The sequence below is a fragment of the Gopherus evgoodei genome, chromosome 6 (assembly GCF_007399415.2).
Source record: "Gopherus evgoodei ecotype Sinaloan lineage chromosome 6, rGopEvg1_v1.p, whole genome shotgun sequence".
Taxonomy (NCBI): Eukaryota; Metazoa; Chordata; order Testudines; family Testudinidae; genus Gopherus; species Gopherus evgoodei.
In genome coordinates this window covers 57655118-57799296 of record NC_044327.1, presented here as the reverse complement: position 1 = coordinate 57799296, position 144179 = coordinate 57655118, and positions in this window count along the sequence as shown.

Sequence of the window (144179 nt, the reverse complement as noted above, 5' to 3'; positions counted from 1 at the left end):
GTGATTTGATCTCTGTGATAGATCCTGGCCAATAAAAGCTAGAAAGGAGTCTGTGGGTAAAAGAAGCCATCTAGAAAAAAGACTGTCTTGCTAGATTAAGTTTTAGTGTTTTAGATGAGTGTTTTCACTTTCATGTCTTGAAAACATTTCTACCTTTATTTCTTTTAGCTGGTGTCACTTAACTTATGACTTTTTGTTAATAAACTTTTTACTATATACCCACTCAGTACTGTATTTAAAGGGAAGGGTATATATACCCCAGTTAAGTTAATAAACTGTAATGTACTGACTCTTTAAAAGCACAGTTAACTTAATGTCATGTATGAATGCACACTCGTAGGGGCTGTGCATTGAAGAGAAACATCTCTGAGGAGTTCGAGATGCTGGAGTTCACTGATTCTTACCTGCTAGGTGAGGTTCGGACCAGGAGAGCCTTGAGAAGTTTGTTGGTGAGGAAGAGAGACTGGTGCGGCAAGAAGCTGACACAATTTAATCTCTAGCTGAGGCAGAGAAATAACACAGTGGTTCATAGCTTTGGGTGCTTCCAGCAGCGTATTACAGCTACTTTTGAATGTAATGAGCAAAAGAAAGAAGAACTGGTCCTGCAAGATTGATATTTTGCACAAAGTCAAACCACTTCATGCTCAGGATTGAGCACTGACAGTTCCTATGGAATGCTTCTAGTTGCCCCAAGTCTGCCTGCAAAAGGGTCCAGGTTTCTGACCCATATAGTAATACAAGTAGCACGCAGGTTTGATAGATCCTGAACTTTGTCTCAGTGGAAAGACTTTTTTGCATTCATAACCGAGACATGGACTTCATGTAGGAGACAGCAAGACCTGTTTGTTTGCTGCCACCATTCAGATACTGCTTTCAGCATAGGAGATGAACTTGTCACTTCTCTCCCTGGTTCTCTACCCTACCTGCACCGAGGGTTCTGGTGGCTCAGCTCTGAGGTTCTGAACCTTGGTCTGCTGTCATGAGATGTTCCACTCAATAGTGCAGGCAGTATCTTGGAGACCTTGGAGAGTGGGGCTGAAATTCTCCACAAGCAAGACAGTGTCATCAGCGTAGCCTTGGTCAGCAAAGACTTCTTGACGAACCTTGATTCAGACATGTGGAAGGATAAGTCCTAATACACAGTCAATAGCTCAACAGAATAGTGCCAAGGCGAGAATGCATCCCTGCACGCACTTGAGGCTGTGTAGAAACATGGCAAGAGCCCAGAACCATTAAGCTTTCCTCAAATAGAGTGCTGGAAAAACATGATGTACATTTTTTTAATCTGGGATACTTAGCTATTAGGGTTAGCATTAGAGTGTGGTTTCTGTTTGCATCATGGTTTTCATATAAAAGTCCTTAGCAATAGAACACGAGAAAAGAGTACAATGTACTATGCATACAGATTTGTTCTAACATTCAATTACTGGAGTAACTGTGAAAGGTTCTAAACTAGCAGCTCAGGAGATGGAATCCCTTTACTACTTTATATTTCTTTTGTTCTTTCCATGAAGAGCTCAAAAGACTTCACAAGTAATTAGTCAATCCTCAGAATATCCCTGTGAAGTATGATGCAGCCCCTAGATGCCACAGACACAGGTACCTTTGATATAACTTAGAAACATGGAGATAATAATACCTAGCCATTGTTCAGCACAGCAAGCTAAGGAAACTTGCTGTTAAGTCCACACAGGAAGTCTGGCAGAGCCAAGAATGATCTTTGGACTCTGCCACTTTATAGCAAAACCAGGAAAAGTAGAGGAAAAATAAAATTTTGTGTACTGGACGCCTCTAACTGAAATTTGTGTCTAAGTTGAAGATTCAGATGATTAAAGTTTAATTTCAAAATTTGAATCTTACTTTTAAATTAAACTTGCATTTAAAAAATAAAACAAGTCTGTAGCCCTTTTTCTTAGAAAGATAGATGTCAGAATACATCCTGATCATAAGGGAGCCCTGTCAATGGGAAAATCCCAGAACTTTTCTACCAATGGCTGTGGGAGGATGTGGAGGACCAAGACAAGTCTCCTAAAGCTTGTAAATGGCGTTGATGAACCTCCTGAGGCTTACCAAGTTGTCTCTCCCCTAGTCCCTGCAGACCTGAAGTGCCCCACGGGTAGTGTGTGTGTAGGGGCAGGAAGGGGGAAGAGAAGAGAATGCTCCCTATTCTCAGCCAGTTTGCTCTTCCTCAGTATCTCCTGAAATCCTCTGACATTTCTCACAGCAGCAGGACTCCCCTCTGACAAGCCACAGGACATTCATCAGATGGAAAAGAAATGGAACCACTAATGTTTCCCACAGCCTTCTACTGCACCAAGCTGCTCCATCTATCCCTTTCAGCTGCTTGAGCCATTTCCAATGCACTGGCTATTTAGTGAGGTGAACATGGGGAGAAATGGGAGCATGAGCCTATGTTCTTTGCTGAACAGGCATGAAGGCTACCAGGAGAGGTTCTAGTGCAGAGAAGCCACTCATTTGCACCTCACGGGATGAACTACCACTTTTCTGCCTTCTCTACACAATAAATTTCCTGTGGTTCACAGTAACAGGCCTCCACTATGATGACCCACAGGAGGATCATTAGTTGCAAGAGCCAGGGCAGCACTAGTGCTTATCCCTGCTTTCTCCTGAAGCATTGAGGTGCTAGTAACCATTCCCATTCTCCCCCACATAACCACCTGCCAAAAGCCCATTTCCCCCACTATGCACCTCATAGCTCCAATACTTTCAAGCTATTAGGTTTCACAGGTGAGGCGATTACAAACATAAGGATCACTGAGCATTGGAGGAGCCTCAGTATGTCTCCTAAAGCTTGTAGAGATTGGTGATGGTGACCCTGACAAGGATTAGGAGACTCGTGAGACTTGATGCACTTACCCAAGGTCTGCAGGAAATGGGCTTCTCTCCTAAGTACCGTAGGAAGTATGCATGAGTGAGGTACTTCTCCTGCACACCTCAGGAAGTCAGGGGGAAATGCTTCATATAGCACCTCACTGCATAGGGCTCTTAATGAGGATGGAGGAATGATTCCCATCAGCAAGCTGGCTGCCTGATCAGGAATTTATAAAGTATGTATACTGCATTTCACCATACGGTATGATGATAAATATGTACTGTATGTGACTGTAAAGCAGGCCATAAAGTAGTAAAACCGTTAGACAATGTAGAATAAGGCAGTTCTAGGTTTTGGGGTTATTGATGCAGAAGGGAATAAGAGTATCAGATTTTCTCAGGGCATGGCAAAGGGGCAGAATTAAAGTAGTTTGGTTACCTTAGCTTTATTTCCACAGTTAGTTTTCTTTTAAGTTTAACATTAACTCTATTTTAAAAGAATTATAAACCCAGGAAATTCAATGTTCTTTAAATGTAATAAATTCTCATTGCAAAAATATATGCATTCAAATTTAGCGTAACTTTTGTTGGACTGAGATTCAGGTGAGTCTAACAAATATTTATTAAGGCAAAACACTCATCAAGTAGTGATCACTTACTTACAAGTGGGAAGCTCCTACAGGACAATCTCATCACACAGTTATCTCCAGCACTGGACAATACAGCTTCAACTTCCCTTTGTTACAAACAAACAAACCCAACCTATTTATAACTCTTATCATCTTGTCTTCTACATACATATTAGTCTAATTTCCATGAGAACTCTCCTTCCCTGACAGTACAGGTTTAGTGTTAATTCAAACTGATCTTTTCCATTGCTTTATTTATTTATGTTTGTTCTCACAAATGATTATTCTGCAATTTCTTACACATACACAGTTCTTACACATACAATGCTGACACTGTTAAATGTTATCAGAACAGACTCTTAAAATCCACAGCAGGCTTCTGTCAGGCCTAAATATGCCTTTGCTCTCAACAGCACTTGCAATGTTTTGTTTTTGTTTGTTTTTACTCTTTTATGAAAACCTAACACACTAAATATAAACAAACCTTTAATAGAGAATGGACACAGAAATTGTTAGTCTATCATTTACAACATAAATATGTAGTTTAAAATGCATATTTTATGCATCAGTGAGAAAGCTACTCTGAATTATGTCTGAGTGAAATATGAAGCATTACATTGTTAATATGTGTGCATACAAAAAGAATAAAGAGTGTACACCTCTACCGTTATATTACACGACCCTATATAACACGAATTCAGATATAACGCGGTAAAGCAGTGCTCCGGGGGGAAAGCGCTGTGCACTCCGGTGGATCAAAGTAAGTTTGATATAATGCGGTTTCACCTATAACTCAGTAAGAATTTTTGGCTCCCGAGGACAGCGTTATATTGAGGTAGAGTAATTGTATAAGGAATAACTGATTTTTTAGTGTCCATTAGATAGTATTAGTGTTGGTATGTTTTAAAATATCATATGGTCCTAGTATCTGTTTTTATTTTCAAAACTCAACAACCTATTTTTGAGTTACATAAAAAAGCACAAGTGTGTTTTTAAAATGCATTTTTTTACTCATATATTCAAGTAGAAAGCAAAAGAAAAAAATCACTCTAAAAAACTAAGATTGTTTGTCTAAAGATTTTAGTTAAAAACTCAGAAATGGAATACACTGACAAACTCTTAAATATAGCTGAACTGATACCAGCATAGTAGAAAAACCCAGATCATTCCAAGTGCTTGCTATAGCAGTGCTAACATATTTTGTTACAGTGCTCTCAATCTTTTACCAAATGTCTAATTTCAGATCCGTTTCACGTGCTTTACTTGCAGGGTTTAATGTATGTGATTAATCTTGACTCGCCTTAATACTGCTAGGAATGTGGCAATGACCTCAGCTACACTGGCAAAGTGATTAATGTTACATGAACTGGGATATTTTTTACTCTGGATGCTGAATAAACACAGACTTGCAGTATTCAGTTACAGACCTTTGCTCAATTGAAAATGTACCATGGTTTCAAAGAGTAATGTTTCAGATGCAATAAACAACGTTAGAGGAAACATGGTTCTTGTTAAAGAAAATGCTGTTTCAGGCTAAAGTCCCAGTGATCATAAAAAATATATGATGCAATAAACAAAATGAACCACAGGCAAGACAGGTCCATCGATGACTAACCACTGATTGAATTTTCCAACACTCCTGGACATTCTTTGAGATAAACTATTCACAAAAGGTCCTTGTTAAATATAAGGTTGTCATTTCTTTTTTATTTTTATAGTGAGGTCCAAGAACTGTATGATTTTCCACTATTGGATGTTTGTGTTTTTGAATTTTTTATGATGTGGGAAGACAGGCAAACAGTTGCTATGATTGTCAAATGTCTTAAATCAAGTAGAGAAAATGCAATAAAACACAGTTTCCATGGCAATGCATTGTAACCTAGTACTTCTGGATTATGAGCCAGCCCAGCTCACATCTATGACCATTATTTGTTGACAGGCATAAATTGAGCCTAAAAGCATTAATTTCAGAGGTAAAATGGGAATGTTGAGCTAAGTTATAATGTTTAAATATATCCAAGGTAGTGGCAGCAAATCAACACTAGTTATGTAGCTATTTAAACAATGTTAATAAACTAAATGAAATCACGATTCTATTTACAAGCCTTTCAGGGAAGATAGTATTAAGGAATACATACATCACCAAGACTGCAAACAGTAATTGACATATTCTATGCTACTAAAAGAAATACAATAGGAGCAATTATACAGCGAAAATGTACAAGACATTTTCATCAAATAACGTGATTCTGATTTGTGATCGTTTGACAAAAACCTGGAAAGAAGAACAAATATAATATACACAAATGCATCTTCCTATTTTGTGCAACATCAACCGCCATGCTTTTTAAGATACAAGACAATAAAAAAAATAGATGATCTGCTTTAGCTTTGTGGGCAGCAACTGTATTACAGAAAATACACATGCACCTATCTACATCATTGCACAATTCATGATTGATCTGATTTGTTTTCACAACTTGTTAATCATTTGCTACATCAATCAACAGTGAAAAGTGATTTGTTTAGAAGTTATTTCTCACTACTACTCTCAATCATTCTAAAGAATTTTTGTTTGCTGGAGTCTAAGTTTACACCTTATGCCCCTCCTGTAAGAAGTGCAGTTGTTAAGCGAGCCCTAACCCTCCGACTCCACTAGGCTCCAACCCAGGGCCCTAAGAGAGACAAGTATCAGGCACTCTGAAGTAACCCCAAAACTGGATCATTATCTGTCAACACTCTTCCCCATCATCCTCAAGTCCAATATAAAATAGCAAAAGAGCTAGCCAACTAAACCTCTAGCCCGAACTGGGCTCAGCAGACAGTCTTCTTTCTCGCAGGGAAGCTTCCTCCTCAACTTCTCTCTTCTAAGATGAGTTGCTCCCTTTTAAGCTTCCAGATGGAGCATGGTCTGCAGGTCTGGGGGGGCAGGGTTACTTAGGCCCAGTATTGTCTTTTATATATCATTGTCTCTCATTCCAGTGAAATGAAATTGGAAAGTTGCTTTTTGAAGTTCATGCACATTCCTAGACATTTTTTGGGATACCAGATGGGGAAAGTCTATGCACTCAGGAGTTTTGGAAAAGCTCAGACGAGCAAACAATTTACAGATATTTTTGAAATTATGGAAAAATTATTAGTTGGCTAAACATGCTTGCTAATAGTTTCAACAGCTCATTGAGTGATGAGCAGTTCTTGAACAATAGCTCCAATGTAGTAGGCATAAACTGACCTTTAAACAGCAGGAGCATGCAGATCTTTTTATTCCACCAGTCCCTGACCAGTAGCTCTCTCTGAGACAGGATGAGGGAGTTGAGATTAATTATCTTCATTCTAGTATATTAACATTCAGAACATGTCTTTATCTTACCTGTCTAGAATGTGCAATAACAGCAATAGAAAACAATGCAGATGTAGCATCTTTACAGTCAAACTGTGTCAAAGCATTTTTTACCACCTATTATTATTTGTTCTAAATGCACTGTTCACTAATCAAAGCTGTCTCTTTCAGACAGAATTAGAATTGTTGGGGAATTTCTTGACAAAACATTTGGCGGGGGGGTGGAGGAGCCAGGGGAATGTTCAGAAAATGCAGATTTATCAAAACAGAAACATTTTGCAGAAAGGTAATGAAAATGTCAGGAAAGTGTCTCATGTCTAGGATGAATTTTTTGGTAAAATAAGAGAGGGAGCCTCTAGAATAGCCAATGGCCAGTGGTTTGGGCCTTCATTGGTGGTGATATGAGAGACCTAAGTTCAAGTCCCTGCTCAAACTTAAACATGGATCTTCCTTGGTGTGTGCCCTAACCACCAAATTAGAGAGAGTCAGTCTCTATCTCAATCTATCCTGTGGAAGCTGCTCCACTTTGTATAAAAAATTAAATATTAATTGAACCAAAGAGACTGACTCCATAGTCTGGAGATGAAAGATGCAGATTCAAGTCCTTGCTCTGAATCAGGCAGAAAGGGTCTTGAACTTGGGTCTCCCATATCCTGGTGAGTGCCCTAACTGCTGGGATTTGACTATTCTGGAGTCTCTTTCATGAAAATTTCAAAGCAAAACAAATATCAAAACCTCATTTTTTTTTTGAGAAAACCTAGACTGAATAAGCACACAACTTTGGTTGTTTCTCATATTTGATTAGTTGTCTATCTTAGGTATTAGGTAGCTTTTCAGCTTGGTATATATGCACTAAACATAATGTAAAAAGCACAAACATTTCTGAGGGGTGTTTTCCTCTCTCCACTTGCCACAGCTGAGGTCCCCTTGCTCAGAAAGTTCTGCTGTAATGCTTGAATCTTATGCTGGATCTCTTCAGCTACACCAGTGTTTCCCAAATTTGGGACTCCGCTTATTTAGGGAAAGCCCTTGGAGGGCCGGGCCGGTTTCTTTACCTGCCCTGCCCACAGGTCCGGCCAGTCATGGCTCCCACTGACCGCAGTTCATTGCTTCAGGCCAATGGGAGCTGCTGGAAGCAGTGGCCAGAACACGCCTCGGTCCACGCCGCTTCCTGCAGCTCCCATTGGCTTGGAGCAGTGAACCGCGGCTAGTGGGAGCCGTGATCAGCTGGACCTGTGGGCAGGGCTGGTAAATAAACCGGCCCGGCCCGACAGGGGCTTTCCCTAAATAAGCGGTGTCTCAAGTTTGGGAAACACTGAGCTACACCATAACCATGTAGGTCATTTGTTTGTAATAAAGGTGGCCTTAGAGATAGTCAAGTTCTGGTTCATTCAGGGCCAAGAGTTTGGGTTTCAATTTGGTTTGAAATTGACCTCTTTGTCATGTTCTTTTCTGAAACTTGGAATACTGGACAAAGACAGACACCACTGTAATTTACAAGACACTATTAGGTGCTCAGATACTATAATGAAGAACACAGTACAAAAACCTCGATAGATCTTCTCAATCATCTTGCCAAGAAATGGGAGGCTGAACATGGGAGAGCCATAACTAGTGAATTTGTTGGCACCAACGGTAGATTTCTTCAAAACTGCTCAGAATTCTGTCATCTTTATGGTGGTCAGTGGCTTGCATTGTTTGAAACAGGCACTTATGATTGCAGTTTTGCAGCTCGGGTGGTTTTTTTTGCTGGTCTTCATCAGTCATGGCAGGAGCAGGGGGAGGGGCAGCTTTATTGTTGGTAGGTGGGATGTTCCTAGAGATTCTAGTGCTTCTTTTTCTGGATGACTGACCCAAATACTATCAGAAACAGAATGTTGGGTACTTTTCTTGATTCAAGACCCATTTTCCTTGTTCCATCAAGTCTCTGTTGATTTTGTCTGCAAAATAGACATGCGGGGCCTGATTCACCAATATTTTGCTCCAGTTTATCCATTAGTGTAGTTCCTTCAACATCAATGGAGTTTCACTAGTATAAAACCGGAATAACACAAAGTTAAATCAGGTAAAGAAGGAACCACTCTTGCCCTTGTTTGAAATCCTCATTCAAATACATTAGTGGCGCAGATCAGTTTCAGAGAGCAGTGCAGGTTGCATAATTTGTGTTACTTAGGCAAAATACCATATAGGCAGCATATCTATCCTGCTGGGCAAATGATATGTTGAAAGAAAATATGTTTATATAAGTTGAAAAAAAAGAAAGAAAGCCAGAATAGACCCCATAGGGGAGTATTTAGATTGAAAGAGTTGTTACAATTTATCATATAAATGTGTATTTAGGGATGTAAATGCTGATTATAGATGCAAAAAACTAACAGAGCCATTGATCTATCCTGTAAATCCTTCTTTTCCTTCAAATTATTTACACATAACTATGGACTTTATTGGCTCTGTGTTTTCCTGGCTCTATCTGCTATGTGCATGCTCAAACTGGGCACTAAAAATGTAAAATGTTTTAAAACAGAATTACTACACATATGAAGTATCTAATCTTCTGAACAAATTCTCTGCATGAATAAATGGGTGCAACTCTGTTGATTTAACAAAGCCTGTCAAAGTTGAATGGAAAGATTCCCAACACTAGGTTAAAATTTGACCTACTGCATCCTGGTCATTAACATTTTTCTCTCCATTATAAAAATAATTTATCTGGGTTATGAGAATATTTTGGATTAAGGACTAATTTATGATGAGTTACAGACATACAAACAGAATATGACAACATTTAGTTCTGGGTGTTTTCCCTTCCTTAACAATCTAAGACGGGGTGGGCAAACTTTTTGGCCCGAGGGCCACATCTGGGTATGGAAATTGTACGTTGGGCCATGAATGCTCACAAAATTAGGGGTTGGGATGTAGGAGGGGGTGAGGGCTCCGGCTGGGAGTTCTGGGCTCTGGGGTAGGGCCAGAAATGAGGAGTTCAGGGTGCAGAAAGGTGCTCCAAGCTCGGACCGAGGAGTTCAGAGGGCAGGAGAGGGAACAGGGCTGGGGCGTGGGATTGGGGCGTAGGAAGGAATCAGGGGTGCAGGCTCTGGGCAGGACTTACCTCAAGCAGCTTCCAAAAGGAGCAGCATGTCCCCCTGGCTCTGGCTGCTAAGCGGAGACGCAGCCAGGCAACTCTGTGTGCTGCCCTGTCCGCAGGCACCGCTCCCGCAGCTCCCATTGGCCATGGTTCCTGGCCAATGGGAGCTGCAGGGGCAGCACTTGGATTGGGGGCACCTTGTGGAGTCTCCTGGCTGCCCCTACACGTGGGACCCAGAGGAGGGACATGCTGCTGCTTCTGGAAGTCATGTGAAGTGGGGCAAGCCCCTGATGCTGCACCCTGTCAGGAGTTTGAGGGCCAGATTAAAACATCTGGAGAGCCAGATGGGGTTCCTGGGCTGTAGTTTGCTCACCCCTGGTCTAAGAGAACATACAGAAAAAATTAATGGGTTGACACACTAATTTTTTGTGTTTTTATTAAAATGCTCGTAAAGTCTGTTACACTTATTTGCAGGGCTGGATTAACCTTTTGTGGTCCTGATGCCAAATATATTTGTGGGTCCCCATGGGATTGCGGGGAGTTTGTTCCCTACCGAGGCAGGGGCCGGGGGCAAGAGCACAGCAGGATGGGGATTGCGGGGGGTCAGTCCACGGAGCGAGGCAGGGGCCAGAGGCAAGCACAGCATGGTGGGAATGGGGTCAGTCCCTGAAGTGAGGCAGGAGGTAGAGGCCAGGGGTAAGCACAGAGGGGTAGGTGGGGGGCAGGATCCAAAGGGAAAATGGGATACTGCTTGAGGCTAGCTTGAGCCCTGCCCCTCGCAGGGCTGGCCTTAGCCACTCGCCTAAGCCCTGCCTCTCTCCCTGTGCGGGGCTAGCCTGAGCCCTGTCTGCCCCCCATGCAAGGCTGGGGCTGGTGTCGCTGCTCGCCCAAACCCTGCCTGAGCCCTTGTCATAAACAGATAGCTAAGGGTTAATGTTCTTTTACCTGTAAAGGGGTAACACCAGTAACCTGAAACACCTGACCAGAGGACCAATCAGGAAACAAGACTTTTTCAAATCTGGGTGGAGGGAAGTTTTGGGTGTGAGTTCTTTGTTCTTTGTCTTGTGTCTGTGCCCTCTCGACTCTGAGAGTGATTTTTCTATCTCCTGGCTTTCTAATCTTCTGTTTCCAAGTTGTAAGTACAAAGATAGTAAGACAATAGGTTTATATTGTTTTCTTTTGTATTTACATGTGTGTAGTGCTGGAATGTTTTAAATTGTATTCTTTTTGGATAAGGCTGTTTATTCATTTTTCTTTTAAGCAATTGACCCTGTATATTGCCACCTTAATACAGAGACTATATATTATGTCCCTTTTCACTCTTTTTATATAAAGCTTTCTTTTTAAGACCTGTTGGAGTTTTTCTTTAGTGGGGACTCCAGGGAATTGAGTCTGCAGCTCACCAGGGAATTGTTGGGAGGAAGAAGTCAGGGGGAAAATCTCTTTGTGTTAGATTTACTAAGCCTGACTTTGCATACCCTCTGGGTGAGGGGGGAAGAGAGATTAGCTCTCTGGGTACTTCTGTTTGCAGGACTGGAAACACGGAGGGTGGAGTCCCTCTGTTTAGATTCACGGAGCTTGCTTCTGTATATCTCTCCAGGAACCCAGGGAGGGAACACCTGGAGGGGAGGAGGGGGAAGGGAAATGTTTTATTCCCCTTTGTTGTGAGACTCAAGGAATCTGAGTCTTGGGGTCCCCCAGGGAAGGTTTTGGGGAGACCACAGTGAGCTAGGCACTGTATAAATCCCTGGCTGGCAGCAGCGTTATCAGGTCCAAGCTGGTAACTAAGCTTGGAGGTTTTCATGCTAACACCCGTATTTTGGACGCTAAGGTCCAGATCTGGGAAAAAATGTTATAACAGCCCTGCAACCCATCCCCCTGCCCTGCGCAGGGCTGGCATTGCTGCTCACCCCCTCCGCACTTTCCTCTGCGCCTCACTTTTTTGGCCAAAGTGGGCATTTGTCCCATTCACTCTTGGACTGAACAAATGCCCATTTTTGTGAAAAAAGTTGTGATGTCTGGGACAGGACTTAAAAAAGGAACTGTCCCAGCCAAAACAGAAGTTACGGTCACCCTACTCCAGGGCAGCGCAGAGCCAGTACCTACCTCTCTCCACTGGAGCTGGGTCCTTGGAAGCCAATTCGCGCTCTCTCCAGCTGAGCTGCAGCTCCTCCAGATACCAGCAACTGCTGTTCCCACCCTTCAGGTGAGCAGGCTGATTGCAGTTACTCCTGTAACCAGTCTTTTTGGTCAAAAACTGGATACCTGGGCAACAGTGGCACTGGAACAGATGGGCCGGGGGCCATGGCCCCATCACTTTTAAAAGTGCCCTCTCACTTTTTTCCGGTGTTAAGGGCGAGCAAGGGGGTGAGGAAGTGGAGAGGAGCGAGCAATGGGCAGGGCCTCGGGGAAAGGGAAGGGATGGAGTGAGGGCAGGGCCTCAGGGGAAGAGGTGGAATGGGGTGGGAAGAGGGAATGGATTAATGGCCTTAAGGGAGGGGTGGAGCAGGGAGCAGGGCAACAGTCCAGAAACTGGTTGCCCCTGCACTCCTGCATGAATGGGCCCCTTCCAAGTGTGGGCCTGATTCGATGGCACCATTGTAGAAGCTGGTGCTGCTTATTTGTCTACTTGTTCCCTACCCTTGTGTTTAAGAAAGAACCACAAATGCTTTGTTAAATAGTCTAAAACACTGTCCCTATTGCAGCATTGCTTCAGAAATGATGCTGTAACCTCCTGGGTGCAGCCAACACCCTGCCTCCTGAACGAGTGCTGCAGGCCATCCCAAGAAAAGCTGTTCACCACCCTTTCCCAAAGCCCAGAAAGCACAGTGCCAGGTGACAGTGCTACTGCTTCCTGTGCAGCTCTGCCTCATAAAAGACACAGTAAATAACCCTTAGATCTAATGGCATTTACTCTAATTCAAGTATAACTATTGGCATGCATATTAAAATATGTTACACTGACAGCTTATGTTTTTATTAGCAATTTTTTTGTATTTTTTGCTGAATTCTTGAGTATTTTGCACTCTGATATAATTAATTGGTTCTAGGATTGCGAAGGTAAGTTAGCATATCTGCCCATTTGTTAGAGAGAACACTTTGTTCTTTAAATAGAGCTTTGTGGAATGCAGCAGTATCTGCCATATTCAACCCATGGCATTTAATTCTCTTATCCTAATTTTGAAAAAAAATCCCTACTACCACCTTGAAAAAGAACTTGAGATTCTATTCAGATTAGTTGGGAGAAGGAAAGGCTATATTGCTGTTGTGCCCTTGTTCCACCTCCTCTTATCATTAGTAATTCTATTCCATTCTTATCTGATTATGCAGGGGCACATTAACTCACTGGCAAATGAATACACTATGGAAAAAAACTCCCTCAAATGCAAATGGAGCAGGAGTTGCTGATACTGAACACAAGGAAGCTTCTTATACTCCTACTTGTCTGCTAGGAGGGAGCCTCCAGCCCCTATAAGAAAATCTGCCCTTCCCCCTCAAACAAAAATCCTGTTCCAACAAGTATTAAGGAAATTATGGCTTCCTCCTCTGTTAAAATAGAAATTTGATACTCAGTAACCTCTTAACATTCAAATGTATTGCCTACCTGACATTACATTTTTAAAATGCCAAATTTCAACCTTTAAAATGAAGCAAAGAGCAAACACTGATAACATGTACACCTTGGGCCCAATGCTGTTAGCTGTAGGATTAAATTCAATGGGAGTTACAGGGTCTTCAGCATCTCTCAGAATTAGGCCCAATGAAAATTAAAGGCACTCAGCACCTTGCAGGATCAGGCTCTGTATTAGCAAAAAAACAAAGGCCCCAAAATTTCTTCACTTGGTTATCTCAGAGTTTATATTGTGGTGATCTTTCCTGCACTAGCTCTACAAAAGATAAAAAAGCACCTTACAGGTTTAAAGTACAGATTGTGCTTGGCCTTTGTGAATAATTCTAGTCAAAACACAAAAGTAATAGAAAGGGATTACAGGAGAGTCTAAAGAAACCACACAAAAATGTGTCCATTGGAAAACTACCACATACTTTTTTCAGTTTTGCTTTTATTCTAATCTTATTTTGGTCTAAACTAAGTCCTGACAAAGGCTTAATAGACAGCAACTGCAATGCTGTATAAGAACTAAGCCAAATCATCTAAGTAGCACTTTGTTTTAGATACTATTGCTTTCATGGTGACCTCATCAAACCTTAGAAAAATGACCTTGACTGGTATTTTTAAACAGAACTAGGACCTACTTGAACAGAAAAGCATACAGCTAGGTGCAAATTTAAAGAAAAACACAGTTTTGCACATACCTAATTTGTACACCCACAAGGCCTGATTTACATGCAAGTCAAGGATTAATCTTGTGTGCCTCAGGTATTGCATGCAGACAAATTCATATGTAATGTTCAGTGTGCATGCATGTTTTGGTCTGCATGTACACACAGCTACATATGAACTCCGTGTATGAATCAGGTGCTTGAACTTGAAAATTAGCAACTAAAAGTTTGATTTGCAGCACAAGTACCATACAGTGGGCAAAAAAACCACTACATACATGGCAAGAAGCACACAAACACAATGCCACACTATCATACCAACACAAGGCTTAAAAGAATGGGGCATAGGGGTGGAGGAGGAGGAAGTTCAGAATGTAAATGTTTCAAGTTTCTTTCTAACCTTTGTATAAGAAAACCTGTTTTATTGGTTTCTAGATGACGAGCTTTTTTACTGAAAACAATTATTTTCTATTTTACAGATGTTGTATCAAGTTACTGACATGTTCTTTTATCTGACGTTGATTTACTTTTCTTCATCTTTTAGTTGAAGACAGTGAAAACTAAGAACTTATACAGTATGAACTTACAGCTTATTTAATACTTTGACTCCACAGGGCTCAAATACCTTTGAGTCATTTGTTTCATGGGTTTAGTTGGCTTAACCTTTTTAGATTTCTCCAAACAAATTAACTTGAGCTGCAGCAAGTTGTTTGCCAGAGATTTGAACTCTAGAGAAAAACACTCCAAAACGACACACACACCCAGTACCACGGCACACAAAGGCGATGTAGGTGTCTAAGAGAAAAATATATTTTTACTCTTCTGTTTGCTTGTCAGACTCATGTTCACCTTTCTTTCATTCTCATTATGCCAATGGTCTGTGCCAAATACGTGTTTCGACTATGATCCCATTCTAGTGTTATCTCAAAAGGCTCCAACATTAGATGTAGGGGATATAGAAAAAAGTAACTTAAAAAAAGAAAAGATCAAATTAAGGAGCCTCCTTAGTTTCTGTCTCAAAATAATGATTCCTGGTGAAACTATGCCTTTGAGCTATGAAACAACTCTTAATGAGTTCAATAATAGTTGTATGAAGGGATCAAACACAGTATATGGCCCTGTACTTTGAACATTTAGGCTCTTTAGACCTGTTACTTTAAAATATAGCCTCTTTCATTTTGACACAGCACTAATGCTTTCATAGCAACAAAGAAACAACAATGAGCTAGCCATATTGTAAAGCCATACATCTAGGAACAGAGAAGGAAAGTCATCCTTAAGGGGGGTGAGGGATTCTATCCTGGGAAGCATTGACTCTGAAAAAGTCCTGAAGTTCATGGTAGATAATCAGCTGAACATGGGCACCCCATGTAACACTGTGGCCAAAGGGCAATGCAATCCCTGGATGCATAAACCCAGCAATATAGAATAAGAATAGGTTATATTACCTCTTGTGTTTGGCACAGGTGCAACTACTGCTGGAATGCTGTCTCGAGTTCTGAAGTCCACAATGCAAGCAGGATATTGCTACGCTGAATAGGGTTTGGAGAAGAGCCACAAGAAGGATTGGGAAACATGCCTTACAGTGAAAAGCTCAAGGAACTGGATCTGTTTAGCTTAACAAAGAGAAGGTTAAGGGATGACTTGGTCATAGTCTATAAGTACCTATATGGGGAACAAAGATTGATAAATGAGGGCTCTTCAATATAGCAAACAAAGATGTAATAAGATCCAATAGCTGAAAGTTAAAGCTAGACAAATTCTGACTAGAAATAAGGTGCACATTTTTAATAGAGAAGGTGGTTAACCATTGGAATATTTTACAAGGTTTGAGTTGGATTCTCCATCACTGAAAATTTCTAAATTGATTGTCTTTTTAAAAGATGTGTTCTAATTCAAGCAAGAATTAATTTAGGGAAATCTTATGGCCTGTGATATTCAGAAAGTCAGACTAGATTATCGCAGGGATCCCTTCTGACTTTATAATCTATTAATCTATGAATAGTGAAAGGTCTAATTTCTTTTTCTTTTCTGAAAAAGATAATTTAATGCCCATGACACCTGGCTGGTTGCCAACTGTGACATAAGTATTTTATTTGTCTGCAGAAGAAGTCCACCATGACAAACTTCCCTGTATAGCTGCCAAGTCTTGTGCAGTTCCAAATGTAGCATTTATGCAAATTATGTAATGAGCTAATCTGAAAACAATCATAGACTTCAGCCTTTGGCCTATATATTTTGCCCAAGCAGTGATGGGGACAGGACATGGAGCTGCATAAAACTTGGCAGTGATGGTTGGGGTGTGTGAGTAGATGAAAATTAGGTTGATGGGGGTACTGAAGTAGGTGATGGGTTCTGCCTGGACATGTTTATGAGATCTCTGGGTGATGATGTTTCCCTGGGTGGCTGAATCTGGCTGGGGAGACTTGGGGGTACTATTTTGAAACCCCTCACCTTCTGAATCTGTCACAGCTGCTGCCATTGCCAGCTCCTCCCAGCAGCTCCTTCCTTACTGGGCTCAAGCAACGGGAGCAGCGAGAGGAGAGGAAGATCAGCCACATGTTTGTGTGCATAGCAAGTACTCCTGAAGTCCCTTGGCGGCCTAGAGGAGCAACTATTGCTGCAGCCCAGCAGGATGCATGAGGATCAAGCTGGTCTTGGGGATGCATGACAGGGCTTCCAGATACATTAGAGTTACATGAGTTATGAAGGTCTTCGTAGTGCCTCATTCCTACCAATGTGTCAAGAAGCTTTCATCCCTAGTATTGAGAGAGGAGTTTAGTTTCCATGGCTCATCTGGTCCTGTTCGGTTGGAGGAAACTAGTAACATGGGTGTTTATTTGTCTAAATTTGGTAGTCATGTTCATGATGTAGATACTTGCTACCAGGAACTGAATTGAGATCACCAACTCATTTTGTATGTGACACAAGATATCCATCAAACAGTAATGACTCTCAGATACTATCAACCTGGTTGGTTGGTACAGGTTAAATTTAAACATGAAGTCTCTGTGTTCTTATTTAAATCTTTATTTTGAAGGCTCCTCTTAAAAGGGAGACATTTTGCACAGTCAATGTCCTTCAACAAATTCTTCCAAGTCTCCAAACCTATTCTCAGGGCAAATCAGACATCTTACTCTTGGCTGGATCAGAGCAGGAAGTTATATTCACTTGTCCGAGACCAATGCAGGTTCGAGTAAGGATTTGATTGAGAGAGGAAAATCAAACGAAAACAGATTGTAATTCAAAACCAAGTGGTTGTTTATTAATGGGGAATGAGTTGCAACTTGGGCTGGGGAGGAGCACTTTTACCAACTAACAATACTATCAGAACAAGAATATACACACAACTTGAAACAGTCTATTTACATCCAATAACAAGAAACCAACCAGTCTATAATCAACTGCTCACTAAAAACCAGAGCAGATACACAAACCAAGTAAACTGTACACGCATTAATTGAATACTATAAAAATAAACCAACTAACCACAATAGCAATTAATACAACAATTTGATTCTCATATACTATATACACAACTTGGTACCAAGTAAGAGAAGAGAAAAAAGGGAAGAAGTTAAACAAACAGAGTATCTTCAGAAATTAAAATGCACATACCACACTCCAGGTGCAGCTGACCAGCAGTACAGACACTGAGGACACGGCAAATTGGGGAGGGTAAGTAATCCAAAGAACCAAAACGACATGACATGAGCTGGCTAAATCTGGAGGAGACCCTGGCTGGAAGGGTGATCAGGCCTTCCAGCTAACACGCGGATACTCCTGCAGATTTTGGTGCGAGATACAGTTTTATTTGGACACTTTTACTCGTGTCAGCGTCTGATTAGTCCCTAGCTCCTTCACCAACCAGGTTCCGAGCTGGTGCCCTCTACGTCAATAAGAGCTGCTCCCAGCACACTAGTTTTGCACACAGCCCTATGCTTTTGCACACAGCACCAACTTGACCTTTTGACCGACAGAAGGTTCGAGAACAGGCACACTGGTATTTTTGCAGATGGCACTAGCCTGAGCCTTAGGTGACCAGGGAAAAGAGCGGGAATAGGCACACGGCACTACGGTGTTGCACACAGTACCAATGTGACCTTTTGACTGACAATTGGCCAAACAGACGCCATGTTTGAGCATAGGCTTTAGGGCTGTGACATCACTGTACTAATAAATCATTTCAGATAATGAAGCAAATGTCTATCGTTGCAAACTCAAGAGAGTTTAGGATTTAATTTAAATACACAGAGAGTATGTTCACCATGCAGTTCCCTTGCACCTCCAGAAATAATCTAGCAAGATTTTATGGTGTATATTTTCTCATTTAGCACAAACGGAGTAACTGAATAATTAACCCATTTGCTCTTAGAAAACTATTTTAACTGATCCTTAAACGTGAACAATTTCTCCATTATTGGGAGAACTTTTTAATGACTGCCACATTCCAGTGCAGGAAATTAGTTACTGTACTCCTCTTCTTTGTATGCTTCACAGTTAATTTTCAGTTCAGGTGTATGATACAAAGCCTTATTAATGAAGCAGCAATCTGTGATCAGCATCTGAAAGCTCTTTATATGCTGTGCTAACAATGTTTTGATATACTCCCTGCCCCCCTCCTTTTCCTTAGCTGCCAGAGCTGTTTGGCCATGTCTGACTTCCTGATGATGAAGCCTTTGCTGGCAGGTTGCCCAGATGCTGCTCTCCTGTAGATTCCAGTCTCTCTCCAGGAGTTGCCTGCCTTCAGCATAATGGGCAACATTGAAAGCAGCAAGGCATTCGGTCGACAAGGTCAGAGTGCCTTTCATTCCTGCAATAATCAACCAGTGTAGTTCTTCCTTAGACCTGGGGAGAGAGAAGATAGAGGTCAAAAGAGCAATTACATTTCACATTGACTCCAGGAAAGGCTTGGAACACAAAACTGGGGAAAAAAACCACACACACAAAATAACCAGCACAGAGCTTCTCTCTTTCACATTTCTTTTCTGATCATTATTAATAAAACAGTACAGCAACCATGTCCATTATGAACATTATAACAAGAAGAACCATTTTCCTCCAGTGGATGACATCTGTCTTCTCAGACATTTAGCACTGTCAGCATATTGCAAAAGCATGTAAATGAGATACAATGTATAGCCAGATACAATGAGCAAAAGCTATTAATTATGTTAAAGAATGTGAACCCTAGCAGACTGTCGAACAAGCAATTGTGTTAATTTCAGTCTGTAATCAGTCCCTTAATTAGCATAACTTTATTTATTTAGCATTAAGACAACAATTTAGAGAATATAATTTAGTTGGAAATGCCAGTAATTTTCTGTTGGTGTATTGTTGTTACAAAGTTACCTTTATTTGACCGTACAGCTGCCAGGTCTAATTACTTTAATGGTATTAATTGTACTGACCATTCTGGTGGTGTAGTTTGTAATTGCTGTTACTGCATGGTTGGGATCACTGCAAATTTTTCATGTTCGCTCCAGTCACCTTCCACTGTTTCCTTGTATATCTTTTAAAGCAGAGCCTGCCAATGGTTTATAAAAAACAACAACACCTCCCCATAAAGAATAAATCAGAGCCAGCCCTTTACACAGAAGAAGCTGCAAATGCTAATGGTAATATAGCTTGATATTAGAAGAATGTAACTGATCTATTTACTCATTGCCCTTCCCTAGTTTTATGAAAGCTGAATTAGCTCAGTGTTGACAAAGGATTAAGAAACTTGGTAGTGACATTCTTTACAGTCAACAAAACCTCCCTCATTCCACATTTCACATGAAGGGCAGTCACTTCAAGAATATTCACTCTTTGTTTTCAGCTGTAAAATGCAAACACAGCTTTATTCCTTGGTTTTCAATTAAACAAAATGTGAATACAATGTCTCTATCCCATGGAACATCTGGTATTAGGCACTACTCTGCTGAAAACACTATATCACCAAAGAATTGAAAGAGAGATTATTTTATCAGCCACAATGAGCAAACAAGTTTCTCCCCTCCCCCGCACGCAGTATTACTGCTAAAAAGCAGGAGGAAAAAATCTGCAGAATTTGGCTCAATCTCTTTTTAGAAACTATAGAAAATACAGTACAATTAGAACCCAAAGTGAAAGAATCACAAATAAATATGGTTTTAAAGGGCCAAAACCTAAAGTACTTACTGAGACAAAACTCATAGAAAACAATTAAGGACGAGCCAAAACTGAATAAGGACTTCAGGATCTGGCACAGAGGCTGTGTACACAATGGGTGAAATTCCCACGATATTCCCACCAGTTTTAACACTGCTTCAGCCACTTTGGCATTTGCAGTTGTGGGAATTATACTGAAGACTCAGCTGTGGTGACTGGAACTATTTTAGTGAATCTTGCTGAGACAGGAGTCTAATCAAATTGGTGGTATAAACTTTTCTAGCCACCACTGCTTTATTTATGGGTCCCAGTGGTTCAAAGACTTATTTTGTTTGAACCAATAGGAACTGGGGATAAATTTCACCACTAAGGACAAAGCCTAGTGTCGTTTTCTGGTGTGTTATAATGGAAACTTAGATTCTTCCTGCTCTTTCTTTCAATTGAAGCAGACCATACTGACATAAAGCACAGATCATATGAAAGAAAATATGCACTAAAAATATGGCACAGGAAATAATCCTACATTAATAAGGAGCTGGGTAAAATGGCCATATTGAGATAGATAGATAGATAATATAATTAATTAATTATAATTAATTGTGTTTACTCTTATTTCTATCATAAAATCATGATTGTGATTTTGTACGGATAGCTTTATTAAACTAGGTAACTAAGGCAGGTGCTGTTGCTGAGCTAAAAAGAGGCTATTGTATTAAAAGAGGGACTTAACCAAATGACCTCATCACATGCAAAGAGATGAGAAAAAATACATAAATAAAGGGAAATACATGTAACTATCACCTCTAGTGAATTATTTACAAATCAATATTAACTGGGCCCTTTCTCATCAGAGTTACAGAATTTGTATGTTAGGCTAAATTCATAAGACAAAAGAATCTATGGATTCCTATTGTGTCAGGTAAGACAACCATAACTCAGTGAAGATACTGACATACATCCATAATCTCCAGAATTTTTCTTTCTAAATTAGCAAAACTAATGATAATCTATGCAAAACATGAATAAATGAATGCACTGAAGAGGTCTGATAAGGCAGTATAACTGTCACATGGATGTATTTAGGTCAAGCTTTTCCGAGGTGACTTGTGACTGTGGATGTCTAAAATTCTGGTTGTCTAACCAGAGATGCCTTTAAAGGTTTGATTTTCAGAAAGTGCTTAACACCAATTTCTAAAAATCAACCTCCTTTAATATGTCTCAAGTTTCTGCTCCAGAATGAAAAGTTACTTTTATAAATCGTGATCTTAATGTACAAAGACTCAGCAGAGGCTATTGGTATGACATACCTGATAAGGAACAAGTTCAGTAACCATTTTCCCCAGTAGTATTTTTGGAAGGCAAGAATTGCGCAAGATATGATGAGGTATTCTTTGCAAAGGCAATTCCCTAATAATAATACCTTGCTATTGTATAATGCTTTTCACCATTAGATCCCAAAGCACTTTAACAAAGGAGGTAAGTAATTATTCTCATGTCATGGATGAGGCAAAGTGACTTGCCACTAAGTAGCAGAGCCAGGAATAGGATCCAGGTCTCTTGAGTCCTAGTCCAGTGCTCTGTTCACAAGGCCACACTGCTGGTCATTGCTGGTGCATGGAGATTAGATAGAACAATGGATAGCCATATAACATAGAACTTTGCAGAGCGGAAAATGTATTGTTCATTTTTATGCATCAGTCTCTACAGATTCTCTACAAAGAAGCCCATTTAAATTGGTATCTTCGACAATCACAAACTTCCCACATAGCACACAGAGAACAGTTAAAAATAATGGACCTACTCCCACTGAAGTCAGGGACAAAACTCACATCAACTTATCAAGAGCAATATTCTATTAGATGTGCTCTGTTTATGTATATATGGAAATATATGCACTATAGAATGTACGGAAATGCCAGAGAGTAAAATATGGCAAATAAATACTCGATAAAGGAATAAATCTGTCAAGAAAAGCATTAGGAATGGAGTTCTTTAAAAAGTGTTAAACATTTTGACCCAAATCTGCATTAATTTTGCAACTCAATTTTTACTCTTCAAACATGTCTCTCATTTTTTTTCAGGTACCAATCCAGAGTTCTGGGAGCCTCATAAAATGTCAAGCTAATCATTAGAAAATCTAACATTTTTCAGTAAAATACCTTGATTCTTCAAATTGCCAATTACACATTTTCCCATCTAATAGACTCTCCCACAAAACCCCGAAGGCACACTGCTTAACAATACCATGCCATAAAATCCATCCTAAATCATCCTTCTGTCTCCAGCTCCTTCACCTATAAACTTCCAACCTCTCTAACTGACTAAGGACTTTACAGCATGCCAGAAGAGAAGTAATATTCAGTGGACAAAGAAAGAAGAGGATGACTACTTTACCCACATGTTGGCCTTTGTGCCTGATTTTTATCAAACTATAACTAACTATGGAACAATTACCAAATTAAATCCATTCAGAATGACTCCAGAAAGCAGTGCCTAAAGTCTGCATGTGAATGATCCCTAAATTTCCAGTGATATCTTTCTAACAACCTCCTAGTCTTTTTTAATTGCCAAGAAGATCTGCTTTAAAACAGCCTGTCATCAATCCTGGCTCTCACAGTTGTAATTCAAAGAGACCCACTACCTCTGATCACTTAGAAAAGACTGCAACTTCTAAGAGTACACCTCAGGAAGCATTATAATAAACAACATAATCTCACACTAATCAATCTCTGTCATCTCTAGAATACAGGATCAGCAGCCCAACTGCCATCAACAACACGTTGATTGAAATAAAAATGACCTATTCAGCAACATGCATACTTGAAAAAATGCCAGACTGTTATTCGTTAGGAAGTGCATCAAAATTATTATTTTGGTGTTTAAATTCACAGTTTATCATCTCAGGCTTTCTGCAATGAAATAAATACCAGAATCAAAAGACAGTGTGAGCAAGTCATTTCACCTCTCTGTGTTTCAGTTTCCCCATCTGTAAAATGGAGTTAATTATGTTTATACCACCTTTTGGGATCTACTGATGAAAATGCTATATAATAACTAGATATTGTATTATCATCATCAAAGGAGGGAAATTTCATTATATATCCTGCATAACTGCAGATTAGCATATAGCTAGATTAATCTACAAAATCTGTGTTGATTTTAAGGTTGCTAAATTCATGAACTTTAAGGTTGCTAATCTTTAATATTAAGATTATGTTACTTAAATTAAAATGTAGACATCTCAAGGAACCTTATAATTAAGACAGCTTTGTGCTGTTTAGCTATTTTAATGGAAAATGGAAGTTTGTTAATGAATTTCCCTATTTTGCTTTGTTTTCAAAGAATAGCATATAGTTTCATAAACACTGTTATAAAGACTGCAAGAGCTGCTAGTGATTTTAAGAAGTCAATAGGGAACAGTGCCCTAATTCTTATGTCACCAAGTATACATAGCCCAATATATGGAATTTAGAAAGTCCACAGAGGTTCTAATTTATCAGTAGCAGCAATGAAACAGGGGAGCCCTGAGGCAAAATGAGAAAGCTGGGGCATGACAGGGAGTTAAGATGGAGAAGGCCACATATGCATAAGGAAAGGTATTCTTTTTTGTTCCATATAAAACTTAAAACATAAATAGCCAAGAGTTGGGAAGCAAGGGATCTGAAAAGCTGAAGTGCCCAGTAGGATCCTCTGGTCTCTGCTCCCTTTCCTGATTCCTGCAACAGAGCTTTTCCCCACTTCACATCTTCTCCTTTGTCCTTATGCTATCTTTCTTCTTCTCTACTCACCCTAAAAGTAGCATCTGTGAAGACATTCTAAAGTATACATGATCTTAGCAACTATAAAACTTAAGAATTCTAGGAGCAATGTTCTAATACATACTTTATAAAGTGTGCATTGGAGCATTGCCCCCCTGGACTTCCTTATCACACAGTAGCTCCTGATAAATGTAGAAAGGTCACACTGGTTTGGGCCAAAGGAGCCAGGATCTTGCCTTCCTCTGATTTCCAGTGCCCTGCAGCTAAAGGTCGAAATTTTCAAAGGCACAGTGGGAGTCAGACACCCAAAGTCCATAAAATAACTCCCTTTGTGCCTTTGGAAAAATCTCCCCCTAAAAGGGTCCCAGGATCCCTGCCTTCCATTGACTCTCAATGATGTCTCCTAAACCTTCCTCTCATGAAATGTAGTTATTTCTGTTGCTTTGGTTGGTTGTCATGCAGTGAAACTTACACAATTTATTCTTCATTCAGTATTGTTGTATACGTGGCTGTCAATGAGATGCGCTTCCAACAGTGAGTAAATTCATCCACCAACTTCAAACCTCCTCCACTGGGTGTGTGAAAGCAGGTGTCATTGAAACATTTTATCTGATGTGTAAGTTTCTGCATCAGCTTTAGTCTGCTCATTCAGTGTGTGCATGAGAAGATAGGTGTTACAAGAAAAGTTATCCAATAGCGTGTTTCTCTCCCTTCCTTCAGTGACTTAAATGCTGTTTTCTTGTGCACTGGTTAGAATAATGTTACCTTTGTATTTACTTTTGTTTTTTTTTAAAGTAGTCTGTGCAAAAGTCTGTGACGGACACTATTTAACAAATAGCTGTAACTGACTTATAATTTGACTTGGTTTTCAGTCTGAGTGGAACACAAAGAAATGTTCACACACTTTAGAAGAATTCCTTCAGATCAAGGTAATTTTGAAAAGTCTCCTACTGGAAAAGTATTTGCTCCGTTTCCTTCAGGGATTTACTTGTAGCTTTCCAGTAAATTGAAGCATTATCCTAAGAGTAAGTGATATAATTTTGGTTTGATCTACATTTGTTCTTTAGCCTAAGAAATGGATGTAAACCTCACTTTAACTTAAAAAGTCAATCCAACTTTAACTGTGGAGGTACTATAACACTAATGCCTCCATAAATCTTTCTCCTTTCACTTTTCTTTCATTCCCTTTAGTTGCTCTCTGGATATTTTTAGCCTCTTCACTCTATAAGGCTTTGATGACCTCTATAGCATCCCTTTAAGTTTCCTGCTTTGCTCCCTTAGCTTCTTTTTGAGTAGATGTCTTGTGAAGCAGCCCTCAGGACTCTCATGAGTCTAATTTTAATTTTGGCTCTATCATTGCTTCCCTGGTTTGTTAGTACTCCTGTGATGGAGACACCTACACTCTTACTCCTCTACTGCTTCTCTTATAGATGAGTGAGACATGCTATTGGGTTACTAGGATGTATTCTTATTACATTACTCCAAACTAGTCAAAATGTGAAATTATCACTATTTTACCCATCAGTAAGATCTTGGGTGTAATCACAATTTAATGAATTGCTTACATAGATCCTGCACCTATTCCCTAAATCTCCTTTTGATTTCAGTGAGAGCAGCATTAGGCCAGTATATTCTCAACACACTTTTCTGCACTATACTCACTTTACTTGTCTGTCCATAGCAGACCTGATACTGCAGTTCTTATATCACTTGAGGAAGTTCAGGTCAACACAAGAGTAAGGGGTAGGCTATAGGATTAGAACCTATTTCTCACTCTGTCTTGATGAACCTCTATCAGCAGTTGTAAATAAAAAACTTGGGGTAGATTGATCTCTGTTTTGGGCACAGGGCTCCTGGCAGCAGAAAGTCCATTGGCAAGGAACAGTGTCTACAGTGGTGCAACAAGTCTAGTGCAGCCCCAGAAGTAATGGTGTTGGCCAAGGAGAAAGCATGGTTAACGTGGCCAGAAGATGCACTGTTTTAGTCTCTCGTCACTGTAGCTTCCCCACCAGGGACCTGGGGGAGACACAGGGCCGGTGCAACCATTTAGGCGAACTAGGCGGTTGCCTAGGGCACCAAGATTTGAGGGCGCCAAAAAGCGGCGCCCTCAAAAATTTTTTTAAATGGTTGCAGCAGCCGCTGCTGCTGGAGAGGCAGTCTGAGCTGCCCACGGCAGCAGCTGCCTGCCGCCGGCAGCCCAGCAGCCCGGGGCGCCCCCGTCAGGGAGCCGCTGTGGCAGCTCAGCAGCCCAGGGCACCCCCGGGATCACCTTGCCGCCGCGGCAGCCTGGCAGCCAAGGGCGCCCCCAGGGTCAGGGTGGCAGCCCGGCAGCCCAGGGCGCCCCCAGGGTCAGGGAGCCACTGGCAGCCCGGCAGCCCAGGGCGCCCCCCGGGTCAGGGAGCTGCTGCAGCAGCCCGGCAGCCCAGGGCGCCCCCCGGGGTCAGGGCGCCGGCACGGCAGCCCAGCAGCCCAGGGCACCCCTGGGATCAGCGTGCTGCCATGGCAGCACAGAGGTTTGAGCTGACCGCGGCTGCGCTGACCCAGGGGAATCCCTGAGCTGCAGGCAGAGGCTCAGAATCCCTCTCCCTCCCAGAGCAGGGGCTCCAGCCTATGCAATTTTTCTCGTTGCCTGGCGGGGGCACCAGCGGCTGGGCAGAGCTGCAGCAGCTCTGCTTAGGGCACGTGGCAGGGGCCCTGCGACAGCGGCACAACACCAGGGCTTTGCTTCTGGAGGAAAGCCGCAGCTACCCCCTGGCTCAGCCTCCATGTCAGCCCCAGCGAGGGGCACGGAAAAGAAAAGAGCCTCAGCAGTGGTCTAGTGGAGCGGAGGAAAAAAGAGGACCCTAGCGGTCATGCATTGGGCAAGGTAAGCAAGTGCCTCCCCATGGGTCAGCCTCAGGTGCCTGTGCTCCTGCCCCCTTGGTCCTTAGCTGGTCCCTGCTCCTGCTCCCCTTGTGCCTGGACACCTGGAAAGAACAGCAGCCTGCAGAGCTGAGCTGCCCCAGTGCCCTCAGGCACCCCCCTGACCCCATCCCCCCCACAGCCCTGACCCCCAGCTCCGAGCCTAGTCCTTCTGAGCTGGAAACCCCCTCGACCTCATCCCCCCACAGCCCTTACCCCTAGCTCCGAGCCCAGTCCCTCTGAGCTGGAAACGCCGTCGACCCCATCCCCCCCACAGCCTTGACCCCCAGCTCTGAGCCCAGTCCTTCTGAGCTGGAAACCCCCTGACCCCATCCCCCCAACAGCCCTGACCCTCAGCTCTGAGCCCAGCCCCTCTGAGCTGGACACCCCCCTGACCCTATCTCCTCACATCCCTGAGCCCAGCCCCTGTGAGCTGGGAACCTCTGAACCCAAAGCCCAGCTCCCCACCCAGCCGTGGGCAACAACAGCACCACCCCAGGCAACGACAGCCCATTGGTACCAACTATCACAATCACCCAGCAACTGCCCATTATGTAATTGCAAATGTATACATACCATTACAGCTTTTAATTTTTTAAATAATGTATTTAGTTTATTTTCAAATTATTACAAATTAATTTTTGAATGTATTTCACTAGTTATTTTTTACATTTCCTAATACATGTTACTATAGTATTGCAAATGTTTTATGGAAGGGGCCCCCGATTTTGCTTTGCCCAAGGCCCCCTGAGTCCTCTGGGTGGCTCTGTCTGAGTTTTAAGCCCTGCTGCTGTGTTTTGCCTGCAACAGGCAGGCCTAAGCCTGTGACCCACATAGCAGCTGCCTGAAGAAGTGCTTGGGGGAATCATGCAGAAGGAGCGTGATATTTGTTTGCGTTCTCTCCTCATGGAGGCTGTGCTCCACTTGGTGCAGGACAGCAGTCTCAGCAGGACTCTAGGCCCAGCACCTTGCCTCAGTTTCTAGATTTGTAGTGCACCCATCACCGGGCTCAGTCTGGCACCGCTACCCCTCACCAGTGCCCAAGAAGCAGTCAAAAAAGTTGGATGGACTGGTTAGGTTAGTTGTCATGCTGTTGCTTGGCCAGTGTAGAGACCACTGAATGCATAGTATTCCTCTATGTTATTCTGTCCTGAGCAAAATTGGCATGTTATGAGGTAGTTGCCTGTGAGGGACAGGTGTCTGTTTATGTATCCAGCCATCATGTCTTAGGTCTTCTGCGGGGGGAGCTTCTCCATCCTGCTTTCATTGGTGACATCTGTGATGCTCTGGTCGACATCTATGAAGACAATACTCTGACAGGATCATCTGGCAATACATCACAAGTTGATGCAAAGGCTCTTACAAAAGCCATTTCTAGTTTCAAGTTTCTTGTTTCTCTTGTTTTGTGGTATGACATATTGTTTGAGATCAACATAACTAGCAAACAACTTCAGGCAAAAGAATTTGATATATGTGATGCCATTAATCAACTTGAAGAAACCAAGAAGTTTCTTGTGGGCCGCAGAAGTGACGCAGCCTTTGAGAAAACATTGGTAGATGCAGGTGAACTTGCGGAGGAGTTGGATGTACCCTCACTTTTTGAACCAGATCCAATCCGTATTAGAAAGAAGAGGAAGCAGTTCACATATGAAGCAGATGACGAACCTATTTATGATCCGAAAGAAAAATTCAAAGTGAACTTTTACTTTGCAGTCACTGACACAGCAATACATTCGGTTGAAGAAAGATTCACATTGATGCAGCAAATTAGTTCAATATTTGGCTTCATATATGATGTTTAGAGTTTGCAAAATAAAACACCAAAGCAAATTATGGAACATTCCTTGAATCTGGAGAAAGCTTTGCAACGTGGTGAATCCAAGGATATTGATGCCTTTGACTTGTGCAGTGAATTGCAAGCTATTGCAAGACGAGTCCAAAGGAGTTCATCACCCCAAGATGTATTGAACTTCATATGGGAAAATAAGCTGACAGATAGTGTCCTTAACACAGTTATTGCTCTTCGCATCCTCTTGACTCTCCCAGTTTCTGTGGCCAGTGGTGAGCAAAGCTTCTCGAAGCTCAAGTTGATAAAAACATATATGCGAACATCAATGTTGCAACAAAGAATTGTTGGGCTATATACCTTGTCAATAGAACATGACATTGCTCACAACATTGACTTGGAGGAACTTGTTTCTAAATTTGCTAAACTTAAAGCGCGGAAACATAAATTCTAAATTATAATATGTTACTCTGTGACCGTGTATTGTGTATAATGTATGTGATTTGGGGGGGGGGGGGGCGCAAGATGGAATTTTCGCCTAGGGCGCAAAATATCCTTGCACCGGCCCTGGGGAGACAGCAATGGAAATTAAAGCTGAACCTCTAGTTGTGTAAGCACCAAATAAGGGTGGCAGTGGGGCAGAGAAGTGCAACTCTAGGAAAAGACCTTTGGCTAAAATGTTCAAAAAGTGCTTAAGTGACTTAGCAGCATAAATCCCTTTTCAAAACTGTCTTACATGCTTAGAAACCTATGTCCCATTGAGTTTCAATGAGTCACTTAAGCACTTTTGCAAATGTTACCCTTTGACTACAAGAAATATAATTATGGTGCTATTTATATGTCTAGTCCCACTCTGATTACTCCCATGTTATTGCAGGACGTTGTCTTCCAGAATGAATGCTAGTATCACTCCTAATAAGTTCAGAAGGAAGAATCAGTTTTCTATGTAGACATGCTGTCATAAACAGATAGCTAAGGGTTAATGTCTCTTTCACCTGAAGCACCTGACCAGAGGACCAATCAGGAAACTTTAGGTGGAGGGAATTTTTGTGTCCGAGGTCTTTGTTTTTCTGTCTGCCTGCTTTCTCTGAGCTTTGGAGAAGTAGTTCTGTTTTCTAATCTTCTGTTTCTAAGGGTAAGGACAAAGAGATCAGATAGTAAGTTATATGGTTTCTTTTCTTTGGTATTTGCATGAATATAAGTGCTGGAGTGCTTTGATTTGTATTCTTTTTGAATAAGGCTGTTTATTCAATATTCTTTTAAGCAATTGACCCTGTATTCGTCATCTTAATACAGAGAGACCATTTGTATTTTTTCTTTCTTTTTTATATAAAGCTTTCTTTTAAGACCTGTTGGAGTTTTTCTTTACTTCAGGGAAATTGAGTCTGTACTCACCAGGGAATTGGTGAGAGGAAGAAATCAGGGGAGATCGGTGTGTGTTGAATTGGCTAGCCTGATTTTGCATTCCCTCTGGGGGAATAGGAAAGTCCTTTTTGTTTCCAGGACTGGGAACGGAGAGGGGGAGTCACTCTGTTTGGATTCACAGAGCTTGTGTCTGTGTATCTCTCCAGGAGCACCTGGAGGGGGGGAAGGGAAAAAGGATTATTTCCCTTTGTTGTGAGCCTCAAGGGATTTGGGTCTTGGGGTCCCCAGGGAAGGTTTTTCAGGGGGACCAGAGTGCCCCAAAACACTCTAATTTTTTGGGTGGTGGCAGCAAGTACCAGGTCCAAGCTGGTAACTAAGCTTGGAGGTTTTCATGCTAACCCCCATATTTTGGACGCTAAGGTCCAAATCTGGGACTAAAGTTATGACACATGCTCTCTGCTAAGCATATGAAGAACTGTGGGCAAGTAGACAGAAGTCTCTTTTGGCCTCAGCTTGGACTATTATCAGTTTGCTTATAAGCAGATAAAATATGAATAGGCATTCATACTGCTTATACCACTGGGAGACAGTAGGTTGCCACTATCAGCAAAGTTATTTCTTTGGCTCGTGAAATTATCACGAGCAACAGTCAATAGACAACAAATCATAATAAACACAAGGAGGCTTTATAGAATGATAATATCCACCTTGTTCACAAACACTCACAGGCTTATAAATTACCACACGTTGGTATTTTTTTTTAATACTTTTTGTGCCCATTGTGAAAGTTTCAAATATGAATAGTGAGAATCTGACAATGGTTTTAGTCATACCTTGTCTTCCGCACCTTTGAAACCAAGAAGAGGGGACCTAAATTAATCTTCAGGGAAAGAGAAATCTATAGTAAACTGTTATCCAATTTCAGTGGAGAATCTGTAGGCATTCTACATAATTAATCTATCTTTCCAGCTCATTACTAGCCCAACCATATGTATGCTAAACAGGGCCAGTGCAAGGAAGTTTCACGCCCTAGGCGAAACTTCCACCTTGCGGCCCTCCCCCAGCCCTGCAGCAGATCCCTGACCCCCCCCGCCCTGAGGCGCCCACCGCCGCCATGGCAGCTTCCCCTCGGGGAGCTGTGCAGCACCTCCTCACCCCAGCTCACCTCTGCTCCGCGTCCTCCCTGAGCCGACGCTGATTGGCGCCGCAAGCCTGGGAGGCGGGAGAATTAGAGTGGGGGTAGTGCGCTCAGGGAGGACGCAGAGCAGAGGTGAGAAGCCCTCTAGCAGCTCCCCCCCCCGCCCTGAGGCACCCCCGTGGCAGCTCCCCACCCCCGCAGCCCGGGGAGTCGTGCAGCACCTCCCCACCCAACCTCACCTCTGCTCCGTGTCCTCCTCGAGCATGCCACCCCTGCTCTAATTCTTCTCCCAGGCTTGTGCTGCAAGGCAGGAGAAGCGGAACAGTGACCGCGTGGTGGAACCCCTGGGCTGCCGGCGGCGCGGTGACCCAGGGGAACCCCTGGGCTGCCGGCAGCGGCTCAGACTCCCTCTCCCTCCCAGCGCAGCAGCCACTGAAACGCTTTAAAAAAAATTTGGGGTGCCACTTTTTGGTACCCCCAAATCTTGGTTCCCTAGGCAACCACCTAGTTGGCCTAAATGGTAGCACCGGCCCTGATGCTAAACAAAAAACAGTAGTGGCCAGAAGTCATGGTGCAAAAAGATTAAAAACAGAGATGGAGAAAGGGAGGACCTTTTTTCTTGTACCAATATGCAGACAGAAAAACACAACAAGAAAAACAGTGAACTGATGGAGAGAAGTAAACAAGGAAGCAAAAAACAAACAAAAAACCCTCCACAAGGCAGAACCTGGCCTAGGTTTCAAGAACCAGTCTAAAAATATCTGATAGAAAATTGCTTACATAGAACATGTGTCTCATGGTTGTCTTGCGAGAAAGTGGTGCTGTTGAACTATGGTTTTCTGCCTAACAAGGGTCCTATTGCAATTGATTCACTGCATCTAATTTACAGTTATGCAAAAATGTGCGTGCTAGGCAAAACTAACATGTCATACTGCAACCAGCAGTTCCTTTGGAGTCCTGGGGTTAACCACAGAGTAGTAGTAAAAACAGTTACAAAGCCAGAGTTTTATAACAAACAGTGTTCATTGACGTTTCAGGCCTGAGTTTGAAAAAGTCACATGTGAACTAGAGCATGAAAAATGTGCATTCAATTGCTTGTCTAATTTATTTGCCCAGTTACCATGATTGCATGTGTAAATTGGGTCTTTATGCATACAATTGGCCAGCTAGATGCATAATTTGCCATTTGCACCTGCAAATACTTAGCTTACCTGAACAATAGCTTTAACTGAATACACGTTTGGACACACAATTGTTTGTCGGATTCTTTAAAGATCTGGGGCCAGAGCAACGGAGCTATCCCTTTTTAGGTCAGTTGAGGATCTGACTACAATGAAAGAATAATTATTGTTAGTTTATATAATTCATCGGTTTAGAGCTAGGAGTCTGAAGAAAAGGAGGCAGGAAAAGAGAAAGAAACTGGCAAGAGTGAGACAGCAGGAACTGGGAACAGAGAGTCAATATGTTTTTCCTATAAATGACAAACAACATTCTACTGAAATGGCTGTTTTATTAGAAGTGGAGTCTGTCTTCTTTCTGCACCAACAGTATCTTAGGTCTCAAATGCTACTGACACCAATAGACTATATGGTGAAAGCTTACACACACACACACGCATCTGCACACACGCATCCCCCTCCCCAATATGATTGCAGTTGTACATATGACAAAATGAACCCTTTTGGTTGTCACAGCTATTTTATTCAGAGGATAATATTGTTAGAAACTTTTGGGATGTGAGGTACGAAGATGGTTTAATGATATTTTCAAAGCAGTATCTGCAAACCCAAGAAAAGTCTCACTTTTTATGAGCAACTCTTGGCAAATTTTGTGTGCTTATTGTGCTTTTGATTGCAAGAACAGCTGTTTTATTTAGTGAAACATTATAGCTTCTCTCTCTAAGCCTTGGCTTTCTTTAAAATTAAACAATGGGAGCCATGCTTTTCGGCAGATGCTTTGTGCATGTGCCAAATTTTTGGGCACACCTGTTTACAAATGCAAAAGCTGAATTTGTGTGCCTAGCTTTACACTTTGCATATTCCTGCTTGCGTAGGCATATGTGAGTGTTCACATGCACCACTGGATGTGTAGGTGTATGTACACAGGTGTACTAGTGGGAGCCCACTGAAAATTTGGGACTATGGGCTAAATCAGTGGTGGGCAATCTAAGGCCTATGGGCCACACGTCGCCAGTCAGGGTAATCCACTGGTGGGGCAAGAGACAGTTTGTTTACATTGACCATCCGCAGGCACAGCTGCCCGCAGCTCCCAATGGTCGCAGTTTGCGGTTCCCGGCCAATGGGAGCTATGGGAAGCAGTGCGGGCCACAGGGACATGATGGCTGCCGCTTCCCACAGCTCCCATTGGCCGGGAATGGCGAACCGCGACCACTAGGAGCTGCTGGCAGCCGTGCCTGCGGATGGTCAATATAAACAAACTGCCTCGCGGCCCGCCAGCGGTTACCTTGGTGGGCTGCAATTTGCCCACCATTGGGCTAGATTCTGCCTCATGCTAAGACTGCTCAAGCAGTGTGATGAAGACTCAACACGGGGCTAACAGACCAGCTGAGGATTCTACCATGTGGTGTAAAGCTGCTGTGCCTGGCTGTATGCCACCAACCCAATCCTGGGCCCTTGGCATAGGGAGCACATAAGGGCATGCATGGGATTATGTGCTCCAGTGATCCTCATAAGCATGACCGCTCTGTTAACAAATTGGCCCCAGCAGCCTGAGGGATCAATTTGGGTTGGGTGGGGGGACTAGACAAAGCTGGCCCACAGCTATCTTTGTTCCCACCTGGAGTCCAGCACCATGTGGAGCTCAGCTGGATCCAAGACTCAAAATGGCTAGTAAGTGATAGAAGGTGCTTAGCTTTGAATTTTTAAACACTATTTTGCGGTTTGCAAAATAATTATGTAAAATTCACAAAAACTGCTCTGGTCTTGGGATTTTCATGTTGCTTTTGTAAAGTGAGTTCCACGTGATGTTTTGTTAGAAATAGAAGCTCAGATCATGGCCATATGATTAAACAGCTTTTTCCCTCTCTCTAACAAAACATCACATGAGACTCATTTTACAAAAGTGACATTAAAAGCCCAGGTTTTGCTCCAGTAGATAAAAACACTTTGCAGGATTAACCGCTTACTGGGATGATCAGCCAGTGCAGCAGAGAGGTGATAGAACAAGTAAAATCAGTACAGTTATTTATTAATACCTTCCTTGGTCCAACTCTGCAGTGAAAGTGTACGATGAGCATTAGTGGGTGGATCTAAGCCCTCAAACAAGCAGTCTAGGATTTAGGCGACACCACAATGAGGCAGGGGAGAACAATAAAAACTGGAAGAGCCCTAAGGAGCATAATACACTTTAAAATGTTTAAATGTTTTCTATAGACGCCTGGAGCCCTGAAGAAAATTTTCTCTCCCTTGGATTTTGCAAACATTTCACTGCTCCATATTTTTACCAGCTTTGAAACTTTCATCAAATTCCACTACAATGGCAAAATGTTTCTAGTTCTCCCTTGTCCCAGTTTTGAGAACAGCACAGTGAACGTTTTTTTCCATCTCTTAAATGGCCCGTGCTAGAGCCCTGGTGCAAAGCGCACTGAAATCCCAATGAGCTCCTGGAAGCACTCATCAGCTTTTGGGATTGGGTCAACAGTCAAAAAATACTCAGTAAAAACAACTGATATTAATCCAAGAAACATATAAAAACTCTAGAAAACATTCTTATAATTACATTGTCTGAACCTGCAGTAAAACCATAGAGTTGGTTGGGTATTTTTTGACAAAAAACATTTTTTGGTCAGAAATGCTGATTCATCAAAAATTGTTCTCAGGCTCAGATGAACTTTCTGGTCAAAGTCAGAGAGAGACACCCACATTCATAAAAGTCAATAGGTCAGAGGTTAGGGCACTCACCTGGGATATGGGAGACCCAGGTTTAAGTTCTTGCACCAAATTAGAGGGACTTGCAGCTGGATCTCCCACCAGGTGAGTGGACTAACTAGTGCACTGTTGACTCCTTTGGGTTTCTCGCGTGTTTTTTTATGAAAAGTTTTTAAAGTTCTTATTTTCATGTGGGATGAAACCAAATGTCAAAACTTTGACATTTTTCATGAAACAGAATTTTTGTTTTCCAGCCAGCCCTATAATGCTGCATGCTTTATCTTAAAGTGGCTTTGATTTCCCTTTCACGTTACGGTTGATTCACAATGGCACTCTCAAACACTGCCCACTGGGGCACAGGCTTCTACAGAGAAAAAGAAACCACTCTACCCCAGGCTTGATCTGGTCCCTTGGTGTGCCAATTGTGAGACATTGAAAGGCACTCATTCCAATAAAGGTCACATTGTTTGTGGGATAACTATGTGTTTAGCCTGTAAGACTGCATTTTAAACTTGGGAAGCATAATTTTATACTGCTAACAATCCAGATTTTCATACTCATTATCCACAGATGTTTTCTTTTGGCACCGCCATTAAGGATGTACGAGTAAATATCATAATTTAATAATTTATACCATTTTAATTTTCACCCCCAACATTTCTGCAGAAAATGAGCACTGTGGCGTCATCAACTGATGTGCCCAGTTCCCTAAAACATAATTCTGCCAAGCCAACATGTTCCTATATAAGAAAAGGCTGCTGAAATACCCAATTGAGAGGTGGGGTTTTTTTAGCAAAAGTAAACCAAAACAAAACCAATTTTAATATTTAGTTACTGTCTGTTCAATCTTCCCATTCTTACCAAACCAGGTGAATCGGCTAATTTACGTATAAACGTTTTAACTGTAACAAATCCATGGAGCCACGCTGGGCAGGGTAGTTAGAGTAAATAAACATAAAGCAGCAGACATGTTTGTTGTGTAAACAACAAGGTCATTGGCTGTTCAGCTGTAGAAGTAAATTTGATGAGGACCGGTGATAATCTTTTGAAAGGTAGTAATTTATCTCCATTTGAAGAGTATTATCTTTGTTCTACAGCAATCACAGAGAGCAAGGTTAACAAATATTCCACCATGAATTTTTGAAAAATTTAGTCAGATCTTGTTCTCTTAAACCCTTCCAAGGGACTGTCAAAGGCAACAAAATAAAGTGTCAGATTTGTACACAGCCTTACCTAATGGCCTTTATCTGAGAAAGTCACTACCTTTACTTAAGCAATTTCTCTTGTGCTCCACAGTGAAGACAATATTTTAGCATTGCTCATGTGCGAGAGATTAGCCTCAAAGACTGATCTTACTGAAACAAGAAGTTATGAGATTTAAAACATTCAGAGAGATGATGTAAACCACATGATGATTGTCTGTTACTACTAATTGTCTGTGAATTGCCAATATGCCGCATTTGTAAATAAATGTTATAATTATAAGCACATGTTATATAGAAATGGGTCTTGTTTAAAAAAAATATTTACACTCATATTTTGAATAAATGGTCATCTCAAATGATCATTTCATAAAAATCATACAGTAGTTCTATAAAAGCAAGTCCTTCACATGGGGTATATGCTCTGTGAGTCCATACTCTCAGAAAAAGCCATTTCTAGCTGTTATGCAAAGATCTTCAGTCTTGTAAAAAATATAGTAATTGTTCTAAAGGGCTGATGCATGCAAGGCTGTGCTTGGGACTGGAGTGCCATTATCAGTACCACTTTATTCTTGCTATTTTTTTTGACCATATAACCTTTAGTTTAAAGGAAGTACAGGTATGGGAAGCAGAAAAACAATTTCCCAAATATTGCGTATCTCCTCAATTACATTCATTTTACAATGTCTGTTTCACTGCAATGTGATTAAATGCTCTCCAACCGCATTAGACTGCATCACTGGATTTCGAGGAATGCATGAAAATGGTTCTGAATTTATTTAACATAAAGAAACAATTTCACGTGAAAAAACCATGAAATTTAGCAGAAAGATTTAATCTGAAGTTAAACAAGATTCCCCAGATTCTATTGCTACTTGCCTTTCATAGCCTGTTCCTCTTCCTTTATTTTTTCAGGATCCAGATATTGGTATATGGATTACATTTTACTAGTAGTGGCAACTGACACCTTGGCAAGCTCTGGCGACAGTTGTTACAGCAGCTTTGCAGTTGCCATTGGGTCTGTCTGAGGATTACACTGCTGAGAGTGTGCCTAGGCCATTTTGTATTCAGACAGCATTTTCCTCTGGCTCACTTTTGACTGACAATTCCATTATGGATATCTTATGGAATTACTGGGAAAGGATTACGGACAGAAGAGAGAGAAAAAAAGAAGGTTAGCACACATGATACATGTACATCCACACATCAAGGATCAAACCTGTGAAAGGAAAGGTGGATATAACAACACTGATCGTATTTAATTTACATTCCCCGAAAATCCGGAATCTAAGACCACAGAGGAGTTGAGAATAAAAAGGCATGTGTTGCAATATATATATTGTGCATTCATTCTCACAAAGGCGAGCGCAGAAGAGAGAAATGAGGGGGAGAAAGAACTGTTAGGGCTAGGATTTCCCATCCTGATTTGTCTTCTTTTTTGTCGTTACTGCTAAAATATTTGGCAGAGGAAAGTATAATTCCTTTCAAGTATTTTGACCCAAGTCATAATAATAACGGTTAACGAATGAGACAACAGGAACTGGGGAAGATTACATTAGTGTTGTGCTTGGCCTTACCTCCACCCCATTAGCTTTCCAAAATCCTGTTAACTGAAGTTCATTTCTAATACAAGAAAAGTCTGAAAATTGTTGCAGTATTAATTAGCTCAAGCTCTTTAGCCTTCATGTATAATAACATTTTTTCTTTAAAGATCATAGATATATTAGGATTTGAAGAGACCTCAGGAGGTCTCTTCAAATTGCTCAAAGCAGGACCAACACCCTTGCTCAAAGCAGGACCAACACCAACTAAATGATCCCATCCAGGGCTTTGTCAAGCCAGGTCTTAAAAACCTCTAAGGATGGAGATTCCACACCTCCCTAGGTAACCCATTCCAGTGCTTCAGCACCCTCCTAATGAAATAGTGTTTCCTAATATCCAACTTAGACCTCTTGCATTATTTTCTTGTTCTGTCATCTGCCACCACTGACCCTAGCTCCATCCCCTTTGGAACCCCAATTCAAGTAGCTGAAGGTTGCTATCAAATTCCCCCTCACTCTTCTCTTCTGCAGACTAAATAACCCCAGTTCCCTCAGCCTCTCCTCGTAAGTCATGGGCCCCAGCCCCCAATCATTTTCGTTGCTCTCTTCAATTTGTCCACTTCCCTTCTGTAGTGGGGGGACCAAAACTGGACACAATACTCCAAGTGTGGCCTCACCAGTGCTGAACAGAGGAGAGTAATCACTTCCCTCAATCTGCTGGCAATACTCCTACTAATACAGCCCAATTTGCTGTTGGCCTTCTTGGTAACAAGGGCACACTGCTGACTCATATCGAGCTTCTTGTTCATTATAATCCCCAGGTCTTTTCTGCAGAACTGCTGCTTAGACAGTTGGTCCCCAGCCTGCACTTGTCCTTGTTGAACCTCATCAGATTTCTTTTGGCCCAATCCTCCAGTTTGTCTTGGTCACTCTGGACTCTATCCCTATCTTCCAATGTATCTACCTCTCCCCCCTAGCTTAGTGTCACCCGTGAAGTTGCTGAGGGACAATTAATCTCATCATCCAGATCATTAATAAAGATGTTGAACAAAACCAGCCCCACTTGATACCGGTTGCCACTAGACATCAAGCCGTTTATCCCTACCTGTTGAGCTCGACAATCTAGCCAGCTTCCTATCCACTTTATAGTCCATTCATCCAGCCCATGCTTCTTTAACTTGCGGGCAAGAATACTGTGGGAGACTGTATCAAAAGCTTTGCGAATGTCAAGATATATCACATCCACTGCTTTCCCCTCATCCACAGTTATCTCACTATAGAAGGCAATCAGGTTGGTCAGGCATGACTTGCCCTTGGTGAATCCACGTTGACTGTTCCTGATCACCTTCCTCTCCTCCAAGTGCTTCAAAATGGATTGCTTGAGGACCTGCTCCATGATTTTGCTGGGGACTGAAGTAAGGCTGACCAGTCTGTAGTTCCCCGGGTTCTCTTTCTTCTCTTTTTTAAAGATGGGCACTATATTTGCCTTTTTCCAATCGTCCAGGACCTCCCCCGATTGCCACGAATTTTCAAAGATAATGGCCAGTGGCTCTGCAATCACATCAGCCAACTCAGCACCCCTTGGATGCATTAGATCTGGAGTAATCATTTCACAAACATTGAGTAATCATTTCACAAACAAAGACATAAATCATATTTTAATGCTGTTAAAAGCGTGGAGAAAAGGGGAATGGATAGCTAAGGGGTAAGTAATGGGAGATAGAGTATTTTTCCTGAAGGGTAGGTCACCAGTTCAAATCTACCAAGCGTGTTAGTGTCTACAAGTTGTTGCCATCTGATAGCTGCTCACAAACATATGTAAAATGATTTGGTGGTCTCAGTCGTGTTTCTGTGGACCACATGGACGCATCACAAAAATAACAACAGACGGCTTTGTGATGGCTGTCCCAGAAGAGAGGAAAACTGTGACATAGGTACACAGAGTATTTCTGTCCTCTGGTGGGTTTAGCTGGCCAGGCTGGGTTGCAATTATATGGGACAATGTGTACTTCCACATGCCATGTTATTCTCAGCATAGGTTTAACAGAGGAGTACATCTCTACGATATGCATCCAGAAACTTTCACAAGTAATTAGGTGACTTAGTGTGTCATTTAGAATAATAGGTGCTACTAGTAAGTTACAGCTGCAAAATATGTGCAGATAAGCAAGTATACACTTGCATGTGCAAAACTGGAAATTGTGCACTTGTAAAAGTGTTTGCATATGCAAAGTGCCTGTTTCCTTGTATAATTACTTGGTTTGCTTGTGATAATGTATATTCGCACTCACAGATGCATAGCTCCGCATGTGCATGTGTACATTTTGCAAGACAGTTTAGGTGGTGGTGTTTGTAAACTTAGCTCTCATGGTGATATTTATTCCTGTGACTGGCATTTCAGAGTCAATGCTTGACAAAGGAGAGAAGGTCTCCTTCACTGGTACACAGTGTTCCCTGAAATGAAAACATTTGCTCTTGCAGTCTTTTGCTTCTCTCCTTCCCCAGGGAAATATGCTAAAAAGAGAGGAAAGGGCAAGTGAAACAATTAGTGGAGAAAACACTTTTTTGGAGAGGAGGAAAGCTAAGCAGGAAATCTCTGCAGTTCCTCATTCTAATATTGCTGGTACTCCAGCAGTTCCAGTCAACACTCTCCCACACCAGAGAACCACATAGACAGTAAAGTTTATGCCAAGGGTTCCATGGCATAAACTGTCTTGTGTGCTTGGATGCTGACATGAAAACTTTGCGGGGTCTGGTGGGAGTGGATTTCTAGCCTGGACAATGACCATGGCTCTAACACCAGTGGAGGAATTGAAGTAGACTTCATCCTGTGCATGGCACGATGCTAAAGGCTGCATGTCTGTCACGGAGGTCACGGATTCTGTGACTTTCCATAACCTCTGTGACTTTTGCAGCAGCCGGTGCAGCTGGCAGAGGGGCTGCCCTCCTAAGCCAGCAGCAGCAGCAGTTTGGGTGTGAGAGGGCCTCCGAGCTGGGGTGTGGGGCAGCACTTACCTGCAGGGGAGGCTCCCTGGAAGCAGCTGGCATGATCCCACAACTCCTGATGTAGGTGGAGGGGCCAGCAGGCTCTGTGCTCTGTCCCTGCTTGCAGGCACTGCCCATTCAGCTCCCATTGGCTGCAGCTCCTGGCCAATGCGCGCTGCAGAACCAGAGCTCCACGGGGGCAGCACCAGAGCTTCCCTGGTCTTCCCTCCCCCCTAGGAGTTGCAGGGACAGGCAGAGCTGGGTAGGGAGCCTACCAGCCCTTTCAACCACCCCCAGTACCAGCGGGGGCCCTGGGCCATATACCACTGCTCCCAACAGCACCAGCGAGGGTCCTGGGCCACGTGCCACCGCCCCCCCCACCAGCACCAGTGAGGGTGCCCCAAGACCACCCCTCTCCTTAAGCACCTGTGGGCCCCAACCCCAGTTTTTAGTTACGAGTAAATAGTACAGGTCATGGACAGGTCACAGGCCACTAATTTTTGTTTACTGCCCATGACCTGTCCTGACTTTTACTAAAAATACCTGTGACTAAACATAGCCTTAATGATAACATACTCCTGTTTCTGTGATGCCCAGTTGCACATATCTGTTCTTTGGCTGCTTTTGTGAGTACAGTAGGGGATGCCTCTGCAGTTATTATCCATTTAGACTCAGACTCAATTTTAAGGCCAGAAGGGACCATCGTGATCAGCTAGTCTTACCTCCTGCACATCACAGACAACAGAACCTCACCCATCTACTCCTGTTATAGACCCATAATCTCTGACTGCATTACTGAAGTTCTCAAATCTTGATTTAAAGACCTCAAGTTACCAAGAATCCACCATTTATTTACACTAGGTCAAACCAGCAAGTGACCCGTGCCTCACATTGCAGAAGAAGGCAACCTGTGCCCTCTGGTTTCTGCCAATCTCACCTGCGGGGAAATTCCTTCCTGATTTAGTTTCTTGGGTTCAGAGAAATCTCAGGAAAGGGCAGACTGGCCACTGGAGCTTGTACAGGACTCAAATGGGCCAACGTTCACTATAGGATCTCTGTCTTGGATGGTGTGTTATTTTCTAAATAGGAGTCTCCTTTTTATCCTTTATTTGGATTCTTGGCACCAGACCATCTTGCGATGGAGTACATCAGTAGGAAGACGTACTTCTTCATGGTGTTGCAGGCGCTTGTGGATCACTGTGGCGTTTCACTGACATCAATGCGGTGTGGTTCGGGAAGGTGCATGACCCACACATCTTCAGGAACAACAGCCTGAATAGCAAGCTACAAGTCGGAACTTTCTTTCTAGATCAGAAGATTGCAGTGGAGGATGTTGAATAGCCCATAGTGGGCCTGGGAACCCAGCCTACCCCTTACAGCCGTGGTTCATGAATAAGGCTGCAAGTCTGTTCTCAGTGTAGTACCTCCCGCAACATGTCTACTTTTCTCCATCTTGTGGGCTTTCTTATCTGGCATAGACACTCACCCTGTGTGTGCAGCATGTTCCTGAAGGCCACATCTGCTGAAGCAGAAGGAACAATGCACAGAAGTATGATTATTAAGTTCATGCACAGAATTGAAACATTTCAGTAAAATACACCTTTTGTAACCTAACAATCATTTTCTCACTGACCCTTGGCAAGCACACATCTCTGTGAACACCCAAAGCATGGTGCAGCCAACTAGGGAAAAAGTTATAAAATTCTCCCACACTTTTCCATAGGTGGGGGTCATTGCAGCAGATATCTCACAGCTAAGGGTAAGCAGGGAAATGAGGGTACATCTACTACATGATTGTGGCTTCTGCCCTGGTCCCTATGCTGCTCACCTGTGTGCCGCTTTGGTCTGTACACAAGTGATTGCTGAATGATATGGGAAAGTTTCCTACAATGGGGGAAGGAACAAAGCAGCTTTGCTAAGGAACCTTCGGCAGAGGATTACCGAGATTACTTTCCAAGAGATCTCTCTGGGGGATTCCCATGAGAACTTGGTGTGCATAAACACCCTGTTCCACCGTACTGATTAGCTGCACAGGGAAATGTCCAGCTCACTGAAACACAGCCAGCCTTCCATGTTTCTATATCCTGAACCCACCTCTGCACTACACAAACTGCACTTACCAGGCGTTTCTTCTCCTGCTTCTTGCTACCAGAGAGCAACTGCTGAGACTGGCTATATACCTCTGGAGTGGTGAACAGTTCCTGGCTGCCTGCCCCACTGAGTGACCCCACCAGGAGCTCCACATCATTTAGCTACAACGAGTCAGGAAAAAGATCTTGGCATCATCGTGGATAGTTCTCTGAAGATGTCTACGCAGTGTGCAGAGGCGATCAAAAAAGCAAACAGGATGTTAGGAATCATTAAAAAGGGGACAGAGAATAAGACTGAGAATATATTATTGCCCTTATATAAATCCATGGTACGCCCACATCTCGAATACTGTGTACAGATGTGGTCTCCTCACCTCAAAAAAGATATTCTAGCACTAGAAAAGGTTCAGAAAAGGGCAACTAAAATGATTAGGGGTTTGGAGAGGGTCCCATATGAGGGAAGATTAAAGAGGCTAGGCCTCTTCAGCTTGGAAGAGGAGACTAAGGGGGGATATGATAGAGGTATATAAAATCATGAGTGATGTGGAGAAAGTGGATAAGGAAAAGTTATTTACTTATTCCCATAATACAGGAACTAGGGGTCACCAAATGAAATTAATAGGTAGCAGGTTTAAAACAAATAAAAGGAAGTTCTTCTTCACACAGCGCACAGTCAACTTGTGGAACTCCTTACCTGAGGAGGTTGTAAGGCTAGGACTATAACAATGTTTAAAAGGGAACTGGATAAATTCATGGTGGTTAAGTCCATAAATGGCTATTAGCCAGGAAGGGTAAAGAATGGTGTCCCTAGCCTCTGTTCATCAGAGGATGGAGATGGATGGCAGGAGAGAGATCACTTGATCATTACCTGTTAGGTTCACTCCCTCTGGGGCACCTGGCATTGGCCACTGTTGGTAGACATATACTGGGCCAGATAGACCTTTGGTCTGACCCAGTACGGCCATTCTTATGTTCTTCTTATGTTCTTATGTCTAACTCCAACTCTTCATCAATGACTTTGTCTTCCAGATTAGGTCCTCCGTCCACCGCCTCCAGGCCTGCCTACGTATCCACGGGACTCTTGGCAGTGGAGGTGGGGTCACCACTGAGGATAACATCCAGCTCCTTATAGAACCAGCAGGTCTTAGGTGCGGCACCGGAGCAACAGTTTCCTCCCTCACCTTATGATATGCGTGCCTCAGATCCTTTATCTTTGCTCTGCACTGCAGCGTGTCCTGACCACAGCCCTTTTTGCACAAGCCTCAAGAAATCTGCCCATAGGTATCGAAATTCCTCTGGCTCAAGCTCAAACTCAATGCTTATTCATTCTATATCATTTCAGCTCTGCATTTCTTGCAGCAACTGCTAAAAAATGTGGTATTATATCTTTGAGAGACAATGAAAATGTTTTATATTATAATCAAATAAATCTTTGTAATACTGATTTTTATAATAGGAGAAATGCTACTAACCATTTTAACTAGCAGGAACTAAACTGGACTTTTAAACAAATAATGTAAAATAATAATTATTTTTAAAATCTTGTATCGTGGTACATATTAGACAAGGAAAACACCACTACTATGTTATTACACCACTTATACAGTATACAAATAGAAAGCTTCCCCATTACAGATGTAATGATGGCCATTTGAACCTAAAGAGACTTACTTTAACGCAGTTTGTAACTGATAAAGCATTGTAGTGCCATGCAGTTTCTTTTCTTTTCTGCCTCAATAATGATTTGAATTTGATACTAGTTTTTTTTTAATTGGGCAAATGTGTATAATCAACTTGCCATAAAAGAAGGTCAAATCAGTCCACCATTAATTCATTGTTATCAGTGAATCAGTAGCATAAGCAATCGATCAGGCACTAAAGGGAAAAGTCAATATAAGATATGCAATTTGAGTTATATGAATAGCGTAACTCAGATCGATGTAGCTTAGATCTACTTACCGCAGGGTCCACACTACATAGTGTCGACAGAAGACGCTGTCCCGTCTACTCCCCTTACTCTTCTCGATCTGTTGGCGTACAGGAGTCGTCAGGAGAGCGATCAGCGGTCGAGTTAGCGGGTCTTCATTAGACTTGCTAAATAGACCGCTGATATATCAATCGCCTCAGCATCGATCTTCCGGTAAGTGTAGACAAGCCCTAAGTATTCAGCAAAGAGAAGAGTAAAACCTCTGATGTTGCAGGTGGAAAGGATTCACACTACTGTACTTCTGGGCAATAATTTTTGCAATTTTGCTGGATATTTGCCTTTTACATTTTTTCTTAAAGGTTTTAATCTTATTATTTTAAATTTTTATGCACCACACTCCAGCAAACATTCTGTAGGAATCATGGGTCAGTTGTATCTACAAGCCAGTCTACATCCAGGCCTGCGTTAGGACTACAGGCACTGCACCCAGTTTTGTTTTTACATAACGCTGCTTTGACACTTTCAAGTCAGCAACAAACATCAACCACCAGTTTAGTGACTGCACGAGAATCATCTTCCTCTTTGAAGGGTTAAATTTTTGCGAAGCTTTGGTCACCAGGCAGCACACACGCATAATATTAGTGAAAGCACCTTCAGATAGGTATTCTTCTCATTCAAAGGAATAGCACCACAAATTAAGAAGCAGATTTAATTTTTTGCTTGACAGTGATTTTATACCTTTTTGGAAAGCATAAGAAATCTCCACATTTATGACTTTTTTGTACAAGTTTTGGATTTTACAAAAGAAATTATTGTTAATCTAAGGGTAGTTATAGCATGCACAAAAACTTATATATATTTCCTGAGCGTTTTAGGACATTTTCTCCTAGTTCTGAAACATTGAAAGTAGGCAAAAAATCAAAAGTGTATTATCTCTATTTTAAAACTGTAATTAAGAAATGCAAAGACGTGCCTGATAGCTAAGACAAATTCTGCACTCATTTATGCCAGTGTACATGCAGAGTAACTCCATTTGAAGTCAATGAGATGACCTTTTGGCCCATTTTATATCACAGTGTGTACAACATCTATTTAAGATTGGGGCTATATAATAAACACACAGCTCAACTACAAATGAAAATTAGCGACAACATGCAGATACACTGTGACATATGGGCATGGTTTATACGAATCAGAGCAGGTTCATCTGAAAGTCAAAGATAACAAAACTTGGTGTGTTCTAAAAGGTTTTTTAAAATTATTATTACTGAAGTAGCATTGACATTTTCTGAATAGAAATACATTTTTTTTGATTAACTCTTCCTCCTCTTTGGCTTTCACAAGCTTTGTCACCCTGAGAAAGAGCTTGTGATTCCTCTGCTGGGGGAAAGGAGTTGAGAGAATTGCAGAAGAGTGAACATTACTCAAAAAATATGGGCAAGAATTGAGAAAGGAACCCTTGAGTGCAATGAAACTTATCATTTTGTCTTGTCAGATGCAAGTATTAGGCTGATGAGAAGGGCAATTTATTTCAGCTTCTAGTACTTTTAAAGAAAACTGCTTCCCCCCTCACCCTTGAGTAATAATCTCTTTTCCTGCAGCTGAATAATGGCAAAGAAGTGAGAACAGTAAAAGAGAACCCTGATCTATATAAATATTATTTCCTTTTTTTTTTTTAACTAGATCTGACAGATCCAGCTATAAACAGTAAGTGTTCTAATTTGGTCCATCACCATTTCTCAGCAAGTTAAACAGATCTCTGTGAGTAGGGTATATAAGCATGACAGAGAAAGAGACTTTATAAACAAAGACAGAAAAAAATACAAGTTCATATCTGGGTCAGTGAACAATTGCTGATGTCTGAGAAACAATGTCAATGAAGAGCAGCACTTGATGTTGCTCTAAAAATGAAATAATGTGATAAAGGACTGATCTAACGCTCATTGAAGTCAGTGAGATTCTTTCCACTGAATTTAATGGTAGGTGGATCAGACCTGGATTATTTGCTTAATGTACACCATAAATCTAGCTATATATTAGTATTACAGAAAAAAGTAGTGTATTATTGACAGAAGAGCCGAGTGAACTTATTTTTCTCCTATTATCATATGCAGTAATTTTCTGTAGTGCTCAGTAGAAAAGCATACTGATCAGCAGCCCTGCATCTCATGGTGCTCATTCATTTTTAGCCTCCCATTCAAAAAAATTGTACGCAATGAAAAATTTAAAAAATGTAAAGCCACATTTTCAAAGCCCAGCATAATAGATATTCCTGCAAAATCATATGCATACTGGCACACTCACTACACTGCATTGGCAAACAGAAAGTGGAATTGACTTGTGAACATGTGGAAATTGCTATCACAGGTCCTTGTCTGGTGTGTACAAATGCAGTGTTTTGTGGGTGCAATGTGCATATGTGCTGTTATGCTGGACTTTGTGGCCTTAAGTCCATAAACTGTTTCCCCACCCCCTCTCCATGAATACATAGGATCTGAAATGTAGTGGAAATGCTGTGGTTTCACTGGCATGGAGCATGCCATTGTCCCTTCCGGGGGGCCAGACTGTGCTGCACAGCAGCTCCATGCACAATAATATGGGGGCGGGGAGGGGGGGGGCTCGGGCTTGAGGATAAGCAGAGGGAAGACAGTATTATCCATGACTAGACAAAGCACATCTGCCAGCCAAATTCCCTCATCAGGGCCTCAGTGGTCTCAAAGGCTGCTGCAGTCAGTGGAGTACAGCTGCAGTCACAGAGTAGCTGTGCAAGTGCTCCAGGGTCTGGGGTTTGGAAAATGCCTCCCTCCTCAAATCCCTTGGGGAACTGGAGAACTCCCATGCAAAACTACTTTATTCAATCTTTATGATGGGAGGGAGGATTTCTCCCTTTGTATCAGATGTATGGTTCACTGCAGGATATGAACTATAGTACCCTTAGATTCTTCACACAAAATTCCTATTAACATGCTGCCCATGCGGTTTCTCTTGGATTTGCTGAAGCTTCCCTTGACTGCGATTGGACCCTCTTCAGGGAGAATGGCTTTACATTTAAAGAAATGCTGATCTACTTCATCTGAGGATGTGGTGTCCAAATGAGTGGCACATGAACTATCTGGGCACCTCTGCCAACTTATTTGACTCATGTGCTCTCGTGCTGATGAATGCCCTCTTCTTGTGCTGACACAACTGCTCTGGCTACATTTTCTTCAGGTTTGTTTTCCTGACAAGGTCCAAAATCTCATCGCTAATGAGGATGCCATCATCAAATCACTGATGAACCATGTGCTGCTGGTAAATGATGCCACGAAACACTTTTAGCACAGTGTGCTATTTGAGATTTCTTTCATATTCTTCTTGTATTTATTTTCATTTCCCTTAGTGCTACAATGATTAGTTATTACAGGTTGGATGCTTACGAAGTTTGATGACACTGAAAGAAAAACAAATACTCATTAAGTAGAAGAAAGTCAGTGACTGACATTGGACCTCGCTCATTATTCTGATAAGTGCTTGGTATATTGGCCAGTAAAAAGCACATTATTGTTCATGTCAGCTATATCTGCTTAGTATCCTGTTGACTGACTTGTCAAATATTGGTTTGCAGAATTGTTGTAGATTTGTTGGTTATTAGAGAAGCAAGATAGATGAGGTAATATCTTTTACTGGAGTAATTTCTTCTGAAGGTACCTGAAGAAGAGCTCTGTGTAGCTTAAAAACTTGTCTGTCTCACCCACAGACATTTGTCCAATAAAAGATATTACCTCACCCGCCTTGTCTTTCTAATGTCAAATATTTGTTAGAATGGCAAATTAGGGACAACGCCAATCAGCCTCGGACTCGTGCCTCCTTGTACCACTTTCAAATGTCCCTTCAGCTTATTGAACAAAATGACAGACCACTTGAAGTTCATGGACATATGGGCACATGCATTCTATTTCCAAATATGTGCAAACACCCATTCAAAATTAAACATTTAAAATGGGTGCTTTGGTTTGCTGGTTCATATTTCCCTACTTGCAGAAAAGATATCCTCATGACAAAGAGCATGATTTCAACTGAACACTTCTTGGAAGTCTTATTAAAAAAAAAAAATAGAGAACCTCAATTACGTTCTCTATGCTAGAGTAGCAAAGGAATGCTTGAATTGTTGCAACCCAGCCACTACCTAGTCTCAGGGCCAAATGAAGATATTGTGCATCTGTAGGCACATCCTACATGGTAGCCTGCCTGGGTCCAACCCAACCAAAGGCCCCACCTTGTTACAATAACTCTTAGAGTAGCAGCATATTTCAGACTTAGGATGAAAGGGGGCGGTTCACACTTCTTGGAGCTATTGTTTCAGACTGACTGCAGACTCAAGCATGCATCAGTAATTCTTGGGACACCTTTTTTAAGTTTTATTTGCATACATGACAATTAGAAATATAGCGTTTGTCTAAAAAAAAATAAAATTAAAAAAAGAGCTGAGCTTCTGATCTCTTTATGTGCATAGGCCTATAGTGCTCATACCTTAATCCAGCCCTGCCTATTCTACAGTTTAACATATGTCTGAGACCGTTCTGTAATGAAAATTTATCCCATGATATGGTGCCCATTGGGCACCAGCAGACCAGGTATGCGCATCTCAGATCAGTGATCCACTGAAATAACAAATAGACATTTTTATTGGATGCGTATACTAATATAATTTAAATAAATACAGGCTCCTTAATAGTCAAGTGCCTAAAAATGCAAAAACTTTCAAGGTCTTCTGCCAGGACCCGTATTCCTGACTCCAGCAAAAGGCAATGGTGACTTCTGCCGCAAGCTGTGCTGTTATCTGATTAAAATTAGAAGCCCAGAAGGAGCAGTTTCCGACAGTGCAAGAACCCACTGTATAGTTCTTTAATAATCATGGAACACTGACAGAGGTCAGGGCAGAAATGAACCATGCAGAGAGTTAATAGCAGAGGAAGGAGAAACTGTGTGTTATCAACTGGCAACAAGGAGCAAGTAATGGGGTACCAGGAAAAAGTGGAGAAGAGAAAGAAACCATTTCAGAAAAGAGAGGAGAGGAAATTAATAACAGAAGTACTAGGAGATGGGGAAAGAAAAGAAGAACAAGGGGGAAACCAGGGAGAAATGACCAACAGGGAAAGAAACACCTTGAGATGGACAGAACCAGGAGGGAGGAAAGAATGGCTGAAAGAAACCACAATGACGAAAAGGACAAGGAATAGGAAGGCCAGAGACTAAGGAGGAAAAGACAGAGGCCACAGTAAAGATGTTAGAACAAAAGGAGTGAAAGAATGGGAGAGAAAGATGTGTGGGAGAGTTAAGAGAGAAATAACTAATAGACACATTTATTGGATGCATATACTAATATCATTTGGATAAATACAGGCCCCATAATAGCCTAGTGCCTAAAATAGCAAAAACTTCCAAGGACTCCCCCCAGGACCTCTATCCCTGGCCTGGTCTACACTATGCGTTTAAACCGATTTTAGCAGCATTAAACCGATTTAACCCTGTACCCGTCCACACAACAAGGCCCTTTATATCAATATAAAGGGCTCTTTAAATCGGTTTCTGTATTCCTCCCCAACGAGAGGAGTAGCACTAAAATCGGTATCACCATATTGGATTAGGGTTAGTGTGGCCACAAATCGACGGTATTGGCCTCCGGGCAGTATCCCACAGTGCTCCACTGTGACCGCTCTGAACAGCAATCTGAACTCGGATGCAGTGGCCAGGCAGACAGGAAGAGCCCTGCGAACTTTTGAATTGCATTTCCTGTTTGTCCAGCGTGGAGCTCTGATCAGCACGGGTGGCGATGCAGTCCCAAATCCAAAAAGAGCTCCAGCGTGGACTGTACGGGAGATACTGGATCTGACCGCTGTATGGGGAGACAAATCTGTTCTATCAGAGCTCCGCTACAGAAGACGAAATGCCAAAGCATTTGAAAAAAATCTCCAGGTTATGATACAGAGTCCACAGAACAGTGCTGCGTGACATGCGTTAACGGAAAGCCAAAGAATCAAATGGATGCTCATGGAGGGAGGGAGGGGGTACCGAGGACTCAGCTATCCCATAGTCCCCGCAATCTCCGAAAATCATTTGCATTCTTGGCTGAGCTCCCAATGCCTGTAGGGTCAAACACATTGTCCGGGGTGGTTCAGGGTCTATCTCGTCAATTTGCCCCCCTTCCCGCTCCGAGATAGAAAAGGGGAAAAAATTGTTTCTTGACTTTTTTCAGTGTCACCCTATGTCTACTGCATGCTGCTGGTAGACACGGTCCTGCAGCAGTAAACAGTAGCATCCTCTCTCCTCCCCTCCCCGGTGGCAGACAGTACAGTGCAGTAGGACTGATAGCCGTCCTCGTCATGAGCCCGTGAGTGCTCCTGGCTGGCCTCAGGTGAGGCTGGCTGGAGGCGCCTGGGTAAAAATAGGAATGATTCCCGGTCATTCCCAGTAGATGGTACAGAACCACTGGTAACCGTCCTCATCATAGCAACTGGGTGCTGAGCTCCATCAGCCCCCTCCCTTTCATGTGTAGAGAAAAGATTCTGTACTGCCTGGACTATCATAGCAGCGGGATGCTGGGCTCCTTTCCCCCACACCGCTTAATGTCCTGCCTGGACTATCATAGCAGCTGGAGGCTGCCTCCCCCTCATTTTATCTCACTAACAAGTCAGTGTTTCTTATTCCTGCATTCTTTACTACTTCATCACACAAATGGGGGAGACACTGCTACGGTAGCCCAGGAAGGTTGGGGGAGGAGGGAAGCAATGGGTGGGGTTATTGCAGGGACACCCCCCCGTGAATGGCATGCAGCTTATCATTTCTGCAGGATCTGACACAGAGTGGCTGTGCTCTCTGGTTCTCTAGTACACTTGCCCCATATTCTAGGCAGGACTGACTATTTTTAGATACAACATAAAGGAGAGATTGACTCGAGGAGTCATTCCCATTTTGTCTTTGCACCCCCAGCTGACCTCAGCAAAGGTCAGCCAGGAGCACCCATGACAGCAGCAGATGGTACAGAATGACTGATAACTGCCATCTCATTGCCAATTTACAATGGCACAGCAGACAGTACAGAATGACTGGTAACCATCTCTGCTACCTTGCAAAGGCAAATGAATGCTGCTGCGTAGCGCTGCAGTACCGCCTCTGTCAGCGGCATCCAGTACACATATGGTTACAGTGACAAAAGGCAAAACGGGCTCCATGGTTGCCATGCTATGGCGTCTGCCAGTGCAATCTAGGGAAAAAGGGCGCGAAATGATTGTCTGCCATTGCTTTCATGGAGGAAGGAATGAGTGACAACATTTACCCAGAATCACCAACGACACTGTTTTTGCACCATCACGCATTGGGATCTCAACCCAGAATTCCAAGGGGCAGGGGAGACTGCGGGAACTATGGGATAGCTACAGGATAGCTGCCCAGAGTGCAAAGCTCCAGAAATCGACGCTAGCCTCGGTACATGGACGCACACCACCGAATTATTGTGCTTTGTGTGGCTGGGTGCACTCGACTTTATACAATATGTTTTACAAAACCGGTTTATGTAAAATCAGAATAATCCTGTAGTGTAGACGTACCCCATGACTGCAGCAAAAGGCAATAGTGACTTCTGCCCCAAGCTGTGATGTTACCTGATTAAAATATGACCATATAGATAATTGTTGAAACCACGGTTATATAATTGCAACATACCTTGTACAAAATGTGGCATGTAAGATGTCTATGGAAAAGTTATGATTTGCTTAATATGATTATGCTATTTGTATGCATGTATCATTTTTGTATTTGAAGTTCTGAGTAACGACTCTACACCTGGATTTCAAATGTTTGCTCCAGGGATAACGCCCACAAGGTACTTACCCTGAACATCTTGGAGGGTCTATTCAAATTAAGTGGCTCATCAAGAAACACTTAACTGACAACGGACCATGCGAGACACCCATCTACACTTAATGAACTGTCCTGCAAACGTACTGTCTGAGGTATAGGTAATGATTTAGAATCATAGAATCATAGAATATTAGGGTTGGAAGGGACCTCAGGAAGTCATTTAGTCCAACCCCCTGCTCAAAGCGGGACCAATTTCCTGCTGTGACTCCAAACACCATATTGTTACTGTAATTTTCCACAGTAAGAACAATGGGATTCTTTCCACATGGCAGAAGATCTAAAAGGCCCTGGAAACACCTCAGTTTTGCCTTTTTCCTGCTCAGACCTCTGGACTTATACTAATGGGAGCATTCTAACCAAGGGATTGAGGTCCTTCCAATGATTTGGAAGCAACCAGAGACTTGACTTAAGCCAGCAGTTTATTTCATCACTGCTACAAGCCTGAACCAAGAACTTTGCAATTACTGTATGTATTTTATTCCTTTAACCAATTGTAACTCTCACCTTTCTTTCTTTTTATGAATAAACCTTTAGATTTTAGATATTAAAGGATTGGCATCAGCATGATTTTTGAGTAAGATCAAAGTTATATTTTGATCTGGGTGTGTGGCTAGCCCTTTGGGATCAGAAGAACCTTTTATTTGAAGAGATTGTTTTCAAAAAACCACTCATATCCAAGTCTAGTGTTTTTGGTGATAATACACGGACTGGAATGCCTAAGGAAACTGCTTTTATGACTTCTTGTTAGACAATGTGGTGAAAAAAAAGTTTACTTTTGTTGCTGGGGATTAGCCACCAGTCTTGGAGTGTATCTGCCCTTTTTCTCAGCAGTTTGTCCTGAATTTGGCACACTCAATTGTGGCCCACTAAGGCACAGTTACACAAGCCTTATTCTATTCCATTTGGAACTTTTCAAAACTCCTCAGGTATACTGCTTCATGGGTAAGCACAAGACTTCAGTTTCTAGTGTAGTCCATCATGAGCAAGAAATTAACTTAAACAATCCTTGAATCATTTTCATACATATTAATAATATCTAAATAATAGCCTAGTAGATTTTCTATTTCTCACACTGTATCAGATGGTCTTGACAACACAATTAGGATGCTTTAAAAATATATACTTTTCATTAAAGATTCTAGGAGTATTTGAAATTTAATTAAATCATTGTGAAGTTGCAGTCTTCATTAGGTCTTCTTACAATGTTGGAGGAATATTGCTATATAAATAACAGATATTCTGCAATATACTCATAGATGTTTGATCTGCTACTTAATGAACTGGGAGACAAAGACTCACAGAGACCTTTTTAATACGCTGTATACTAACATATTTCAGAGGCTTGTCAAAAAATCAATCATTGTGTACCATCTTGCTAATTATATTACTGTTGAAAAATCAGAGAAGTTATATTAACTTTAAGAGTCAAATAATCAGGCTGCTGGTGTGATGGAGGATTCAGATCTTCACTAATTTTTGAGCTGCTTTTATTTAAAATTATTTCCCCCCTGTCATAAACAGATAAGTAAGAGTTAATAGAACAGAAGTACTTCATATCTCTTTTGCCTGGAAAGGGTTAACGAGATCAGCAAGCTTGGCTGTCACCTGACCAGAGGACCAATCAGGGGACAGGATACTTTCAAATCTTGAGGGAGGGAAGTTTTTGTGTGTGCTGTTAGTTTCTGGTTGTTATTCATTCTCGGGGCTCAGGGGGACCAGACGGGCAACCAGGTTTCTCTCCAATCTCTCTGATACAGGCTCTTATAAGTTCAGAATAGTGAGTACTAGGTAGATAAAGCAAGTTAGGCTTATGTTTGTTTTCTTTATTTGCAAATGTGTATTTGGCTGGAAAGAGTTCAAATTTGTATTTTGCTGAAAGGATTTTAATTTGTACTTGTATACTTAGGCTGGGAGGGTATTCCCAGTGTCTATAGCTGAAAGACCCTGTAACATATTCCATCTTAAATTTGCAAAGATAATTTTTCCTGTTTTTTCTTTCTTTAATTAAAAGCTTTTCTTGTTTAAGAACCTGATTGTTTTTTTTTTATTCTGGTGAGACCCCAGGGAATTGGTGGGGAGAAAGGAGGTAAGGGGGAGAGAAAGGTTAATTTTCTCTCTGTGTTAGGATTGCTTTCTCTCTCAGGGAGAGTCTGGGAGGGGAAAAGAGAAGGAGGGGGGAAGGTGAATTTTCCTCTCTGTTTTAAGATTCAAGGAGTTTGAATGACAGTGATCTTCCAGGGTAACCCAGGGAGGGGAAGCCTGGGAGAGGCAATGGTGAGGGAAAGGGTTTACTTTCCTTGTGTTAAGATCCAGAGGGTCTGGGTCTTGGGGGTCCCTGGGCAAGGTTTTGGGGGGACCAGAGTGTACCAGGCACTGGAATTCCTGGTTGGTGGCAGCGCTACAAGTACTAAGCTGGTAATTGAGCTTAGAGGAATTCATGCTGGTACCCCATCTTTTGGACGCTAAGGTTCAGAGTGGGAGTTTATACCATGACACCCCCTCTGTTAAACCAATTGGCACTGCTTCAGCAAAGTTAACCCAGAATCCACCCATTCATTGACATCACTGATACTGGGGTGAAATCCTGATCCCTTGGACCTCAATGGGAGTTTTAGTATTGACTTCAAAGGAGCCAGAATTTCACACCAAAAGTCTAATGTGGCTCATAGTATCAGTGATACAAGATACAGTTCTGAAACATGTTGACTCCTTCAACTGATGTTGAAGTAAAGAATGATGCATTTTGGGACATCTTTTGGGGTATTTTGGAAACAATGCATTTTGGAAAAATCAGGAAATGAGAAAAAGAAGAGGGTAATGGGGGCACACATCATACAAATCAGGAATTCATTTTACGTTTAGCTCTTTAGTTCAACCATTTAATTTACCCTAGTATCTTATTTTTTACAAGTAAATCTTCCTGGTTATATTATTCTTTGAATTACGGTAGCCCTTAACATCCTCAGCTGAGATAAAAACCCCATTATACTAGGTGCTATACAAATACATCGTTAGAGACAGTCCTTATTCCAAAGTGCTTACAATCTAAATTGACACAAGAGAGGAACTAAGCAGGGCTGGTCAGAATTTTTTGAAATTTGTAATTAGGATTAATTTTTGTTGATATTTGACATTACTCGCCTTTATGGGTATGAGACTGTACTCGTGTGCGCAGCTGAAAGACTATTGTAATAATCTTTCTACAAAGTGTGCCTTGTGAGATGTCATTTAAAAACTCAATTTGCTGATCAATATCATCATGTCAAAATGCACATAGCAGCAGTACATGTGAAGTCATAAACATAAACTGAGATTATGATAAAAAGTACGTTTTCCAGAGAAGTCAAGGCAAGCTGAGGCCTCAGCCAGGTGTAAACAAGGCTAGTGGACCATTACCTGCTAAATGGCTATTCTTTGGCAGGAAAAAGGGCAGGGGCAAAGAATCTACATCTCAACAAAGCAGCAGCATGGAGTTCCCTTCCACACAGAGGGTCTTGCTCCCAGCTGGAAATGCTTCTCAAAGGGGTGACCAGATTATAAAAAAAAGAGGCAGACACTCCAAGGCACCCCTCCTCTCTCTACCCATTGATTCACTGCACCAGAAGAGACAAAAGAAGCTGCTACTGAACTGGAGAAGGGGTCCTGACCTAGGAAGCTTGGTCAGTAACTACTGAAAACATTTGATGAGAAAACCTTGCATTGAATTTAACAGTTTGTTAAGATAGGCACAAGTTGTGTTTTATCTTCATGTTGCTGGTAACCATGTCTGGTTTGAATTGAAGTGTAGAAAACTCCATTTGGGGTGGTAAGTTATGTGCCTATTACTTCTATTAAAGCCTTTATATAATTTGTATTATCCAGGAGAGGGCTGGGAAGTACACATATTTCGGGGGGGCGGTGGGGAGAGGAAGAAGGAATTTAGGACTGGGGATATGCTGGGGTCACCCTGAAATACAACTCAGGCTGATAAGAGCCAAGGTGTGGCTGGCTGGCTTCAGTGTACACACAGACATAGGTGGGAGCGACTTGGAAGCTGGAGGCTGTTTGGGGGAAGTCCAGACTGGAGGCTCCAGCAGCAAAGCAGGGGTTACCCAGCTACACATTAGTCTAGATTCTACCCTGGGTATGACAATGGGTGAACAATTTCATGGAAATTTTGTCCTGTTTTTTGACCAGCTAAAGATCTGGTAAAAACATTTTGAAAATCACAATTCACACCCTTTTCACAAACATTTAATCCTGATTTTTTTGATAATAGTACTCCAAAAAGCAAGTACTATTATTTTATAGATGAAGCACTAACACACAGAGAGACTGAAAGACTTTCCCAGGAGACAGAAACACCATATCACCCATGAGTGAACACTTTTGACAAAGCGACTAATCCATATCTAACCTATCAGTCCTCATTCTCGAAGGAAACCTGTACAGCACTCTCAAAAGATGATCCTGGGAGCCTAAATTCATAACTTTACTAGACACTAAAAATCATAGTCTTAATAGAGACACTGAATGTATCGCATATTACAAGAATCTGTAACAGAGTAACCCCCCTTTATCCTATGACTACAGGGGTGTTAATGGGCTACTTCACTTTGAATGGTCCCTTAGAATATGTACTAACTACTTATGTTAAACAATCTGTTCCACCTTGTATTTAGGTCCTGTCTACACTGACAAGTTTCTATGCAGTAAAGCAGCTTTCTGCGCTGTAACTCCTGAGGTGTACACACTGCCAAGCCACTTAGTGCGCAGAAACTGTGCAGTTGTAGCGCTCTAAAAAACCCACCCCAACGAGAGACGTATAGTTTTCTGTGGCAGAGCTACAGCACTGCGGTGCCACTGTAGACACCATGGCAATTACAGCACTGTGACTGGCCTCCGGGAAGTATCCCACAATGCCTGTTCTCAACTCTCTGGTCATCGGTTTGAACTATCCTGCCCTGCCCTCAGATGACCAACCATCATCCCCACCCTCTACATTGCTTTGCAAATTTGAAAGTCCCCTTCCTGTTTGCTCAGTGATGTGTGCAGTGGCCTCAGCGCATCTTTACAGGTAGTCATGCCCGCTCCATGCATCAGGCGGTCCCCTGCTTGGAGCAATGCCGAGCTGCTGGACCTCATCAGCATTTGGGGAGAGGAAGCTGTGCAGCCGTAGCTGCACTCCAGCCATAGGAATTATGATGCCTATGAACATATTTCATGATGGATGATAGAAAGGGGCCACACTGAAGTACAGGGTCAAAGTGAAGGAGCTGCAGAATGCCTACCACAAGGCGTGAGAGGCAAACCACTGCTTCTGTACTGTGCCCATGAGCTGCCAGTTTTACAAAGAGCTGGACATGATACTCGGGGGCAACCCCCACCTTGAAGGCCCCTGTGGATACTTTGTTGGCTTGCTTGCCAGTAGAGAGTGGACTGAGCCAGGAGGAGGAAATCTTGGACGAAGATGGGGAGGAGGACCGAGGATGACTCGGAGGCCAGAGATGCATGCAGCCAAGAGCACTTTTCTACCCCAGAGGAGCCTAGCCAGTCACATCTTGTCGGATCTTGGCAAAGAGCAAACAGGAGAGGAGGCCCCTGGCAAGTGGATCTGATTTTGTGAATTGCTGAAGCGAGTTGTTGGAGGCAGGAGGGTTGCAGAAAGTGGGCTTGTTTTCCACCGCATGACTAGTCTGAGTGGCGGAACAGGCTCCTGATAGATTCCCTCACTTCACGGGAATCTAGATCTCCAGGAAACTCTCATGGAGATACTGGGCAATCCACTGCCGCAGGTTCCTCGGCAGTGCTGCTTTGTTTCTTGCCCCATTAACGGTAACTTTCTGACGCCACCATGCCGTAACGAGGGTGGAGGGATGGGAAAGGGAGACCATTGCTGCACACAGGCGAGCCACATAGGGGCCATGGCGGGCCCTCCCTAGATTCCATGCTCTCCTTCAGCAGTGAGATATCTTCCATAATGATCACCTCCTGTGGAAAGTGTGGTGACAGGAATGATATCAGGCTCCTCCTAAAGTGCTGGCTCTCCCAAACAGCCACATACCCAGTGTACAGCAGGGTCCGGGAAGAGTAATTTCCCCTGCCCCTACTCACCATTCTGGAGGTCTTGTGGCTCGTGTGCTTGCCTGGGGTCAGCCAGTTAGTGACAAGTGTGTGAGTTCTGGCTGTGTTTTAAACATTGAATCAGTGTTGTCTGTATTGTAAACAATACTGCTTTCTGTAAAATGTTGCATTTAAACTTCACAGAGATGACCTTAAGAGTCCAGCTTCCCTTTTTGTTATCGGTGGCAGAACAGCTGCACAGAATTACAAAGCGGCCAAAGAGAACTAAGGAGGACCTTCTGCGTGAGGTTATGATGCACGCTGCTGAGAAAAAGGAATTGAAGGAGTGCCAGGACAGCAAGAAGAGGGACTGAAAGGAGAATGCGGCACAGCAGAAAGAAGCCACCGAGCAACTCTTAAACGTTATGGAGCGCCAAGTGGACACACTTTAGGCAATACTAGCTCTTCAAACCGAGCAGCTCTGCACCCACCCTCCCCTGCAGCCACTGTTGCAAAACTTTTTCCCATGATCCCCCCAAACACCAACACACTGTTATCAACCTCCTGGCTCCACTCTCTACCCGCAGCATTCCATTCCCCCCGTCTCACAGTCCAGCACAGAGGACTCCCACTATCCACTGCACTCAACACCCATCCGTCTGCAGTTTGGTCCTGCTGAAGTACTGCACCCGCTGCATTGTACTCCAAAGGAGAAGGCTGGGTATGATCCCTGGACATACACAAATCTGTAGCCATCCTAGGACCCCTCCTCCTTTTGAGATCTTCCTTTCCCCTACCTCCATCCTCCTCCCTGCTGATGAATGTTTTCGTTTGACTCTCTCCTCTGGTTGTTGTCTTAATAAGAGAATTGTGTTGGTTTTAAAGCAATCTTTATTCTATTAAGTAAAAGCAAAAAGAACACTGCAAAGCAACATACAAGAGGCATTTTGACTTCACCTAAGATGATCTTCTGGGAAAGTCCCTGCTTGCTGCTTCTTGAACAGGCCTGAGTTCCGGAAGATGCATCATGCTCCGGAAGATGCATCATGCTCCTTTCCAGACCAGCCTGCGTTAATGTCTGTGAAATGCCCACGGTGAGCCACAAGTGGAGAATGTACTCTGTGACTTGGTGGTCTGGTGCCAGAATTGGAATGTGCGTGCCATCTATCGCTCCTATGCAGTTAGGAAAGCCCATTTGTGCAAAGTAATCCACAATATCACACACACTGCCCAGAGTTACAGTCTTTTGGAGCAGGATGCGATTAACGGCCCCACACACTTCCATCAACATGACTCCAACAGTCTACTTTCCCACTCTGAACTGGTTAGGAGTGGGAAAGTAGTAGTAACAGTCTGGAGTAGCCAGCTTCCACACAGCAATTGCCACACCCTTCTTCGATGACAGGGCAGCTCTCTGAAGAGCAGCTCTGTGTAGTTTGAAAGCTCGTCTCTCTCACCAACAGCAGTTAGTTCAATAAAAGATATTACCTCACCTACCCTGTCTCTCTAAAATCTTGGGACTGACATGACTACAAGAACACTGCATACGGGACCTTCCTAAAGTCAACCAGGAAGTCTGTAAAAGAGACAGGAACCAAACCAGGTCTCCTGTCACATGTCTTAACTGCAAGACCATATATTTGCAAAGTACATATCTAAAATAAATGACTAATGCTCCGATTTCTAAGGCATGCAGAAAAATCTCTCAACTCCAGGTGAGAGCTGTATCTGTTCTTTAGTAAACAAGATCAAGTGCTACATTGTACATACAAAACAAACAGGGGAAAAATGTGGCAATCGCTCACCAGTCAGTGCAGTTTTTTTTCACATTTTCTTATTCCTTTCATTTGAAAATAATACTTTTCTAGGGTAAAAATGAAATACTGTTCTTGCAGCATCTCAGTCTTCCCTTTTAAGTCTACCATTTCTGAATTAAGAAGTAAAGAGCCATTCTATGGCCAAGGAACTAATAGCAGCTGGGGTAATATTTAAAGCTGACATTTCTGTTCTACTAATTCGATGGCTTTACAGTCTTGTCTCATAGGTGACTGACTATTATTATGTAGTGCCATTAAAAAGGCATCTAACGTGGAATCTTCTTTGTAGCATATAATGTTTCAGTTTCTATTATTGTTTGAAACATGCAACTTGAGTTCAAATGGAGTTCTGCAACCAGATGGAAATCTTAGCGCTAAGAACGAACTGTCTGTTATCTAGGGCGTCTTCTGCCACTCTCTCTCTCTCTCTCGCTCTTTCCTTTTCTGTCCACAAAGCTCCCAGCCAGATAACACTTTCCTACTGCAAAAATTTTTAAGTCACCCGACAGCTCCAGCAAATGAGAGCTGTCATAGTTTTCAGATGAGAAAATCAACGGCAGCTCACACAGATCTATGAGCTGATAGGAGTTAATTGACAGCTTGCAGGATTTGGTCTCCAGGCAGAATACAGGGAATGGGAGCCCTGTAGGTTTCATTTGGGCAGAGATTAAGCAGGTTTTCATTCAGTGCTCATAGAGAGAGCATAATTAACCTTTTAGAAGCTTAAGAATGATCAAATTGTTATTCATTTTTGCAAATGAGAAAACAGAGCTTCTTTTTCTGCCGGGAAAATGCCAGTGCAGATTTCAAGGTCACTCTATGATCTTCTTTGAGCCAAAAGACAGAAATTAAAGAAAAAAATGAAGATTGAGAAATATCACCACAAAAAAATTCATCAGGTTACAAACTGTTCTTTGTTAACATTAATTAGTTAGCTAACATTTACAGTACATTCACATTAGACTCATTGGACTCTAAAGGTGATTAAGGTTTTCCATTGTTATTGAAAATATGAAATTTGGTACCAGCTGGTGTCTTTTATGTTCTTGATATAATATATTGTAATTCTTTTTAAAGGAGGTAATGGACGGTTAGATAAGACATATGAGAATCTTTAAAGATACACAATATGGCATTTTCAGTATGTTGTAACTTTCTGGAATGAATGTATGAATACAAATGTACCAATGTTAAACATTTTGTGCAACAAATCAAAAATATTTTAAAGTGCAAGACTTTTATTAACAGCTACCCTAATAAAGGAATAATTTTCCAATAACTGCTAGCATGATGTCCTGAATGTTCTTGGGAGAAAACAAAACTCTCTGGTCTTTCTGCCTACTCATTGGGCCTTGACAAAAGTCTCATTGACATCAGCAAGATATAGACTCAAGTTAGCCATACTTTAGTTTTCATTTTGACAAAACACCAAATACTGAATTTGGGTTTTCTAGTGATATAACTCCCCTGTGTCTGTTTTTTGTTGTTTGTTCCCCTACTCCCCACAGCCAATAGAGCCAGGATATTTGACAATGCTTGGTTCCCCCACTTGCTCTTGACATTATCAAGCAAAAATAGTCTTTGCTTTTTCTCTTGAACTAATTCCTGCCCTGTTTCTAAGATTGTTGTTTTAATTTCTCACACTAATATCTAAACAAACACATCTGTTTTACATACTGCCTAGCAGAGAATAGTGAATCAGACACCTACTTTGCCAAAATAAACATAAAAGCAAGACAACATTTAATCTTGGAACTCTACACATAGAAGCATTCAGTAAATCCATCCTTTGCATTCTCCCTTCATTCACTCCCATCTCCAACACTGACCTACACACCTCTTTCCTGCCCAAAGAGGCTGAGTGCCCATCACAGGGGTACATTAGAGGAGGGTCCTTCTTCCTTCTCCGGAAGGGAAGTTCCTACTGGCTTCTTACCACTCAAGCAGCAGCAGCATCTCTGCTGTAGTAGTGAGCTGAAGTATAAGGTCTAGAACCTCTTGCATAAGTGCACAGTCTCCTGGGTCATGCGTGGTAGGTGCTTCATGTAGGAAAAACTGTTCCTTTCACACTCATTTTTTTTTCTGGGCTTGGGAGAGGGATGATCTGTGAATGACCGTTTGGGAAATCCTTCTTGAGCCAGAAGCTCTTTACTATGAACCTGGTAAACAAATTGGTTAAAGAAAACAATTTGGTGGGGGCTGAGTAGTCACAAAGTTTACAATATGACTTAAAAGAATGCTTTCCTTTTGCACGTAGAAATGTCATCTTATCTTGTTTTGCTTGAAGTAAATCTTTATTGTTACAGTAGATGAAGGAAAAATTGTTTTAGCTCCCTAAAACCAACATGTGAGGACAAGGCATTCTTGGCATGGTTGTTGTTTATGTTACCTGCTTTTTACACCATATTTTTGCTCTGGTAAACATTCTCATCCCTTTGATTTAGGCAGGTCTCATGATAACTCAATACCCTTGTTAATGGTAAAGAAAGTGTTGAGACAGCAATCCTCTAAAGCTAACTTTTATCTCTATATTATATTTAATAATAATAGATAAAGGAGAATACAAAAAGAACACGGTTTTGCTGATACTACCTTCCTGCAATATGATCATTTTTGTTCTATTTCTTCTTTTGATGGACTATTTCTTAATCGATAGACTATCAAAAACGGCTGCTTTTTAAAATCCAGATAATCCAGAATACATGGAATAATCTCGGAAGTAAAAGGATTGTACATGATCTCTGCACTGGAACTGAAAGTATCTGTTCTTCTCCAGTCCAGATAAATATTAAAGAAACTAACCAAACAAAATCTTGTGCTTGCATATTGACATAGTTCTACAGGCTCCTTCTTAATATATGGCAGTAAAACATGCTTGACCCAGAGAAAGCCTGCATAACTCTTCAGCCTGAGTGCTCTTGGAGTCATGAAGGAAAAATACCTCTGATGAGAAAGGTGATGAGGCTCAGGAAGACTCATCGAGTGCATGCTTTTTTTGGTGAATTATTCACACTCCAGTCATGTGTGTCAGGAAATAGGAGGAATCTGCACCACTACCACTGTCATCCAGTTAAATGTTCGAATGTAAATTTTAGCAGAACAAGCCTAAAGCCTGTCACATATGTTTGTTTTTGTTTTTTTAAAATAATGATAATGACCTAGCTTATATCTTCAAACTTGCAGCAGGCCTTCAGGTTTTTATTTTTATTAAAAAAAAAAACTTATTTCGTTTTTACAATATGAAAATTATAGACAGAGTGACATTTAAACCTTTGCTTTTCATAGCATTTCACATTTACACCATTTAAAAAGACAGCTATTAACATTTTCAAAAATCTTTCAGAAACCAAATGTTCTAACACACAGAATTCCAATTATGCTGTGTAAGAGGGTTATCAACCATTCTTCTACAAGAATACTTTGAAGTGCTTGGTATTAAACCAAGAGCTAAAATGTCAGTTGCACATAGACAATAAATTAGGGTGTATAAAATCATGTAAGATTTATTTAATATTACAATTTTGACCTTTAGATTGCTTTAACCATAGATTGCGTAAGTTTTTCTGTCTCCTGCCTTCTTTCTTTATCTGGGTAATCTTACTTGAATGTTAAACAAAGGTTGTGTGGCAAGTTATGCAAAGTAATGTAAACAATTCACGATGTTCGGACTTTCCTCCTCCTGCATGAGGGTAATACAGTAATGGACAACATCTTAGATTTTCAGCCGAAATGTACTCTGAATTGCTCAGAGTGCAAAATTCTGGTAAACATGTTTTTCAAAATTCCCATGCCATTTCTGTTTACACCTTAGCCTCAGTTTTCAGTACAGATCTCAGGCTTGAAGTGTGACACTAGAAATATATGTAGATACCTTAAGCCTCCAAGCAGGTAAACTTAATTGGATATTATGACAGAGATTGTAGAGAGTGGATGGAGCAAAGGAATCAAGGGAGCCAGAGGGCATGGCATGGAGGGAGTCAACTATTGTGTCAGTGGAAGAGTGGGCTAGGAGGAGAGGGCAGCAGGAGACAGATGAATAACAGACATTGATGAATTGGAAGTCAAAGAAGATTGGGTGGCAGGGCGGGATGCAAGAGGCAAGCGGGTAATGCCAAAGGCGATGTGGTGATTGCCAGAAAACAGGAATTCAGGGACTGAGAGAGCAGTGTTTGGTGAAGGTTGAGTGAGTGGATTTTTTGGGCACATTTTAAACATAAAAAAGGCTAGGAATGACTGCATTTAAAATCCATTCACATTAAATGATATGGTATCATGCAAGGAAACAGGTATAGAGGATAAATTAAACAGTCTTTTACCAGATTCTTATTCAGCAGGTTACCCCCAAATAGCAGAAACTCCTGTATTAGACACAGAATCCAAAGCCTCAGCTTGTCTCTGGCTGAACCTTGAAGAATCCTCGCAAATTACAGCAATCAGAAAAGTCATAAAAGCAATTAGGGAAGGAAATAAATACACTAAAGAAACTACAAACAATGCCCACAATATTTTAGCACTGCTGAAGCAAGCTGCTAAAATGTATGGTAAACCTAACTGATACGATGGAGAAATACTTGGCATTGTACACAGATATTGGAATCTATCAGCCTAAAAACTATTAAAAGATGCATTCTCCTCCCAGAACAGTTCTTTGTGAAAAAATGTCAGGCTTGTAGGCCTGCTGGAGGGAATGGAAGGAGCAGATGCAGAAAACTATTCTGAAGTTCTACTCAAAATGATTCTGCAAGGAGCTGCACATTGAGATTATGGTAAAATGAGGTAAAATGCTGAGATTAGCCAGAGATGAGAAATTAAATCCAACTCCATGGCCCGGTCTACACTACGCGTTTAAATCGATTTTAGCAGCGTTAAACTGATTTAACGCTGTACCCGTCCACACAACGAGGCCCTTTATATCGATATAAAGGGCTCTTTAAATTGGTTTCTGTATGCCTCCCCAACGAGAGGAGTAGCGCTAAAATCGGTATTACCATATTGGAGTAGGGTTAGTGTGGCCGCAAATCGACGGTATTGGCCTCCGGGCAGTATCCCACAGTGCTCCACTGTGACCGCTCTGAACAGCAATCTGAACTCGGATGCAGTGGCCAGGTAGACAGGAAGAGCCCTGCGAACTTTTGAATTGCATTTCCTGTTTGTCCAGCGTGGAGCTCTGATCAGCACGGGTGGCGATGCAGTCCCAAATCCAAAAAGAGCTCCAGCATGGACTGTACGGGAGATATTAGATCTGACCGCTGTATGGGGAGACAAATCTGTTCTATCAGAGCTCCGTTACAGAAGACGAAATGCCAAAGCATTTGAAAAAAATCTCCAGGTTATGATACAGAGTCCACAGCACAGTGTATGCATTAATGGAAAGCCAAAGAATCAAATGGACACTCATGGAGGGAGGGAGGGGGTACCGAGGACTCAGCTATCCCACAGTCCCCGCAATCTCCGAAAATCATTTGCATTCTTGGCTGAGCTCCCAATGCCTGTAGGGTCAAACACATTATCCGGGGTGGTTCAGGGTCTATCTCGTCAATTTACCCCCACGTCCCCCTCCCTGATAGAAAAGGGGAAAAAATTGTTTCTTGACTTTTTTCAGTGTCACCCTATGTCTATTGCATGCTGCCGGTAGACACAGTGCTGCAGCAGTAAACAGTAGCATCCTCTCTTCTCCCCTCCCCGGTGGCAGATGGTACAGTGCAGTAGGACTGAAAGCCGTCCTCGTCATGAGCCCGTGAGTGCTCCTGGCTGGCCTCAGGTGAGGCTGGCTGGAGGCGCCTGGGTAAAAATAGGAATGATTCCCGGTCATTCCCAGTAGATGGTACAGAACCGCTGGTAACCGTCCTCATCATAGCAACTGGGGGCTGAGATTCTGTACTGCCTGGACTATCATAGCAGAGGGATGCTGGGCTCCTCTCCCCCACACCGCTTAATGTCCTGCCTGGACTATCATAGCAGCTGGAGGCTGCCTCCCCCTCATTTTATCTCACTAACAAGTCAGTGTTTCTTATTCCCGCATTCTTTATTACTTCATCACACAAATGGGGGGGACACTGCCACGGTAGCTCAGGAAGGTTGGGGGAGGAGGGAAGCAATGGGTGGGGTTGTTGCAGGGGCACCCACCGTGAATGGCATGCAGCTCATCATTTATGCGGGATCTGACACAGAGTGGCTGTGCTGTCTGGTTCTCTAGTACACTTGCCCCATATTCTAGGCAGGACTGACTCTATTTTTAGATACAACATAAAGGAGGGATTGACTCGAGGAGTCATTCCCATTTTTGTCTTTGCGCCCCCAGCTGACCTCAGCCAGGGGCACCCATGACAGCAGCAAACGGTACAGAACAACAGATAACCGTCGTCACTGCTAATTTACAATGGCACAGCAGACGGTACAGAACGACTGATAACCGTCTCTGCTATCATGCAAAGACAAATGAATGCTGCTGTGTAGCGCTGCAGTATCGCCTCTGTCAGCGGACTCCAGTACACATACGGTGACAGTGACAAAAGGCAAAACAGGCTCCATGGTTGCCATGCTATGGTGTCTGCCAGGGCAATCCAGGGAAAAAGGGCGCGAAATGATTGTCTGCCGTTGCTTTCCCGGAGGAAGGAATGACTGATGACATTTGCCCAGAACCACCGTCGACAATGATTTTTGCCCCATCAGGCACTGGGATCTCAACCCAGAATTCCAAGGGGCAGGGGAGACTGTGGGAACTATGGGATAACTACGGAATAGCTACCCACAGTGCAATGTTCCAGAAATTGACGCTAGCCTCGGACCATGGATGCACAGCGCCGAATTAATGTGCTTAGTGTGGCTGCGTGCACTCAACTTTATACAATCTGTTTTACAAAACCAGTTAATGTAAAATCAGAATAATCCTGTAGTGTAGACGTACCCTATGTTCATTTCATTTTTACCCAGACTGCAGTTTAGAGATTTAAAAAGATCACTGTTATTTTCAGGATGTGGAGAAAGTCCTGAGAGATCAAAATATTCACTATGGCACAGCATGCTTTTTGATGTGAAGCTGAGAGGTGAGCTATATTAAATGGGAACGTTCTGTTTTTCTCTATCCAGGAGCAGCCTTAAATTTCAGTGAATCTCTCCAGAGCCACAACACTATTTCATCTAATGCACCTTCACAGAAAGAACTTTAAACAGAAAAATTGGTGTTACAAGCTAAATACAAGTTTAATCTGAATGGCTCCACAGCACAAGATAGTGGGCTTCCTCTTCATTGAAAATGTATTTTTCTCCATTAACATTGCAATACCCATGTATGTAAGACTCGCCTTCTCTTCCCCCATGCTCCCTTCTCCACTTCCCCATACAATATGGGGGAACAAAATGTGTCATATTCTTCAGTTATTATTAATATGATCCGTTTAAAGAGAGCACCCTCAGCTAATGTGATTTTGCAGCCATACTAATGGCCACATAATTGATCTTTTTGGCAAGATGTCATATAAATCTCTTGTTGCACTTCGTAAGTCCACCGAAATGGCCATTTTCATGCCATCTTCCAGCTCCTCAGCATCTCTGTTTATCATTTTCCTTCCTTCTATGATCTCCTTAAAGCAGCAGGCAACAAAATATTCTTCTTCCAAGATTAGGACAGCAATAAAGATAAGAGCCACCTGCTACCAGAGCCACAGGTAGGAGGCAGGGAGGCCTGAAGAGCTGTCTTGTTGGAAGCAAGGTTTTTAGGAAGAGGCAGTGCCATGAAGACCCCTTACACACCAGAGGAGAAGAGCTCTTCTGCATTCTCCTATAAGCCTCCTGGTCCCCACAAGTCCTTGTTTCAGTCCCCTTCCGTTTCTGATTCTGCTGCATGCTGTCTGCTCTCCAGCCAACGAGAGAGTCCAAGAAGTCTCCTCTCTTGTATAGTCCTGATAAACTCTACCTTGAAAATAAATAACTGTACTGGTCATAATGTGCATTTTTGTATTTTGTATTTTTACAATGTGCATTTTTAGAAATATTTAAATAGAACTGAAGTTTATTGTAGAATTTTGTATTATAGCTATTGTATTACTTTGTCATATAATTTCCACTTACCTCAGAATTCATGTAGCTCTGCTGCACAAAACATAAAGCTTTGTCGCATATTTTTGGCATAATTTGATGCATAGTGTACGGGGCATCTTATGATAACACTCACTAATGGGCATAATATATTCTATCCTGAGTTGTTAAACTGAGCTATCACTACATATGGTATGTTTGCAGGAATGGGCCCTCAATCCTGTAGTCTTTGAATTTTTAAGGTTTTAAGAGAGGTTGATTTGGTGAGATTTATAGGGTAGAAGAATTGAGAGGTTCTTAATGCTATTTGCCATGTTTATTTACAGTGGATTTTTTTTTTAATTGAAAGCTACTGATTTGCACAGCGCATTGAGCCAAATAAATAAAAGTAACAATTTCATCTTGGACTTTATACATGTTTCAGTTTAATAGATTGAGCATTTTTAAGCTCTAGAGTCTGAAGGACAGCATTGTTTCCTGGATGCTAATGATGACATTTGAATTAAATGGCACGGTGACAGGAGAACCTTGCAGTTTCCCTATGTCTAATCATTTCCTCAGATAATCCCTGAGACTGGAGATAACTAAAACTAGCAAGAAGCTATTCCTTTGCCTTTTCAAGCCAAATAATATTTGTATCACTGTGATTAGTGATAATAAAATATAGGTATTGAGTTATAATTTAGAAGCATGAATTATTGGTACCATTTTATAATCAGGACATTCATGCATTAAAAGAAGAAAGCTTGTAATGATTATGAGCTGTTTCTTTAAATACTATAGTCTAGGTACATACTATTTAATATATACTTCCCTGTTTTTGTGAGGAAATTAAAGATATTTATTTTATTTTATAATTGTACAGGGAATTTAATGAATGGTCTGAAAATTGGTTCAGTTACAATAAATAGATAATGGTATAAAAGCGAAGAGAACAGAGTGGACAGAAATAATGAAAATTAGCTCTTATCTAAAGGTATTTGAGTAGTTGGCCTAGCTTCATTAACCCGGTATTCAGATGAGCTGGAGATAGATAAGCAGTTTTCCTTTTCGTTGTTAGATACCTTACCTGACATTTCCACATATGAATAATTGATCTGCATGTGCAACTGCAGTAATTGTGTACAAATTACATTCACAACTGCGCTCACATTATTGGCTTTTCATGTTTTGAATATCAAGAACACAAACTACATATAACAATCACTTCTTGCCTCACTGAAATAAAATCACTTTTGGGCAAACTGGTACAGCACAATAATACATAACAGTTTGGGGCCTGAGCCTTGAAGGAATTATGCATATGCCTAAATCAGTGTAATATTAGGCCTGGGGCCCTAGGATACTAAATGAAGAACAATGCATTTAATGAAACTACAAGGGGAATTTAGATAAAGAGAATATAATTATTCTCAAATCTGTACTTATAGCCACCTACTAATCATGATTGTACTCACCATTAAATTCTCAGTTCCTAAGAATCTTTCGCATTATAAATAACCTGTGTAATTTATACACCTGCTGACCTGTTTGCCATAAATAATGCAATATAGATAAGCATCTTGATAAGACGAATAGAATACAAAGGTTTTTGATTACCCCCAAATGATTAAGAATCAAAGACAGAAGTGCCAGCTCTCACAATTTAAATGCAAGTCTTGCAATGTTTTTAAAATTTACTGTGATCTCCTGATTTCTGCTATCAAACATGCAAATGTTACCCTTAGTCGAAATCTTTCCTGTTACAATCAGTGGATCTGAAGCCATCAAGCAGCCTCAGTCAAGAGGACTGTCATTTCCCTATAGCTGCACACATGGAAAAAAATGGCCACAATCCCACCCTTTATGTCCCATGGGATTGAATCCAGGCAGCTCTTAGGGAAGATAGCTACCCCTTGTCCTATTGTTAGGAGACTAGATGAGAAACTGGGGAGTAATGGGAACTGGGGAATGAAGGGGAATGTGGAGAGCAAGAGAAGACTGAGGGGATGTAGGCTAGGGTAATTCTGGGGTGAAGGCCGGAGGAGACTGAGGGTAACGAATGAGGCATGCAGGAAGGAGGCGAAGGAGGTTTCAAGGAAATGTGCGGAGAATACTGAGGGGCAATGAAGTGGGAAGTAGGAACGGGAATAAGAGATGCAAGAGGAGATTAAGTAGTGCAAAGGAATGGGGTGACAAAGAAGAAGAATATGAGGAATAAGAAACTTGAGGGGAAAGGGTGGAGAAAATATGGATGGCAGTAGAACATACAGAACATGTATGTGGGTGAACTAGATAGTGTGGGCCAGCATGAAGTTTGAATGTGAATGAGCCAGAAAGTAGATGGCAAGAGGAGGGAAAAATAATAGTATTAAGGGAAGGGGATGGAGAGGAATATAATTGCAGCTACCCACACACCTCAGGGGATAAGAGAAGGTAAGTGGGGTCCCCATCCAAGCAGCCACTGGATTGGACTGTATGTGTGTGCGTGCTTGTATATAAAAGTTGAACTTTGAACTTGAAACAATGTAGAACTGATAAATGAAATTGTTTTCAATTGTTCACTTTATTAATGTAACTTCTGTTCACCATTCACTACACTTGCCTATACTATAACTTCTGTTCCATATTGTAATTCAAACCCCATTTTAAAACACTCACTCCATTTTGTAAAAGCTTCCTCCAACCTTCATTTTTGAAAACCCTGCTGTAATCTTATTAGTTTAGTTTAGATGTATGAATGATGGAATCAACGTCCAGCCCCAGCCTGTCCTGATGAGATAAAGTTCAAATACCAAGGGCTGAAGACCTAGACAACAGCCCTAAACAAAGTAAGAAGCATCCACCCTAAAAAGAAAAGGACAACAGAACAACAGAAGGAAGATCAAAGCCAGGTCCAAGGCTGAAAGTCACACCTGCAATTGATAGGTGATCAATCTAAACCCAGAGGCAGCGTGACACAGCAAGACCTATAGACTTTGAATCCAAACTAAAAGCCTATAAAAAAGAAGGGTGAGATGAGAGACTCTGGGTAACATTCTGCTGCCAACATGGAAGGACATCAGTGCCTGCCCAACAGAGATCCAGCTTGTCCTTGTGCCCGGCTTTCCTGGCCAGTTAGCTGCCACAAGCTATGAACCCAAGCTGCAAAATCAAGCCATGAACTTAAGCTATCTTCAGGACTGGTAACTATGCAGCAGCTGCAGAACACCTGATGAATGTGGGTGTGTGTGTGTGAATGTGTGTGTGTGTATATAGGTATTAGGTATAATGTGAATGTGTGTGTGTGTGTGCGTGTGTATAGGTATTAGGTATAATGTGTGTGTATAAGAATTAAGATATTAGTTATTAGTCATAAATTGTTATCATAATAAATGTGGCATCTTTGCTTTGTCCCCTTTAATAAGATCCTGCTGGCTTTTACTGGTCTAATATAACTGGTACAACAATGATTGCACACAACTCTGGGGAGCTTCCTCCTCATCCTCCTTTTCATGTTCTCATTCTGTTTCCCGCCACATCTGTGCACATGCAATTATTACACTCTGCCAGGTCACTGGAGAAGCATTTGTGCTTGAGCAGTTGGCATTGCAGGAGATGTTTCATATTTTGAGGCATTCTGCTGCAGTCACAGGAATTGGGGCCAGTGATGTAGCTAGTTGATCATCATGACTCTAGACTTGTCAACTTCAGTGCAGAGTTGATTAAGACAATAATGGTGTGACGATGTTAGGGGTTTAACAGTGGAAAGAAAACTTTGTCATGACTTCAACTAAGTCAGCACTGGTGCTATATCATATAGTTTATGTCTTGGATCTGCACATTGCCTTGTGAGCTCGACTCTACTAGCAAATTACCAATGTATATCAGGAGGAGCAATAACTGCAAGGATGTTGACATGAGTAGACTTAAGGCATCCTGTACTGTAGTGGCTGGTGGTGTTAAGTACAGGGTCTAGCTTCTTTGTGTGAGAGGATCATGCCACCGCTGTACAGGTATATTCAACAGATGAGTAGCAAAGTACCAGTGCTGTTGATCACTGAGTGGACGGGTCTGTATCCCACTTTGATGTAGCCAGCTTGCTGAGATTGTTGTTTCGTACGCTAACCCTGGCTTATGGAATGAGTAAGTTTTGTCTCAAGCCAGCTGCTTTGAGTTCAGATTTAGCCTCTCAGTTTTTCAGATGAAATGCACTGACTTGCATCTGAACTGGGTTTGCATACAGTTGGTTGGCTACAGAATACTTGTCTAAGCTGTTAAGTGCAGTCACCACAGTAGTCTCCAATATGCCAGACTCCTTGTGCTCTGTGATGATGAACAGATCATCTGTGTCAATAAAGGACCTTGTGCTAAGCTAGTTTGGCTGATCATTTTTGTAGATGTTGAGAAGTGTAGATGCTAAGACATTAGTTCGAAGGAGGCCATTCTTCTGTCATCACCAGCAGCTCCATTTGCCACAAAAGTTTATAAAGAATCTTCTGTTCTCCAGCATGGTCTATATTAGCTTTGTGAGGTGGTAGCTCTTCGTTACAATTAGTACTTTAGCAAGGAGCCCACAATGATTGACTATATTGTAGGCAGCTCAGAGATCAATGGACACCACTCCCATAATCATTCCCCTTTCACATTCATCTTTGATATGTTCTGTCAGATTGGAAACTGTCCAGTACAATCCAGGTGAAAGCCAGCCTGTTTGTTGATAAGAAGTGATTTAGTAACTGGTGTAAGGCAATATAACAATAATTGCTCAAACAATTTTAAAATATCACACAGAAGTCAGATAGATCGACAGACTAAAAAATTGGATGGCTACTTTAAAAAAAAACTTCTTCTTTTTTTAAATCTCATGATGGCAGAGGTCTGACTCATGAATTTTGAGACTTTGGAGCTATAAATGGCTAACATAGCTCTCAAACATTGGATCAGTGCTTCCAGTTCACAATGGCCCACAGGAAGTATAGAGGATTGAGTGTTGCACATTACAGAAATGAAAACATTTTATTAAAAATTCTAAGAAACAAGGAAGAGTAAAACCTGTGTTGAGTGGCCACCTGTTATAACAGCTAAAATAAGATCGGCCTCTAATTGTAGTTGTTAGTAACAGTTTTCATTGTATCTGACTTGGAATACAGCCAGGCCTACTCATGTGAAATTTGCTATGGGATTTTAATGACTAAACGAGTGATCAGAACTTTAGTTTTATAGCTCATCCAAATGATGGCTTAACATATAGAACAACTGGTATGGGTGGAGCATGCACCCACAGTATTTTAAACTTGTCAGTAGATTCTAGATTGTCAGTGGTTTCTTTGGGATATCGCCCCAAACCCCTCTTTTTTAACCAGATGGAAAAGTTAACTGCCAGTAATCGGAAATAAAACCACCATGCAACCTCTTGCTTATCTGTCTTGATTTTAACATACTTTATCTAAAAATCACACCACTATGAACAGATGGAAGTCGATACTGGCTCATTTCAGTGTTTTAATTGTAATTGTATGGTTCTGTGCTGAAAAAGGCCAACTGATAATTGGACACTGCACATTTCTTTCTTTCTTTCTTTCTTTCTTTCTTTCTTTCTTTCTTAACCACATGCTTTCAGAACTGAAAACTGCAAATAGACTGGAGTGGAAATCACTTAACATCAATCTTGTACTTTCTGCTTTAAAAACAGCTCTTTCAGCTTATGTCTGTATTTACAGAATCACCAGTAGACCAGTCCCTTTAATGAGCTGTAACTGAGAGCAGATTCACAGGGAACATCAAGTACTTTTTAAAAATTCAGCCCAGTACCAAAAGTATTTGATCTTCTATTGCTAGGGTTTGGTTGCTGTAAACAGAAATCAAATGCACTGAGTATTCAGTGTTGACTAACTATAGATGGCTTCACCCCACACAGCGTTCAAATATTCTTAGAGTCACGCTCGGCATAATAATCAACTGCAGGTCAAACAAATGTGTGTTTGTGTATTTATGTTCATATTTTGCATTCTTCATGGTTTTTCCTCTTAGCAGGATAATTTTCATTTTTAACATGCACGCCGAAGATTAACGGAACTCTTGTGCTGATATAATCTCTTTCACAAACAGGTTATTTCTAGAGTATTCGTCAATTTTACATGCAGGCAAACAAATAGTATGCAAATAATATACACAGCTGTCTCCTATCTCAAATGGAAGAATATATTTTCTTCTAAATGTGATTTAGTTTGATAAATGTGAGGATATACTGCAACAAGATACTTTAGGCTATGCAAAATACACAACTGGAGCTATGTTTAGTCATGGCATGGCAAATCCACTTATGAGTCTCCTGAGACAGCCCCACTGGGCTAGAATAACAGCTCCATTATTCCAAGTTTCATGTCTATCACTCTACTTATTAGCATAGTTTTGAGGTTAAACAATGCTGCTAGTTCTCTCTCTGCATCCTCCAACTTATTAATTATCAAATTACATTGCAATATTTATTTAGACTACTCTCACTTAGATCAAGCATGCTAAGTTCTACAAACATAACTTTTCCAGAAACTAGATTGTTTTTAGTACATGGCTTTAAAATCCAACTTTAATACTGAATTTAAGTTGTTTTAGAAATAGGCTTTAGAAGTGTTTTACAGCAGGGGAGGGTGCGGAGCAGGGCTTGATCGAAAGCTCATGGAAGTCAGTGAAAAGACTCCCAATGATTTCAGTGAGCTTTGGATCAGACCTACAGGGACCAATGCAGGAAAATCACCTAAGCACATACTTGTGTTCATCCCTATTCAGGAAAGCACTTAAACACATACTTAACTTTAAGCATATACTTGAGGACAATGACTTTAGTACATGCTCAACCCCAACCCTTAACACCAACACTCTCTACTCACCCCACAGCCCATCAACAACTCATTCACCAGCCTCTTACCCACTGCCCCAGGAACCTTTCTGGCCACTGACTGGCACCCCTCCCAGCTAAGTGCTCCACTTTCCACCTGGGCTAGGGTGGTTCCTCACAATCCCAGCTGCCTAGCGACTCCACTTGCTCCCATCACCTACTCCACACAACACAGGCCAAATTTGAGTGATGAGAGGCATTGCAAACTGGTGCATGGGATCCACAGCGCCACACCAGTTTGGTCTGGTTGCCCCTCTGTCATGATGGAGGGATGGCCAGGTCAAACCTGAGCAGCATTGCTACCCCTGTGCGCCCAGTCACACCACCACTCAAATTTGGGCTAGACACTCCTGTGTCTGATGGAGGGATGGCCAAATTTCAGTGAGTGGGATTGCAACCATGTGTACCAGGTGAAGTGCCACAGTGCCACTCCATCTGGCCGGGCCCCCATAACCTCATGGGCCCTGGCATGACTGCACCATATACATGATTTTATCTAGTCCATTGTAGTTCTCCGCACTGAAATTTCAAACACCTTGTTTAATTGTTCTCTATTTATAAAAACACTATATAAAAAAAGGTGGGGGCAAGGACTAAAATGGGCATGTCCAAAGAGAGAAGTTTTAAACATGATCTGCAACATGCAAACAAGGCTCTTAGCTACATCTTAGGGTACGGCTACACTTGAAATTTCAAAGCGCTGCCGCGACAGCACTGCGGGAGCGCTGCTGCGGCAGCGCTTTGAAGTGTGAGTGTAGTCAGAGCGCCAGTGCTGGGAAAGAGCTCTCCCAGCGCTGCACGTAAACCACATCCCTTACGGGTGTAGCTTGCAGCACTGATTACACTGAGGCTTTACAGCACTGTATCTTGCAGCGCTCGGGGGGGTGTTTTTTCACACCCCTGAGCGCGAAAGTTGCAGCGCTGTAAAGTGCCAGTGTAGCCATGGCCTTACTCTTGCTTCTGAGCATGCGTAATTTGGTGGCTCCATTAATGCAAGCTTTTGTTCTCCTGTTCTGCTCACCACTTTTTACTTTGTGCTCAAACATGCAATACTGCACCCCTGCGCTGTACAGAATCAACCCCTTTTTATCTAACACCAGTCCCACTCTGTGTATGTATGTATGTTTGAATGAATATGCGATACCCCTGGGTAAATAGAGAGAGAGATGTGATAGTGATCTTAAATAATGGAGTATGCCCCATGCAAAAAGGTTTTCTGGATAAGTTACCTTTGAAAGGCTGATGTGTGATCTCTTATCTTGCCTCCGTAGGAAGAGCCCTGTTTTCATTAGCAGTTTTTAAGTTCCAGAAATGGCTTCCACTTCTCCAGCTGATCCAGAAAGCAGAGGCTGAAACAAGGAATTTCTTTTGGTCAGACTCTAGTGTTTTTTCTTGGTCTCTCTTTGCTGTTTTTAGCTGTGTCCAACCAGGACTACATAGTAAGGCTTAGTTAAGAAGACTCTGAGGACTTGGCTACACTTGCAGGTGTGCAGCGCTGGGAGTTACAGCTGTCTTCGTACAGCTGAGTAGGGAAAGCACTGCAGTGTGGCCACATTGACAGCTATCAGCGCTGCAGTATGGCCACATTTGCAGCATTTGCAGCGGTGTTGGGAGTGGTGCATTATGGGCAGCTATCCCACAGAGCACCTTGTCCCATTTTGGCACCGTGGGTTGTGGGAAGGGGGCGGAGGGTGCGGGTCATTCTGCTTCCTGTCCCAACCCCCCCATGATGCATTGCTTCACATCCCAGCAATCCCTGTTTTTCCAGCCACGTTTGGCACCACCTTGACTCTCTCAATGGTTTCTGTGCAGTGCGATTTCTGTGGGAAGTGGAGCCCGAACTGCTGAGGAGTATGCTGATGAGTCTCGCCAGCACATCACGTTTGTCAGTTGAGCTATTCCTTAAGATCCAAAGTGATGAGGAGTCCGACGATGATAGTGCGTCGCCTGACGAGTAGAACACGAAATTGCTTGTGGCATTCACGGAAATGCTCAGCAGCGTGGAACGTCGCTTTTGGGCTCGGGAAACAAGCACTGAGTGGTGGGATCATATCATTATGGAAGTCTGGGATGACGAGCAGTCGCTGCAGAACTTTTGGATGAGAAAAGCCACTTTTGTGGGACTGTGTGCTGAGCTCGCCCCTACCCTGCGGTGCAGGGACACGAGATTGAGAGCTGCCCTGCCAGTGGAGAAGCGGGTGGCTATTGCAATCTGGAAGCTAGCAACTCCAGACAGCTACCGATCGGTCGGGAACCAGTTTGGAGTAGGAAAGTCAACTGTTGGAAGCGTGTTGATACAAGTTTGCAGGGCCATTAATTGCATCCTGCTAAGAAGAACTGTGACTCTGGGGAACGTGCAGGACATTGTGGATGGCTTTGCACAAATGGGTTTCCTAACTGTGGAGGAGCGATAGATGGGACGAATATTCCTATTCTGGCACCACCCCACTTAGCTTCTGAGTACTTTAATCGGAAGGGGTATTTCTCTATGGTTCTCCAGGTGCTTGTGGATCACTGTGGGCATTTCATTGACATTAACACAGGCTGGCTTGGAAAGGTGCATGATGCACGCATCTTTTGGAACACTGGCCTGTTCAGGAAGCTGCAGGTAGGGACTTTTCCCAGACCGGAAGATCACACAGTAGGGGATGTTGAAATGCCCATTATGATCCTTGGAGACCCCGCTTACCCGTTAATGCCTTGGCTCATGAAACCGTATACAGGGAAGCTTGACAGGAGCAAGGACCGGTTCAACTACAAGCTGAGCCGGTGCTGAATGACTGTGGAGTGTGCTTTTGGCCATTTAAAGGGGCTCTGACTATCTCTGTATGGTAAGCTAGACTTGGGGGAAAGCAGCATCCCTGCAGTTATGTCCACGTGCTGTACCCTCCATAATATTTGTGAAGGGAAGGGTGAAACATTCAGTCAGGCATGGACCTCTGAGGTTCAACGCCTGGAGGCTGAATTTGCACAGCCAGAGAGCAGGGCTACTAGAGAGGCCCAGCACAGGGCTGCAAGGATTAGGGATGCCTTGAGGGAGGAATTTGAGGCTTAAAACCAACAGTAATGTTTAGTGCCTTGCACGGGAGTGAAGTGCAGTGGTTACAAAGTTAGGAGGAATCTGTGTTTCCTAAGCTGATTTGCAGTGCCTGTTTCTTTCCTGGGCTAAGGTATCTTTGAATTTCTGCAATAATAAAGAATGTTTTCAAAGCCAAGAATTCATTTATTGAAAAGAAAACAACTTTATTGACAGACACACAACATTTTGGGAACCTAAAAGGGCAGGGAGGTGGGGTGGAGAACTGTACAGTCACAGGATTGAATATGTTCTGTCTGGAGTGCTGTGCAATGACTGCTGCACTTCAGGATGCATGTACTGCATGGTGATGGGGGTTGAGTGCAGAGGATAAGGGTCGTAGTTCTCAGGGCTGGTTGGTGAACATACAGGTGTTGGAGGCAGCTGGTGGTGATAAGAACCTGGATGCTGGGGAAGGGGGTTTGGAGCTGACATTGGGGCACAAGGGAAAGAGCTTTGGGAAGGGGGTGGGGGCACGGTAATGCTCTGCCTGCATGGCTACGAGCACCTGGATAGAGTCCTCTTGGCGCGCCAGGATGCTTATCAGCTGCTTTGTGCTTTTCTTCCTGGCTGCTGCGTTTTTCTGGCGCATCTTGCTTTCCCTTTCCCTCCAGTCCTGCACTTTTTGATTCTCTCTGGCAGAGTGATCCATAACTGCTTGCAGCAGGTCATCTTTGCTTTTTCGCGGCTTCTTCCGGAGGTTTTGGAGTCTTTGGGCTGTTGATAACACGGGCAGCCAAGAACTCAAGGTTGCTTGTGGAAAGGCAAAAAAGACAAAAGTTACCAGAGGCAGCATTGTTTACATCTCACAGACAGTTATTCCCACATAGTAAAGCAGTTTACAGTCTTCAGAAAAGCATAATTTTCCCATACCAAAGACAGCGCACATAACCCACAGGAGCCCCCAAATGGTGAATAAGGGGGACTGATTGCTTCAGGCCTGTACTGTTCTCGGGGTTTCTGTGTGTTGGGGAAAGCAAACAGCTGCAGGGGGCACTTACACTGAATACTCTCCCAACATTTTCCACAGGAGTTGATTCTGGAAGATATCTCGCTGCTGCGGGTCACCTGGGAAAAGCGAGAGGATCTTCTACAGCAATGTGAATTCCACCCTGGCCCCTATGCAGCTTGCCTGTGTGCAGCAATGGTCCCCTCATCCCTCGTGGCACAGTGGTGTGGATGCGTTAGCTTGACTGGGACAAGGACCACAGTGGCTCTCCCAATAAACTTGTACAAGCACATTGCCCATGCTCTGGCTGAAACTTTTGAAGAGATTACTGAGGCTGATTACCGTGATGTGATAGACCACATCAAGGCCTGTTCCACATCTAGGCATGCATGCATGCAGCCCTGACCCTCCCTCCTCTCCCGAAACATTTCCATCCTAAAAATAAAAGCCGCTTACTGGGAACCCGCTCCTCTGTTTGTCCTCCACCAAGTATCGGCTGCTGCGACTGGCTACCTTCCTCCTGGCTTGAGAAGAACTCCTGGCTGCATGCCTCCTGGAACTCCGGGGTGTCTCCCCCCATCCCAGTACCCTCACTGTCAGTTTCCTCCTCCCCCCCCTCCTCCTCGCTCTCCCTGCTCTGAAGTGTCCATCGTGGTCCTCGGATTGGAGGTGGGGTCACCCCCAAGTATCACGTCCAGCTCTTTGTAAAAATGGCAGGTCATGGGGGTGGCGCCGGAGCAGCCGTTTCTCTCGTGGGCTTTACAATAGGTACTCCGCAGCTCCTTCACTTTAACCCTGCACTGCAGCGCGTCCCGGTCATGGCCCCTTTCCAACATGGCCCTTGAGATCTGCCCATAGGTATCGTAATTCCTACAGCTGGAGCGCAGCTGGGACTGCACAGCTTCCTCCCCCCAAATACTGATGAGGTCCAGCAACCTACCATTGCTCTATGCTGGGGCTCGTTTGGCACGTGGAGCCATGGTCACCTGGAAAGATTCACTGATTGCTCTCCACACCTGGCTGAGCAAACAGGAAGGGGATTTTTAAAATTCCCTGGGCATTTAAAGGGCGGGTCACCTGAGGCCAGGGCAGTAGAGTTCGAACTGATGAGCAGAGTGGCTGAACAGGCATTCTGGGATACCTCCGAATACCTCTGGAGGCCAATAACAGCGCTTTTGGTGGCCACTCTGGCGGAGCAGCGCTGCATCACCAGCGCTGCAGTCATTATTCCCCAGGCCGAGGTGGAGTACAATCAGCGCTGTAGCCAGGGAGATACAGCGCCGTATGTGCCTTGCAAGTGTGGACGGTGAGTGAATTGCAGCGCTGTAAAGCCACCACCAGTGCTGCAACTCTCCAGTGTAGCCAAGCCCTGAGCCAGGCTAATTTTATTCACTCTTGTCTTTGGTTGAACATTATAAATTAATAGCATTTGATGATATTCCATGGCTTATGTGCAAAGCTGACACATGGGGAAATTGAAGATCACAGTGAAGCTACTGTCAGCTGTCATTTTACATTGATATATTTTACTGTAATTACTACTTTTTTAAAACTGGCATATATTGTAAATTACAAGGTTATTTCAAGTTCTGAAGATGTACTACATTCTGACTCCGAAATTTTAGAAGAAATTATTTCTTTTTACGACTTTACTCGAAATCTCAAGGCTCCTAGAAAGGGAAACTATTCTATACTTCAACATGTCTTGGGATTTAAATGAATCTATGCAATGTATTTCCATTTCTAACTTTGGATCTCTGCACATTTGTAGTATTTGGAAGCTCTTTCTCCACACCACATCCACATCTATTTATCACCAATATAATATTTTTGTAAGATGGATCACATCATAAATTATTGGGCTTCTGTTTAACATGCAGCATTAGCAGAAGTACAAATTTGATACCTTGTACTTTTGTAACCTTGTGTTGACAGTACAGCACCATGTCTTTTTAGTGCTGCCTTGGATAAGTCTGGGAATACAGTTTCACATTGTGCATAATCTTCGTTCTGCAACTGAAGAAAATCAATGAGGGTGAAGCACTGATCTCCTTGCAGAGTGCAAATGCAGTTAGCTCTGAAACACTCTGCGGGGGATTTTGTTATTCAAGTCATTCGATTGCACAACATGTTTGCTAACCAAGTTCTTATAATGCAGTACCTTACTAGCCTAAGCTATCAAATAAATAAATAAATAAATAAAAGGTCCCTTTTGGAAGAAGAAAAAGGCTTTGCATATGCACTGTTCTTCTACTACTTGTATGTTTGCTCAAGGCTAAACCGGATTGCCTTTTCTTCAATGACATTTCACAATGTCACCAAATATATGAAAGTCTCACAGAAGGAAGTGTGAATATGAATCACTCCAGGAAAATATTATCTTACACTTTGATGGATTTTATGTTATTCTATGCTGGTTAGTCAATTTGTTTTCTTTTTTTTTATTATTAAAGTAGTAAATGGGGCCAAGTATTACCTGAAGGGCCCACAACAGATAGCTAGCTAACTAGATGGATGGATAGATATGAGCTATATTTCATTCTAGTCAGTGAAAGTATTTTTATACATACAGCCACCCAACTGCAGGAAATAAAGTATTTTAAAAGTGATTTCAGAGGATTCATTTAGTGCTGTCATAATACAGTGTTTTCTTTAATGAAAATTTATATCATTTTGCTTGCACTGAAACTCAGTGGAATGTATTTATATTGAAAGATGGAAGGGCACTGATACATTGTGTAGTAAACACCAACTGGTACTTGACAATAATCAGGCCCTGACCTGGTTAAGTATAGTATGACATCATTAAATATATCCACTCTGAGTTCAGATTTTCCATGTTAAAACCATCTCATAAATGTAGTGTAGTTGAATCAGGTGGCATTTGTAATTGGGCATAACACTTGCAGATCAACATTATGCTGGTAAAATATTAGGCTGTTTCTCAGATTATTAGCATGATTAAGATAATGGAGCCTGCTTTTAAAACATATTTGAAGCAGGCAGCAGCTCTAGTGGAGTGATAGGGGGAGGGTAAGAGAAAAGCTCTCTTCTTGGTTTTCTTAGAGTTTGAGGAGTCAGAATTTTGAAGTTGGTCCAATAAAAGATATTACTTCACTCACCTTGTCTCTCTAATATCCTGGGACTGACATGGCTACAATATCACAAACATGAAATAAATAGGTAACATTTACTGGAGCAATGAGAAAAATTTAGGAAAGGTAGTAGACAGGGGACAGAAAGAATTGCAGTAAAATGTGTCATTTGACAGCTTGATAAATACACATTATATTTATTACCACCATGATTTTGTAGTCTTGACACACTTACACAGAAATATCAAACAAAACAGAAGTGTTTCAACAGGTCCAGATTAACACAGGAGCTTTAGGGGCTACAGCCCAGGATCCCCGGCTAAGGGGGACCCTGGTGCAGCAGGGATCAGGCAGGCTGCCTGCATGCAGTGGCCCCAAGATGCTGGCACATCTCTTCAGCCCCTGGCAAGGGGGGGGAGGCAACTCCAAGTGCTGCTCCCAGCAATTGGGAGCTGTGGGGGTGGAAGTTGCAGGTGCGGGCAGAGCACAGAGACATACTGCACCCTCCCCCAGGGGTGTGCATAAACGTGCCAGCTCCAGTCAGGCCAATGAGGCTGCATGTGGGTAGACAAATTCCATGCCTGCCCAAGGCTTGCAGTTTGGAGGACAACGCCATCCCACCTTCCAAACTACACCCATGCTTCTACACCTAGAACCCACTTCCTGACCCAGTCTGCCATGCCTCCATGGTCTTCATTTTCAAGTCCCAATGTTAAAACACACTTCTTCCAAAGGCTTATAAAAACACAGTCCTGTCTTTTAAGAGGTGCAATAAAAACAGGCAATATACAATTTAATAAATAAATAAAACACCAAACACATTTTGGCATTAACAAGATGTATGCTAATTTCACTGCCCAGTCACTTGTTTGTTGTCACATTCCCACCCCCATTCTTTGTCTATTCAGATTGTCTGTTTCAGACTGGTGAAATGAAAGAATGCATATGCTTTCACCAAGAACTGCCTACAGAGGCCTATGTTGTTTTATTTCCATTTCATGTGCTTGCTGAAACCAGGAAATACAGAGGGACAGCTTTTTTAAAAAACATATTTAATTTTCCAAATTAAATTGTATTTTTGTTTTGTTATTATTGAGTTTGACTGAAGTCCAAACTTTTTTTACATTATCCACCTCTCTGTGTCCTTGTATGTATTATATATATAATGTTATTGGTTTTCCTCAAAATTAAATGGGACTGTCATCATTCCAGTCTGATCCAGCTTTCCCACCTTGCGGCATAGTTTGCAGATGAGCCCTTACTTGATTTTTCCCTTTGCCAGGGTATCAACAAGTTGAAACAGATTGTTAAGTGCTAAAGAATACCTCCTTGTGGAGGGTCTAATTTATTAGCAATTTCTGCCCCTGGTGTTAAGCCTCTTGCCCCTACCAGGGTAATGTCCTTCTTTGGAGTCTGGGGAGGTCTGTCCACTGTGACTCTTCTCCAAAAACAATGAGTCATCCTAGCCAGGCTCAGCTTGCAACCAGTGTCTGGAGGCCCACTGGCCGAGACCAGGCCCTCTTTGATGCCTGCTGGATACAGACCTTGTCCAGGAGGCTCCCAGGAAAGCTCAGCTTCTAGGGTCCCTGGCTCACCCTACCGACTCAGGCTTCTCTATAAGCTCCTCTCCACAGGAGTGTCTTTTCTCCCTTTGGAGTTTCCTGTAAATGAGCGTGGATAACCGTTATTAGACCCAGGTGCTTATCTACTAATCAGCCATCTGGGGCAGTCACTTACCTCCATGTGGGGCCTTCATAAGCCAGTCACTGGCAGAGTGAGCCTTAACTCCCCATAAAAAGCTGCTGCTCCATGATAGAGACAATACGCTGTTTTCTTTTAAAACAAACGAAACAAAAAAGAGCCAGTATCTCAACCGTCTTCAACATTCCAACTAGAGCAGGTTTAATTATTCATTGTGAATAAATTATCTCACTGTAGCTCTTTTTACTGTTTGAGAATCATTTGAAAACTGATCCTGATTCCTACAAAATATCCTTTATGCAATCAAATTTTAGCCTGCGGCTTGTTTGCGAACTATTTATTCACTATTTGCTATTCATGGCATGTGCCTGGTCACCAAGTTAACATTTTATTGATTCTGTTTCCTGATAGGATGAGTGAAACGTTTTAAACTGGAAATTAACTAACATAATGAATGACAACTAATGAATAACACTCCTTCAGTACAAATTTTCAGATGAAGAATTTGTGTGCTTAAATTCATGATGTTCCTGGGAAATATGAGGATTTTCATTAATAAACTGGCTGTTCATCCAAATAATTGCAGACAATAATTAATATGATCCTATAAATAACAGTCAAACAAACTTATCTTATAGTTTTAAATGTGAACATATTCTTAAATCACCTTTTTCCATTGTTGGATCAACTCTAATCCTTACAGTGATCAACCAATGTAGTTACAACTGCAGGAGAAAAAACTGGAAGTCAGCCTGGAAAACTCTTATTCACTCAAGTAGCAATGGAACTATTCATTAATGTAGAAATTTGCAGGATTTGGCCCTTGGTAATGAAACAAATGCAAGTTTCAAGCTTCCAGGGGTTGTATAAACAGCACTAAGAAATAATTTTTAAGAAAATGAAAAAATACCCTGACAGTTTCCTACGAGTAACATTTTCTGCACACTATGGAATTTAAATCTCATTATTGTTATAATGGACAGGAAGAATTATAAGTTATCCTTTGAGTTCTTCTTTTACCACTACAGGAAACAGAGACAGGAAATAATAATAGATAATCAGAATTAACAAAACTCTCCTTTTCTATTCCAATAAGGCAATCTTGCACAGAAATCCAGTCTTGACATCCCCTCCCTCCTCTTTGGACAGTGGGCAGTGCTGCCACTCAAGTTCAGCTTCCTGTGATGTCACATTACAAGACTGCAGGGAAAGGAGGGAAGTCAGGACCTGATATTTTAGACATTTCTAATGTAGCAGGCAAACAGAAAAAAAGTATGTGCATATATTAATTATGTCCTTTTTACATATCACATGAAGTAATCATACCCTCTTGGACCATTCTAAAGCAGTGATGGAAGGCAGAATGACATTTTTTGTTTATTTGTTTTGTAAGTGACCTTACAGAATTACCTTGATGGATTCCTAACAAAAATCCTAAATCAATGCGAGTTCTGTTTGTAGAGGGCCTGACAGGATAGGGTCCAAAGCAAATTAAACTTCTTATCATGCAGAGCCCCATTTCCACCCAAGAGTGATATTCACCAAAGCCAGTGTTAAAGTGGCATACCCACAATGGGCGGGTAGTACCACCACAGAAATGATAAACTTGTGATAATTTAAGACTGTATGAGCTACAGTATGTTTACAGACTACTAGCTGAAAATAAAATATTTATGGCTTTGTTTTACATATGCCACAATGACTCATCACCTACATTTCTATTAGCCAAAAATATTTGCAGTATTTCTTCTTCCAAATAAGATCACAGCTCTGTGGTGTAGCCCAGAATGTCCTTGCCTGAACACAGTCAATGTCATATACTTAATCTAGTCTTGAACTTCATGACTGTGCAGTCACCTGTCATGGATGCTTATAGACATGACAGGATTACAGGTCTAAATCTTATATATTGTCATTTTTTGAACGTCAAGGTGTTAAAGAAGCATAGAGTATGCTTCTTTGCGTGAACTATCTGCTGCAGCAGTCTCCCTTTAGAACATAGATTTGATCTGAGTCTGTGGTTCTTGCTGAGATACGCATTACATCATTGTCTATTTTCAGCTTGTTACATTAATCAAAACCTATCCCATTTATTAAACTGCTTCCTGCAGCTCAGGCATTTGAAATGCAGAGTGCCAGCAAGCTGCTGCTAGGCACCGTGAAAGAAAGAGGTGAGGTAGATTTGAGTAATGTACAAATTGAATTTCAAGCGACTGAGCAGCCTCTTTATCTCTCGGTGACACAACCAGTGATTGTGACAGTATTCTTAAAGGAAATGAAACCCAGAGCCATGGTTCAATCATTGGGAAGTAACTATAGCCCTTCCCAGTTGTCTTTCCGGAACTGCTGATGAGTGTGACCTTTGCAAAAATGCACAAAGCCTTGATTTCTGCACGGCTAACCTTTACAAGCTGGAACCCTCCTGTGGAACGTAACTGCAGCAGAGGGATGCTTCCAAATAACACATAAAGTGTGCATATTTTATGAAACAAAAATACTTTGGATAAAGACATTTAACAGTTGCCTATTCTTCTGTTTTGAGCCTTTGCATTCTTCTCTCTTTTCACAGTTAACAATCCATCCAAAAGTCCAACACCAAAAATGCATCTCAGAATCATTTTCTGTACTTAAGAACTTACTGAAGCAAAAAGTCAGCAAAATAGAAGTTAAAGTTTATCTAAACATTGGCCCTGTTCATACCTCTGAGTTCATACTGGAGGTGATGTCTCCATGCAGGGATCTCCCTTGCCATGCAGAAAGGTGGCTCAGCCATCTCCATGGCTGTATCCTTCCTCCTTGTTACCTGTCAGCTCTGTGTTCTTGGGGAACCAGGGTGCAGTACTCAGCCTGTCTGACTCACGAAGGACACCCTCCCCCCACTTCTGCTTGAACCAAAACTGATCAGAAGAAAGGCTTACAAAAAGCAATGAAAAGACAGTGGGAAACACACCTAAACCCTTCCGGACAAGGGTGACGGGATTAAGAAAACTCCCCTAGCCTCATATGCATTGAAGATGGGACAGGGAGGCACCTCTATTAGCATATGGAATGGAGAACGGAGATTCCAAGGCAAGAACCTCACTGAACTCTGGGACCAGAAAAGTAGGGAAGCACTGCATGATGGGGGATCTCTGCTCCAGATGTTAATGAACCCAGGTCTGCACATCCCCCGCTCAATCATTGAGACCAATTCTAGTAATAAATCCTTTATTGGTATCCAAAATACTGAAGCTGCCTAATTGCATTGTGAGCTCCCTGGAAGGAACACCGGCCATAGCCAGGAATGATCAGCTCCTATTGTCTAGCCTGAACAAAACAACTTTAGTATACTCCCTTGAACCATTAGTTTACTCATAAACAAATCTAGTGTTCTCCCTTGAACCATTGCGGTTTCTCTAAAAAACCCCCAAAACCCTACCAACACTCAAATAAGTGTTCTGATGCCTGGATCCAAAATCTGCATCCGTTCCATTGGGACTTCATTCATTGGGACCCTGACTGATCGTGTTGGAGACTCTGCCTGTCTCTAGCACTCCAGAACCTCAGCTACCGGTTTAAGTTTCATGGAGTGGTGAGAACCTCACTCTCTTTTCCCCTTTTTTTTCCTACTCTAGGTACAGCTTTCTAATCCTGACTTGTGTGATCAGGTACAGTTTTCTAAACCTAACTTTTGTAATCAAATTTAAGCTAGATTTAATATTGTAACTGTTTTGTTTGTTTGGCTTTTCTTGTATGATTATTATGTGGCAATAAATAACTTTGATGGTTATGCTCTCTCTCTTGTGTGTTTTTGGCTTCCCCATTTGCTCTGCAGCAACACTCCTGTTACCTAAGCTAAAGATCCCTGTAGCGCCCCAAAATTCTGTGCGTTTTCCTCATCAGGTGGGTTACTACCAGAACAATTGTAACATGAAAGTGGGGATGGGGACATGCTGAACCTGTGGCATAGGAGGGTGGCAGCTTGGAAGTGCTGCTCAACCCAGCCTGCTGAGTCCAAGGGCATATAAAGGTAACAGCTTGGAAGCACTGCTTGACCCAGTCCGCTCAGACACGCTCTGTTAATGTGGATGGGTGTGTTTGTCTGATTCTGGGACTGGAGGAACTCAGCCCTAGGGAACCTAGGTCAGGCAGGATAGCTCCATTGGGAGGAAACTTGCAACAGGGAGAAGCGTAGCTCCATATGAAAACACAAGTGACACAAGCAGTACATTGATAGAATTACAGAACCCAACCCCTGCCCCCTCAAAGATTAATCCTAATAAATGAGCATACCCCAGAGGAATGGGCAAATCTGGTAACACCCTGCACCTGAACCCCATGGAAACCTCTCTGTGAAACCACGATTCTACCTGAGGGAAGGAATAAGTGATGCAGGAGTGAATAACTTACCATTCCCCCACACTAGCTCTACAGAACTCAGGGAAGAAATTGAACTTAGCCAGTGGCTGTATTACATTTCTAATGTCCTGTCCATGGTGGGGGTTCAGGGAGCCGTGATGACTGGGAGCAGGGGAGGGAACACTAGAGACCCAAAGCTGCTGAGAAGGTCACATGCCTCTACAGATCCCAGGCAATTCACTAGGTTTGGCTGAGTTCCTCAGAAAGTTCTGCAGGAGGGAAAGAAACAAAATACATTGCCCCCACCCCATGCCCAGTGGAGTGGCTTGGGAGACATCTCTGAGGGGGAACCTTGTGAAGATTTTATTCCCCTCTCATGGATATTCTTATGGGCCAACTGCTGTTTGGAAGGCTATAAATATAACAGCACAAAAGGGCAAGGCAATATTATTTTCATTGTAATTTGTCTAGGATGGCTATTCTCAACCTACTGAAGGCTTCTCAATTAGCTTTCCTATTGGATAAGTGTGACCGAATGCACCCCTGTATTCACACCCTATTCACTACTGTAATACCCTTTGTACAAAATATGCCTTATGCGGTATCATTTGAAAACTAGTAACTCACTGGCCAATAACATCATGCTGAAATGTATGTCACCATGTTATATGTAAAGTTATGAATTCCCCCTGAATGTTGTTGGTAGCAAATGTTCAAAACCACAAAACTCCAGTGAGGAAGGAGTGGTTAAGCACGTCTATCTTAAACAAAGGAATGTGAATTTACTTCAGTTTATATATAAGTAGTAAACAAGATCTTTGAGACAGCAAGGGGTGGGAACAGACCTATCTGCATTTTACCAAACAACAACATGGAAGCTCTTTTACCACAAGACTCCTTGTCTCCATCCTCACAGTGGGAGTGAACATTATCAAGGGGTAACCTTCAGGAAAATTCATTTCAAAGGGTGACTGGACTATAAAACCAAGGGGCAAAACACACCCTACTATCTCTCCCTATCCATCTCTCAGCTCTCTTTCATCAAAGACGACAAAAGAAATCAGCCCTTTGGACTTGGGGGCAGATCCTGACTTGAGTATTTGGTCAGCAGTATTGCTGGGAACCTGTGGTAAGAATTTTACCTTGAACAAAGTCTAGTTTGTTAAGTTTAGCTACTAGAAAGCCTTTTAACTTCATTTCTCTTATCACCATTTCTGACTTTAAAGCCTTATATACTACTCACTTAAAATCTCTCTCTTTGTAGTTAAATAAACTTGTTTTATTCTTTAAAACTAATCCAGTATTATCTTTAAAATGAACTGTGAGTAACTCCATTTAAAGTAGCAAACTGTTGTATACTATTACTGACCCCTTACAAGGGCAATGGACCTCCAATATCTGGACTGTCCAGGAGAGGGAGGAAATCTGGGACTAGGACTGTGCTGGGCCCTGCAAGTGGTAACCAAAGCTGGTGGAAAGCAGAGTGTGCTGGCAGGCTGTAGCTATTCACAGACATTGAAGGTGTGACTGCATGTTATTTGGCTGTTTGTGAGGGTCAAGTTTGGGAGTTACAGCAGCAAAGCATTGTGAGGCACCAAGGTTGCAGTGCAGGTGGTGTTGCACCCAGGAATGTCATAATAGACCTCACTCCTTTCCCCCATAATTAGGAACCTTAGAAGAAGGAGCCTATCTGGCTCACAGAAGTTCCATGTGTGCAGATACTCCATCCAACCTGCAGAGTTGGAGAATATAATAAACACCAAAAATATATCTAAATGAAATAAAACATTCCAAAAGTGCAGCTATTGTGATTCATGGTGATGGAGCCACAGAATTCAGACCCAGGTCCAGATCTCCAATAGCTCAACATTTAAGGAAGTTTGAATCTGAGATTTTGGGAAATTCAAGTTTTGGTTAACATTCTGAATCACCCCAAAGTTCAGAGATTTTTGGATGCAGGATTTTGGGTCTAGCCCATATTTATACTTTTCAGGTTTTTGTATACCCTTAGTCTTCATTTCATGCCTCAGAACAACTGAGGCAAAGATATCCAGCACCTCACACCTTAATGTGTGGTATTGGTGCACACAGTAATACGAGGATAAGGAATTTTCCCAAATAATTACACACATTGAGCTTGTTCTGAATAAAATATATTTCCTATGACTCATAGTTCACAGTTCCTAAAATTGTTTTATATGAAAGAAGAAACAAACATATTGCTAATAGCTGTAAGTGGTACTTTTTTCTTTTTAGTTAGATACATAGAACAAAATCAGCCTAAGTCATCTATTATTGCAGCAAAGTAGGGTACACAAAAAGACCGAAGTCTCCCCATTAAAAAAATGCAATAAAGTTTGTTCTTTGCTGCCTAAATATTCCATTTTTTGTGGTTGATTATATCCCTTTTTATTTGGCCTGTAAAAACCTCCTCCTTCACATTCACAGATGATCATTCCCTCTTCCCTGCAGCTATGAAATTCTGGCCCCATTGAAGTCAATAGTAGTTTTGCCACTGACTTCAGTGGTATCAGGATTTCACCCAAGGGAATTAGTGAAGGAAGACAATGAAAACTTGAATAACTTTGAAGAATGACAAGGCCTGAATGACATGAAGTCTCATATGAAGGGTACAGAATGGATAACCATCCTGTGATCTAAGTTTTCATTTTGCATTCATTGACTACTGTATTTCAGAAACTTAAATGCAGGTAGCAAGATATTATGTTGGATTTTTGTTTCTCTGTGTAAATTGAAACTGTGTCACAATTTCTTCCCAGTTATAGTGACTCATTGCTTTGCAGTGCTTTCTTTAAAACCATGTCCAGAAGATACATGTAACTGTTAGAGCAATTTTATTCTAGCTTTCAAAGTGAAGCCACATGCTTAGACCTCAATAGGAAAGTAACTTTAATTCATCTTGGATGACCTTTTCATCGGGAAGCAAAACACTGCCCTCAGGCTATTTAGAAAGGTTAGATGTACCTTTTTCCTTTTACTGTTATGAGGCATATATTTATGAGCGCTCTCTAGCATTTTTCGTATACCATTAGCAGCTCAGTCTTAAAAACAAAACAAAAAGCAAAACTCCACAACCCTTTGAAGCTCATTAACTGGTTCCAGGCTCTAGCTTGTAAGGTTCAAGTGTAAAACTTTCAGTCATGACAAAATAGGGTCATTGCTATGATTCAGCAAACAGATTCATTAAAGACTCAACACTCCTTTTTATTCTTTAGAACTTGTTTGGTTCGGCTGAAATAGCCAATTTAAACACTCTCTAGTGAAACGGTATTATGTTCACTGCTTGTCATCTCTGCTAGTATGGAATCTTGATCTGGAGATGTGGGATTTAGCACCCAGGGGACAATGTTAATTACAAGTTAAGGAAATCATGGTTCTGCATGCAGATTGGTGAAACGTCTTTATTAACGGTTGGGAAATAGTTAATTCTTCATTAGTCAGAACACTGAACCAGAGGCTGCTGCCTATGAACCATTGATCAGAGTTTATGGCAGCAATAACCTCCCTAAAAAACATTTGTTACTATACTTAATGAGCAGATTTTAGACCATTAACCTTCCTTGGGAGGTCAACCAACAAAATGGATGTTAACTGCTTGTAACAACTGATATCTCTGAAATTACTATTTAGATGCTGTTAGCATCAAATAAACATCTTTTTAAAATATGGTATAAAATGACTTGTATATTAATAATTGAATATGTCAGAAAAGGGCTTCCAGATTAAACAGTAGCAGCCCTATCTTTTCAGTAAGATAATACTTGGCTCTTACATAGCATTTTTCCTTTCAAAGTTTCAAAGTGCTTTAGGAAAATAGATACATATTAACCCCATTTTACAGAGGATGAAGTAAAATCAGAGGCAAAATGACTTGTTCAAAGTCACACAACAAGTCCATGCCAAGATCCAAGATTAGAAATTAAGGCTGAAATCCTGGCCTGTTTAAGTCAACAGGAGTTTTGCCTTTGACTTCAATGGAGTCAGGTTTTCAGTCCTGGTTTTCTTACTTCCAGATCAGTGTTTTAAACACTTTCCTGGTAATCTGAGGGGTGCTAATTCCCTACATACCACATGTGGCACAAGTATAGGCTTTGTCTCTATGAGGGGCTAGTCAAAATTTCAGTAATCTGTGGCCAGCAACCAGTATAGCTGACAATGCAAACATCTAGTGTATATGAAGAATACTGTACTACAATTTAAACTGGTAGCAATTTGCTTGAAACTGGGCTAAGCTCAACTAAGTGCAAATCATGGCTTTTTGTCTTTTGGGTTTGCACTGATGCAGTTATTCAAGCACTGCAGGAAGTCACGGCTAATCCCCACTATAAACAAGGCCTGAGATAAAGAACAAAATGTCCTGCGTCAATAACTTCTTAACTGGGATTTTTATATTGTCCCTTTCAGACTAGAAATAACCCATACTTATTTTGAAACGAGTACTGAAATATTTCCTTCTTAAACAATTCTAGAATATGAATATGTGCAAAAATGTTGCCGATAGCCTATATGGGAAATGTTATGATTAGGTTATTGTAGTGTGTACTTCACTTTGGATGGCTGTAGACTTTGGGCCAGTGCCAAAATAGTGAAGCAATGCTATTATTAGCAATCCCATTGAAAGGTTACAAAACATTATGTTTCTATTTTAGCACAGAAGTCCATTGTGCAATGACCTATTGCAACCAAAACTTAAGAACCTGCGATGGATAAATAATATTTTATGTGCATAATTTTTCTGTTGCAGAACTGAAAAGTGTTGCCAAAATATGCACAAAGGCAAAGTGCTTGAAAACAGTTAGTGGCAGTATTTTTGGGATTGAGATAAAATACAGATAGCTTCAGTTGTGCATAAGCGCCTGCTAGCTCCAACAGAGATTTAACTAATAGAGTCATATCATATATAGCACCTCTGGGATCTGCATAATGAATCTATCCATATTTAATAATTCTCCCAAATCACAGTAATACAACAACATTTCTGATCTAATCATTTAAAATAGCTCTTCTTCAGCAGCAAAATAATAAACCACCACCCAACAACCCCATGTGATCAGTAACAACAATAATGATGCAACATGTATCAACTAAAAAGCACTATTATGATGGCAACATCTATTTACAATGAAGCACAGCATCAACATGGCTCTCTGTCATTCTAAATCATTTGCCTTTCCAAAGTCTAATTCTATAGTTTGGGAAATTTGGTATATCTATTAATTCTTTGAAAGTTCTTGGCCAGCTTCCATCCTGTAAACAAGCCTTGTCATCTGAATATTTAACTCAGGCAAGCTCTGTATAATAATAATTTAATGATTGGATTCCATATTGCTTTGGAAATACTTGTTAATTGAAAGGCCACAGTATTGTTGCATTAACATAATTTCTCTTTACTCCTATAGCTATCTTAGTTTGTTCCTTCCACCTGCCCTTCAATACTGGAGTGGCAGCTTACAAAATGTAACATGTAACTGTCTTTAAAACCACTGGATTTGGCAGATTAGGTGCTGGAATTTTAAGAGGCAAATAACTTTGAAGATAAATCCCACCTAACAGAGAGGTAACTTTCAGCTTGCAAATCTCAGTTTAGGGCACAAATATATCAACAGTGGGATCACAAAATAAACTTTCCCCCTTCTACAGTGGGCTAGGTACATTATGAAGGGAATCTTCCTCTCCTTGGACATTGTAACTGGCCATTGCTAGTTTGCTCCAGCATGGGAACACTTATGTATCCACTGATTAGTAGTCCTACAGGTAATATTTACTGAGAATATTTCATTGCTCCTTTTCAGTAATGGAGTCAAGCTCAGGGCCTGTCCTTGACAAGCTAGAAGTTTGACCAATGAGTAAAATGTATATTATGAGCCTGCAGGATTTATTTTTGCATGCTAGATATTTAAATCAGGATATTTATATTAGACCTTGTCTACACGCAGAAGATGTACCTCTTAACTGTACCAGTATAGCTAAAGCAGTACAATCCCTCCTTTGTGGACGCAGTTATATTGGTATAAACGTGCTTGTACTGATATAATTTATGGCAATGGGCAATAAGATGTACTGATAGAAGCAGATTTATACCATTATAGGGCTTATACAAGTGCAACTTTTTAGGTAAAATATCACATCCCTAACTGAAATGTTTATACTGGTTCAAAAACTGTGCAGAGACCAGGCCTTAGTGTTCAGTTTTTAATGAACTTCCAGGCACTGCTTCCTGAGATCCCTTTTATAATTTCTGTTGCTTCCATATGTAACTCTGATGAGCTTACACTTCTTCTTAAGTACTTCTGTATCAGAAAACAAGAGCAAAGCTGAAACAAAGTGAGTCATCTGTTTTTGTCTTTGCTTTCACTGCATGAGATAATGTGGAGGTGTTAATTACAAGACTTCACTGAGTCTTGACTAATAACAGTGTGCAAACAAATGTATGTCAGACTCAGCTACAGAAAAGCTTCTACTAATAAGGTAAAACTAGCAATTAGAGCTGACAATGAAGTAATACTTTCCCTTGAATATTCATTTATGAAGTTTTTGTTTGGTAGAAGGGTGGCTTCTGCTTGTCCAGATGGAAACTAAGAACAGGAACCCACAGTCATTCATTTAAAATAAATTAAATATCACTTGGTGAGCCAGCACATTGGATTAATTCTCCTTTGTACTAATGCACTGACCCTTTACATCAAAGGCAGAGACATAATGTTCACTAAGATTCCCCAATCTGTGACCTTGGCATAAGAGGAACAAATTGAATTCCCAGAAGAAGAAAAATGACAGTGACCATATAAAATCAGTAACTGTGTGTTTGAAACACCATTTATTTCATTTAAATTCTACACTGGAGCTCCTTGGGTTAGAAGAACAACAAATATGATTAGCTCACTAAACCAAGTCTTGTCACTTAGTCTGGGGTAGTTTTTTGTTTTATTTTGTTTCCTTCTTAACAAAGCAGTTTTGACATACTTCTTTACGCACACAAGCTAAATGTTCACATGCTGGATGAATGCATGCCTGGAGGAAGCAGGCTGCACATTCAAATCTCTTTAATGTGCTTGGAACCAGAAAATAAAAACAACTGCAAGTTCAAACTTAGCCCCTTCTTCTGATTTATATTCTATGGATTTGCTATTCTTCTGACACGATTTTACCATTATTTCATAATCTATGTAGCAAAAGATGCGTGTATCTCTATATTTATTTCATTTTTAAAATATTTTTTATTGAAAATGCTGCACTGGAAAATCTATAGGTAGAAATTATTTCATATGAGTTGGATCTATCAGGGACATTATTTAAAGAAGTAATCTTAGGGAAGAGAATAAAACCGTGTTGTCTGAGAAGGTCCTTTCCATGGTTCTTTCTTACTTGGACCATCCTCTACCATCTCCTCTCTGGCTTTTCTAAGCCACAAAATTGAACCACTGCTGACAACTGGTGTCAACAACGTGTGCAGCTGAAGTGGTGCTGAATACAGTAGGACATTGCTGAAACTGTGCTGAAAGTGTTTTTGTCCTATTTTATGCTTTTATCTAAACTGCAGTTGGCACTACTGCAGCTTCACCTGTTGACACCTGTGCTCAGCAACAGTTTGATAGTGTAGGGTAGACAGGCCTCTGTGTCTTCTGATCTATCCAAAGCAACACTTTTCTGCTGCTGATTTCACACTGTCAACCTCTCCTCTGATACATTCACTTTTTATCTTTTCCCATATTGAGTTCAAGGTCTCATAGACTTTAAGGTCAAAAAGGACCATTATGATCATCTAGTCTGACCTCCTGCACAACGCAGGCCACAGAATCTCACCCACCCACTCCTGTAAGAAATCTCTAACCTATGTCTGAGTTATTGAAGTTCTCAAATCGTGGTTTAAAGACCTCAAGGTACAGGGAGTCCTCCAGCAAGTGACCCATGCCCCACGCTGCAGAGGAATGCGAAAAACCTCCAGGGCCTCTGCCAATCTGCCCTGGAGGAAAATTCCTTCCTGACCTCACATATGGCAATCAATTAAACCCTGAGCATGTGGACAAGACTTGCCAGCAAGCACCCAGGAAAGAATTCTCTATCGTAACTCAGATCCCACCCCATCTAACATCCCATCACAGACCATTGGGCATATTTACCTAGTAATAATCAAAGATCAATTAATTGCCAAAATTAGGCTATCCTATCATACCACCCCCTTCATAAACTTATCAAGCTTAATCTTGAAGCCAGATATGTCTTTTGCCCCCATTACTCCCTTTGGAAGGCTGTTCCAGAACTTCACTCCTCTAATGGTTAGAAATTTTCATCTAATTTCAAGTCTAAACTTCCTAGTGTCCAGTTTATATCCATTTGTTCTTGTGTCCACATTGGTACTAAGCTTAAATAATTCCTCTCCCTCCCTAATATTTATCCCTCTGATATATTTATAAAGAGCAATCAAATCTCTCCTCAGCCTTCTTTTGGTTAGGCTAAACAAGCCAAGCTCTTTGAGCCTCCTTTCATAAGACAGGTTTTCCATTCCTTGGATCATCCCAGTAGCCCTTCTCTGTACCTGTTCCAGTTTGAATTCATCCTTCTTAAACATGGGAGTCCAGCACTGCACACAATATTCCAGATGAGGTCTAATCAGTGCTTTGGATAATGGTACTAACACCTCCTTATCCTTACTGGGAATACCTCGCCTGATGCATCCCAAGACTGCATTAGCTTTTATAACAGCCATATCACATTGGTGGCTCACAGTCATCCTGTGATCAACCAAAACTCCGACGTCCTTCTCCTCCTCTGTTACTTCCAACTGATGTGTCCCCAATTTATAACCAAAATTATGGTTATTAATCACTAAATGCATGACCTTGTACTTTTCATTATTAAATTTCATCCTATTACTATTACTCCAGTTTACAGGTCATCCAGATCTTCCTGTATGATATCCTGGTCCTTCTCTGTATTAGCAATACCTCCCCGCTTTGTGTCATCTGCAAACTTTATTAGCACATTCCCAATTTTTGTGCCAAGGTCAGTAATAAAAACTTTAAATGAGATTGGTCCCAAAACCGATCCCTGAGGAACTCCACTAGTAACCTCCTTCCAGCCTGACAGTTCGCCTTTCAGTATGACCCATTGTAGTCTCCCCTTTAACCAGTTCCTTATCGACCTTTCAATTTTCATATTGATCCCCATCTTTTCCAATTTAACTAATAATTCCCCATGTGGAACCGTGTCAAATGCCTTACTGAAATTGAGGTAAATTAGATCCATTGCATTTCCTTTGTCTAAAAAATCTATTACCTTCCCAAAGAAGGAGATAAGGTTTGGTTGGCATGATCTACTTTTTGTAAAAACATGTTGTATTTTGTCCCAATTACCATTAACCTGAATGTCTTTAACTACTTTCTCCTTCAAATTTTTTTCCAAGATCTTGCATACTACAGATGTCAAACTAACAGGCCTATGGTTACCTGGATCACTTTTTTTCTTTCTTAAAAATAGGAACTATGTTAGCAATTCCCCAGTCGTACAGTACAACCCCTGAGTTTACTGATTCGTTAAAAATTCTTGCTAATGGGCTTGCAATTTCATGAGCCAGTTCCTTTAATATTCTTGGATGAAGATTATCTGGGCCCTCCAATTTAGTCCCATTAAACTGTTCAAGTCTGGCTTCTACCTCAGATGTGGTAATATCTACCTCCATATCCTCATCCCCATTTGTCATCCTACCATTATCCCTAAGCTGCTCATTAGCCTCATTAAAGACTGAGGCAAAGTATTGGTTTAGATATTGGGCCATGCCTAGATTGTCCTTAGCCTCCACTCCATTCTCAGTGTTTAGTGATCCCACTTCTTCTTTAGTTTCCTCTTATTTATATGGCTATAGAACTTTTTGCTATTGGTTTTAATTCCCCTTGCAAGGTCCAATTCTACAAGGCTTTTGGCCTCTGTCACTTTATCCCTACATGTTCTGACCTCAATAAGGTAGCTTTCCTTGCTAATCCCTCCCATCTTCCACTCCTTGTGGACTTTCTGCCTTTTCTTAATCACCTGTCTGAGATGCTCACTCATCCAGCTTGGTCTACAACTCCTGCCTATGATATTTTTCCCCTTTCTTGGGATACAGGCTTCTGAAACTTTGACTTGAAGTAATTCCAGGCCTCCTCCACCTTTAGATCCACAAGTTCTTCAGTCCAATTCACTTTCCTAACTAATTTCCTTAATTCTTTAAAGTTAGCCCTTTTGAAATAAAAATCCCTAGTCCCAGATCTATTTTTGTTTATCCTTCCATCTAGTTTTAACTGAATTAGCTCATGATCACTCAAACCAAGGTTGTCCCCTACAACCATTTATTCTATGTGGCCCTCACTACTCACCAAAACCAAATCTAAAATGGCATCCCCACTTGTTGGTTCTTCAACTACTTGGTGAAGAAATCCATCAGCTATTGCATCCAGGAAAATCTGAGACCTATTATTATTACTAGCACTTGTCCTCTAGTCTATATCTAGGAAGTTAAAGTCTTCCATGATCACACAATTCCCATTAGTGTTTACTTCATTAAAAACATTAAAGAGGTCTCTATCCATATCCAGATCGGATCCCAGCGGTCTGTAGCACACCCCAAGCTCTATCTCAGGGGAGGTTCTAGTAGCTCTCTCTCCCAATGGGATTTTTGCCCAGAAAGACTCTGTCTTATCCATTCCATCACTTCTTATTTCTGTTCAGTCTACCTCATCATTGATATACAATGCTACTCCACCACCTTTGCCTTTATTTCTGTCTTTCCTAAAAAGCACATAGCCTTCAATACCTGTACTCCAGTCATGACTACTATTCCACCATGTTTCTGTTATCATAGGCTCATAGACTCATAGGTCAGAAGGGACCAATATGATCATCTAGTCTGACCTCCTGCACAAGGCAGGCCACAGAACCCCACCCATCCAATTTTATAACAACCCCTAACCCAGGACCGAGTTATTGAAATCCTCAAAATTGGTTTGAAGACCTCAAGCTGCAGAGAATCCACCAGCAAGTGACCCGTGCCCCACACTGCAGGGGAAGGCGAAAAACCTCCAGAGCCCCTGCCAATCCGCCCGGGAGGAAAATTCCTTCCCGACCCCAAATATGGCGATCAGCTAAACCCTGAGCATGTGGGCAAGACTCACCAGCCAGCACCCAAGAAGGAATTCTCTGCAGTAACTCAGTTCCCATCCCATCCAACATCTCCCCGCAGACCACTGAGCAGACCTATCTGGTGGTAATCCAAGATCAATTGCCCAAATTAACGATCCTATCATAACATCCCCTCCATATACTTATCAAGCTTTGTCTTAAAGCCAGAAAAGTCTTTTGCCTCCACTACTTCCCTCGGAAGGCTGTTCCAGAACTTCACTCCCCTAATGGTTAGAAACCTTTGTCTAATTTCAAGTCTAAACTTCCTAATATCCAAATTATACCCATTCATTCTCGTGCCTACATTAGTACTAAACTTAAATAATTCCTCTCCGTCTCTAACGTTAACCCCCCTGATATATTTATATAGAGCAAGCATATCCCCCTGCAGCCTTCTTTTGGCCAGGCTAAACAAGTCAAGCTCTTTGAGTCTCCTTTCATAAGGCAGTTTTTCCATTCCTCGGATCATCCTAGTAGCCCGTCTCTGAACCTGTTCCAGTTTGAATTCATCCTTCTTGAACATGGGACACCAGAACTGCACACAGTATTCCAGATGGGGTCTCACCAACGCCTTATATAACGGTACTAACACCTCCTTATCCTTGCAGGAAATAGCCCACCTGATGCATCCCAAAATCGCATTTGCTTTTTTAACAGCCGTATCACATTGGCGACTCATAGTCATCCTGCTATCAACCAGTACCCCAAGGTCCTTCTCCTCCTCCGTCGCTTCCAACTGATGCGCCCCCAACGTATAGCCAAAATTCTTATTATTAATTCCTAAGTGCATAACCTTGCACTTTTCACTATTGTATTTCATCCTATTTCTATTACTCCAGTTTACAAGGTGGTTCAGATCTTCCTGAATAGTATCCCTGTCCTTCTCCGTGTTAGCAATACCCCCCAGCTTTGTGTCATCCGCAAACTTTATTAGCACATTCCCGCTCTTTGTGCCAAGGTCAGTAATAAAAAGGTTAAATAAGATCGGTCCAAAAACCAATCCTTGAGGGACTCCACTAGTGACCTCCTTCCAGCCTGACAGTTCACCTTTCAATATGACCCACTGGAGTCTCCCCTTTAACCAGTTCCTTATCCACCTTACAACTTTCATATTCATCCCCATCTTTTCCAATTTAACTAACAGTTCCCCATTCGGAACCGTGTCGAACGCCTTACTGAAATCTAGATAAATTATATCTACCGCATTTCCTTTATCTAAGTAATCCGTCACCTTCTCAAAGAAGGAGATCAGATTGGTTTGGCACGATCTACCTTTAGTAAATCCGTGCTGCAATTCGTCCCAATTACCATTGACCTCTATGTCCTTAACTACTTTCTCCCTTAAAATTTTTTCCAAGACCTTGCATACTACAGACGTCAAGCTAACAGGCCTATAATTACCCGGATCACTTTTATTCCCTTTCTTAAAAATAGGAACTACATTAGCAATCCTCCAGTCATAAGGCACAACCCCCGAGTTTACCGATTGCTTAAAAATTCTCGCTAACAGGCTCGCAATTTCACGCGCCAGTTCCTTTAATATCCTCGGATGGAGATTGTCCGGACCCTCCGACTTCGTCCCATTGAGCTGTTCAAGTACGGCCTCTACCTCAGTTGCGGTAATATCCACTTCCATATCCACATTCCCGTTTATCATCCCTCCATCATCGCTAGATTCCTCACTAGTCTTATTAAAAACTGAGGCAAAGTACTTGTTTAGATGTTGGGCCATGCCTAGGTTATCCTTAACCTCCATTCCATCCTCAGTGTATAGTGGCCCCACTTCTTCTTTCTTTGTTTTCTTCTTATTTATGTGGCTGTAGAACCTTTTACTATTGGTTTTGATTCCCTTTGCAAGGTCCAGTTCAATGCGGCTTTTAGCCTTCCTCACTTTATCCCTACATGTTCTGACCTCACCAAGGTAGCTTTCCTTACTGATCCTGCCTTTCTTCCACTCCCTGTAAGATTTCTGCTTTTGTCTAATCCCCTCTCTGAGTTGCTTGCTCATCCAGTTTGGCCTACAACTCCTGCCCATGGTTTTTTTCCCCTTTCTTGGGATGCAGGCTTCCGACAGTCTCCGCAGCTGCGACTTAAAGTAATTCCAGGCCTCCTCCGCATTTAAATCCACTAATTCCTCCGTCCAATCCACTTCCCTAACTAATTTCCTTAACTCTTTAAAATTAGCCCTCGAGAAGTCGAAAACCCTAATCCCAGATCTACATTTGTTTATCCTTCCATCTAGTTTGAACTGAATCAGCTCATGATCACTCGAACCAAGGTTGTCCCCTACCATCATTTCTTCTACGAGGTCCTCACTGCTCACCAACACCAAATCTAAAATGGCATCCCCTCTCGTAGGTACTTCAACTACTTGATGAAGAAATCCATCCACTATCACATCCAGGAAAATCTGACCCCTATTATTCTTGCAAGCACTCGTCCTCCAGTCTATATCCGGGAAGTTGAAGTCCCCCATAATCACACATTTCCCCTTAGTGTTTACTTCATTAAAGAAGTCTCTATCCATATCCCAATCAGATCCCGGCAGTCTATAGCACACCCCAAGCACTATCTCAGGGGAAGCTCTAGTTGCTTTTTTACCCAGTGTGATTTTTGCCCAGACAGACTCTGTCTTATCCATTCCATCGCTTCTTATTTCGCTACAGTTAATTTCATCATTGATGTACAAGGCTACTCCAGCACCTTTGCCTTTCTTCCTGTCTTTTCTAAACAGCACATAGCCTTCAATACCCGTGCTCCAGTCATGAGTACTATTCCACCAGGTTTCGGTTATCCCTATAATATCTGGTTTCACTTCCTGCACCAGTAACTCCAGTTCCTCCATCTTGTTGCCTAGGCTCCTCGGATTAGTGTACAGACCTTTTAATTTTCAGCGTTTGGCGTCAGTGACATTCTTTCCCCCGTCGTGCAGAGACCTTCTACCACCAGCATCACCCGTTACTCTGGCTTCTACTCCACTATTCCTCCTTGGATCAATTCTTGGGACCGCAAGGATATCCCCTCTCACTTTTTTTACTTCCCTCTCCAGGTTATATTCCAGCGTGGACATCTCCCGAACATCTCCCAACCATCTCCCCCAACTTTCTAGTTTAAAGCTCTCTTGATGAGGTCGGCGAGCCTCCATCCTAGAATTCTATTTCCTTCCTTGCTTAGATGAAGTCCATCCTGAGCGAACAGTCGTCTATCTGTAAACGCTTCCCAGTGACCGTACATCCCAAAGCCCTCCTTATAACACCACTCCCTGAGCCATCTGTTGATCGCCATAATCTTGTCACTCCTTCGTTGCCCCGCTCTAGGAACCGGCAGAATCCCACTGAAGATCACCTGAGCCTCGATTTCTTTGAGCGTCTTCCCCAGTCTGGCATAGTCCTCCTTGATACAGTCCAGCGAGTAACTAGCCGTGTCATTCGTTCCCACATGAAGGACAATCAACGGATTCTTTCCTGCTCCCGCTAAGATCGTATTCAGCCTCAGGTCCACATCCTGTATCTTAGCCCCTGGCAGACAGCACACCCTTCTGTTCTCCCGATCAGGTCTAGTTACAGGCCTGTCTACTCTTCTCAGTAAAGAGTCTCCAATCACGAAGACTTGCCTTTTCCTGGCGACAGTGCGATTCTGCGGTCTATCCCCCACAGCAGCTGGCCGCAATTCCTCTCGATTTGTATTCGCCCTTACAATCCTCCTAGGGCTCATACTTGGTGTCGCCTCCATTGACTCCTCCCCTCCTTCTGCAGGACTAGCTGCTCGCCTCTTCTTCCTCGCCCTTTCTCCTTCAGCAGCCTGCTGTGCTCCATCTTCATTTTCCAACTCAGCAAACCTGTTCCTGAGTTCTATTTCTCCATCGCTGGCCCGTCTTTTCCTCTGCCTGGTTCTCCTAGTCACATGCTTCCACCGTCCACTGTCCTCACCCAGCAGCCCCTCCTCAGAGTCCTTTGGTCCTGCTTCTATCCGCTCGTCTGAGCTTGTCCCCTGTGCCTCATCATGTCTGTGTTCCATCATCTGCTCAAATCCCCTTCTAAACTCAACCAGAGTTTCCACTTGCATCTCCAGTCCCCTTACCTTTTCCTCCAGCAGCTCTATCCTTCCATTTTGTTACCTAGGCTCCTCGCATTAGTGTACAAACATCTTAATTTTTGCAGTTTGGCTTCACTGACATTCTTTACCCAATTAGGCACAGACATTCTACCACCAGTATTACGTATTAGAGTGGTATCTACACTACCCTTCCTCCTTATGTCCCTTGTCATACCCATGGCTGTATCCTTTCTTACTTCATTTCTCTCAATGTTAAATTCCGGCGTGGAGATTACCTGGACATCTCCCAACCATCTCCCCCAAATTCCTAGTTTAAAGCTCTCTTAATCAATTTTGCCAGCCTCCATCCTAGAAGCCTATTTCCCTCCTTACTCATCCCAAGAGAACAGCCCTCTGTCCATGAATGCTTCCCAATGGCCATACATCCCAAATCCCTCCTTATAGCACCACTGCTTGAGCCATCTGTTGAGCATCATAATCTTGTCACACCTTTGTTGCCCTTCTCTAGGAACAGGTAGAATCCCACTGAAGATCACCCAAGCCTCGATTTCCTTAAGTGTCTTCCCCAGCCTGGCATAGTCTCCCTTGATACGTTCCCGTGAGAATCTAGATGTATCATTTGTTCCCACATGAAAGACAATCAGCGGATTCTCTCTCGCTCATATTAGGATCCTTTTCAGCCTCAGGTCCACATCCTGTATCTTAGCACCCGGCAGACAGCACACCTTTCTGTTCTCCGGATCAGCTGTAGTTACAGGCCTGTCTAGTCTTCTCAGTAAGGAGTCTCCAATCACGTAGACCTGCCTTTTCCTGGTGATGGTGCGATTCTCTGGTCGATCCCCTCTTCCCTCTGGTTGGCTGTCCCTTGCAATCCTCTGCAACCCATCTCGTATCATCCTGGGGCTCATGTTTGGTGTTCTCCATTGACTCTTCCCCTCTTCCTATCGGACTAGCTTCTTTTCTCTTCTTCCTTGCCCTCCCACCTTCAGCGACCACCTGCTGTGCCCCTTCTTCATTTTCCAACTCTGCAAACCTGTTCCTGAGCTCTACTTCTCCATCACTACCTCGCCTTTTCCTTTGCCTGGTTCGCTTAGTCATATGCCTCCCCTATCCACTTTCCTCACTCAGCAGTCTCCTCTCAGAGTTCTTTAGTCCTGCTTCCATCTGCAAGTCTGAGCTTTTCCCTTCAGCATCCTCATGTCTTTGCTCCAACATCTGCTCGAACCCCTTTCTAAACTCAACCAGAGTTTCCACCTGCATCTCCAATTCTCGGATCTTTTCTTCCATCAGGTCTATCAAGTGGTACTTCATGCAGATGAAACTCTTATCAGGTACCCCCTCCAGGATCACGTACATGCCGCAGCTTCCACATCCAGTCATCTTCATTGTGTCTTCCACTGCTGTCTCTGTATCGGTCATAGCCTTCCCACCTAAAACCTGTTAGTCCAGGAAACACAAATCAAACCACCACCACCCACAGCAAAACAAACCCCCAACAGGCACCAGAACACCAGAAGACAACCACCCAGTCCCTTCACTAGCTTGTCTATTCCTCTGCCTAGCTCTTAGTCTCCCCTGCAAACTCTCCTTGCAAACTCCAGCTGAAACTCCTCTGTTTACAGCTCTGTTTGCTGGCTCCTGTGTGGCTGCAGCTGTCTATTAGCTGTCCTTATAGGCTTGCTATTCTGTGCAGGTTTAGATGGTGTGGTGGTTTAAATGGTGATAGCCTGTGTACACTGTCTGCATAGGCATAGTTTGACTTCTATATCTGGGGGTGTCATAACATTTTTCCCAGATCTGGACCTTAGCGTCCAAAATATGGGTGTTAGCATGAAAACCTCCAAGCTTAGTTACCAGCTTGGACCTGGTATAGCTGCCACCAGCCAGGAATCTATACAGTGCCTGGTGCACTGTGGTCTCCCCAAAACCTTCCCTGGGGGACCCCCAGACTCAGATGCCTTGAGTCTCACAACAAAGGGGAATAAACCATTTCCCTTCCTCCCCTCCAGGTGTTTCCTCTCTGGGTTCCTGGAGAGATATACAGAAACAAGCTCCGTGAATCTAAACAGAGGAACTCCACCTTCCCTGTTTCCAGTCCTGGAAAACAAGTACTTCCCCCCTCACCCAGAGGGTATGCAAAGTCAGGCTTAGTAAATCTAACACAAAGAGATTTTCCCCCCTGACTTCTTCCTCCCACCAATTCCCTGGTGAGCTGCAGACTCAGTTCCCTGGAGTCCCCACTAAAGGAAAAAACTCCAACAAGTCTTAAAAAGCAGGCTTTATATTAAAAAAAAAAAACACATAAAAATGGTCTTTCTGTATTAAGGTGACAAATACAGGGTCATTTGCTTAAAATAAATAAATAAATAAACAGCCTTATCCAAAAAGAAACAATTTAAAACATTTCAGCAACTACACACATGTAAATACAAAAAAACCCCAACAATATAAACCTTATTGTCTTACTATCTTGTACTTACAACTTAAAAACAGAAAATTAAAAAGCCAGAAGATAAAAAAATCACTCTCATAGCCAAGAGGGTCAGACACAAAACAAAGAACAAAAAACTCACACCCAAAACTTCCCTCCACCCAAATTTGAAAAAGTCTTGTTTCCTGATTGGTCCTCTGGTCAGGTGTTTCAGGTTACTCCTTTCCAGGTGAAAGAAACATTAACCCATTAACCCTGTTTATAACAGGGGGCGGGGGGCAGCTCCAGTCAGGCCAATGGGGCTGTGTATTGAAGGGCAAATTCCGTGCCTGCCCGAAGCTTGCAGTTGAGGGAGGAGGTGGGCAGTTCCCCTCCCCTTGCCCAAACTACACCCATGACTGTTTGCTCCTATTATTGTTTCCATCGGGAATGTTAAGCACAAATCAGCAAGCTCAATGCAAAGACCAGGCAGTGTTTTGGAGCTGTTGGCTCTTCTCTCATTTGTGCAGGAGGAGGTAGAAAAGGAAATCTGAAATTTTTACACACACACACACACACACACACACACACACACACACACACACACACACACACACACACACACACACACACACACACACACACACACACACACTTATTATAACAGTTCTACTAATCCCACAGCCTGAAAAGAGCCCAATGCTGGTATGACAATTTGTATACATTTTCTATTCCTGATTTAGGCAAATATTCTGTCAAATAATTTGCAAGAGTTAAGTAATGTTCCCAGAATTCTTAATTTCTTTATCTTAGGCTGTGGGGTATTAACCAAACTTTGAAACAGTGATTAATTTCTTCAGATACTATTTAAGGGAAAATTTCACAATGACACCTTTAATAAAGAGACTTGACTAAGGTGGATTGTGTTATGTATGTATATTTTATTTGCTGGTTTATGTCTAAATATCTCAAATGCCCAGATCTCATCAGCCCAAGCAAGACAATCTGTGAAACATAATCACTAAAAATGGATAGTTTAAAGCGAACAAAATTAACACATGAATATTTTTTAAAAATACTGAATCTTAGAAAAACACTTCTGTTAATTATATCTTACAGCAGGTATTGGTTGTCAAGGTAATGCATTACTACACTATTTGGAAAAAACTACAGTTCTAATTAGATGAGCAAATAAATGTTCATTTCAATTTATTAATATAGCTGTAGGCCTTGTTGCAATTTATCTCTCATTTCTGAGACCAATCCATCTCAGGCTGGAAATTATTGTGGTGAAGTAACTGGTTTTAATAATGGATACAAGGAGTGAATTATTCATGCAGAGGGGAGCAAGCCTTGATGCTTTCCACTCATTTCTTTAATTAACTGTGAGATGCTGATGAGTCCTATAGTGTCTCTAAGCTTTCTAATTTTATCTTTCCTGGAAACGTGAATTCTCTTGTAGGCACAAAAATATTCTGTTTATCAATAGTTTAGTCCCCAAATGCAATCCTGATGAAGTAGCTGCTCTTTCTTGTACCTCAAATTTCCATCTTTCATATTGATACTATTGAAAAATGTAGTTTTTACAATTTTAGTTCAAAATCTAACTCAGATTTCCTCAATAAAAGCTATATAGATTTTTCCTTTCTGCAAAACTTTAATCTGAAACCTTGTGTACTTTGAGCTGTGATGATAGCCATTGGTGCACAGAAACAAATGTAACCGCATCAGTGTAAAACTGTACCGTAGATAGGCAAAGACTAGTAAGTCCATGGATGCAAATAGTGACTTTGCAGTAAACTCCATTGATGCAAATAGATGCTTTTCCTTGTACTCTACGGGTTGCACCAATGTGACTACCTATGGCTGTAAACCGGGTAAATTCTCATTGTAGACAAGGTCTGAGGAAACAGTCAATGGCCAGATTCTGCAAACATTTATACACTATGTAACATTGATCATGTGTGTTGTTTCATTCAGTTGGACTACTTGTGTGAGCAAAAGTTGTATGTGTGCATATCTGTTTGTAAGATCTGGCTATAGGCCAGGACACCTTCGAAGAAATATAGTTTAAAAAACCGTTACTAACACTTCTAAAGTAATTCAAATTTTCTTGTATGTACAGTTAACTAAGTTCTTGTTTCAAGCCATTAGTTTTTAGCTGCTTAGAGTTAATGAGCTACAAAAGATGCTTTCAAGCCTGCATTGGATATAACATCAAACAAAAATTCGAAACTCATACCAAATGTAAGTGCTGCAATTATTCGTATGGGACTTGGTATGCTATTTATGTGGGTTTAACAATGTGCTTAAGTGTTTCCTGTACAGAATCACTTGTGGCTTCTTAATGAAATAAATTAATGTAATATATTTCAGATCTTTTTGCTATGTTTTTCTTACAAGTTTGGTATTAAAATTGTGTGTGTGTGTGTGTGTGTGTGTGTGTGTAAGAGAGAGAGAAATGTATTTCACTAATGTATTTCACTTTCTGATGTGATATAAATCAATGATTTTGCTGTGAACGCATTAGCAACATGCTTAGATAATTGATTGTACCTTATCTGGCAGATCTACATTGCTATTACCTGTTACTATGGAAGTCAAAAATTTAGTACATCTGAGCATTTATTGAACAATTTATTTGCAGGGTGACAAGAGAGTTCCTCTTTCATTTTGGCATTTCAGAGCTGAAATAAGAATATGGGGGAGGTCTTATCCTACCACTTCTTCATAGAAATTGAATCACTATTTCCATAAATCAAATACCATGTTAAAAGCTCTATGAAGTAAACAATGATGTATGTGAATTAGCAGCATAACCTTAGTCAATACAAATCAAAGTGGCTTTATGAAGGTATTGATGTTTTCAGCTCTCACTAAGGTTGAATACATTTAAGCATTTAAGGGACTGTTGATCCAAATGAATCTATTCACTTTGAAACCAGATCATGGTCATGGCAGCAAACAAGCTTGTATATACCAAACTAAATGTGACACTTATATTAACTGTAGCAACTGAAAGTTTGTAGCAAAAGAACTTGAATATTAATCTTAACATAACAAAATGGGTCTGAAAAAATTACTTGATTGAGGCATACAGCGTGTATTTTCAATCAATTTTCCATTTATAATTCTAATTTCAGATATAGAGCATTATGATAAACTACAAATTGAGTAAACAATTTGACATGTTGCACACACACAAAAAGCAGCAGACTGGTTATGAAAATAAATTTGTTTTTTCCCTCATCTTCATTTTCATTACTAAATTAAAATAATATCCTCATTAAAAACAAATTATATTTTGCTTTTATGCAAACTACACACAACCTGGGCCAAATTTACTCTCAATTATATTGGTGTAAACCTAGAGCAACTTCAATGAAATCTTTACAAGGTCATTCCGTTAACTTCAGTTGAGTTACTCTGCTTTTCCACTGATGTAACTGAGAGGTGGCCATGCTTATATGTCTATTACTGATAACACATAAGTACTGTATACTAAATAGTGCTCAGCTACTGTTACTCAGTTCTATCAAGTATATATTACAGACAGATGACAAAGATCTTATTTATTTCTACAAAAATAATGATGATATGGAAAATGTCATATTTCAGTTTGAATGAGATAATGAAAACTGTCAGGCTTTACAAGATTAACTACCGAACACAGAACATTAGGATTGTAATCATATGACCGGAGGGAAATAATATGAAATGCTTCATTCAGTAAAGGAAACTACAGCCTTTGGTTCAAATACAAAACACAAACACATGCTAAAAGCCACCGCCCAGCAATTTAAAATCTCTCTCTCTCTCTCTTTACTGTTGACCAGTACCCTTGGATTTAAAGGGTAGCATATTGCTTGTACTCTAGTGTATGAAAGGGCAAGTCTCCTCTGAATTCCTTTTGCCTTTTCCTCTAAGAAAATAAGAACATATAAATATCTCTTCAAAGCCTTCATGCTTAATAAATGTCAGTTGCCCAAGGGTGATTGTGAGAGACAAACTTATATTAGAGGAAACTTAGGAAAATAAAACCAAAACTACTGTGTGGTTGGAAGTAATTTTTAAGCATATATAAAAAGAGAACTGTACATCAAAATGTCCTCTACAATGGATTTTCTCTCTCCCTCTCCAAAGAATAGTGCAGCAGTCAAGTGTGCGAATGTTTCTCTTAAATGTGTAAATCACACGTTTAGTCATGCAGGCTGCAACAGCACCATAGCAAAGGGGGAAGGAAAAATTAAATACTGGTCAAGCAGTGTATTAATGAAACATTTACACAAGCAATGTATGTGGTAGTAATAAAAAAAGGCCTCTTTCATCCCACCCTTTCATTACTTAGTACAATCTTTAAGAAGATTAACTAAAATGAAAAAAAAACCAACAATGTGCTTATCAGTTGATTCTCAGGATCTGTAATACTGAGTTCTTAATAGATTGCCCCTGAATTAGGATTACTGCAGTGCAAGTTCTTTCAGGCATTGCTACAGAATAGAAAGCAGTTTGTTTTTGCAGCATTCCCCACCCGCCCCCCCTTGTATGAAGAAACCGATTGACTTTGTGATGAAATGACTAGGTCGCCAAGTTTATGTATACTGAACCTTTATGCCACTGCCCCTTCACTATAAATGGAAATGTTTGTTTGTTTATTTTTGTACTGATGGTGATTGCCTTAAAACGTACACTAAGTCCTCAGATAATATGATTTCAAAACTGCTGACAGTGGAAGTTTAGCAGCGGGGAGCAGCTGAGTCTAATGAAGTCGATATCAAAGATCTAATGTAACATTACAGTAAAACCTCAGAGTTACGAACATCAGAGTTCTGAACTGACTGGTTAACCACCACACCTCATTTGGAACTTGGAACTGGAAGTACGCAATCAGGCAGCAGCAGAGACAATCCCCCCCTTCCCCCAGTAATATGTGTTAACTGTAGATTACTAAAAGCCTTAAGGGAAGATTTAAAAAAAAAGATTTGACACGGCAAGGGAACTGTTTCTGTGCTTGTTTCATTTAAATTAAGATGGTTAAAAGCAGCATTTTTCTTCTGCACAGTAAAGTTTCAAAGCTGTATTAAGTCAATGTTCAGGTGTAAACTTTTGAAAGAACAACCACAATGTTTTGTTCAGAGTTACGAACAACCTCCATTCCCGAGATCTTTGTAACTCTAGGTTCCACTGTAAAAAAAACAAACCACCTCTTACACAACTGAGAACACATAGCTGCTTGGTAAATATATTAAGCCCCCTTTCAAGAAACGAGGTCAGACCCTCAGCTGGCATAAATTGATATAGCTGAATTGATCCTCAGAGGGTGTAAATCAGCATTGTTTCATTGACTCCAGCTGAGTATCAAACCCATGTTTGGTAAATAACAAGCACATATTTGAGTGTGTTAAGATCAAAGCTTTGTAGCAACTGGCTCTTCCAGTTTTCCAAGTAGTGCCAGACCCTTAGTGGAAATCCAGGCTCTATTATCAATGTATTCCACTTCTTTGCTGTCATAGTAGCCCCAAGAAAATATTAGCTGTAAGTGGGTACAATGGGATATCAGTTATAACAGAACTCATACCTGTTTTTATTTTTTACTATTGTGTGTCTTTACTTTTGACAAACATGGCAGTCTGCCATAGGGAAACTTTAAACCATCTTCAAGTACAGTGATCAGTGATGAAGCGGTTAATGCACACATTATCTGAGACTGTCTCACCTGAAGTCTTCTAATTTGGGGGAAAGCGTACTACACTACAAGAAAGCTATCAATGTCTCCTTGTCACATAAGAAATGGACTTAATTCAGCAAATCTTGAAAAATATCTCTCCACCCACAATTAAGGAATCAATCATGTTATTTTATATAAAGCCCTTAATGATGGCACCCAGAATGCTTTATAACAGTGAACCTGGTAGCAGTTAATGATCTAGTTAAAAGCATAAATAAATATGTTTTTAGCTGGGTTTTAAAAACTGCAAGAGGCTCTGAATTTTGAATCCCCAATGGGAGAAAGATATTTTTATTCATGTACTATCCATTCCTTGCTAATAGGTTTGGAGTAGTTTGGATGACCATCTCAAGAGGGCCTGAAGTCCTTTAGCATAAATAAAAGCTCTCGCATATTTAAATCTTCTTTTTAAAGTGTTTTCAATTCCTTTGTCTCTGGATAGAGGGAGAATGAAGATAAGGGGATTGGGCAAAAGATTCTTTATTTGGATAGAGGAAAAAGTATTGAAATGTTTTAAGTCTTTCATTTTTCTGTTTTGTTTTGATCTGGAGATCTTTGCTTATTGGGCATTTCAGGCAGTCCATTGACTAAACGGTGTTTTTAACTCACAGCAGGCATGGCACAATTGATAATACCATACCAAACTAATTCTTCTGCAGCACTGAGAATTTTCTTTTTATTCCACACTAATAACTGTGTTAAAGAGAAAATCAGGGCTACATGGTTAAGCACTTGAAAGTCAGGCTGCACAACTGTAACTCTTCCTCCGCTTCAGGGGAGAGGGGGAGCAAGGGCTGGGCCTCAGGGCGGAGTGTAGGTGGCACCACAGCCTGGGTTAGGGGAGGCAAAGGGTATGACTACACTTGCAGCTGTACAGCACTGTCGCGGGAGCGCTTTGATGTGCAAGTGTGGTCGCCAGGGCCAGCTCTAGCCATTTCGCCGCCCCAAGCACGCGGCTCTGGTGGACCTCCTGCAGGCGTCCCTGCGGAGGGTCCGCTGGTCCCCCGGCTCCAGTAGACCTCCCACAGAGCGCTCCCAGTGGCATGCCTCCCCAAGCATGCGCTTGTGGCGCTGGGGCCTGGAGCCGGCCCTGGTGGTCGCGGCACCAGCACTGGGAGAGAGCTCTCCCAGCACTGCAGGTACTCCACCTCCCCATGGGGATTAGCTTACAGCGCTGGGAGTGCCAGCGCTGGGGCACTGTTTACACTGGCGCTTTACAGCGCTGTAACTTGCTGCGCTCAGGGGGGTGCTTTTTCATTTTTATTGAAATACTTAGCAATTTTTTAAAAACTGAAAATGTAGACTTTTTAATGAAAAAAATCAAATAAATTTTGGGGAAAATACCAAAACTGGATCCATAATTCTTCAAAATTAAAACTTTGGGATTTCAATTTTTTTGTTAAACTTGTTGATAATTTTTAAAACCATCTCTAACAGTATCACATATAGAGGCCATGTAATTTTTAAACTAAATTCGTTTTGTGGTTACCCCCTGAGTGCATCTAAAATGAACAATTCACAAGATTCACAATTTTTAAGTGAAATAAAAAAAGGTCATTTGACAAAAACACTTTTCATTCAAAAAAATTCATTGAGTTCCCACAATTATGTATGCATATGAATATGATGTATTGTGTACTTTTCATATATATATGACTTCCAATGATTGACTGTCTCGCATGAGGGTTTATTAATTAATGTGTACAAAATGCTTTGAGGTTTTTGAAGCTATAGCTATAGTAAGTATATTATTATTTGAATTCTTAATGTTCTCTTTTGCTTTATATGTTATTCCTACCACACTTTCCTGAGAAGAGTGGACAGAAATTTTTTTCTGAGAATCGTCCTTCCTTATATGTGATAATAGACCATATTTCCAAGTACCTTTCTGCAAGATATTATAGTGCTTATAATATGGTTCTTTAATCTGCACTTCTCCAGGAAACCACAGAAGCATTGTCTAGGGGTGGTTTTGCTTATGAACCAGAAAAATCTTCCCTCTCTCTCTCTCCCCGCTTTCCCCAAAACATCCCTGGGCACAGACACAGACAGAACTGCTGTGGAGAACTGCTCCACAGTTTGTGGGAGGAGTGAAGTCCTCCCTCCCACCCCCACAAGGGTTTTGTGAAGATTTAAATACTTTAAAAGATTGTGAAGTGTATTGAGATCTGCCAGTGAAAAGTGCTATGGTATTATTAGTATAGATCATGTTTTGCAGACCCCTTAAATGTACAATTACTTTATGAATGATAGTTGTGCTGGTGAGAATATTTTAGGATTGCATGGAGGATCAATATGCTGCTTGTAAAGGCAGAAAAATCAAATTCATGGTAGTGATACTGAATTGAACTTTGTGGAGTTAGTTAATATTTGCATCACTTTGTAGTGACAACAGAAATGAAGTGAATCTGAAAGATGACATTTTCCTGCAGTCACAATGGGAGAAAACGTGGGTTCTAAGCTGACCACACATTCCATAATTAATGGAATATTTGAAAGAAAACAATATATTGCAAATAAATATTACTTCAGCCATGTCTAATCAGAATTGATACTGGACTTCATTCCCAAACAGACACAGATCTCTGGAGGGCTTATATTGCACAAAGATTGCTGAAAAATCACACTGACAGTAACAATACTAAAATTCAATCTATTTCAATAACAGTGAATACCTATTTTCACGATGAAGTCTACAGCTGTCAGGCAAGATCCTTAAAACTGTTTTCTGGCATATCTATATATATTATTACTTCCTGCATATCTTCAGAACACAACTTTGGTACCAGTGGTGGCACTAGTGTGTTTAAGTGCTTCATGCTTGTCTAAAATGTATCTAGAAAACATGCCAGTGGGACTGACTGTGGGAAGAGATGATAGGAACCTGCTGTTTTCTCTCCAGATGCTAACTTCTAAATGGCTTGACTTTTGGGAACAGCTCCCCTAAAATATAAAAGTGTTTTGCTGCCAACTTAGCTAGATATTTGACCTATCTAATTTTCTCTTTGTGAGATGAAAGTAACCAAGAAGGCAATGTGGATAACTTCATTCATTGTAGAATGAGCAACTTGCTCTGAAAGTTTCTGTTATCTTTCTCAAAAATCTAGCTGTTCCCTAGACTAAATAATTAAATGCCTAAAAACCAGATATACGTCTGTATGTTCTGTCTGACCAATGTACATTTACTCAAAACAAGTTGCTTATTCTCAACTAGACAGTCTAATTTCTCTGTTCGCTGCTACTTTGAGTAGTCTCCTATCTCCTTATCTATTGATTATACTAGTTCCTTTTATATTTGTTAAGTCTTGTACCTTTTTAGTATCTCTTTCTTGGGAGGGACTAATTTTATTTTGTAAGAAAATAAGAAGAGTCATACCAGGTCAAACCAATGGTCCATTTAGCCAAGTATCCTGTCTTCCAGTAGTGGCTGGTGCCAGATGCATCAGAAGGGATGAACAGAATAGGGTAATTATCAAGTGATCCATCCCCTGTCACCCAGTCTCTGCTTCTGGCAGTCAGAGGTTTAGGGACGCCCACAGCATGGGTTGTATCCCTGACAATCTTGACTAATAGCTAATGGAGGATAAGTCCATCAATGGCATATCTAATTCTTTTTTGAACCTAGTTATACTTTTGTAGTTGACAACTTCCACTGGCAACTAGTTCCATAGGCTGATTGTACATTTTGTGAAAAAGTACTTCCTTTTGTTTGTTTTAGACCTGCTGCCTACTAAGTTCATTCATTCATTGAAGACTTTAATTTGTAGGACTACTGTTTGAAGACCTGATCCTGAAAAGGTCTTGTCCAGGAACACTCATCATCACATGATCAAAATGAAATTTGACAGTTCTTTTGTGAAATCAGAACATTTTTATTAATTCACAATGACATCTCAAAAATTTGAATTATGAAATTTTCTAATTTAGTTGCAGATATTTTAAACATTAAGAAACAAATGAAACAAAAAGCTACAGAATATTAGTATGATGGGTTTGATGTAAGCAAAGAAAGCAAAATAATTTCAGTTGCTACCCTATAGCTTTCAAGGTGTTCAGATTCTGTCACTTAGGGCTTGTCTATGTGGGGAAATTGGCCTGAATAGCTATTCTAAAAGATAATTAATTACTATTAGTAGTAGCATAGTAGCCGTAGTCAAGATCCAGAATCTGCTATGTGCTGTATAAACACTGAACAAGAAGATGGCCAACTATTCCACTATGACTATTCTGGAATAACCCCCTGTGTGGATGCTCTATTCCAAAATAAAACTAACTTTATTCTAGAATAATTACACCACTTAATGAGAAGACCCAAGTTATACTGGAATTGCTCTAGTAGAATAGTTTTACTGGAATAGTTATGCAGGTCAGTTTCCCCTCATATAGACAAGGATTTTGTTAAAGCAGGGAGAGGACAATTTATGGAAGATCAAATGCATTCTTTACTCAATAATGCTGATATAAATGCCAAGTAATTACATTAACATTAATGGATTTGCTCTGGATTTATGTTGTTGTAACAGAGATCAGTCTCCATCAGATCAGTTAGGGTCTTAAATTATTTCAGTTTGAAGACGTGTCTGTGCTTTTCCCCTGGTTCTCAGGAGTTACATCAAAAATGGAATTATTAGTAAGCAGTGTAAGACTGAAACTTTATCTGAGTTCCAAACCGCCCCTTTCTAAGGGCTTCACCTAAAGCCCATTGACTTCAGTGGAAAACCCCATTGCCTTCAGTGGGTTTTTAGATCAGGCCCTCAAAATACAGCCATTGGGCTTGATTTTGCAGGATTTCTGAGCACAGAACTTATATTGAAGTAAATGGGAGTTCCACACATGGAACATTGACAGTATGTTAGTACATTACATTTTGTAACAAAATATTGTTGAAATACCTTTTTAGATGGGATTAATAAAAGACACAGGTACAGTCTCATCTGCCAGCTTTCCTACTTCATTTTCATGAACTCCATCAGGGTCCAGATCCCATAATCTTGACTCAGGCAAAATTTCCAAAGTGAATGGGAGCTTGACTAGAATAAAGACTACAGGATCGGGTCCCTTAAGATCACCTAGAGATCATGGCTCCTTTTAAAAATGCACATATCAAAGAACACTAATTATTCTCCATGAGTGAAATTCATCCCTCTGTGAAAGAGCCACACAAGGTCTTAAGATCACTTTAGTCTCACTTAGGGACTCAAAATAGGGCAAAAGTGCTGAAACTTTGTGCCAAGTGCTCATATAAAACCTCTGCATGGATTTCACCTCATATGAACATCTTAATCAACAGCATGAGTAAATGCAGCTATTTTTTTTTTAAATATGCACACTTGCACACATACATGCACAGAAAAAAGCCATAGCAACCAAGATGACAGTATGGTAACCAAATTTTTCAAAGCAAAATTAGAAATAAAATCATAGGGAAAATATTTACTGATTGTCATAAAAAACATTTTAAGAAATTCTAAAGTGAATGTAAAAATGTCCTAAAAACCATCCAGAATAATATTAAATTAGTATATAAAGGAAAGAAAAATAAGTGATATACAAAGGTATTATACTCCAAATATGAAATATAACTCAGAATGCATGGAAGAATATACATGTGTTGCAATCTAATATAATCAGACAAAGTATTATCTTTTTTCCTTCTGATGAAGAATCTTCTGAAAAAAGCTATGCTGGAAAAGCGCCAGTGAGGAACAAGTTGCTCTATGTGACATTTCATTCCTTAGCAGCTTGAGAGATTAATGCTTTCTTCTGCAGCTCATGCTTTACTATTCCTAGCTATCCAGAAATGAAAAATCATGTACTCAACTCATTCTTTATTGCATAAATGTTATACAAAGAAAATGAAAATTTGCATTTAGGTCTTCTTTCCTGTTAAAATATTACAGACTTGATAACATTAGGGTAAGAAATACTTTAGTGCCAGTACACTTTCATATTTAGTATCTGTGAAACAGCTTAATGTATTATAATTATATGGTAGGAAATGAGAGACTTAAATTATGTTAAATTATGTGGGGACTACATGGATTTGAAAAGCCTTGTCACATCTACATTTCATAGAAAACCTAATCATAGACCTTTCTTTTGTCCCAAATCACTGAGAACAGAGCTACCTAACTTAGCAGCAGTACCCAGCCAAGTGACAGTTGAGGAATAAAATAATGTTGCCAGCAGCTTTTTGGAGTAACTGAACATGGGAGACAGAGGGTAATACAAGGACTTTTTAGTGCAAAGAACAACTCAAGCTCATGCAGCGAAACATGCATCATGCTAATACAGATAGCACCTCCACATCCTGGCGAGACACAGTAGCTTGTTAGATGGATAAAAGAATTTCAGCTATCTCCTTTTCAAATAGACAACTTTGTCCTGACAGTGAATCAAGAGAAGGTTGACAGAGTAAGCTGTTGTACAGTTGAGACTGCCATTGATTAATGTGTTATCGGAATCAACAAGCTAAAGCTTAAATTTATTTGATATGAGTTGTGGGATCAGGATGACAAAGAGACTCCCTCCTCAATGTTGACAAGAAACAGAACTGCAATCTGATGGACCAGCCCAGAAATATTCCTCTCCTTTATACAAAGATGTTTATATCTTTATAAAAATAGAGGTGTCCCTCAGTTTCAGTTGTTAGGAAAGCTAGTGTTTCCATTATCCATAAAAAATGTAGGAAAGAATCAGGAAAATAAGAGATCTGTTAAGAAAAATGGAATGAAAACCCTATCTGTATTGGAGCTAAATACATGTTACCTGAACCAGACTTAAGCACAGTGGGGCAGAGCCAGAGCTGGTGTAAATTGTCATAGCTTCACTGATTTCAACAGAACTATGACAGTTTACACTAGTTTAGGATCTGCAGGATCCTGTATCTGTAGGACCCACACAATATCTTGTCTGGTTGAGTTTTGGGCAGGCTAGCTCATTGTGGTCTGCTTGTGCTAGACAGTTAAGCCTGCAACATGCCTTTCCTGGGTGGTATAATCTAGTGTGGGTTGGATTATTGGGTCCTGTGTTGGCAGAGATTGGCAATAGCTTCCTCTATGAAGGTTTCACTCAAACTAGTGATCATTAGACCTTTGCTTGTGAAACCTTCTCTGGTTGTTGCCAATCTTGTCGACTATCAGTCACCCTGCTTCTAACATTTTGAAGAAAAGATGATTGAGACCTGGTAATCATATAACTGTGGCATCATCTGATATCCTTCATCCTTTTCAGACTGGTTTAGACTTGTGAAGAGTATAGTTAGAGGCCCAGTGTAGATAAGGCCAACATAAACTGATAGCGCTAAAGAGGAAGAGCACAGGAGAGGTGAAAGGTGAGAAAGACAGGGGTGACATAAAACTGGGGACATTTTATTGACTTTTTTTTCACTGAAAATGGCCCTTTTCAAAATAGAATATGTTCATAAATTAATTTTTGGTGGAGACATTTGTCATTTTTGGCAAAACTGGAAAATGAAAAAAATTCTTTCCATTTTTTATTGTTTTTCCTTCCTCACTTTTTCTTATTTTCACATTTTTCCTTTTTCAGTAGAAAAATGAAAAAAAGAGGGAGAAAGGAGAAAAAAGAACAGAAAAATATGAACAAATAAAAATTTAACCCCCCCAAAATATCCAGTTGTAATTCTTTTTTCAGGAAAAACTATAAGGAGACCAAAAATTTTTCCTTGTAGAAAATTGTGGAATTAGAAGGACTTTGAAAGTTTCCTCAGATTTTATTTTTAGATCAGTGCTAACAAAGGTGGAGGAAAAAGATGAACCAAGTAAGGGGAAAAGATGAAAAAATATGGAGATGAAAGAACGTATATTAGAGCTGAGCACAGGATGACTATTTAGCTGAGTTTTAAACCAAATTCGATTTCATTGTGTTTGTGAGCTTTTTGGTTTTGCGTCTCACCAACACTTAAGAACATTTTAAGTTCAAATGTCTGATGAAAGCAAGTTTCTAGTATATGTTTGATTGTGATTTTCTATATTCAGACTTCTTAGTACTGGTTTGTTAAATAAATAAACCAATTGAGGCAGAAATGATACCATGACATGAAACACAAAGTGAATTTCAGCAAAGAATCCTGTGGCACCTTATGGACTAACAGATGTTTTGGAGCATGAGCTTTTGTGGGTGAATACCCACTTCCTCAGATGCATGTAGTGGAAATTTCCAGGGGCAGGTATATATATGCTAGCAAGCAAGCTAGAGATAACGACGTCAGTTCAATCAGGGAGGATGAGACCCTGTTCTAGCAGTTGAGGTGTGAAAACCAAGAGAGGAGAAACTGGTTCTGTAGTTGGCAAGCCATTCACAGTCTTTGTTCAATCCTGAGCTGATGGTGTCAAATTTGCAGATGAACTGAAGCTCAGCAGTTTCTCTTTGAAGTCTGGTCCTGAAGTTTTTTTGCTGCAGGACGGCCACCTTAAGGTCTGCTATAGTGTGGCCAGGGAGGTTGAAGTGCTCTCCTACAGGTTTTTGTATATTGCCATTCCTAATGTCTGATTTGTGTCCATTTATCCTTTTCCGTAGAGACTGTCCAGTTTGGCCGATGTACATAGCAGTGCAAAGAATCCTGTGGCACCTTATAGACTAACAGACGTTTTGGAGCATGCTACGTACATCGGCCAAACTGGACAGTCTCTATGGAAAAGGATAAATGGACACAAATCAGACATTAGGAATGGCAATATACAAAAACCTGTAGGAGAGCACTTCAACCTCCCTGGCCACACTTTAGCAGACCTTAAGGTGGCCATCCTGCAGCAAAAAAACTTCAGGACCAGACTTCAAAAAGAAACTGCTGAGCTTCAGTTCATCTGCAAATTTGACACCATCAGCTCAGGATTGAACAAAGACTGTGAATGGCTTGCCAATTACAGGACCAGTTTCTCCTCTCTTGGTTTTCACACCTCAACTGCTAGAACAGGGCCTCATCCTCCCTGATTGAACTGACCTCGTTATCTCTAGCTTGCTTGCTAGCATATATATACCTGCTCCTGGAAATTTCCATTACATGCATCTGAGGAAGTGGGTATTCACCCGCGAAAGCTCATGCTCCAAAACGTCTGTTAGTCTATAAGGTGCCACAGGATTCTTTGCTGCTTTTACAGATCCAGACTAACACGGCTACCCCTCTGATAAAGTGAATTTCAAAGTTCAAATATTTGCAATGAACTATTCATGAGCTATTCCTATAGGAAAACATTTTTGTGAATAGTTTGGAATAACAAATACATCTGAGAATGTTGTGACCTGTTCATGAACAATTGTAAACAGAAAGACACAAACCTGTTCAATAAATTATTCAATACGTATTATTTCAGCTATTATACATAAAAATATTGAAAGATGGAGAGAGAAAACTGGAAATAAAGTAAGAGCAAGGATGAGAAAAGAAAAATAAATTTTATTGTAAAATAAATACTGCTACTTTTTTTTCTCTCTGCTGGCATGTCATTGTCAAGAGATGACTGCTATTTTTTGACAATACAATATTCTTATTTCCTTAGGGAAAGTGATGAATCTCCCATGAACTTCAATGGTGTTTCCCTGACAAGATGCTCCATGATTTTACTGAATGTCTGGCCTCTGCGGCATGCAGTTATATTGCTCTTTTCCCTTCATGCTGACCTCCAAGTTCAACTGCCTCTGACATGAGCAGCAGGAGAGAAAGAGCAGCTCAGTACTGCGTGAAAAGAAAGGCATAAAGCTGGAAGTTGAATGTAAAGTAATTACCGGGGCAAATGGAAAAATTGCAGTACCGCTCATCATACAGTATATTATAAATCTAGGAAATCAGATTTATAGAAAAAAGACAAGCTTACCAAGAGCAGTATTCCCTCTTCAGTTTTACCACATCTAAATGGGGTAGAACATCTTTATAAAGCATACCTCCCGAATTTTCCTGTGTTTTATGAGATAACAAAACCAAGTCAAGGAGACAAGGTCTTTAGATCGGAAGAATATAAACCTCTTTGAAGACTGGTTGATCTCTGAGAGCTTTTATCTATGAAGAATGACGAGGAGAAGGAACAGTTAATTTGCTTTGGCTCAAAAATGCATGCCAGAGGCCTCATTCTATCAGAGACATAAACTTTTAAAGTGTTCTCTGTGATTAGGAGAATAACCCATATAATATGACATCAGTAAGTATATGCCTGTCCAAAGAAACACAAGATAAATTACATGCACGCCATGTTAATTTTCCTTGATGGGGGAGGAAAAGGGGGCATCTTGGACCATTATTAACACTCATGGCAGAAGGAATGGTGCATTTGATATTCATAACATGAGGTGCATGGAAAAGACACATCTTTGTAATACTGCCCCAAGGGTGAAAATTGGTCAACCAGTGTAATCATTAATCTTGCAGCACTGTCTAAAATGGTACAGTCATTTAGTCCAACAAACATCCAGGGTACATATTTGATTTTGAGCCAGTGAAATATCTTTTGAAGGCTTTCTGGCAGGCCAATGACATGCTGCATCAAATGTGTGCAGCAAAACTTAATACTACCGTAGTCAACATGGAACACAAAGTCTGGGCACCTTTTTTGTTGAAGATGGCAACATTTTATAACATTTATCAGCCAAGAATAGTTATTGAAGGTTGCTATGAGGCAGGTATGGCACAAATATTTATACATACTACAGTAATGTCACCAATAAATTAGCCATATATGAACACTATAGTTTGTTGTTTATAGTTCAATTCAACATTTATCACATTCAGTACTTGAGATAATGCTATCTGCATTGCATATTAGGAATCAAACATTAGATGGGCATGGTAATATCTCTATCACTTGAATAAAGATAATAAAATAAGTATGACCTATCACACTAAACCACCGAACATTGAAAACCCATTCACAAGAGTTAATTGAGTTATGCACATGCCAGTACAAATGTTATAGCCCTTAAACTTGCAAAAATATTTGGAATATGTTATTTTCTATGTGTAAATTTTATTTATGCAGTTCATTGCACTGGCCTCCAATGCTGTACATTACAGCTCTTGGTTTTACCTCTGAGGAAATGTATACTTTCAAATGGAAGCAAGGTCAAAAAACAGTAAGACGGGCTTCATTTCAGCACAGAAAACTGGAAATAGTTATTTTTTGTTTTTATAAAGGCATATAGTTTATTAACTACAGCACTATGGAAGTGGCAACTCAGAATGTGGCAGCAAGTTGTATAAGTTTTAGTTGCCTATTTACTCAACAGTTTGATTAGAAATAAGCACTTAATGTGGTAACCCTGTGTGACATGGAGAGTGAGAGAACTTTCTATAGACACAGATGCTTTACATAAGGCTTGTTGAGTTCACACACTACCTTATTCATGAAAAGTGAGAATGACACCATCTTACCCTCAGCCAGCTCTGTCTTGAAAACCATACTTTTGGAAAAGAACATTATTTATGTTATGTATGAATAGGTGCCGTTTATGTGTCTGAGAAGTGAATGCCTCCTTTTGGTTGGGCGCTCATTGGAACACATAGTATATCCCTAGCCCCTTCTACACAGGGGAGTTGGACTTGAGAGTAGAAATTTGGGATAGACTTGTGAACATCACAGATGGTACATTTATTCATTTTCCATAATGAATGGAGACCGTGTAGAGGTATTGCATGTAAAGCATGTGGACAAGTCATCACAAATCCAGAACAGTTCAGAAATGGAGTGATATAACTGGAAACAGATGATTAAGTGTGTATGTGTACTAAGGCTTAACAGTGGACCAGTTTTTTAAAACAGAGGCGTACTTACATAAAAATGAAACTTAATTGAATATCTATATTTGTACATGTAATTATTGCCATTGTCCATGTCGTTCTGATGGTTGCATGAATAAATGGTTGGAACATTTACTACTTCCAACTCTGAATCCACTCACTCACAGACTGAATTTATGATACAATACAGTCAACAAACTTGAGGGCAAGATATTAACAGAGAGAGAAAAATTAATGAACTCTGCTTATGCTTCCTTTTGCCAGCCAGCTGGTTAATACACAACCTTCCTCCCCAAGACCTACCTCCTTCTCCCAGAAAAGTCTTCAGCCTCTCCATCTTATCCTTGTTGCCTGAAGCTGAAGACCATTCCCCATTCCTGTCTCACTTTGTATGGGGACAGGTAGCTGCTTTTCCCCTAGCAGGCCCTTGTAGTGCTGCCAGTTATGGACTCTTCTAAGTGATCTTCTAGGTTGCAGGTTATTCATAATTCCATCCAATAAGGTAGTATGAGAGGGTAAGCTACTTCCCTCTCTTCTTTCCACCACAGCAACTCTATAAAAGAATTTGGGGGCATACTTTCTTAAGGAATTCCTAGCACCTTTAGGCTAGGTTTTATGAACACTTGTCTGAGCACATGATTGCTGAGTAATACCTGAAGGTTCCATGCAACCACATTGGGCATCTCTGCACTTGAGATTAGCTTTGGCTGCAGAGTGAAGAAAGGGTTGTTTCCCCTCCTTACACTAGTAAATCCCATCCCCCTATATGAGAAGGCCTGGATGGATTTGGGAGGTGGGGATTGGACGAATGGGCAGTAGTGTACACTCCCCCCATTCCCCATCTTTCATGTGCACCCTTATCCTTCAAAAACCTAATGAAGGCGACATGTAGCTGTAGATAGAACAGAATGGGAATGGAATATGCTCCAGGAGAATTCGAAGGTGGACTTCTGTGACTAATACAATGACAAGCAATAGTCCAGCACTATCATCCAGGACCTTTCAGAGATTAGATCATATCCAACCAACAAGATCCCTCAGGCTACACACCATCCAGAATTCCAATTTGTATGAGGAGAGAATTGTTTATTTTACATATTGATTTGGTTAATCTGGAAATAAAAGAGATTAGAATTGTTTTGAATTATTTAAGCCTAGTCTACACTAAAAGGTTGGGTCTATCCACCTACGTTGCTCAAGGGCATGAAAACTCTGCACCCCTCAGTGAGGTAGTTAAGCTGACCTCACCACCAGTGTAGACAGTGCTAGGTTGATGGAAGACTGCTTCCATTGGCCTAGCTACCAATTATCAGGTGGAAGAACTTCTCCTGTTGACATAGGTAGTGTCTACACTGAAGCGCTATAGCGATGCAGCTGCAGTTGTTCCATTATAGCATTTCAAGTCCTCTTTGGGGCAGAGATCATTGTTTTATTCTGTGTTTATACAGTGCCTAGCACAACGGAGTTCTGGCCCACGACTAGGACTCCTAGGCACTACTATAATACAAATAATAATGATATAAACCCCAAATATACGCAGGGTTATCCATTCATACTGTAAATTCCCATTTTGGTTTATGTGCAAACCATTAACACAAGTAGGAAATTACAGAACATAACATGGATACAGGTGTTTTTCCCCACCACCACATTAACAATAATGTGTGGCACTTCTTGAAGCAATTTTTTGCGCTAAATTAACAGTTTAAAGCCTCTTTCCTTATCAGGAAACAAACCATATTAGAAATTAATACCTTATGGAATCTGGCACCCAGACAAAGGGGATATTCTTTTGTGTTCTTTTAGAAAAGACAGGATGCTGTGCTAAGCAATCTGAATATTGTCCCCATGGAAATTCAGCCAGAAGGTGCCAGGATTGAGAAACAAAGAAGAGTGCCCGTCTTTTAGATTTGCTGGATTGTTTGCTTAGCAAAGCAGTGGCGATTATCAGTTAACTGTTGTCAGCCATTTTCATTTTTATAATGTAAATGAAACCACAAGTAGAGTGGGATGCCTAAATAGCATTCAAAAAACACATCTTGCTAAATAACTATTTTGCAGATTCATTTGCACAAAAAAGAGAACAGTCTACCACTAGTCTCCAGAACTTTACAGCTCATCCCAATATAAATGAGTATGTGTTAAGGGTATGTGTCTGTAAGAGAGGGGTGATGGAATAATGAGGAGGAAAAGGTGGGAGAGAATCTTTTAACATTACTATTACTAGTTAAATTGATAAACTGTCATAGAGAGTTGGTAACAAAGAATTATATACCAGAATTAAGAGGCTAAGATAACTATCTGACCTCAGCTCCAGCTGGAAGAGGACCCTAAAGCCATTAACTCTTCCAGTTAATTGAAAAAATGTTGACCCAAAGAATATTTTCATTTTCAACATGTTTTGCAAGATGCTTAAAAAAACATCACCACCACCACATACTTTATTTTAACAGCCATGGAAGGCATCTAGTTAAATGGCTGTGTGACTGATAGAATAGATTAGATCCCTGGGGAGAAAATATCAAGACTAAATATGGATTCATCTGTTTCCGAAATGAAGCCATGTTTCCAAGAAAATGTATCTATCACAATTTATTAAGAAATTACCTATTTTCCACATGTTTTTCATCTTTTTGATTGTGCTAGCAATGGCTGACCGGTTTAACAAATGTAAAGATTAATATCAGTCACGGGAACATGTAAATTAAATACTTAAAAAACCCCTACCCTTTAAATCCCATTAGTTCAATCTGACACTGGGAGAGCCCTGATTTAGAAATGCTTTAAAACTGCACAGATTGTTTGTCTAGATTTAGAGTTCTTTTGTGAAATGAAAAATGTGAGGATGAATTTAATATTTCTCAAATGAATAGGCATGGCGCTTGAAATCTTGCTTTAGCAAAGATAACTGCATTTTGTTTTAGTGCTAATAAATTCACTATTGTAAGATTTTTTTGTTCCTAGATTCATTCATACTTACCGCACATCAGTCTCGATGTGCGAAAAGTATCTCCTCCATCTGAAAAAGCAACATAACCAGGCAGAGAACAAATATATAAGATTAGCACATTATGAAGAATAAAGAGCAGCTTTCAGCTCTCTGTCACAGATGGTATTTATCACATTTTTCACTATACAGAACTAACAACATTGGAGAGATAAAGTAGGTTAGATACATTTTTCCTGTATAAAGTGTTTTACAACAACAATAATAGTAAAAAGCCTAAGAGATGATGAATGTATTTTTTCCATTACAGTTTTTATTTCTCTTAAAAAGAAAATAAAAAAATACTTCTGTAAAAAAGTGAGTTTGGACTTTTCTGTCTGTTATGCTAATATATTCATAGAAAAAGCTGGTGCTAAGGGCGGTTCTCCAATTAAGACAAATGAGGCACACTGAATTTCTCCCCCGGGGAACAGCAGGGGTGCTGGCAAAATCTACTTTATTCTTTTCTGTCAGGACTGCACTGGAAACAAAAGCATGAAAATTCAACACATCCACTTACAGAATAATAAAGGCTGTTGTTTAAAGCGTGAAGAGTTTTGGCACCCTTCTGGGGCCTTATGCAAATCAGTCTTCCTCTCAACTGCTACCAAACCATCGGTCTTGGAAATTAAAGATGTACTTGGTCTGTTAACAGCTGAAAAGAGAAGTGCAGCCTGAAAGTCAACTAGATTTGTATTAATCAAATAAATCAGGTCTGACTGATATTGGCTAAACTAAAATGCATTATTATTGCCTGACAGTAATTCTAATTTGATTGACAAATGTATGTGGTGTATTATTAAGCTAAATGAAAGATGAGAATAATCCTGTTATTTTTAGAATTGCATTCAAGCAAATAGCCCCCTTTCCCAAAATGCAATAAAGACCACCAATGTTGTAGTATTATGTAAACTGTGTGGGGAAGGAAACAGGAAATGTATTTTATGATATATTGAAATAATTTAGCACAGAATTTGGACTTCGGAAAATAGTACTTTTTAGAGAATTTACATACTAATTCCAAGCAATAGAAATTTGCAAAGTTTAGATAACATTTTTGTTCCAAATTCACTCTACCTATTAAGAGCCCTCTTCTGTAAGATAGTAAATACATCGTGGTAAAAATGCTATAATCTTGTCTACACTAGAGCTACCACTATCTGACTGTAGCAATGGTGGGAAATTAAAGAGAAAAAGAAACTAGTGTAGACAAGGCTAATTTAGACAATACATCTACCATTCAGAATCTGCTTTACTGTTCCTTAAGTGTTGCGCAAATAAATTGAGGACCATTATGACTAATGGGCATTTTTGACTCCTTGTCTGTTCAAGGACCGATTCTTAAATCGAGTCATGCTGAATTGTACATACAACTAAGTATACGCCTAACTTACACAGTTTAATATCTTAGAAACATGTGTAAATCAGGTTTGTGGTGCATCTCATCAGCTCGGTAGGTAGCTGGCCATACATCCATACAAATACCAGATGTGCAGGTGCCTGTTGAATATTTTCCTGCTTAAGTGAGGAATGAGCAAATGTATTTGTATACTTTTGAAAACCTGATCCTCAGTGTTATACTGTTTCTTTGTTCTCCTAATACATTATTTACCTCTGCAGAAAAAAAAAAGTATTTCAAAAACTGTTGATTTGTATTTTGAAAGATGAATGAAACCCCACTACAGATTTCAGAATAGCAACTATGTTAGTCTGTATCCGCAAAAAGAACAGGAGTACTTGTGACACCTTAGAGACTAACAAATTTATTTCAGCATGAGCTTTCGTGAACTACAGCTCACTTCTTCGGATGCATCCCCATATTGAAATAAATTTGTTAGTCTCTAAGGTGCCACAAGTACTCCTGTTCTTTTTCCCCACTACAGAGTTTGCTGTCCTTATACTGTCAAAATTCAGAACCAGATCTATTTATCAGACATATGATATTCAAAACATAGATTCCTGATAACTTTAAGTCTACCTACTGAATGTATCATTGTAACCACAAGAGTGATGGTGATTTATGATGTAACTGGAACACCAGTGTGTGCACAGTCATATTCAGAGTTTTCCCATCTTGCGTTTTATATATTGGAAGGACATCACAAGATTTTAATAAGGAAAACATGTCAAATACTACTTTCCCTTAAGCTTTCCTGCATGCTTATTTTTTTTAGGAGTCTCTTAGAGATAACATATGGAAAACAGAAAAACAATGAGGTATGGGGGCATGGATAATTTTGTAGATGCTGTTTATACTTAGAATTCAAGGCTAGACTTAGTGCATTCGTTTGTTGAAATGAAAATCCTAAATTCTTTTTTAATTTTACATGTGGGAATTATTTTTCCCTGAGAAATGTTAATAAGGCAGCTAATGTGATATTTTTTCTCTGGACCAGCATGTAAATAATAACATACAAGCTTCTAGACCAAAGATGTAACTGCCATCAAATGCATTTTGGTATTGTGTATACCAGGAGTAGACATAGATATAGCCATGTTTAAATGCAGTTGTCATCAGTTTCTAGAAAGGAAGAAAATGTCTGTGATTAAGCACTGGACTGGGACTCAGGACACAAGGGTCCACTACAGACTCTGTAAGATTTTGGCCAAATCAGTATGCCTTAGTTTCTAATCTGTAAAATGGGGTTGATAATAATACTCACTTCCCAGGAAAGTTGTTTATTAGTGATTGTGAGGCTGCTCACGCAGCTCAGTGATGGGGCCCAACATTTTTCAACTTGTGTGTCATGCCTCTATGGTTTCTAGCATCAGCAGGATCCCCATGCAGGAGCAAGGGAAATGGATGAAAAGAACAGTTTGCTCCCTCCCTTTTCTTCCTACTTCACTTTTAGGAGCTGATGCTCTGGCTCTCTTCTGACAATGTATAAGAGCTGCTCATTAGAAGTTAAGGATGAAATCTGCAATAATTATAGGAACATAATGGAAGAGAATCACTGAAATTAGATGAGTATTGATTGCCATTAATCAAAGATTAGCATAGTTCAATCTGAATTTAATAGGAAGATTACTTATTAGTGGACTACTAATTTTTTTCTTTTAAACTGTGATGCTGCACAACACATTGAGTAACAATATAACACCACACAAATCACAGTTTCAGCACGGAGGGATTCTAGTGGCATTAAAAACAGATAGTTGCCCACAAGTTATGAAGGATTCATTTCCACAATTGTCTTTGATACCCCAGCTCAAACACAGCATGTCTAGCCCTTACTGTGTACAACCAGGTTAGCAGAAAAGTCAAGAAAGAGCTGGATAAAAAAAGTCTATGTGGATTTCAAGAGATCCACACTAAACATTGCTTGGATGTTGCCACACAGTGCTGTTGGATTTCAGATTCACTCACAGAACGGAACAGGGTGAAGTCACTTATTGTTCCAGCACTCCCTGCATTATACACAGAGCTGCTTTAAGGAAACACAGTGTAGTCTATAGGACCGTGGTCTGAGTTTATATCTTTCCTTTTTCTTTTCTAAGTTTATCTTCCAAAATTAAAAAGTCAGTTTGTTGCACACCAGTAACCAGTTCTATTTTTTAAATAAATGTGTGTTATATTTAAAACTATTTGCTTCTCACATGACAATAAGTCTACCATCATGTGGTTTATATTTAATAATGTCCAGCAACAGTAGCACTTTGCTACAAATAAAGCAAAAATGAAGATGAAATTAATCTCATTTGTGACATATCAGTACTTGTAGCTTTAACAACAAGCTGTAATGAGTTCAATAATATTCCAAAAGATGTTTGAAGCTTTATTCAGTTCTTTGCCAGGAAAAAACAAGCCCTTACTTTCAAAGTAGACACTGAAAACAAAGGGGTGGCGTTTTAATAAGATTTCTATTTGGGGGCATTAAAGTAATGGAAACAGTTCGTTTAGTAAAACAGCAATTAATGTTAAGGGGATTATTTCTGCCTTTTGGGCTTTTAAGGTTTGTGAAAGATAATAAAAAAATTTGTTTTCTTAAGATAATATTTGAAAATAACCTATCAATTTATGTTTAGTAGGTTGAAGACTTGCAATTTGAGGTAAATAATACAATAATAATAAAAATCTTGGGAGACCCAATGCTACTTTTATAGCTATATAAATAATGCATGATTTTATGATTACATTTTAATGGCAATCTCCCATGTTAGAGCTGAATAGTCAAGCTCTGGTAGAATCTCATATATGTTTTATACATTTTTAGAATAATGTTTAATTTCTTGCTAGAGATTTATTAGGGATTTTGTGAGTGAGTTTGTGTCTTTCTTTCCAAATTAGTATCTGTATATTAATAGCAAATAATTGAAAACAAGAAACTTTACATATTCACTAAAAGGTAATGATGCTCATACACTGTAGTTTCATCACTTTCATTTCATATTGTCTTCATTTTGATTGATTTTACAGAACAGCATTGGCTGGATATTTAGTGCACTTTCTATTATTCTCCTATGGCTTGCCTTATCAAGTGCATATAAAAATGACTGAACCTTCTTTAGAGGAACAATTTCACAAGTAGTGATAATTTACCAAGGTGAATCATTTACAAAAAGAGAAGTGCCTCGACACGTTTTTCCAGGATGACTATTACTTAAATATGGAGAGAGAACTACTTAACAAAGCAGGTTGAAATCCCAGATCAGGGACAAAAATTCCAATATTTAAGGAAATAAGTTACTCTCCCAAAGAAATGAAAAATTAAAGTCAACATATGTATGTTTGTGTAAAATGCCTTGTGAAAATATGAAGGGCCAGAACTGAATTCAAGGGGAGTTCCACACAAAGGTTCTGGACAATGCTGGTGGTGTCCAAAAAATGAAGTAAAAGATGTAACAGGACTCTGCAGTTCTTAAAACACCAGACCTTCAAAAACAATAAATTTATGCTTTAACAGCACTTTTCAATTTAGGATTTAAAAGAGATCTACAAACAACCTAGACAAAATAGAGGATTGGGCCAAAAGAAATCTGATGAGGTTCAACAAGGACAAGTGCAGAGTCCTGCACTTAGTACGGAAGAATCCCATGCACTGCTACAGACTGGGCACTGAGGGGCTAGGCAACAGTTCTGCATAAATGGACCTAGAGGTTACAGTGGATGAGAAGCTGGATATGAGTCAATAGTGTGCCCTAGAAGGCTAATGGTATTTTGGGCTGTATAAGTAGGAGCATTGTGAGCAGATTGAGGGACGTGATAATTCTCCTCTATTTCGCACTGGTAAGGCCTCATTTGGAGTACTGTGTCCAGTTTTGGGCCCCATACTACAGGAAGGATGTGGAAAAATTGGAAAGAGTCCAACGGAGGGCAACAAAAATGATTAGTGGGCTGGAGCACATGACTTATGAAGAGCAGTTGAGAGAACTGGGATTATTTTGTCTGTAGAAGAGAAGAAATGGGGAGGGCGGGAGTGGGATTTGATAGCTGCTTTCAATTATCTGAAAGGGGGTTCCAAAGAGGATGTATCTAGACTGTTCTCATTTGTAGCAGATAATAGAACAAGGAGTAAGGTCTCAAGTTGCAGTGGGGGAGGTTTAGGTTGGATATTAGGAAAAAAATTTTCACTGGGAGAGTGGTAAAGCACTGAAATGGGCTACCTAGGGAGGTGGTAGAATTTCCATCCTTCGAGGTTTTTAAGGCCCGGCTTGACAAAGTGCTGGCTGGGATGATTTAGTTGGGGTTGGTCCTGCTTTGAGCAGGGGGTTGGATTAGATGACCTCCTGAGGTACCTTCCAACCCTGATATTCTATTATTCTGTGATTCTAACACTAATGAATTAAGGTTCAGAACATTCCCCTGAGGTACTTCCAGGAAAGTAGAGCTGAGACTGGCTTTAATGGAGGATCCCAGTACTAGCGGTGCAGCAGAGGAGATGTCCATGCTGATCACTTCTATATAGATTTTTATACTGCATTCACCACTATAGTACCGAGTGCCTTCCAGTAGCGAATTAAGCAACATGACTACATATTTGTCACATATTACTTGTTCTCTCATCCTCTCCTCAGAAGTACAAGCATGTGCAGTGAATGTAGGTTTTTAATGCATTTATGACATAAGTATATCTGTCACTATATATCAGAGTGGTAGCTGTGTTAGTCTGTATCAGCAAAAAGGACAAGGAGTAGTTGTGGCACCTTAGAGACTAACAAATTTATTTGAGCATAAGCTTTCATAGGCTAAAGCCTACTTCATCAGATGCATCTTTGTGTTTATATTAGAGAAGGTAAGGTCAAAGCAATGCGCCTTACACTTGAAGTGGAAAATTCTGAGGTTAGTTCCTGGGGAAGTCCATTCCACAGTCTTGGGCTGCCTCTGGATAAGGTTCTGTCTCCTGCACACATGAGCTTTACTCTTACTGTTGAGAGTTCCATGATGCCAAAGGAGCATCGAATAGCCTTCATCCCAGAGCTTTAGGCAGTCTTTTAGGTATCCAGGGCTCAGGCCAAGAAGCGCTTTGAGGGTAAAGACTGAGACCTTGAACTTGATTTGAAGGTCTATTGGAAGCCCAAAATCATCCAGAATAGACAGTGGAGGACAGGTGTGATGGGCTAGCCCACGCTGGTGAGGAGAATTTTCTACTAGCTGGAATTTCCTAAGTATAGTCCTAGGTATATCACATTTCTATATGTCAGCAAAGAGGTGGGGAAGGCATGAATTACTTAATCCAGGTCTTCATCTGCCAGGATTGGATGGAGTCTCCTAGCCAAGTGGAGACGGCAGAAAGCATTACTCACGGCCATTGTGATGTGAGAGCTCAGTGTTAGTGTAGAATCCAAGAGTACTTCTAGATAACAGACTGAAATGACCAATTTTGGATGTGAAATTTCATTCAAAAAAGAGATTGCACCATGGGTGCAAACTCCTGAAAATACTTTCTTTTGTCCACCAGCATCACCTCTCTTTTGCTCAGGTTCAGCATCAGCTGGCTTTTCTTCATTCAAGAGCAAATATCATCCAAGCACTGGGCCATCTTGGTTGTAGTGATGAGGTCATACATGGTGAAGGATGAGTAGAGCTGGGTCATTCTTCATATTGCTGGTGCCTGAGTGCATGTAGCCTGACCATTTCACCTTGTGGTTCCAGGTAGATGTTGACGAGGACTGGAAGTAGAATTGATCCTTGTGGAATCCCACTAGTGAGGGGCCAAGAGGTAGAGGTACAGTTTTCCATCACCACTCTTTAGGTGCATCCTTCCAGGAAGAACTCAACACGTTTTAGTACATTACTCTTAACCCTGGCCACCTCTCTCAGGTGAGACAGCAGTATCTGATGGTCAACAGCATTGAATGTTGCAGAGGGTTCCAGGATGATGATAATGGATGCCTACCTTCTATCCATTGACAGTAGGAGTTCATCCATCAGTGCCACTAAAACAGAATGATTTCCATGTCCTGGCTTGAATCCAGATTGTGCCAAGTCTAGAATGTCAGCTTCAGGTAGATGAGTTTGTAGTTGGTCTTTCTGATAGCTTCTCTATGAGCTTGCTCAGGAAAGGGAGGTTTGACCCTGGGTGATAGTTGGCTAGGACTGAAGTATCCAGGGAGAATTTCTTCACTGCTGGTTGGACTACTATGTGTCTGAAAGAGGAAGGGAAAATTATTTCTCTGAATGATGTGCTGACTATTTTGGTCAGAAGTGGCACCAGTTGTTCATATCTCTCTTTTGCAAGCTAGAAAGGGCATGGGTCAGTTTCACAAATCTTGGGTTGGTACTCCTTTGCTGTGTCCAGAACTTCTTGGTGAAGGAATGTACTGAATTTTGGGTATGTAAGTAGGCTGTTATTTAGTGAGTATGGGCACAGGGAATCCTGTTGCTGCTTGAGAAGGCTTCCTGCAGGTGGATGATCTTTTCAGCAAATTAAGATGATAGTTCAGTGCTCAGCTCTGATGCACGTTGTAATCATTCACAGCTGATGAAGCAATTTACTACTCTGAATAGCTCCTGGGGGTGAGATTTGGCTGTCTCAATGGAAGCTGATAGGAATTTTTTCTTGGCTTGCAATACAGCCTCAGCATAGGCTTTGTTGAATTCATTATGTGCCATCCTGTCTGAAAAGGTCTTTGTTTCCTCCCATTGATGTTTGAGTTTCCACCACTCTGTATTCATCCAGCACGCAGATTCTGTTCCCAGGAGCACACTGGCAATCTACATGAAAGGCTTTAGGACATCAACTGCTGCATTTACAGCAGCAGGATATGCCCATGTCTCTGATTAGAAGCCAGAGCTCCCAGCCATGTTGACTGAGAGCTGCCCCATAGTGATAGGAGACTGTACAAACTTAGGCCATTGCTTGCTTCCATTGAGCTGAAAGATCTGGCACCTGCTGATGCCTCAACATCTGCCCTTGACATTCCACCCTCCGACAAGGTGGAAGAGATAATATCTTTTATTGGACCAACTTCGGAGACAATCTCTCTCACCAACTAAAGATGGTCCAATAAAAGATATTATCTCACCCACCTCGTGTCTCTAATATCCTGGGACTGACATGGCCACAACAACACTGCATACATGGAGTAGGGAAGTTGTTTAGAACTCCATGCCCTTTATAAATTCCCTTGACATTTTTGGCAGATTCCCCAGGCTGATTCTCTCCATACTTGTTTTGGACTCTGCATGTGAGTATTGTATTATAAATGACTGACAGTTTCTTGGTCCCTCAATCTTCTTTCCATCACTTTGAATACCAAAAGTTTTTATCTCTGGAAAATTTCAAATATGTATAATTTAGCATGGAGGGAATCTCAGTAGCTCCATCTCCCCAAACCCATCTACTCAGTTGATCATCAGGACTGGAGGAGGGCGGGAAGGAGATGGGTCTCTGCAGTGTCTTTCTGTGACCTCCCAAATAACTGGAAATAAGCTTAGTGACCTGGATCTTTGGAGATTATATGACTTGAAGATTGTTACCTAGCCAAAAATTCCTGCATGGTGTTATATAGAGAGACTGTGGCCACTATTTGAGCCCATAGGCTGGCATAAAAGCCACGAGGGGTAGGAACTCAATCCTAAACTTTCATCAGCTGTATTTTGAAATGAGTGGATTTTGTTCCTCCAATCACTGAGGTTCTCACACGTATTTCAGTTGTTCAGACTATGTGGTGCATGTGGATTTTATCATTTATAAATATAGATCGCAGAATCTGACATTGGAGATTTCCAAATTCTTAGAATTTTCTCTGAATTTTCCTTTTAAAAAACAGACATCTGTGAAGGACTTATACTGTCACATCTTGTCCCAAAGGGAACAAAGGAAAAGTAGCTGATTAAAGAAAAGTTTTTTTCAACACTTATCTGTTTAAAAACACTGCTGGAGTGTGGTGAGCATGATTCAGAGAAACTATTTATAAGCTTTGGATATGTAGTGCCAGAACTAAAACAACAGTGGTCAAAGATCCTCAAATAGAATATTTACTTTGTGTTATTGGTGTCTGGTAGACTTGAGTTCAAATTGCTTCTTCGGCATCACTAAATGAAGTGTTTATTTTAAAAATAGTAGTTTCTTTCTTTTTAAAGTGTGAAATTGGGCTGTACTGGGGAAAAAGAAAGAGTTTGTTTGCTCTTACTATATTTTTTCAGCTGGACATCGTGCATGCTTTTGGAATGCATCTGCACAAATTCCATACTTCTTTTACATTCAGGAAGTGATATTTCAGAACAAGCTCTTGTAAAACAATACTCCATTTTCTGTGATTTGGGAAGAAGCCAAGACAAAATTTAGATTTCTTCCCTTTTCATAAATGAACTCTATAATAAACAAAACTAACTCTATAAAGTAGATTTACAATACTGCCATTGTGTGGGGTTCAGCATGACTACAAAATATTACGTTTGACAAAATTAATGCTGCTGAAAATATATGCTGCCAGCTGCTTGGATAATTACAAGGAAAAGCAGTTAGTAATGAATTCCTTTTACTCAGAATTCAAATCTAGGGACTGAATGTTGCCCATTATTGCAGTTCAAAGGCAACTATCTCTAGAATTGTTCTTTTAATGTTTGCCCGATGGTTTTAGTTGTTCTTTTCTTGTAGGACACAATTGTTGTCTTGATCTTTGTGATAAAAAGAGTTACACTGGAGCTTTGTAGTCAATCCAGTTGGCTTGGTAATGTGCCCATAGTCAGAATTCCAAAGTGGGAAAACAATGGCTTAGAAATTATAGGGCCGAGAGCTGTTTGTTCAGGGCTGTGGGAATCTAACACAGGCCTATGAAACCAATGGTCTCTCTCCATTACATCCACATTGATGAAATAACTACACAATTCCATGCCCTTTTGTCTTTTCCCAAACTGCACTTTAAACAAATGTGGCGACTTCTTTTATAACTCCATTCCAACCAAAATTCCCAGCATGTTATAATTCTTTCCCTTCGTGTTATAGCTCCAAATGATTGACATTAGCTTATTGAAAGTTACAGCCATTTCCATAATAACTGTGTTTCAGTGGGCTGAGCCTCACTTAAAGAGAGGAAAGACAAAAGCTGCATTTAAACTTAACAATGTTGTTTTTCACAGGGTTATGAATTACATTCCCAAGGTATTTCATGTAGTTTTCAAATATAAAATTATAATTGGTATCTATTATTTACCCTTTAATTAGAAATATGGAATCCTAAGTAAGTACAGCAAGAATATTTTGTAGCCATATAATGTTTTCCATCTGTATATCTCAAACACCCTGGGAAAACTCAGGCACAGGGCTGGTGTGACTTGTCCAAAATCACACCAGCAAGTCAATGGCTGCGCCAGGAATAGGACATAGTGCTACTGATTACCATTCCACTGCCCTGCCATGTGTCCTGCTGTGCTGCTACACTGAACTAGAGAACAGGGGCAAGGGACCATGTAGAAGGAATGAGAGGAGAAGAGAAAGAAAGACAGCTTTAGCTGCCTGCTCAGTAGCCCGAGTGGCAGCTCAATCCTTGTGGCCCTGCATAAGAGTGACAACAGCTGAGATGAATGACAAACGGACAGCAGGGGCAAACGAGTGACTGTAATTTTAGATGAGTGACACTTGACAGGTATAAGGAGGCAGGATTTGCCCTTAAGAGAACCTTTCAAAAATATGCAAGAAGTCAACACTATATAAAGCCACTGAGCTTAGATAAATGTAATCAGGGTCAAGTACTTAGCATGAGCCAAGGTTACAAAATATTATACCCAAGTCACATGACAAGGGTCAGTATTTACTGAAATATCTTCCCTCTTAGGAAATCAAATCCAAACAAACATATGCAGAGCAATACAGCCAATTAAACACACAGACAAAACTAGTCAAATAGGACAGGATAGAGAAGGTCAGGAAACTTGACTTCTTTCCTCGCAGGATGAGAGGATTATTTTGCCTCTAATTACTGCCTCTAAAGTACAATAGCTTTCTAATCACACAGCCACTTGTTCTCAGAACAATTCCTTCTGCAGTGACCTATGCAGCCACTGAGATAAGGTAGCCACCTAAAACCTGTTTGCATTCCTCTTGTTTTTCATTGTCAGTGATTGGGTGGGAATATGTTACCTCTGTCAGCAGCATAGGAGCACTACTGGTAACATTTTAGGTGTCCTCAAGAAAGAGAGAGCCATGTCATTGCTTGTGTTTTATTTTCTTCCTGTGGGACTAACCCTTGAGGGTGGTTATAATAGTGGCCAACCAGTTTCTGTCTGAAATCTCACAAAATGGTAACTTATCATTCTTGTTATGGCATTTCTACTGTTCTAGTTTCCTGGCATATAGTTCTTTGGTTATTAATACAAAAAACTATTTGCTTGTGGTTTACGAAACCTTTAGATGTTGGATGAAATCCTGACCACACTGAAGTCAGTGGCAATGCTCCCATTGATTTTAATGGGGCCAGAATAACCCATAACACTAAGGTTTTTGTCCTTTGTCCTGAAACAGGTGATCTTAGTAAAGACCTGTAAAATTTAACAATGGTAAATATGGATTCCTTGAATCCACCAGGACTCCCTCTCTCCTCTCCTGTCCCCCACTCCCTTTTCTTTGCTATTTGTACTGAGTTTTCTGTTAGTTTTTTTTGGGTTTTTTTGGTACATAGTAAGGATTTGGCATGGTGTGCCTGAATTGATATGTCAAAGACAATGAGTGAATTGTTACTCAATGCGTTGTGTAAGAGCTCAGTTAAAAAATATTTCCTGTTTAATTGAAATATATATCTGTGCCAGTTTTGGGCAGTCAGGAATCTCATAGTTTCAGTGGTTCTTCAGCATTCTGTCCCTATATTTATTTCAGTAGCTTATCTTCAATGAACAGCATACATGCACAGAGAGAAGAGAACATCTCAGTATCTGTTCTTAGACTTCCCAATACTCAGATGGCAACTGTACACTATGTATACATCTCTGATCATATGCTGTATGTCATTATGACACATGGCCAGATTTTAAAAGCTCTTGAAAAGATCTAAAGATGCAGATATTCACCTAGTGGGATTTTCAAAAGTGCCTATGTGATTAACTACTAATAGCAAAGAACAAGATTAAAAAAAAAAGTCCCAGAGGATTCAAATGACATCCCAATGGGAGTTAGGCACCTGGGTGCTTTTCAAAATCCCACTAGGCACCTAATAGATGTTTAAATATCTTTAAAAATCTAGCCCAATGTCCTTTAGATGGAATCCCATCAAAGACAGCATTTTCATATCTAAAGTCTCAAATACATTTTAATACTTGAAGGTTCCAGGGCTGTCTGATGGTCATCCATCTAAAATTACCCTTCCAAGCTTTTGAAAGGATAGTTCATTGTGTGTTTCTCATTTGAGCTTGTCTAATTTCATTTAAGAAATTGGTAACATGTGAGCCATATTTACTTTAAACAACTTCTCCTGCACCTCTTGGCTTTCACTATTTCTAGGCACTCTTGAAAGCATATCAGTTGTAGGAAGCTTCTTATCAGATCTGTATTTCACATTTAATGAGTAGTTGTATTACAGAACATGATCATGAAATTGCACATCTTCCAGAAATTTATGATCTGTTTTTACCTCAACTGTTTTTGCCTGTAAACACATTTATGAAGTCACTCACAATCATAAGCAATTGCCAAAATCCCCTCCCCCCCAAATCTGAGCATAGTTCTATTGTGTTCTAGTGAGTGTTTCAGAAGCATCTGGTAATCTTGCAAAAGAACAGCCCACAACCCATATGAACTTGTACTGATCCAGATTTGAGGTTCTTTGTTAATTGCAAAACTATTTGAATACAGGTACTTTGTGACAACTTTTTTTAATGCCCATTTTTTTTCCTCTCACCTATCATTCTAGTGCCACTCAGCATGGTCCACAAGCAGCATTCTGAGTGGAATATATAACTATGATAAATTAAGAATCAATTCACTTAGATGAAAATTTGCCCATGAAACTCTGTAAGGTCTAACTGTTTTGAGGTCTTTCCATTTACAATTGCCTCCAACTTTTTTGGTTATAGTTGAACAGCTTTGTCACTATGTATCCCACATAACTAATCGCATTCAGCCCAGTTTGGTATATTTGGTATATTTTCCTTTTGCAATTTTCTGGAGTGCTTTGGTTACTTATAGCCGAGTGTATGGTTTTGGACTATATACATCTGTATAATATAAATTGATTATCTGTAAACTGCACATTTTAAGGTTAACTTTGAAAGTCAAAATTTACACCAAATGTGCCACTGTTTATGGACCATTATTTGTATTTAACATCACTATGTTTGCTGTTGCATTGTGTCTGTAACATGATAGTATTAAAGCCCAGAAAGTTTAAAGGTGAACTGCAAATCACCTTAATTTCTGCATTTTTTGTGTGTTAGAAAAATCAAGTCCTGACATCCCTGTTTTTTGTAGAGGACTTTGTCAATACTTCGAATACTGATATCACAGGTGCAGCTTTCCCAGGCTCCAGCTGACAGGAACAGAGAATGAGCTGCTTTAGGTTATGTCTATTCTATGCTGTAGTGCGGAAATTGGGGGTATTAACTGCAGAGTGCACAAAGGTTTGGCATGCTAACTGCCTGTGTGGACACTGCTGGTGTGAACTAAAAGGTACCTAGTTTGCGTGAACGTAGTCCTCTTTGAAAGAGGACTACTTCAACATGAACTGGATACCTATGCAATTCACACTTCTGCAATCTGCACTGCGGCAGTGTAGACAAGCCTTTAGACTGCTGAAGGCACTGACTACTTTAGGATGCAGCCTATTGTCACATTCTGGGGTGCAATCCAGACCGTTAAGGGGAGGGTGTCACAGTCTGCCCTGTAATGCTCTGTTGCTGTGGCTTACAGCCTGGACACCAACAGCCAGCAGAAAAACATGCAGTCCTCTGAGTTTGTGTGGGCTATGCAGCCCTAGTTTAGCACTCTGACCCCAGCAACCTTCCTACAACACAAGAGCCCCACTCTAATCTCTATCATCCAGATACCTTCATAGAATTATAGAACTGGAAGGGACCTCGGGAGGTCATCTAGTCCAGTCCCTGGCACTCATGGCAGGACTATGTATTATCTAGACCATCCCTGACAGCTGTTTGTCTAACTGTGGCTGATGGACCCATCTTTCTCTGATCTCAAGTGCTCTTTAGTCCCTTAAGTGATGAATAACTGATGGGTTTTCTGCACCTCTCTTTATAGTGCAGTAAATCTATGTGATCTGGACATGGTGACTCCCCCATGATCTGGTGAGCTTTGATGCTTCTGTTTACTGCGCATGTAAATTAATCCCACTCTCACAACTTAACCCTGCTTAATTTGCATTCAAGACATGGGCAGACCTGTTTTCTTTGTTCAAATACAGTCTTTAAAACATATTATCATAGAACATCCATATCTACATCCATATCCATAACTACACATACAGCATTAATATAAAGAACGAGGAGTCCTTGTGACACCTTAGAGATTGTAAGGTGCCATAAGGACTCCTCGTTCTTTTTGCTGATACAGACTAACACAGCTACCACTCTGAAACCTGGCACCACTATTCATATATACATTTCACAATGATATTAATCACCAGTGTGCCATTGGTTTCCCAATGATATATTATATGACATCTTTTTTATAAAGATCATGACACCAATGAGTTGGGGGTACACTGGCCAAACCAGCTGAAATACCCTATTAGGGAGCACCTTGACCTCTGGCTATTAGGGTTACACCCATGTTGCCTGAACTGGTTTCAAACAGTTTAGGAAAACAGTTCAGATAAATTCTGTGTACAGGGGCACTGTCAGTATAAACTATTTGAAAATGACTTATTTAAAAAATATAGCAAGGTTAAATCCAGCACTGTAACGTCTCAGTTTACTGCTGTGTTACTATTATGTCCCTGTTTAAACGATTCCCCCTTCCCCAAGCCAACAAGTAGACCAACAAATGAAAGAAATATAAGAGTGTGATGAGAATATTATAGTGGGAAAGGAACCAATGAAACAAAATCTACAACAATGAAAACTCCCTAGAGGATACTCAACTTTCCAGTCCAGCTAACATGTGTTTTCCTTTACAATATCCACATCAAACTCAAGTCTGTTTGGGTATATGGTTCACTGCTTACTACAAACTCAGTTTATGATGTTCAAAAAAAATTTCCGTACTTGCAAATCATAAAGGGACTTTGTCAGAATTGGTTGTATATCACATTTAATTATCAGGGGCTTCAAATGTTTGTAATTTTAGCATTTGCAAGTTGTATGATTTAAAGATTAAGGGCCCAATCCTTCCATTTCCTGCCTACCAAAAACTTCCACTGGTTTCAGTGGGAGGAGTTTTGAGTGAATGAAGAATTAATATGTAGTCTCAAATATAATTTTGTCTGACTCCTTTTTTGACAAATGAATGTGTTTCACTTTCCATATATGCATATATTTCATTAATATACTGACAACAATGTGTGAATTTTCATCCATATTTTATTTCATTTTTTTAATTTAATAAAAACATTTTAACTGCTTCTCTGGCTGTCTCTGTCTCTCAAATACACATACAGATATTTCTGTATGTGACGCCCTTCCTTCACAAAGATCCCTGAGCTAATTCATGACACTTGACACTAATCATATACACAGATCAACAAAGACTTTGCTTTCATATAAAAACTAATTTAGAACATATTTCTGAATTACTGCTTGTTATTGCAGTCAATTTAATTAGCTAGTTAATGACAATATCTGTTCATAATCCAAGTAGTCAAAAATACCAAGTTCAGTAATTAGACCATATAATTCCTTAACAACTCAATTTTATAATGGAAAAGCACTGTGCTTTTAGTCAATTTGCCCCTAATGCTCTCCTATATTCAAAATTAGAAATCTCTTAATGCATTCTTTTGACATTCAAAGCTTGAGATAGAATATTTGGGCTAGAAAGCTCAGCTCCCTTCTGTATTCCACATTAAATTGCTTGTAAGTTATATTACATTTTATATAATTTGCCCAAAACCATTGACAGTGTATAGCATTCACTTAGGGATTCTGCAGTAGAATCTAACAAACAATAGCAAAAAATTAATCTTTGTTGGACAATTATAATGATTGCATAATTACAGAATATTGTAGCAAATATGTGACCCCATTATCAACACAGATATTGAACATTATTTCACTGATATGACAAATGAAAGCACATATCAGTGTTTCAAATGCTGTGTATTTAAAAAAAAACCCAAACAACTAAACAAAGATAGAGCCACAAATCCAAACTGACACTTATGGCAACCCATGGCTCTGAAAAGGTCTTCTCAAAAAAACATTAAAATAAGCTAATTTCATTTCTCCCAGCTGCCTGCCTTTCAATTCTTTATCCCAGCTATGAAGTTTGAATAAATTTCATCTCTCACACTACAAGTAATGAGCAGGCAATGACTTATGAAGCAAAGAGACCAAGTTGAGACAGAATTAGAATACAATTTTAATGAGACAGAGCTGAGAAAGTGGAAGTGTTACTCATTTGACAGACTTGGCAAAATACCCAACATTATTTCATATGCTCTTTTCTATCTATAGAGAAACTGCCAAATATTATTATTATTATTATTATTGTTAATGGCAATGCTTGAGAGAATATTTTTAGGGGGATATTATTAATGTGATTTAAGTCAAGAACTAGTTTAAAAAGTTGCTTTATGCCAAATTTGACAAATTTTAACTCACTAGAAAGTCACATTGCATGAGAGCTAAACAGAGACACCTGATCCTTTGCTCTATTGCTGCCTTTGGTAGATTCTCTTTTTCAAAGGCCCTTTTTGGTCAATTTAAGGGAAATGTACTATTGTCTGACTATCTCAGATGAGAAGCAAAACTCAAAACCAATTATGCAAGGATTAGAAAGCCTTTCACGCCATAAAAGATGTCATAAGATTTAACAGTCCTGATGACACTCAGTCCTCCATTAGCAGC